The sequence below is a fragment of the Cyclospora cayetanensis genome, unplaced genomic scaffold (genome assembly GCF_002999335.1).
Source record: "Cyclospora cayetanensis isolate NF1_C8 unplaced genomic scaffold, CcayRef3 CcayRef3_contig_34, whole genome shotgun sequence".
Classification (NCBI taxonomy): Eukaryota; Apicomplexa; class Conoidasida; order Eucoccidiorida; family Eimeriidae; genus Cyclospora; species Cyclospora cayetanensis.
Window position 1 is genome coordinate 85,670 of NW_020312303.1, and position 134,694 is coordinate 220,363.

Genomic DNA, 134,694 nt, shown 5'->3' on the forward strand with positions numbered 1-134,694 from the left:
ATCCGCTGATGTCCACAAGCCTGCTGCGGTACCTCACGCGTCCGTGCTGTGGTAGTCATGTTTTCGCATAGCTTGCGTGCGCGGAGAGCTTTTTGTTTGCGTGTCATCCAATTTTTTTTAGGTTTGGCATGTGTTTTCGTGTTTGAATTTATAAAATTATCTCTTGCGAGCTGGATATTTGTCGATTCAGTCAAATAATACAAAAATTATCGACGAGCTTTTGAGTTCAACTATTTAAAAGCATTCGATTAATCATGTACTTAGTGTCGCCATTGTGTTTACAAAGCATGGCTTTGTTGTCGTGTGTTGACTACATTTGCTATTAGTCCTTAGCCAACAAAATAGGAGTAATTTTGACTATCATGAACAAGTGAAGAACGTACTTTTCCTGGAATGCTGATTCTCGCTTGACAGTGCTTGTTTCAGCAAAAAAAGCGGGTAACTAAAACACATTATAGAGAAAAACACTGTTTAGGCAGCATCACGATGTATGGTTTTTCTTGTGGGTGTGGGGGATGCGAAATTCCGGACGCAAAACTATTGGATATATAGAGGCATTGTGGTTGTTTTTTTTTCTGGAAAAAAAGCTCTAATGGCTAGTGAAACTTTAGACAGTTTAGTGAAGCAGTTACACATTTAGATATGTTGTTCTGTCGATGATCTCTCCTGAGGTGGAATATTTGTATGTCGCCCGTAAATGACATGTTCCAGTACTTGTTTTGTTAAATGATTGCTATTTGTGATCTGCTAGGATTATAGCTAACCTTTCTGAAGTCTGTTTTTTAGACATGAAGTTTGTTAAGACCGATTGATTTTAGAAGCTTATAGGCCTTCGAATAATGACAAGAATATTCGCAAGGTGTTAGACATATAGAGCAGAAAACACAATGTTGTGTGTAGCTGCCATGCAAGAATAGCAGGCATGATCAACGTCATTCTTTTTGCATAATTTTATGGCTTTGCAAGTTGTATTTAATGATCGGATTTTACCGGTCAGATTGGCATCTGAGCAATGTCTGTGTGACGTGTTGGAGGACCATGATTTTAAAAAATGGGTATCTGGAGTGTGTAACCTAAAGTGTTTTAATTAGTCACGTTTTACACACTGACTAGGCTAACAAGCGTTTCCCCAGAGCAGCTTGATGCATTATGGTAGAAACTATTTGATGAAGGCGTTGTGCTGTGGCAGAACGTTGTGTCGTCTGCTTCTTGTAATGAGTTTGCTATTAATCAAATGCCGTCAGGATCAAAACAGGAAATGTCTCACATGTGCTGCATGCTTTGATCAACCTGAACATAGCGGCACGGGTTTTTGACTGTTCTCATCAAGAGTTGCAGATGTGTTTGTAGTTTTGTAGTGCAAATATAGAGGCATACTTAAATATGGCGAACAAGAATTTTCATCAAATCCATGCAAATGGTAGAGTACAGGCATCACTAGAAAGCGTTCTTATTTGAAAAAAAGGCTTATACATTTGTTTGCATTTCTGCTTCAGCAAAGAACACTAACCAAAAGAGAAATGTAGAGCTCAGATTGCATTAAATTCTGATTACAAAAAATCTATGAAGCCGAAGTACCGTTGCTTAAAATGTTTAATGCAACCTGAAGTTAGCTACTGGGCTTTACAAAGTAAGGTGTTTATTTTGCCAGTAGTTGTACAACAGTTGTAGAAGGCGCATGAAAACACCAGCTAAATAAAACAATATTAAGTATTGCGCTAGTAAGCCTAGCTTTCTTGTAGTATGCTGTGGAAAAAAAAATTATAACTTACTCTGTAAAACCTGGTATCTAATTTTTGTATTGCTATGCGATACTGCAATGCAGAGCTGTTTCGATATGGGTAATTGTAATGTCTAATAAAAAAGCAATTTGTTGCTTGAAACACACTATCGTTAGATGATAAAATACGAGGATTAAACGGATACTCCATCAAGGTTTGAATAACACTCATATTGATTTTACTAAAAGCTTACAGATGGTTTACCATTAAAACAATACAAAGCCCACAAATGTCTTAAAAATATGAGCATCAGTTCACAAAACGCGTAAGGCACCTTATTTTACATTCCCCTGCTCCTAGCAGGATCCTCTCAAAAATCTATTAGAAAATTATGAAGACGATTATATGCAAATATTTCATCTGCTCATGTGTACACAGTCGTACGGAAAAAAAGCAATTATCGGGTATTACAGCATCCTGATAATGCTACACACAATGAGCTGCTTAAACAGCGCTCGAAAATTTGAAAATATGGCCGTCTGAAATGAGAACTAAAACGCTCATCACACCAAGTAGTTTAACCAGAAAAAGCTAGTAAAAAAAAATGCAGCTGCTGAAAGCTTGAGCGTACCAGCTAATCGAGTACAAAGAATGCACGGTAAGTGTTTTGCTTAAGACCAAGAGCACTGTACAGCTTCCTGTGCACAGAAGTACAACTAGAAGGAAAAGGTCGCTTGAGTTTTCTGATCTTACACTATAGAACACATCACAAAGTTCAACAAATCTAGGGTGTCTGTTCTTCCGACATTTTTTTTTCTGCGCATGAGTCAAAAAGCTGATATAGCTAGATTAAGACTGCTGGCAGCTTACCTAAAAAGTCAACCTTCGTAGAAACCTCAAAGCATAGAAGGTGCATAATTGTCTTTTTGATATCATTAACATTTGCTGATAGATACTCAGAGTTGTGTAGCATTACCGAACGTTAGAAAATTAAATGAAAAAACTAATTACCCTAAGCAGTCAATGTACGATTCTTTTAGCCTTGCGTTTTGTATGTAACAAAGATATCTAAGCAATAATTTTTAAACACATGACAAGAGCCTGTGCTGCCATATGCTGTATAATCTCTTTGTAATATGAGTAAAAATACACGGCAATGTCAACTCCCCATAGTCCTGTAAGTGGTGTGAGAAACCTTTGTTTTATTAACAATTTTTAATTGCTGTGTTAACATACTCTTAGTATCCAATATTTAAGGTGATTCCTGGCAAAGAGCATTTTTGGGGAGAAAACACTGTTGTTGCTTCCCTCCTTTATGACCCAGCACATCAGTACTAAAGCAAAGCATTGTCCTCAGCCCCCCTGTTGCTGTAAACATTAAGGTCACCTTCCCGAATCCGAACTAGAATAATTGTACGTACAGCATTCAATACAACGTTTTCCGGTTTTCAATACACAAATCCACGGCTTTGCTAGCTACGGTACAGTATAAACCAACGAATTGATCAACGTACGAACAAACCCCATCTTTATTTAGTGCACATAAAAGAAATGTGCTGAGTGTTATCCCCTCAAGCCAACAACCAGGCATCATGGGGTTCTCACTCTCCATAGGAACCTTTCGATTATACTACTAAACACGATATTAGTCTTCGAATTATTCGTCCTGATATTTGTAAACATCAGCGGAAAGCCCCTTAGCGTGTGATCCTATTTTCGGTTGAACAAACAAAATATTTGAAGCAGCTATATTTACATACGTGGGAAAACTTGTTCAGCTCAATTGTGGTGACTGACGATTGACTATTCTTAGCGTGTTTCGAACATTTGTAAGTAAAACCATACATGACATCGAACCAGTTTCTGATTCTGCACTCTAAAATCAATTGCTTCTCAACAGTGTTTTCTTCAAAACAACGTTTTTATTTTGTTATTAGTTTCTACCACGCTCTCAGGCAAACAATCTGTGGAATTGTGTATCGATTTTTTCGCCAGATGATTTATCTTATTAGGCAACGCCCGATCAAAATCCAATATTTATTGCTGCCCCTTACAGAAAAAGCGTATAGAAATAGTGAAAAGCATGTTTGAAAACACACTGAATTACTCTACCTCCATTGGCTCCTTAAATAGAAAACCATTTTGTTTGCAGTAGTCAAGTATGTTGAGCGATTGGCCCCCCTACACTTAGAGTACTGTTACCAAAAATTTTGCAAAATCGATTGGGCAGCTCTGTGACCAAAAGTTTGGCAGCAACATTTCGCCAGAGTTGATCACCACAGGTTTCTCTATATGAAGAAGGCATTAAAATATCCAGTGAACTAAACTCGCCTGGAACACTTCTCTTAACGCTTTCATGAGTACCTTTTTCCGGCAGGATCCGTCCTAAATGTTATCTGTGTCGTTCAGTGTGAAGTCTAGCGACCTGTTTTTTCATGCATATCAGCCGACGAACAATAGGCCATAGTAAACAAAAGAGACTTGCAGCTTCCTTTCGCTTTGTTGCCATTCCAATACCTCACGATTTCGGCCAAAAAACTCAATCCAAACCAGATTAAACAAACTTTTGGATCTCCACTATTAGCAAGTTCATCATTCTGCCAGTAATCCAGATTGATGTTAACTATGAAATTGAAATTCTCAGAAAAAACTTCGTGAAGCCTGGTAGAAAGAGCTTCTTCATCCGAACGGGCAAAAGCCTTTCACGCCATAATTGATACACCGCAATCTCCTACAATTTTTGAACGAATACCCAAGAACAATAACATTTGCCTTCACCCAGTCGCAATCACACCCACTAGTAATCTGAGCCAACTGACGCGCCGGTAATGCCTGTTGCATGGTATCAGATGTCACCGGAGAGAATGCGCGTGTTACTCCCAAGGAACAGAATTAGTTTTATAGCCTCGAGGGCTAATGGATGGCAAGAAACAGATATACTACGACGGTACCGCTAACGCATTTTAGACCAGCGAGAAATTGAACCGTCCCCCACACCGAGTTTAGCAAAAGTCTGGCGGTCAAGCCGCTGTTGGATGAAAGCGGCTGATGAGGAAGCCTTTGAATCAGGAAGTCGACGAAACTTCTGAAATAGAATGCATTTCCAGAATGATCCCGGATGTCCACAGAAGCTAGTCTTTTAATCGGTGATCAAGCTTTTCCTCATAACGCATGTCGAGTATAGCAATTAGCACTATCATCCCCAACGCAGTGACAGTAGAAGAACACAAGATCCCGAGAGAAGGAGCAAGGTGTGAAATCGAGCCATCAGAGGAACCGTCGTTAGGCTGCATGTGGCCCAGCCTACAAAAACAGCAGGATGGAAACAGAGCCTCAATGACAGATCCCTTGGAAGTTGGCTAAGCGTCCATTAGATTGGCCCACGAGCGCAAAACGCACCGGAGACTAAAAGCCGTCGGTGGCTTGACAACCCTATCGGATATTAAAATAAACGAGCGAAAGCCAGCTAACAAACAGTAGGGCAGTTCCCTAATAACACTAGCACCGAAGCTGGTCAATATTCAAGCGCTGGTCACGCTTCTAGCACACGATAGAACCCACCAAAGCAATCGGACATGGCTTACAGCTCGTAAGTGTCATCGGACTCGAACCCACTATCTATTCCAGCAACTAGAGTTTATTCCAATATTGGATTCTGAGAAATGGCTTTAGGTCAGGCGGTATATCGGGATGCATTGCAGCGAAGGGCGCCCATGTTGCACGAACCGAAGGCATGTACCTAAAGCACAATAAGATAGAGCGAAACAAAGATGCACTACAAATTTCAATATCCTGTTTCCTGAGTTCAGCCATGATACTAGCAGCTAAAAAAGTGAAGAACGCAGGTTCAGTCCTTCAAATTCAGTACACTCACTATTCGAGTACACTGCTCGGTATTATCCAGTGGATTTACGCAACGCTTAGCGTGGCTTTTAGCTCGCGATCGACTATGTGCAACATTCACTCCCAGTCGTCTTTGAATCCTACTAACCTTCCGGGTGCGAATCTCCTTTGTATCAGTCTCACACATTACCTTGCGTTTAACAAGCAATACATCCCCATTAATGAGCTTTCCCTTCACAAACGTGCTCATTCTGCTTAGCGTGTCAACAGTCGTGTTTGCTGCCATGTCCGGACAAATTGCAGAACAACGGCACAATTGGTGATCACGACGCGAAACACCGGTGCTATACAAATCCTTATTAGACAAGGTCATACCCTTATTCAGCAACAAATCACTACTCTCCCTGGAGTATGCTAGGGCCGAGTTCCAAAACTTCAGGATTTCGTTATTATACATCCAGCACGACAACGTTCATGAAAAGCTTGGTACCAGCAGTACCCCCGCAAACTACCTAGCCCAACACCGACATTCACTTTCAAGAGAGTTCTCAAAACAAATTTCTCTGGTGCTGACTGCTGTAACTAGTGTGCTTTCATCAGGAAAATCTGGAAGGTACCATTGCTTCCTGGCTACCCAAGTTCACCACACAGTTATTCGCGGGGTGGACTGCCTATAATAGGAACTAGTCGTCAGATATTTCATACCATACATGCTTCTGGTCTGAGGGAATAGGGTACTCCGCAGACGAGTGTCTGAAGGCGTGAACACCGACAAGCCACTAGACACAACAGCAGACCACAGACGAGAAACGAAAGAAGCTCGCAGAACACTCGTAACTGCAATGCTTCCTCAAACCTTAGAGGAACTTCAATGGTTAAACATAAAGTAGGCAACAATCCTCATGTGCCTGGCATCCCAGAGGTTGAAGGTTTTCATACAAAAGACAGTTCACGCCAATAGAGCAAACGATTCGAGAGCTGCAGCGGAAGTAGTTGGAGGAAGGGACACTACCCAAGCCTGAGATCTGACTTGTTCCCGACGACGAGAATGACTGTACTGCGGAGGATGACGGCGGTGCAAACTCTTGTGAAGAAAACTCTCAACCCCTAGGTGCAACAAAGCGTGCAGCACAAGCCGGTGCCGAGCATGCTGCAGAGAATGCAGGATCTATGTAGATCTACGCGCTGACCCTAGTCAGTCTGGTGATGTATCGCCACTGCACGATTCCTCAGTCAGTGAGAATTTTCTAAAGATTCGTTTAAGCGCACGGTGCACCTCTGCCAACACCTGTATTTGGATGAGTAAGCCCCCAACCTGTCGCCTATCAGAGTCATCAGTCATACAATCACGTTAGTTTAGAACAAGATGCGAAGCAAAGGGTCATCTACTTGCAGTGTCTGAAAGCGTCTGAAGTATAGAGAACGACATGAGAAGGGCTGGAGAGCAAGAACTAAGAAAGCCTTGCTTTGGCGTTTCATTTCACCATCCACGATCGTGTCCTGGCGAGATGGTGCATCAGGCAAGCAGGGGGATTGTATGGTGATTAGCCATGATGACAACTTGGCAAGTTAACGGTGGCAGCAGGCTGTGTAGATAGCTCAGAAATATCAAGGTAGACACACATTCTCTCTCTAACACAAGGAAATATACCACCAGCATGGCACCCTTATAAAAACCAATACATCTCACACAGATCGCCCATAGTCCGATGCAGCAATGTTGCCTTAAAAGGCATAAGCACGTAACTCTTGTTTACCCCATAGTATGCTAGTAGCTCTTCTCAAAGAAGTAAATATATGTGAACAAGTGGCTCATAAGCCAGATCGGGGAACGCGGTTAGATGGATGTGATATGAATTATTGACTCGTGGTGTCAGAGGCTCAGTAGGAGAATGCATTCCGCACCTTCATGGGCCAGCCTGAGTTTGCAATCCTGCCCTTCGGCTTCTAAGGACTTTTAAGGGGCGTTATACACTGTACTGGGTCCTGTGGTCCTACCCTACATAGTCAGAGGGGTAAGCGTTCAACTAGATGATATTTTGGGCTAGAGCATGGAAATAGCTTCTCATTCCAAGCTATCAGACACGGTGTTGTTGAATCTGCAGCTTAACAAGAGCATTTCAAATCTAAAGATTTCTGTTTTTGACAGCATTTTACCCTACTCCCGACACAGGGTAGCAGCTTACACGATAACGCGGAGATTGACACACAGCCAGAGGAGCTTCAGAGTGACGTCAAAGCAAAGCAACTCGCCAGTATTGTGCAGAAAAGGATATACGTTTGTGTGTTCAGCGTTCGTGGATATATAGCAAGGCTCTTTGGGGGAATCACGAGGCACGGAGTGGTGTTACGGTCGACTGGAAAGCATTGAGTCGCGGAAAGGCCTTGAAGAATAGTATCGTCCACTTCACGGCTTCGCCAACTCCTGATCTCAACAAAAATCGGCAAATACATAAGCGACAGTACGCAGTTGGCCAAGTGCTAGAGCGAGGTGGGAAGCCAGGGGGGTCAAAAATCAAGATGCCTAATGCTGAGCAGCTGAATGTAACAAAAGAACAAGAGCTAGTAGCCCTCACACAAGCTCACTAGAGACCTTTGCTATTGAATACAGAGGCTAACGCTCGCATTCAATATCGATCGTCACACTGTTTGTTGTAGTGAACATCAACAAGACCCGCGAGCCATCGCATAGCAGACGGCTCGACATCCTCATGAGCTTCCGAACCCAAGCATCTAGTACATGCTCGGCCCTCCCAACATGGTCGCCCATGTGCTTTTCCAAGGTTCCTTCTTTTAGCGTAATCAATAAGAATGCACCCCACTCATAAAATGCCCATGTGGCTTTCTGCGTGGCACCTCAGGTTGCATATGGGCGCCTCGAATTACAGATACTTCACCCTCTAGCAAGCTGAAAAGCATGGCCACCCTTCAAGAATTTGCACTGGTAGAGAATAATTAAACAATGATACCATCACCCTCTTGCAAGCTGAAAAGCATGGCCACCCTTCGAAAATTTGCATTGGTAGAGAATAATTAAACAATCAGCTTTAACAGCGTCTTTTTTTAGCAAGCGCTCTCCAGGCAATGCAAGCCCACACATTTCACGTGGTACCGATAGAGACTCGAGGGACAAGTGATAATTCCAAGCACTTGCACAGCTTACTTACTGTCGACCGGTGAGTTGAAGTTTCATGCTGGGTATGTAGCTGTATGCTGCCACCCTTTTGCATATCTGATCCTCTCATAAGTTTGTTTTCCCTTACTTATTATGCTGGGGGCTTATACGCACATTTAGCAAGGGGTATGGTTTGTGTCTTTGCTGAAGTTAATCTTGAAGGGGAAACAATCCTAGTAGAATAACGCTGCAGCTGCACATCCATGTTGCTTCTCAGCAGCTAAAGATGGCCGTTAGGTAGTACCACCTGAAGAGTAGAGAGCCCTGCACGCCCATGGTCTATTTGGGTCCTCAGGCCCTGAAGAGCGCTAGTGCAGATGCATGTTCGTCGAAATTGTAAGCGAATTCGGATTTTGCGTCAGCATAATGATTGTGCGTAAGAATTTCGGCAGACATTGCTATGCATGGACAGTATTTGCCCATGGCTAGTCTGACAAGGAGATTGAGCTTGACTATCGGTGGAGTTGAATAGTAAGCTGATACAAAAAATACTCCTTTCAAGTAGCTACCTATGGCTAAAAAGCCACTTGCTCCCACTAAATCACCGAAAGAGCTACTGCCCTATAGCTTCCCCTGAAGAAGCAGGGGCCATCTTTAATGACCAAGCAGTATTTAAGTGTCATAAACAGCTGCCTCGTAGAACCATCGAATAATGCTGAGTACCGCTTATTGTCAGTTTGGTCGGTCTATGCGTTCATACTCTCTTGGCCAGTTGGTGCACTCCTGGAGGGTGTTGTAATATAGCTTACTTTCAAACCCCGCTTTTCAGATTACTTGCATTTTTTTCGAAAAACACAAACGACATTTCGAATTATAGCCTATGATTTAATGATCCAGAAGAGTAGTTACATCTTTGAGACCTCCACACGCGCTGACTCAGCTATGCTTGAGACCCTTGCTACCCTATTGTCTTGAGAAGGGTCGGGACACCGCTGGCAGACATCAGCAAGAGCCATTTGATGAGACGCCATTGGAACCCTGGTCTGAAGAGGAAGGCACTAGGTATGAGTGGAAGTAGCTGGAGAATAGCTGAGGACCCTGTTGTGGGTGAACCTCGTCGCTTTTAATGCTGCTCATTAGGGGTTTCATTAACAGTACTGGGAAAGATCGATCACAGAGATTCAAGACTTGATACCCACCCTGCATGCCGCTTTTAAAATTCAATGCAGAATATATCACAAATAGTAATCAGCTTGCTTCGTGTTTTAGAAAGCAGCACAAACACTTAATATGCCGGCCTTGGAACTACGTGCCCCCATGCTTTTATTCCCCCTAGGCCGGCTGTTGCATGACTGCAAGTCAGGCCTGAGTAACGATCTTTGTTATTAATGATAGGTACGATAAATAGTTCAAAGGAACAGCTCATGATACAAAATTTTACTTCGAGACTCCCTGGCCATCGAAAATGGCATCTGGATGCAATGCTGCATACAAGGCAAGCAGGAGCTTCAGAATAATAGCTTCCCATTGGTCTACTAGGCGCCAGTTCTGTTTCGCCGACAAGGAGCTAGCTGAAGACATATTTTGATTATGTGCTCTTAATTGGACCCCATTAATATATTTTTTGCCCAGTTTTATTATGTGCAAATAACGCGCAAGAATTATAAGGTCAAGAACACCAATCTTTTACAGAATTATTTTGTCGACGCAAAGTCCGTCTTCGTTTATTAGATTGTCACCACCAGTGATTTTTAGGGTCTATGGGCGTTTAGGGCTTCCTAGTTCTGTAGGTGACAGTGCGAAGAGGGCCTCTTAAGCTGCTAAGAAAGCGGCTGAATGAGCGATTGCTGTATCAATTCACTGCAGGGTGTCCCAAGAGTCTAGGGATAGGAAAACGTGCTGGCAGTGTTCTGACATGCCAATCACTTCAAAGACTAGACCCAAGCAGTCAGAAAGCATCTGGAGTGGGCCACAGGACTGAGACAGCACGGGCATTTAGGGCTGAGCAAAATCCCTGAGGACCTCATCGATTCTTCATGCCCAGGAATTCTGTTAATAGGTGCTTACTAACAGTTGGTCAGTGCAGATGAGCCTTGCGGAACTTTTGGAGTCCCTACCGCAAAAAAAGCCTGCAATCGTTTCACTGGATCCTCGCTGCTTTATAATCAACACCGCCTACAAATGAAATTCAAGTAACGATTCTTCATTCTGGAGCTCCGGTTGCCCATGGTCTTCCAAACATGAACCTTACACCCCCGATAAGTCTGACACTCAAAGTGGCAAGAACTTAAAGCATTCATTTATTGGCTTGGAGACTGCGCTTATAAAATCCCGCAAAGACGGCTGTCCATCAGCAAATGAGTTGATCGCTGTTTCTAGAATCTGCAGTGAATACAAGAACCAGAGCCGCCTGCCTTTAAAGAATTCATCCATGTAACGCCAACAATTATCAAATATCCACTGATTGAGTGAAGTGCAATATGTGCAACAAGGAATCGACTGGGGCATCTTCACCTTGCAAGCCAAGGAATCTTCTTTCGTCGCCAAAGCCACTAGGGGGACATACATAAAGAACCAAAATGCAAACCATCCTGTAAGCCACCATCTTATATTACATTGAATTTCGATTATACTGAGTGTTTAAGTGAGAGGGATCCATGAGTCCACATGCCCTTACATCCAGTGGAATCGGTTCTAGCCTGAGCAAAGACTGTTTTTAAAATTGGTGAGCCATCATCATTGAACAAATACAGCAAAATACGCCATCGCCTGGAAATGGCTTACGTTTTGCAAGGGATTCCACTAATCCACCTCCTTTCGTTTTACTTATGTACTCGTGAAGCGTACATAAATCTTCCTGCTCAAAGATGCCGAATCTGGTCCTTGATTGACCACTGTGCTGCTCGGCGGCTGAAGGGGGCTTATGAGCAAAGACCTGTGTCTGGTCCTTCGGGATATGAATGTTTGGAAGTTCCAGTGCATAGATGCACTTCTGTGGTGTTTCTCTATGGAATGTGCTCATCTTCAAAGACTCAAGGAGCTTTATAAGGTATGTTACTGGATCTTGGGGTCGAGCATCAAGTAGGCAAACCGTAAGTTGCTGTTAACACGGACATGAAACTGGACACTGATGGAGTATGACTAGACAGAGCGGGCAAGCCTACGTGCATACAATTTTTGCTCGCACATACAATAGAATATCTTTTTCCAAGCCTCAAAATGGCTAAATTTCTCATGTAGATATGTGAATGCTACATGGATTTTGCCTTGGGTAGGACAGTTACGTCTACAAGCGCCAAACTCTTCGGATACAATCGATCACTATCTGTGGCTACCTTCACTCCCCCATCCCATTTAATTAGCAGCCGATACCTTGAGAAGGCTAAGAATTTGCTTTTCCTGTGCGTACGACAGGAAGTCCGCCTTGTAGTAACATTTCGATTCGTTAGACTTGTATTTGACAAAACTTTGCTCGCGGCTTGTGGGGTCTGCCACAATTCATGCACAGTCTTGCTTGAAGTATCACTATCGAGTTAAATACAGATACGTCTGTGCACTCCATGTGTTGAATGAGTAATGGTTAGTAGTTTGTGCATGATAACGCGACTTTCCCAGAGCCTCTACCAAGTTAGGCGTAGTGCTTCTGTAGTTTCCCTCACTACCGTTCTTCTCGAGGCCTTGCACAGTCACATGTTGCTTTTTCCGTCTCCAAGCACGTTGGATTGTGATTGCACTGCGCCTTTCTCTTAGGATGAGTATTAGTTTTGTAAAACTGTCATCCTTGAGGTTGGGTTCCTTTGGGCTGTGAATTGGTAACTGCGGTGAGAACCCTTTTCCAGCCTTTCCCGCACGCACCATTCTGCCGGCCAGCCTTCAGCGAGATCCGTTGTGGAGCGGCTGGACTTAGGTTTGGGAACTTCTTAGACGAAAGCTGATTCATGCCTAGTGCAGAACGGCAAAGGTGAGTAAAGCCTACTTGAAGCAGAGATGGGAAGTGTTACTGGTGCTGCAACGACTTATCTTGTCCGCTTAGTTCACAGAGCCACTATACGCACAAGATGCTCCCGAAATAACCTGCTTTGGGGTGGTCTGCGTGTTTTCGGGGGAGGCTCTTTACCTACCTGAATCGACACTTCCTGGTGGGGCTGTCACCAGCAAGAGACGTAGTACCTGGCATTGCATGCCACTACATATTTTGGCAAGACAGATGAGGTATAGAAACTTTTAAACTGGTGAATATGGATAGATGTGCGCATGATGAGGGCGCAGTGTTCATGAAACTTTACATAAGGAACAGCACGGTGGCTGCAATCCACAACAGTAGACCAAATACTACTTGCCACGCCGTGCAGCTATATACACGATGCGGTAGGCGTAAAAAGCCTCCATATTTTATATATCTGATCAGGCTTCTTGGTTTGTTGGCAAAGTGAAGGCAACCGATTTTGGCACGTAGTACTTGAGACCCGCGGAAGTCCCGCCGTGCGTTGTCGTACTGCGCGGGTGGTTATCAACCTTTATCTGTAATGTAATGCTAGCCTTCAGATTCTTTACTCTTCCTTAAAAGAGCCGCTTTAGCTTGTTTGTCTTTGAGCTCGAACATGCAGAGTGAACGGAAAAGCTTTTCTGCTTTCACTGGACCTATTTTGAGCAAGCAACAGCAGGGCGGAATGGTTCCAACATAGCATACAGTATAGTCGAGTGCCATTACCGGTCAAAATCTGCAGTAGAAGCCCCAAGAATCAGGGCTTGTTGCAGTGTTTGAACAATTTTGGAAGGTCGGCGACTCCGAAGTCGAAAATGTAATTGGTACATAGCAAGTGACCTCCCCACAGCTGCCTTAACGACGGTTACGTGATTTTCTGCTGCTCCCTCCGTACGCATACGCCTACTTGAGAATCTTAGCTCCGTCATGTGGCCAAGTTCACGTGGGCGATAAGGGAGCTACACAGAGCCAGGGCTCAACTGTTGTTCATGGGCACACTTCCAGACTACTTGCAAGACTGAAATGATAGCACGCATTTCTGCCGTATTTATGAGCTTTCATGATGGATGCTCACGGACTTCAAGCTAATGCGGTGGTCGAAAGCGGCTAATGTTAATTGAAAGCCTGCACCTGTGTTTAGTCACAAATTCCCCTTCCAGAGCACAAACCCAAATGGTGATAATTAAACTAGAGGGAGCAGTATTCCCTTCTAGGCAGAACTACCATAGAAGTGTAGTTTACACAGCCACTTGCATGGTAGCGTTTGCACTGTCAGGCTCTTTGTGTTTCACTTCTTTTGGCTTTAACCAGCACCCCGAGCTACGTATGCCGGCGACCCCTGATCCTCAGAGCACAAATCAATATGTAAAATGGGCGTGGTACTTTTGTGGTAGCAATCACGTACAACGGAAAGCTTAAGCTAAATACGGAAACGCTAGAGGCGCCAAATAGGCAGGGGTAAGCTGTCGTTATTGCACTTTCTGTACATGTGCAACTAAAATATTTTTCGGACATATAACCTGGGGCGTGTGGCCCACTCACTGGCTCAGGATGCATCAAGCTATTGACATGTAGCACATTGCTGCGTAGTGGTGCGAGAAGCAACTGCAGTAGCTGCTAAATATCCGCACATCAAAGATTCAAAACTGTTTGCCCCTAGTGTTCTAGACATATTTGGGAAAATGGTGCATGGTTTTACTGCGGCGCCAATGCCATCATCAAGACTATGCACCGATTTACTAGGCAAGTAGTCGAATGCAGTACAGCTACCATGGATGCATCTGTTTGCCTCGTTTTGCAAGTTTATACCCATCCTCTATTTTTCTGTTACTCTGCCCGAGACATACTCAACTGTTACAAACTTTGCAATCTTGGCAGTGTCATGCAAGACGCTATGCCTTCCTCACTTTCTTCAGTTTAAACTTCGCACAGCTCCTTTATTATTCGAGCTAAGCATCAGGACTTCGGCGGTCTCTGTTGCCTTGACCCCTGTTTCGGGCACTGCCCTGGTGCCTTCAGCATAAGAGTAACCTGGAAGCGACTCGGGTATTCCGATCGGCTTCATCGCTAAATAACGGTAAACTGTTGTGAAAATAGCCTACATGCGTCCAGGTGGCTCTAAACCAGCTCCTGTAGTACGTTTTTAGTTGCTTGTGTGTAGTATTACTCCCGGCTCCTAAAGGCTTAGTAGCGCCATCCGAACTAGCTAATTGTGGTCTTTCAAGGTCAAAAAGCATTCTTTTCAGATGTCTATCCTGATATCACCGTAGTCGGCCGGAGCTCGATGCCCAACGAGGTGATGCAGGTGATCAGTTTGATTGGCAGCGTCGAGCTGTGAGTTCAACGTGAAGAAAACAGTCGGATCTAAGTGGAGAGCCACTCCTTACAGGTGTAAGGATTGAACAACTCATTACGGTAGAAGCAGCCACAACCTAGTCGCTAAATTAAAAAAGACTGCGAATCGTTACACAATACATGGCCCACGATGAGAGGTACACCTTAGGATCTGCACTTCCAGCCAAGTCTGACATGTCGTGCAAGTTTGCTCTAGATGCTGGCTGAGCAGGTAACGTTCGAGGAGCAATGCATGGTTATAATTAAAGCTAAGTTTATTTAAGCTCCGCAATACCTCAGAAAAGCAAACATGCCCGCCCAAAAGCAACTATCTGAATCGAGCACCAAATAGCTGCTCGACGGGAGCCTGATATTAAACCTTGGGCACGAGGATACATATGTCTAGCCTTCTTCTGCAGCCATCTCCACTACAGTGCACCTAAGCAGCAGAATGTGCATATTTTCCTTAAATATCGCCATATCCTACAAACTACACGGCCTGTGCATCAGTGTCCGAAGGTGATAAATTAACAATCATGAGGCAAGAAAGGATTGGCTACGGTGTTCTGGCCTTCTAGAGTCCAGTCACAGTTTCATTCATGAATAAGCCTGAGCTACATGCAGCATGCTTCAAAGTATACTTCATGGTACACAATTGGAATGCCAGTGTGTGCCTGAAGGACACGCTGTTGAAAGGTGCTCTGGAAGGCACCTACTGGTGTGCCCCTGCAGACGCAGAGTTAGTAAAAGACTGTAGCGCGATAAAAAAGGCACTAAACCGGACTTGATATTACAGTTCAGGGGCCTGTCACAACTGCTGCGTTGGAAGAAAACCCGTTTGCAACCCACCGATTTGTTCCCCGTACTTGCTCCCACCGTTACGAACAACAGAGACTTCGTGCGCAAGGAGTTATCAGAAAAGACATCAGGAAATTATTTAGCACAAGCGATCTTAAATGCTAGGGAAGAGGTCAGCTGTGCTGCTTTCTAGCCATCTGACCGTCGGGTGTCGGAATAAAAGGATTCACGGCAGGGAGTATTTAATTCGCGGGGGAACACTATCCTTTGGTGATTGAAGAGGTTCTGCCAAAAAATTTAGAATTGTGACCAGCACTCAAAGCAACAAAATTTCGCAAAGGAATTTACCCAGCTGAGCAGCGTAGGTATTTCTGGCTACAATTTTAATTAAGGGGACGCATGCGTCGTTTGAAGGTGGATGGTTTCATATGTCCTTGCAACGGTTTGGCTTTTCCGAGTGCAAAGTGTTTGTACATTAGGTCATCATTGCTTGGGTGCTCGCAACGGGCTTGCGCTTTGCTAAAACCAGATCCTTCTCGAACCAGTATTCTGTTGCGTGCCACTTCTGCTAAGGTCCTCCAGCACCTTCAACTAGTCGCTGCCCACTGCCGAGAGGAGCCCAAATGCCGGAGCTGCTGCAGAACAATAATCTTCACAGAAAGGTGAGCGTGACGGTATCAAAGTTGAAAGTTGCGGAGCATGGTCGGTCATGCCCTATCTTTCAGAATTACACATAAAGCTCACGCGTGAAAGATAGCGTCATTCGCCGAGTAATCCTACAATGCGGCCGAACATGAAATATGGGAGGTCTTTGAGGGGCTCTTGCTAAACTATGCAGTAATGGAGCAACAGTCGCAGCCTCGTTACCTGCTGATACCCAGACGCTCCGCAAAGTGTCTGTGCGCTGCGCTGTGTAGTGTTACCGCACAAGGATTCCTCAGAGATACACAGTCAATCCCCGACCCCTGAAGACGTACCCATGTCTTCAAATAAAGTGCAGTCGAGGTGCATGTGCATACTGCTGCTGAATGCGAATAGAGGAATCTGGAGCTGGACACAATGCGCTAGGCCAAGCAGAAGATGGCAAAAGATTTCTTGAAAGGGGACAAATTAGCTAAAGAAGACTCTGAAGGGAGTAGCTAAAGAAATTTTGCTGCGATAGCTTTGGTCACTCCGCACCATTCCGTCGTTGAAACAAAATATCAGGACAGGCTTCTCCTGTTTCCCCTACAGAAGGTGAATTAGAAGTTCTGCATTTGCAGGAAAAATACGGTCTGAACCAGTGAGGATCGACGGTGCAGTGTGGCCCTTTGCAGAGATATCTAGCATTTTGGAGCCTTCCTCAATATACAAGGATGCGCGAGCGAATAATAATCGCTGGAAATGTACGTGGTTCTAGTGACTTAGATCCTCCACCTGACCCCTAGGAAAGCCCAGAAAGCGCGGGTTCCGCGAAAAGCAATCACCCTGCATTTTAAATAGGTCTATGGGTGGCTGCCTTGCTGTTTCTTGAGTGGAGAAAAGAGCCGCCAGAGATAGTAATACACTTGAGGAAGATAACCCCGTCCTGCCCTAGGGCCAAGGTTTCATGAAGCGTCAAACAGTCTCTCTAGCGGAACGAGCTCTACTTGTAATATGTATTTAGGCAGCCGCGTAAGGATATATTCACAGGTGTAAGCTTCAGGGCTGCTGTTCTGAAGCCTGGCATGCGCATTGCGCCGAAGTGCCGCAGCCCAATGTAACCTCGTAAAGCAGCCTTAGGAGGCGTAGCTTATAGGATGACAGGCTGGTAGTGCGATAAATCTTCTACAGCTTAGTCTAAACCTGGTCGCCACGCAGAATCCCTCATTCACTTCTCTCTCATTGCTCGTGTTGAAGTAGTAGAGCCAAAGATTGCTCCGGCCTTCACGTTGAGCCCAGCCCTTAACCTAGTAAGCAAATGCTTTAATGCTTTTGAAAAATACAAATTAAGGGAGCAGTATACATATGTATAATTATTCAGTCCTGCTGGGCTTCGGGTTGGGTTGGGCTTTACCAGTTCAACTTACAGCCACTGCAAGTAGGTAGCTGGCCGTTTTGGTATTCCGTTGGTCCGACCAGTTGATTGCCTTCTCCATGCATTCATGCTATAATCGTACCCCAGAGTGATTTTGTTGATTTTACTCCACGTATGCATTATAGGTCAGTGATTCTTTTCCTTTGTCATCAAATTACCTTTCAGCATGGGGACCCTCGCAGCCTTCATCATCCCTATTTGTGCAAAAGTGTACTACCCCTTTAAAGTCGACCCTATGCGTTTGCTTTCCAAGGGTGATTTTGGCTCCCTAGAAGTTTTGGCCCTCAAAGAATAGTGTATATTAGGTGTAGATCGAGATGTGTCAAGTCAAAAGACTGATGCCACTGGTACGCGAAAAGGGAAGATAAGACATACATCAGTATACACAAAAGTCAAAGCTATGTGTATATACCTAGGCAAAACCACGGTTTTTAGGGGGAAACTTGGGAGAAGGGCATTTCTGTTGTTTCAAGTTCCTTCCCCGAAGTGCGCAATCAAAGGTGAAGTCACCTTTCGACTTCAACCTTGGTTACTACCTGCTCGCCATTCCGTAAAGGTCACTCGCGAGGGATTTCCTCTGCGTAGATTTGTTTGGCGATAGGCCGTTCGGTCATCCAAGGCTCTTCCTACCACTCCACCTGAAAGAACCACAGCGCCCAAAGCAGTAGGCATTTTGAGATCTAAGAAGATAGGCTGCAGGGCATCCTGGGGTCAGTGGATGGCTAATTGATGTGCAAGCACAGCCTTTCAACGGGCATCAGTACAAGGGGCCTGTATGGAGGCGCTTGAGCAGCTTCGCCCACTATATATGCCGCATGGCTTTGCAAGTGTCCAACCTAGTGTAAAAAGACTGTCGTTCCATCATAAATTTACATTTGACACGCTAGTGGGACACGTACCAAGAATGCCTTTGTGGGCGACAGCGTACTGTTTCTCCGCTAACCAGAATGCAAAGCTGTTTGGATCTACTGGCCGAGTTTCCACCTGTCTGGTAGGCTCTGGTGGAGCAGCATGGGTAGCGGCTCCGGTGCTTTTGGGTGCAGTGGCTTTTGAAGACGCCATAACAATTGGTGCTTCAAGAAGCATTCTGTGGAAGTCTGTGGTGCATACACAAGATACATATGAGACCCAAGGGTCCTACCTGTCCTTCCAAGCTTCCAATTCCAAGTTTGACTACCGTTTTCATGCAGTAAAAGACCAGGTTTGCGGGCATAGCGCACTTCATTGAACATGGTAGTACTTACCCCTTTGCCATAGGCTTGATTTATGGGCTTCTACAGGCTCTCTCTCGCACGCAGTGAGAGCCTCTCGCCGAGCGTGCTTTTTCCTGCATCATCAGCAACAAATGGTTGTAGCCGCATTGCCACAGCGAGAAATTTTGAAGCCATGCGCATGCAGGCTTGTGCTGTGCGTGGGAACTCAATGACACGCAGCCGATTCAGACCCTCCATAATGGCAGCGACGTACAGCCGGTTGCTCGTTAGTTTCAGGACTTGGCGCGTATTGGTATTAAGGGCTCTCTGCTCCATTTCAAGTGCGTGCTCTCGTGATTTCAAGTCCAGCGCAAGCTCAGACATATACGAAGATATCTGTTCTTTGATTTTCTTCTCCCGAACCCTGAGTTCGCGCTCCTTGGCCTGCAGTTGGGAGTGCACCTGTACAACGCAGTCATCAGAAACACTACGCATGCATAACCACGTGGCCAAGCGTCTTCGCACGCAACAAGGGCACCGCCGCTCGCCAGCCCCCACCACACGCCATGCAGCAAAGAAGGTGAATTATTTGTACGAACGAGCCAACACGCCTCCTAGGGTGTGGAGTCCTCCACCTGTATGAGCTTTGCACGTCGCTCTTTGTGAGCGCGCTTGATCTCGACGGGGTCCTCAAGCTCAAAAGTGACAGGTAGCGAATCGGCCACTCGATGTTGCAGACTTTTGTAAGTTGTGTGGAGCTGCTTTTGGATCTGCGCAAACATTCAGAGGCTTTTTTTCGCGCCCCAGTAAACTTTCGTGAGGACCATCCGCGGAAGCCTATCGAGCACTCTTCGACACCCACCACGAAGTAGGGAACCCCAACCCAGCCTACCTGTGCCACACTCTTTGTGAGTCTGTCGAAGTCCGCTTTGCCGAAGTCTTCGATCTTGGCGTGAAGCAACCCAGCCGAGACATGACGCTTGATACAGTCAAGCATGTTCTCTAGATCTTCCTGAACGAGAGTCCTAGCACACAGCACTATTCAAAGCCATCACCACGCTGGAAATCGTGGGCGTGCAGCGGACTGCACTGGAGGCTGCACAGTCTGGAGAGGAAGCAAATCTCGGGGGTTACGAGCGGCCTGCGCTCAGGAAGCGGCACGTACTTCCCTATCCGCGAGATCCCTCAAGCACAGCTTCAGCTGTCTCCGCATCTCTGCAACAGGACACGCAAGCCGCTACGGAAAACTTGACCCCAGCAGTGGTTCCAATGCGCCTCCGACAACCAAGTTGCCATTCAAGAGTGCAAACCGGCGCGTTCCATGGCCATGCGTGTGCAGACACTCCGTCTTGAAGCATCCTGGGAGCTCTTGAAGGTGTGTCCAGGCGGCCGAGTGGCTTCAATAAGGGGCAATTGGAAATTCATGATTGGAAAGGGATTTTTTCTACGTTATCGGCTGGGAAGCGCGAAGCAGACACAGGAGTCACCCTGGGAAAGCAGTGTGGTGCTCGCTCACCTGCCAAGTGATGGGGCGTTAAGTCCACCTGCCACGGAAAGCAGCAACGCACGTGCAGGAGCAGGCTGTAGCGATGCGCAAGCGCGGCTAGAATCTACTAGAGTGTCAGTGAGAAAATTTGGAGCAGCGACAACGCGCGGTACTTGCCGCAACCTATCTGTTCTTGCTGCCCGTCACCATCTACCTGAGCTTCCTTACGTTTGCAGGCGCTAGTCGGTCCATGAGTTTCCTCAAGAGATCGTGCGTCTCTGCCGTACTAGGGAACGGAGGAACGGTAGGCAGCTTCGGCGAAATGGTTTCCTCCATGCGACTGGAAAATTTGTTCATCGCTCCGATAAGACTTTTGGACGGGTTCATGAGGTCCATCATGGTGAATGCTTTGGGCTTGGGCTGCGAGGCATTGGTGGTAAGGCAAAACGTCGCTAGCCACACACTTCGCAAAAACGTATCTAGCAGTGAATGCCTTTCAGCGAAAAACTCCAATCGACTAACTTATTTGAAGTGCGAAAAAAACCTTGCAAAGGCGCCTTGTGGTCCCACTGTTCTCAATGGAGCCTTACTGCCATGCAGTTCAAACGGCTTGACACGGCTAGGGGTGTTACAGTTCGAGGAAACTACAAACTAGTCTTTCCGCCTTTGCGCATTATAGAGTGCATGCAATGTTGGGGTGTTTCAAATGTAGAGGCCTTCATACCTTCGGAGACGGACGCGGAGTGGCTTCGGGAAACGGCTTGGGGTAGAAAGGAGAACCCTGAATGTGTTGTCCATAGCATCTGACTGCGCAAAGTATTCGAGAGAGATCCACGCAGCAGGCTAATTTTAGAAAATCGAGAGAATTCTCGATCGCAATGAACGCAGACGCTATGACATGCTCGAAGGAAGCACAAGAAGCTCCTGCGCCGGCATACTCACTATTGAGCTGGCAGTACTGTGATTCACACCCAGCACGCACGAAAAACTTCACTCGGTACTGCACACAAGGCCGCAACAGCAACAAACTGCTTAAAAGTACAGTAAATGCACACTGGCACTGGTCTACTCTGCGAGTGGCCAAATCTTCGGAAAAGAGCGCTCTGCACGCGCGAGGGGGCTTGTTATAAGGCCTCACCAATCCATCGTTGAAGTCCAGCGTCTCGACAACATTTATCGCACCCAGACCCTCCACGCAAAGCGCGTCGCCTCCACTGCGGCATCCACAAATGCGCAAGGGGGTGCGCAAAGCAAAGGCAAATGAGCAAAGGACAAGTCGTGACGGCCCCGTAGACGGCCAAAGAAACCGGGCTAAGTTCTCTCCAAAGGAGCAGCGGTTTTTGTTTCTATGTACCATTTGATGTTGTTTCCATGTGCGTCACGCGCTTGAATGACAAAATCCTGCAAATAAAGAGGCAGGGCCAGCCGCTCAAACTGATTTCTTGGAGGCGATGCTTCTTTGAATAGGCGCACGTGCACAGACTCGTAAACGCTACGGAGGAGCCGCCGCTAGACGTCCTATGCTCATCGCGCAGCGGGAAAGCCACAGACAAATTCTACAGAGCTGCGCTCTTTTCGCCGGCATCCCTGGGAGACAGGAATGCGGGGTGGAGGCCAGGGCAAGCAGTACACTGAAGCACAGCCTGCCGCAAGCCGATCTCGGCGGGATGAGAAACCCACGTTCATTTCTCCATTTCTTCCAAAAAACTTTAGGCTTTCCCCGTGAGCCACAGTTTGCGAGGGGTCAATCCTTCCAGGTACTACAGAAACGATGTAAGGAGAAGCTGCACATTGGCACGGCAACACACATGGGATCGTTGGGGGAACGGCTCCGGGGAGGCTCGTTGCACCCCGTGCAGCTCGGCCCCTCTGCAGTTATGCGCCTACAGGCAACAGGATATTTGTCGTCCAAAAGAATGGTCACTTGGTGGCGGACGGCAACAGAGCACGAGAAGAATACCTGAGTGCCCAAGACACAGGGGCTAAGCGAACTGGAGTGTAAGCTCTCGCAAGCTGGTCTCTCTGGTGACGCAACAAGCCTAAGCGTCGGTGGAAATTGCTCTGACGCTTAGCAGAGCGTTCGAGTACCTTTCTGCAGCCTCCCGCCGGGCGCTCTCTTGTGTGGAACGCGGGTGATTGGGGGGATCTCCACTACTACTACTACTACCACTACCACCCCTGCAGGGTTTGGGCAGACAGACAGTGCCGCCGCTCACTCACGGTGCAACTTCCGTCCTCGTTGTCGAGGACTTGCGCAACTGAAGGCTTTTCTAGAGAGTTTTCCCCAGTGGAATCCCTCCCGCCGCGACGGCGGGGGTCCAGCTCTGGTAGCAAGCTCCCTTCTTCGCCCCGATGCGGGTCCTCCACCGGGTGTACATACACCACGAATCGCGCACCTCCGTGAGGGGCGAAGCGACCATCTACTGTGACCGCTTGTATAAAGAACTGCGCGCAACACCACCGAGACTGCAGCGAAAAGGCACAGTGCACCTTGGATGTATCTGGGATGGAGAGGTGAGCTCGCGCTGAACGCAGCCCAGAACGAAATGCGACCACTGCTCAACCTACTTCAGAAAGAACGCCAGCAATGCGCTTTTCCAGTCCTGGACCGTACACCCGACACTGGGCTGGATCTACCGGCGTTGGCATTGAGAGACCTTCTCCTCTTTCGAGGTCCTAAACGCCACAGGCAGTCCCCAAGCATCTTCACTCACGCAGGATGCAGCCTCCGAAGGCTTTTGAACGGTTCCCTTGGTGCAACCAAGCAGCGCCTATGCTACACATTTGCACGTTGGCGAGTGGCGCAGTTGCGCGCCACGCAATACGAACTCAAGGGGTGCTTTGAAGTCTCAAGCTTCCCCAAAGCATCAGGGCATTAGGAGCCTCGCAACCAGCAAGCCCGATGGGGGCAGAGGAGACACAGGAGCCGCTCGCGCGAGTCGGCGAGTCTTTTGCAGCTTTACGCTTCTTTACAGTGGAGGAGTGGCGAAAAAACGGCACTCCACAGAGCAGATTATGAACTCCTTCATGGCAACCCAACACCGATTGCAAGTGCACCCATGAGGCACTCGCGCGGTGTACGTACATCTTCAAGTTCTGGAGTAAGTGAAGGTTTAGAAAGAACTCTGCGCATATACAAAGGACGCCTTTCGCAGTGGTAAAGACAAGCAATCAAGGAAAGAAGCCCAAAAGGCGGGCAGTTCAGTGTCCATACACCAGAAACCCTCGAAGTCTAGGGGTGCTGTGTAAGGCCAGCACTAGGGGCCTCCCCAGGCGGAGATCGCAGGTTCTTTGGCTGGCAAGTGCGTCTTTCTGTCAATCAAGCTGCCCTTACTCGAAGGCGTTCAAGTCTGTGTACTTGCGAAGTACATCTAATGAAGGCACAGACACGCAGTCCACAAGCAGGGTCAGTCGACACACACTGCTGCACCCGATGTGTCGACAACTGGGGCAAGCCGTCTCAGTGAAGCGCGTCAAGAGGGGAGGCAGCGACTGCCTATGGTGTGAGCAACGAGATTTGATTCTTCGATGCTGGCTGCAGTTGCCCATGTCGGTTCTCACCCCCAGCATCCAGTGCTGTGTCTCTGGTGATTAGCGTTTCCCAGGAGTTCTGCTGTTTGGACGCTCGTTCCCATGAAGCAGTGACGGGTGGCTCGGGTCGGAGTTCACTGTCAGAAGATTTTGCGAGGATTTTCTCAAGGAAAGCCCCCCACTTCAGGCTGCGTGCGGGCGCTGTGTCGGCGTCTACGGAAGCACTCCTTGGTGTGTGGCTTTCGAAATCCAAGCTGATGACAGAGTCCACGCTTTGAGTAGAACTAGTGGCTCTGACTGGACTCTTCTCAGCAGACGGCCGTTCAGTTTCACGGAGCGGCGTTCGCGGCAGTGGAGGGCTTTCCTGCGTCGGCGTGGTGATCGCCTTGAACTCTGAGTGCCCCCCCTGCCCTGCATCTTCTTCGGGGAGGCGCTTTTCGAAAGACATCATTGTTTTGGAGGCTACTTGCGTAGACGCTACAGACGCGTTGCCTCTGTCTTGAGGAGCTAGGGGTTTTCCCTCTGACGAAGGGGGACTACTGCTGCTTTCGGCCGAGATTCGAGCCGCCGATTCAAAAGCTGCACTTGTTGGAGTCTTGCTGCTTGCCCCTAACTTGGAGGCGAGGTGCGATATGCTCTTGCGCATGTTCGAGACTGACAAATTTCTCAGCCCCTTCGTCACACCTGGAAGGAGGGAGCCTTCACGGCTCAACCAGCCATCAGTTTCCTGGTGGGAGGTTGACGTGGAAAGCTTCATCGCTGTCTCTTACAGGCTTTCCACTCGGGTTGCTGGGGATTAGCGCGTGGAATTTACCGCTGCTGGGGAGCGAAGCCACCAAAGGCGACGGCTGTTTGCAGTTAGCAATGGAAGAAGGAAAAGCACATAGAGAGACCCTGCCACGCGGCTCCACTCAGAACATTGCTAGACAAAAGCTAGCAGTTTCACTCACATCGTCACTGCTCAAAAGGTTGCAGGGCGTACACTACAGATTTTGCATCCAACCACGGATTTGCTCACTCCTGCCTGAAGACGAATGCTACGAACCGGCCCAAGTCGCCGCCGTGTTCTATCAGCACTCAATGAATTGCAGAAAAACTGTTTAGCTCAAAACGAAAAAGCCCACTAAAACCTTATTTGGGCCTTACACCCGTCCACCCTGCGCACATTGCTGCTCGAGCTGCTTGTGGTCCTCCGCCCTGAAGTAATGCGATGAACGATTAACTAAAGGAAACTCCTTCTACAGCAATTTCAATGAAAAAAATGTTTTGGCTCAAAACCTTTCAAACGATACCAGCTGGGCTCTTCCTAATGGGTCAGAGTATGGGCGGCCGGAAATCATGGACGGACGACTGGCAGGGCATGCAGGTTCCTGAGTGCAGCTTCCTTGTTCTCTGATAGAACATGCATCTACAAGACCCCTTCAGTACTCGAAATTATTGGCATCAAAGTTTAATTCCGTTTCTGAAATGCCGGCAGCCGAGGAACGTTGTTTCAACTCCACACGATGTGCCCAGCAGCAGCCGTGCTTTTGCTGGTGCTAACGCTTAATGTGAAGGGGGCATTATCCCGAGCAGTTACACCCACCGGCTTCCACTTGCTGACTCCTGCTGGGTCGTGCGCCTTCCTTTCTGGAGGCTCCGGCTTCTCAAGCGGAAGACATGTTGCTGCAGATTCGAGGCGCACAACCAGTTTACGCAGGCGCGCACAGCCGCCAGCGGCACTCAACAGCCTCGACAGCACCTTTTTTCCCCCTTCCCACACTGCGCACACAGGGCTCTGCGTCCACAGATCCACCTCCCGAGTTGCCAGCTCGGAAAGGAGCCATGCGGATGGGCTGGAGAGACACCTGGAAAAGGCTGCTTGGGAGCAACATCTTTTGGGGGTGTGGCATTTGTACCTTCCTTCTTCTGTTTACGATGACTTCCATGCCCATCTAGGCTCTGACAGACTCAAACCGGTGCCGCTCTGGATTGGTGAGGATGGCAAAGTGGCGTGCCCTGACTTGAACTACGAGGGCACTGTCTCGCCTCGTCTTCTTTCGTCCAGGTCGTGCTCTTCTGACAGCGAGTGAGGCCCTTTGCTCTGCGATTTTTCAAGGCGATAATTTTGGGTTGACTCTTCTGCCAGAGCAGCTATCTCCCCGTGTGTGACTACTGAGGTCATGCAGAGCGCCCCTTCGCCTTGACACCGACTTCCGAAAGGCTTGAGCCAACTATTCCGGCCAGCTCCGGAGTATGCAGTAAAGTCGAAACATTGCTGCCAGCGTATGAGTGCCTCCAACTAGGCCAGGTGGCTGAGCATGTGCGTATTCGCCTCCCAGGGTTTTGGTGCGTTTGGCTTCGACGTCTCTGAACGGTTCAGAACTTGAACTCGAGGGAATTCTCGCCTCTTCCGCAGCGCCCACTGTCAGCCTCTGGAACGAGCAAGTGCAACTGCATGCGGCTGTCGCTGTGGGGGCCGTTTTCGCCCGCCCGATTCAGGTTGGCAGCCCCACTCGTGACACACCACGTGCAACGCCACGAGGAGACTTCCACCCCTGCTAGACGTTGCGCTGCTCGTCAGAACCTGTACAGTGCAACAAGCCGCTTGGCTCCAAGCCAGGGCTGCCTCACACGCCTTGCCAGCACCCTTCATAAAGACGGCTGCTGCATTGTTGCTGCATTGTTCTCACTATGTCTCCCTTCTTCATCAGTATTTCACAGATGTTTCTCTTAAGGCGTTACTCCGTGCATGGACAGCCAGTCTTCCCTAAGGTCGAAAAAGAGCCAAAAAGGGCAGCAGATAACGCGTAGCTACACACACGTGCTTGCAGCTACTTGAAGGCACCTGTGCATCTGCACTCTGTCGTTTCCCTACAGGACACAGCAGGCCGGTCTGCGGCATCCGATCTTCCAGAAAATGTGGAAGTTGTGAGTTTTTTTCGTGATTTTTTTTTACGTCTGAGGAGTTTGGAAAACTCCAAGTGCTGCTGGAGTGCCTCTGGTTTGGTGTACGCTCGCATAGGGTACTGCGCAGATAAGCGCTTTGGTAGCCTTGCAGCAGAGTCACTAAATAAATTGAACAAAAATCCAGCAATCATTTCTTAGCACGCTGTCGAATCCCTTTCTCCCTACACTCGCACCATCGCAGTGAATAGCGGTTCTCCCCTTCCTGCTAGTGAGGTCAGCACTCTCTTTATTCGTAACGCGTAGGCTACCTGTATATTCACCTACATGCTCAATTGCGCGCACATGAATCTGTGCGGGCGTCGTTGTTGGTTACTCAAGGTGCGCAGCTGTTCCACCTAACTGCCAATTTGCGCAACCTGTCGATCGTTTTGTTTCAGCGAGACAGCAGTGGACGCGTTGTACTAGCTGGCTCGATGGATGATGCCTCGCACTCTGCTGAACAGAAACACCAAGAGCAAGCTACACATACTCCCAAGTCGTGGCAATACGTTGGCAACTTCACGGCATACAGGATTTTAGGCGAGGACCGCAATGAGCTGTAAGCCATTCCCCCAAGCCCCTCAGTATCAGCTCTGGGTGTAGCAACAGCGGAGTGGCTTTTTTCTGCATACGGAGCTGAACAGGCCCTTTGTCATCTTTAGATTCTGTCGACCACCATATCTCTGAAATCCGGTGTATGTTTCTCGGCAAGCCTACTCTTGAGCGCGGTGCGGCTTGCGCTGTGGCATGCGGTCCGCCAGACGAATTCGTCACCCCTTTTTACAGTTTGGACCTCAGCGTATTTACAACATCGTAGATCCAGACACCCAGGATGTTGTGCATGCATTTTGGAGGGCTGCCGGCGGACTTACGACATGCATCAACGGCACCCAGCTGCGGTGCGATACCCCTCGTGGACGCACATTTGATGCGATTCAGAAACGGGTACGATATGGATTGAATGAATCGTTCTCTTTCGTACGCCGCTCTTCGTTCTGTTACCTTGTACTCCAGCTGCACTGGTAGGGAAGCAGTAAACGCCTGCGCTGTTGCACGCTGCAGCCCGTTTCCTACAATATATGCTCCACATACCTTGTGTTTGTTTACAGCTATCCCAAATCGTAAAGGAAAAAGTTTGCTGCCCGTGAGTGTGCGGGCAGCAAAGCGCGGACGAAGGCTTCCCTTTTTAGAGAGCCTTCGCAGAAGCGACAGGTTCTACGAAGCTAAAGGAATACAGCCTTGCCTTGCTCTTACCTTTGCGATATCGAGACAAGTAAATATCCCATTGGCTTTGAGTCCTCTTCAGCGAATGATCCATATTGTGGCACTGACAACCTCAAAGGGCCTGGCGCTGCGCGAAGCACGTGGCTTGCACTGTCCCCTTGCAGCAGTTTGTGACGCTGGTCACCTTAGGAGGCTCTCAAAATCTCTCTCTCTCTCTCTCTCTCTCTCTAAAAGTGCTGCTACTCTGTCGGTTACAGGTAGATGGTATACCCTGGCACTGTCGAATGTGCTCTATGCGCTTGATGAACTGCTACATCCTTGGCTAGCTACATCTTCTTGCGTGGTGGCGGTCTCACGAGCCTTGCATTCTACTCGAAACTACGAGATAAGCAAGGGCTGGACCGCGCAGTACACCGCATGCCTCTATTAGTATAGTAGAGGTGCTGACATGCTTTCTTGACACGTGTGGCACCCGAGCTATACGCCAGTTTTAGAACCTCGAGCGCTTCGCCAAACGCAACAGTGAAACTCTAGGAAGATGTAGGGCTGTTCATCGTCTAGCGAGATGCGGGAAGCCTAGGGACTGAGAAAGGGGAACCAAGACCGCTTTTTGCGCTTTGTTAGTCAGCCAAATCGCGTGACTGTAAAAGCCCTTATTTCTAGGTTCCCGCCCAAGACCATTTGCTCTGAACCGCGCACCCTGCGAACGTACAGGTGTGATTCAGACATCTATTAGAGCTTGCAGTGTAGATCTGCTGACTTCATAAGCAGACGACCAGAAGTCCCAACGGTATAAAGGCATGCAGCTTGAAGAATTCTTCATGTCAGAGAGGGCCTGCCCAAGCTCCTCCGTTTGCATGCACAGACAGTTACCCGTGGCCATCGACGCCAGTAGATATCCAGCAGTTTACTCACGCACCACGCGCATATTCCAGTGCACGGCTCCTGTTGAGAACTTCCTTGCTCCTGTGGGAGCACCCGCTTCTCTTGTGCCTCCGCGGGCTGTGCTTTGAACATTCGCAAACACGCCGCACGGTATCGCCGCTCTTGCATGCGAACAATTGCCACTTGCCGCCTGCACTGCCTAGCAAGGAGTTCCCACGGCTCCTCGCTCCCAGAATTCTCGCATGAGTGGGCAGCAGCAACATGCTCCTCCAGGGAGGCAGGACTGTGGTCATCTGACCTTGCCGGTTTATCGCCACTGCCACTACAAGGCCTTTCTCTGGGAGGGAGAGGGCCAGTCAATCTCTGAGAGAGTGCATGTTTTGCGTTCTGCACAGCTCTGCCTTGCTGCGGACGAAACATTCTTTGTGTTCGTTGCGCCTTCTGCATTTGCTGGCTTTGGCGGTGCTTCTCGCAAGCGACTAGGACCTTTCGGAAGTCTCGAGTAGCTGCATCGAGTTCCCCGAGTTCCTTCTCTGCCAGCCCCCGTCTGTACAGGGCCTTGAGGCAATGCGGGTTTACATCTAGAGCGACGTTGCAAACTGCACGAGCCTTGGCATAGCTGCGCATCTTCAGCAAGCAGGCGCACAGGTTGAGCAGCAAGGGCAAGAGGAGCTGGTGCTTAGTATCGGCTTCTTGCTCTTCTGAGGTGCCGAAGTCCAGAGCCAAAAGCCCCTGCTCGTAAAGTGCGATAGCCTTGGCGTACTCGCCAGATGCATAATGTGCATTTCCCTGGTCTTTGAGCCGCTTGCACAGATGCAGCTTTTCGGTGTAATTCATGCCTTGTAGTGCTTTCAGAAGCCCGCCTCTTGATTGTGAGTCCATCGCTTCTCCGCAGGCCTCTTCCAGAGTTGAACGACCAACTATCGTGCCGCCGCGAGTACACCTAAGAACTTCGGGTACTGCGGGGACCTCCAGATCTCTTGTAAGGCAGTGCATGCTTTCAGCATTGGGGTTGAGCGATACCCGAGGCGGGGGCAGCGAGTGTATTTTCAATACTATATACCAGCTCTTTTTCACCAAAAGTGTAAGAAAAGTTGAGTTTTCCACTCGGGTAAAATGGCTAAAATGGCGTGAAGTAGAAGCGTTGGTATGGAATCGTATATATTGCCTTTGTACTGCACAAGCAGAGTTGTACACATCAGGAGAGCATCGCGAAGACAACAGATTCCTGGCTTGCTTATCCCTACAGAACTATTCACAGTATATGTTATTGGTTCATGTTCTGTTTCGTCCTCCACTGATGGAGCAGAGGAGCCCAAACCTGGTCCTGGGGCTTTGAGCTTGCAGGCAAGCACAAAGCAGTCAAGGGGTGCGAGATAGGAAGGGTCAAGGGTATTGTGCTACGGGTACGTGGAGGGATGTGCGCCAGTCGAGTCTCAAGGGGCCAGAGCCGACGCAGCAAGTCCTCTACTCAACATCGATGCCTGCCTCATTGGTGTACGAGAGTTATTCGGAATGTGCTGATAGGGACGCACGGGTTCCAGCAGAGATTTAGGCTCTAAGAACGCTTGTTCACTTTTGCGTTATCTGCATATATATGCTCTACCTAAAACTGAGTCAACTGTGGCTTCTGTCATACCAAATAGATGAGAGCCTTGGGGTTCCTAAAAGGCCTCTTACACCTCGCGCATCTAATCGTGAGAAGAAAATCGGTGTATTTAATCGTTCAATTAAGGTTCGTGGAAGCAATATGCTAGGAAATACGGAGTAGTGTTGCCCATGGCGCAGCCAGGGACCTTGGGGACTCCTTGGTGTGGCGGTGCCATTCCATCAAGTTGGTTGGTCCTCATTTTCTGGCAAAGAGCCGTACTGTGGTTTGTTAGCCTTCCATGCAAGCTTTTTTTGTACCAAACAAACAAAACTTAGCAGCCTCATTTGCTTGGATACAAGTATCATTCAGGCCTATTTACGGGTGACCCTAGATGTGAGACAAGTGTCCAGGCGCCCGTGAGCTTAAAATACCCATCATGACATCTGACGCTTACTCCGCAAACTATGCTTTGATGATTTGGCCTCACTGAGAAAGCATATACGGGGTAACAACCCCCGGAGGGGAGAAATTCACACAAGTAACGGGTGGCCCTCCACCTTTGCTTCGCTGTGAAGGTAATTACCGGCACATTCGTAGTGAGAGGATGAATGAATTTGAACTGCCTTGTTCAAGAATCACTGCCTCTACAAAAGCATCCTGAGTACGTTTCGACCGTAATCTGGCACCAAACAGGATATGCGTCTAGCAGGATGTGAGGTCACTCCAGTATGATCCATCTACCACAGAGGAGGAATAAATCCACAGGATTATCGTGAAAGTTTTTTAATTTGTAAAATTTTCACTTCCAAAGCACTTGGATCCTCAGGATTATGCAGATGTCGTATCAATTATTTCGTGGGAATTACTTTCGCGACTTGCCAAAACGTCTTTAGTCTCTAGCTGCTTCTCCACAAGCTCTAGTTTCTTTTTCAGAGCTCCAATTTCACTAGCCTGTGTTTCAATAAGCTTGGCACATTCCTCTGCCACCTTGTCACTCGCCTGTGTCCCTCCTGGCTCTATCTCTTCCAGCTGACTCTGATTGACGGGAGGATTTCCTTGAATGCAAGGAGATGATGGCACAGCACTTCTGGTAGCGGAGAGCTTGACGCTTTTGGGCCGTGGATCCCCTGAGTTTTTGTCATATAGCGTGCTGTTGCCCTCACATTTGGGCGTCTTGCGCCGCGCCGAGCGCACATTGTCTCGCTCAGTTTTAGGCGCCCCCGCAAACTTCCGTTGGCGGTTGTCGGACTGAAGAGCAAGTAACTCCTTTCGCAGGTCGTTAATTTCACAGATGAGAGCCGCATTCTCCTGCATGAGCTTTACATTGTCCTGCCGGTGCATTTCTGAGTCTTTGCCCAAGCGTTTCTTGAGGCACTCTACAGACTTTTCCAAGTAATCTCTTTGCCGCGTTTGTTCCTTCAAAATGTCGGTATCGACTTCTGATGGGGGTAAAGTGGTAGTCAGGTACTTCCTATAAAGTGCGGTCACACGCTGCTTCAGCGTGTGCGGGTCCTGGAGGTACTGCATGCATTCGTAAATGTCCAATTGCAGTCGCCTCATCCTCTGCTCCCCCTGAGCAATTTTCTGCCTCTGTGCACTGATTTCATCGCGCAGTGCTTTGTGCTTGAGCTTAAGCTGTTCCATTTCCATGGCAGACACTTTCCCCTGGCGGTGATACTCCACTAACTCCGAGTCCATGGCTTGGATCTGCGCTTGCATCTCTTGGATATCGCGAGTTTTAGGATCAATCACTGCTTTAAGCTGATTTATCTTATAGTCTAAGACAAACTTGAATTTTTCCAGTTCCTGGTTTTGCCTCTTCAAATCGTAAATCCTTTGCTCTTTTTCGCCTATCGTCTTGTCTCTCTCTTGTAGCTCTTGATTCAGGGCCGTGCGGTCTGCCACTAGCTTGTCAACATCCTGAAATATTGCACGCAGTAAATTTGCCTGTTGGGAATGTTTTTATTCCCAGCTGAGTTACAAGTATGACTTTGAAGCTGGCTGAAGCTTTGTCCACCTCATACACGAAGTAGAAGCTTCATCAAGGCATTACTGAAAGAGATTCAGTGCACTATGTAGAGCCACCTAGCTACCAGGAAACTGCAATGCAGCTTTGGAAAAGCTCTCTTATAATCATGCTGCTTGACTATGGAAACACAAATAACACAGTTGAATCCCTTTGTTTGCCGAGTCGCCACCACGCGCAATCCTTCTTGTAAATTGACGCTCTAGTGTATGCTTTTAGACTAAAGACAGTTTTCCCCTGGTATACTTCATTAAAGCTAGCAGCTAGTCAGGCATTTGCTCTCCCCTTTTAGCTGCTTCCTATCTAGACTTACAGCCTTTAGCCTTGCAGCACGTTCTTCCTTCATTCTTGCTGCTTCTCTCAGCTGCTCAGCCTGCTCCTTTGCGTCTTCATAGCGTTGCCGAAAGATGCCTGCTTGGCCCCGCAGTTTGACCTTTTCCGCATTTTCCTCTGCCAGCCGTCGTTCGTACATTTCCTTCAGACTCTCAATTTCCCTGACGGCCAATAATACAGATAGGTAGAAGCGAAACCCGCGTGTATGCATTCCGCACGTACGAGAGCCGGATACGAGAAACTATGCACATCCTGAGTTGGTAGTCCGCCACAAAGTGAGGCTTTGCTCAGTATGGAGTGCACTGTTTCTATTGAATGCAATACCTTCTCCACTACATCACTAATGGCAAGCTTTCCAGTTTCAAAGTGTGAATTACTGTGAGCAGACAGACGAGTTCCTGGGGGGTTGGGTAGGCTGCCAGCCTTACCACGACATAGCAAAGCGCTTGCCTGTCTGCGTCTTCTTCCACTTGTTGCAAAAGTTCCTGGTGCGTCTTCAGCGCCAGTTCTTTGCTTTCTCTCATTCTTTGCAGCTCATCCTCTGCCTGTTTTGCTTGAAGTGTCATCTGCCGGCTCCACTCTGTCCGAGCCCACAAAGACAGAAGGCGTTGCAGTAATTCGAGTGCAAAACCCACTCTACATGCGGCGTAGTGTAGACACCAACTTGAATATCAGTGCGGGTTACCTTGCTCTTTACTTGCTGTTTCCTTGAGGAGCTTGTCCTTCTCATTTTCCCAGTTTTGCCTGTCCTTTTCCTTCTCCTGAGCTAGCTTCTTCTGACGGCCTAGCTCTACAGATAGCTTGCTGTGAAACCTAGCTTCTAGAGTCTGCCACAAAAAGGCACACCAAGGTGAACAGAAAGAGATCAACCCAGCGTTGAGCACCAACATTTTAGCCGATGGTATCTTCGGTAGCGCGGCTGAGGTTACGGTAAAAGGCAGGAGGCTAATATGTCTAGTAAAAACCTAAAACGTTGATATAGCATAATCCTTCTTCTGCGCACGGAAAAGGGAGCTAAGAGAGAAATAAGGTGGTATGACGGCTTCTAAGCAAGCTTTCTAGCCAAGCAACGCGCATTGACGATGCCTTGTATGACAGCCCGATTTACACACAATCCAAGATCAGGAGGAGGTCTATAGAAAGGCGCACTTACATTCAGCCAGTAATCTGCAACCTACCTTATCTGCCGCGCTGTAGCTTTCCTCCAGAAGTGAATAAGTAGGTAAAGTGCAGATAGAAGAAAGCTCTTTAGACGAATCACTTTTGATGATGTGCCTATAGGGGTTCGGCTCACTTGAATTGCCGCCGAGTGCTGTTCCTCCTGCGCTTCGAGTTGCTCGTGAAAAAGGCGTTCTGCCTCGAGTTTTTCTTCTCTGAGAATGTCAAACTTTTGCCTGCAGTGCGCAGATGCCGCACGTTACTCCAGCCGCGACATGAAGGAGGAAAGCGCACATAAACTAGGACTAGGCATGACCCTAAGTAACTAGGCGATTTAGAAACGCAGAAAAACAGGAAGGAAATTCGAAGACGAAAGACTTGTGTCTCGGGGCTACCTCTCCGCTGCCAGCTCCTTGTTGAATCGCGTTTCCAACTGGCTCATGGCATCTTTATGCTGGGTTTCAAATCTGCGTTGCTGAAAATCCATTTGGTTGGACACATCTTCGACTTGTCGTTCGAGCTCAGTTAGATGGCTCTGCCTCTCCATAAGATGCGTCCTATCCACTAACACCTCAGCCATGTATTTTACGGTGGATTGTTCAACGGGTGCTGCTTCTCGGTCATTCACATTCCACACACACAACACTCCATCTGCGCCAGCACTCAGAAGGATAGAATTGTTCGCGGCGACTGCCAGGCGGGTAACTGGACCTGCAAATAAAGCCATCAGAGCATTGACTCCTGCACACCACTGCCATGCCAGGGGTGCTCAAGTACTCTTGTCTCTGTTTGCAAGCTGTTGTTCCTGTCCAGTTAGATGCTACATAAAGGGGCTTTCCACATAACAATGTCCAACCTGGATCTATAGAGGGTAGGCTGCGGCACCGGATGCAACGCCACGCAGTTACCTTCATGACACATATGCCTTCCATATTCGCCTGATATTGGCGCCTTGTAGCAGCGGATCGATCCGGGCAGTCCTGAAACGGAAACTCCCGTGAAGAAGGCACGCCCGTTGGAGAGGACAGCAATCGCCCCCTGAGGCTCCACGGCATCGTAGCACTCGAGCAGCTGGGATTGTTGAATTTGTTTGATGCATGCGTCGGAACCAACGGCGAAAAGCTCTGACGTCTCGCCGCCGTTTTCCAGCGGGTTTTGCACGATCGAATAGAGCTGCACATTCTTTTGTACGCAGTCTTGTGTCCTCGTTCCCTCCTGGCGAAAACGTAAGTCCGTTGTTTCACTTTGCTCTTTGCCGGGTGCTCTCAGTTACGTAGTGGCGCCCGTCTACCCTTAGGCATCTGGAGCAAGAGTGCTCCGCTCAAAGGTCATGACAGCTCTTCATGCACCGATATGGATTCAGCTTATGACTAGTAGTTTCACACCTTATGGTAATAAACGGGGAAAGGTGTTTGCTGTCTGCACCCAGGAATGGCGTTTAAGAAGTATGGTAGTGCTTGCGAAAACCCACCTTGTCAATAAGAAACTCATACACAGCGCCATCGTGCCCGGCTGAGGCAATAGAGCGGTCGTCCACAGACCACGAAAAGGATGCAACTCTGGCGCTGTGCCCGCGAAGCGTGGCTTGATGAGTCCAGGAATACATGTTGAACACCTCAATCATGTTTCCACTTGCAGCAGCAAACATGTGCCCTCCATGAGAAAAACGGCACTCGCGACTTGCTTTGATCGCGAATTCCTTGACCGTCCGCAACTCGCCGAGCATAAGGTTCATCAGCCTGCGGGGTGCAGGGCAGGCAGACAGAGAAAAGCAGCTTCGACGACAGAAGCGGCAGCTACGCAGAAGCAGGCAGGGTACACCCCGCAGGTGATCAAGAGAGGCCCATGGCAGAGGCAAGCTGGCAGACGCGAGAGAAGCACACATTGACAGACAAACGGAAAACGACGCCAGATATGTGGAGGGAGGGAAGGAGCGAAATGCTGAAACGGGCTGTGCAGGCAGCGGGAAGCGAGAACGATCAGCCACCTAAAGATTCAGCTGCACATTAGAATCATATTCCGCTTGCAGGCAGTGCAACAAGTGTGGGCTTATAGGGCGTAGGGCAAGCCAGAAGTCTATCGTAGTGGGCCTTCCAAGAGCTAGTTATCTTATAGGCGGGCTGTTAGCCGCAGGAGTGCCAGCAAACGAATCTCCTAGAGTGTCTGGTAGTTTGTTTGCTCAGACCAGTGTAGTTGCACCTGACCAACAGCTGTTCTCAAGCTTCATAAAGAGCGAAGGGTGCAAAAGGCAGCGACAGTTATTGCTAGCGCCTTACCTGAGCTTATCTGCAAACCCCGCAAGGATGTGATAGCTGGAAGGGTGGAAAGCCACGGAGAATATTTCCTCCGGGAAGTTCTGACACAGCTCCAATCGGCGCTCTAAGAAATCCCACACTCGGATAGTTTGATCATCCCCGCAAGTCACTGCCAGAGGCTTTTGGGTGCAGACGTCCATTCCTGTGGATGGCAGGAAAGGGAATAGCGCGCATTCTGCAGCGGCATAGTGCTCCAGCCGGGCTTGACTTTGCATGCCATCACAGAATCTTTACGTGCCGCAGAAGGAAATGTCAAAAAGGCAATGTGCGCGTGTTTTCGCATTTAGTTAACTGATCCTGGGCGCGGTATTATCATTAGGGTTCGCTTTTCCTACAGAAGTGGGGGGAAGTCGGTGCTAGGTCTCACTACTTGTTTCGATTGTTTAAGTGCGAAATATTAAGGCACGGCGACTATGCATACGCGAATAGACTGAACGCTGCCGAGTATTCGGCTCTGCACTGCAGCAAGAACCTTTGCCGCTCAGCAGGGAAGCAGAGTGTGGAAGCCTGTGTACGGAATGCATGCTTCATGGCATAAATGCCTTCTTCTTCTGTCTTACCGTATATGGCGCCCGTGTGGAACGAAGTGTGCAGGAAAGACAAGACTGGCGTTGCTGGTGCCTGGTGGGGGCCATGCTGGGCTTTGGCCTTTAGCGACAGCAGAAAGAGCTGCCCGTTAGACAGCCCTATTGCAACGGTGTCTTCCTTTGGACTCATCGCCAGGCTGCTCACGTGTGTTCCCTCTGTAAGTTTTCCAAGAGCACCAAGGCACAGAGCCACCCGCCGTCCGCTGTAGCGTCTTTTTCCGAGGCGGCAGCTCTCACTAGCCGCAGTCGCTGCTCTTCGAAGGGCAGAGTGTGGCGCTGTGCACGTGCCCGCTACATTAGCTTTTCCTTGGCCGCTTAGCGCCGCGGAAAAACGCGTGCAGAACTCTCGCGCAAGGGCCTAAAGCTGGCTACATCTGTCAGTGCCAGACTCACCGGCTGCCTGGTTGTCTACGGAGACGTCCGTTGTGAGTTCGTAGATCTCCGTAGGATCTTGGCTTTTCTCGAAAATGCGGATCGATGCCCCCGCACCTCCGCAAACGAAGCCTTTCGAGGTAGGCACCAGGCAGCGCAGCGTGCCTGGAAGTCCAGGTGAGCAGCTGAGCGTTGCCACAAAGTCGCCCGTTCCATCCAGCAGTGTTAAGTCCCCTGGGAGGAGGATCCAAGCAAGGTGGATACAAACAGAGGCGCATACATGCGTGCGACGCACAGGAAGAGTGCGGATACTGCCCAATACATAGACAAATTGAGGCGCAGGTAGCCAACGTGGGCGCAGTTAGTCGGGTGGATTCATATGAAAGGGCAAGAGGAGACTTGGAGGGCCTGCCTCTGTGCATACCCCTAGCGCTTTGTCATACATGCGCAGATAGAGACCGTGGGAGAGTGCCGATGTGCATGTAACCGCGAACGGACATATTATTGAGTTGAGCAACATTCACACACGCAGCTCCATGGGCAGCAATATCCAAAAAGCAAGCAACGCAGCAGCAAAAAGTTCTTCATCGAGTGCACGACTCAGGCTCTTTGTGTTGCAGCCGCGAGTGAAGGACAAGCAGCACAAGTGATGGCGGCAAAGCGCGAGATCGGCTGGAAAGCTACCAGCGTGAGATGCTGTGTACCACTGTGTGAAGCGACGATGAGCGAGTCGTCACAGAGCCACGCGTGGCTGGTAAATTGCTGGCCTTGTCTTTTATAAAGATAGTTCTGCATGACGCGCAGCTGGCCGTCTTGCAGCCTCAACATGCGACTGACACCATCTCCCACCAAGCACACAATAGAGGAGTCTAGAGGATTGAAGGAGCATTCGCAGAACTCCAGTGACGGCATCCCAAGCTGCGAATGAGCGATGCACAGAAGCAAGACGGCCGGCAAAAGAGACAAGCTGCAGCCTGACTGGTAAGAACCGTGAAAGCACAACTTAGGGCTGCTCGTTAGTTGCTGCTGACAGAGCGCTTGGAGCGCCTCTACGCCGTCGACGGAGTTTATGCGCAAGTGCCGTGCATGACGGGCTTTTGTTTGTTTTGGTGTCAGCTCGTTATTGGCTCTTTGGTTTTGGCGTGAAGCATTCGCCTAGTACGAGGGATCAGGCACTCTGTGTACAGGCGTGTCGGAGGCGCGTGGAGAGAAGCGAGATCGGCAAGGCATGAAGCGCGTAGCCTGGCAAGTGTATAGGTGCGGCTCGCCTCCGCGAGGCGTTTCGCGAGTGGCAAATTCTCGAGGATGCGACCAGTGGTATCAAGAGGCAGCAGGATCGCCTTTTACGCGGAGCTTTCTGACGGACCGACTCACCTTGTAAGAAGCAACCACCTTGGCCTTTTCCCAAGCCCAGTACACGAGGCACCAGTCGGGGGGTCCTCCAAGGGCGAGGATGTGTCTGCTATCCCCGGAGAATGCGACGGACCGAAATTCGGTGGACTGACAGTCCGCGAATGCCAGCGTTTTCTTCGTCTTTAGAGTTATCAAGTCGTACACTGAAACTAAGGCCCTACGCTCAGAACGCTCGCCCACTAGCAAGTACCTGAAGCGCCAGCGAGACAAGGGTCACAACTCGCTTGAGCCGATCTCGCTATTCAGTTTACTCATGCTAAGGCTCTTAAGGCCAAAGGGAGTCTTCGGCCGTGGCAGGATCCTAAGGGCCTAGTTTCCTCAGTGGATGAAATGCTGACTGCAGCGTGCAGCCTCAGGTTTGCCCATGTGCTGGTGCCCGTTACTCCAGGGAAAAGCCACAGAAGCTCTTCCCCGCGTTCACCTCTTGTTTTGCGAGACAGCAGTGCAGACGGTCTCTAGCCCTTCGTCTGCCCCGTGGAGGAACTTTTGCGCCTTTTTCTCCAGCTTGTGCAGCACCATCAGGCGGCCGCAGGGGTAGCACACTGCTGAAGCCTCGGTGAAATGAACTCCGCCCCTAACGTTCGGCTTAGAACCAAACACATGGTGGCAACTCAGAGAAACTGGAGGCAGAGCAAAACGCTCAGTGGCATTCTGATGGACCGCTGCCACGGAGCTCCTCTGAGTGCCCTGGGAGGGTCGTTTGCCTTCGGTGAAGCCACCGAAACTCATTTTTGCACCTCAGTTCTACAGCGATAAGTCGAGTTCAGCAAGTGGACCAGAAACCTGCGGGGAGTGGCTTGGATTGTTCGAAGAGACTGCGACCAAAAGGCCCCTCAATAGAAACACAAGAAAGAGGAGGCACAGAACAGCAGCACATGTGGACCCGCATGCCGCTGCTTGAGCCTTTGCTCAGACTAGTCGGCTCGAGAGCAAACTGCGTAGATGTATTCAACACACGACGGTCCGCTCAGGCTTGAGGGCCAGAGGTTCACAGTCGACGACAGCACTCCTGGACGCCTGCTGATTCGCCTGCTGGGGAAATTCGCCTGCAGTCTGAGGCGGTGGGCATGAAGCCAGTCCTCGTGCCTTTCAGAACCTGCGTTTCGGGAGCGCATTGGCCTACCAGAGGGCGGCTGCTCCCGTCTTCGCCGCTTGTCTGCAGAAGCAGTAAGCAGCAGACTGTCTACTTTCCTTAATCCCACAAATGAAACAAGTGTTCGGGATGCAGGGAATATAGCATCCGAAGCAGAGCGCTGCCTCGTGCAGCAACGGCTTAGGGCTTTAAAAGGGGGTCTCGGCCACTTTATCAGGTGACTGGATGTGCTGCCACAAGGCACAACGGATCGCTGAATTTAAATGGGATACCTCATGACCGAAATACTTGAACGCATTATTGAAGAACCAACGGGGAAGAAAGGAATTGCCGTAGCTGTGGGAAATTCAAAGATACTTCGCAGCGTGTTCGCGTTTCTGGGGATTGTGCAGACTCGCCAGATGGAAGCGGAGACGCAAACAGGCGCTCATGTCTCCTTAGTACTCATAATTTTTAGTAATTTTCAATATCCTAAGCTTTAGGCTAAAGATTTCAAATGAAGGAGCGGGATTTGTCCCCAAACCACAACCTGCGTGAAGGCAAATACAGCAACGCGCCTCTACCAGGCGCTGCTCATGAAAACTGAATTCCCTCGTAGACAAGCCGCAATAGGAAGGCAACGCAGTGTTAAATAGAATGAAATGGGCCATTCTCACGGCCTACGCGCTGAAACGAACCACGGCGATGACCATATGAACTTCTTCGTTCCTAACCGATGTGACCCTGCTGCCAATGCTTCAAGGGGCAGCGAACCGCGACTACACCCATTGAAACCGTCCGGATTTACGAAAAGCGACTGCACTGACGATTAAGTACCATGGAAAGGCTTTTAATTGCTACCCCGCGAGCCTTCCAAAGCGCTAGAATTCCCTTTCCAGGGAGCCCAAGAAAGCGTAGAACCACCTGTAGTTTCAATTCCACCCTTTAATGTAGCACCACAAAGAAGGTGTGAAAATGCCGTATTTACTTCATGCTCAACAACCACCTTCACGACCCTACAGTGTGCCGATAGCTATGCACATTTGGAGATGCACCGTCAGAGGCGTGGGCATGCGTGAACGCGCATGGACGGACAGACCGCCTGCACGTGAATAAGGCTTTGAAGGGCTCATGAGAGTTCGAACACTACGCACCCGCACACCACGCTGTGCCTGCACTTACGGTGGCCTTCAACGAATGCTGTGCGCAGCGCATACATGAATGCATGCATATGCTTGGAGGAGGAACACGCTCTAGACACAGACGTCCACATGAATGCAGATACCGGCATAGCAGAGGCACTTCGCAGCTGTGTACCTGGACAAGACCTCAGTCAATAAGGAACGACTGCCTATATACGGTGTGCGCAGCACGTGATACGGATTCGGCCACTTCCCTTTAGACCTTTTTCCATCTTTCATGCCGCCTCTCTGGGAAAACATGCCTGAATATTCGATGTCTAGCAGTCTCATTCGCGTTTCCACAGAGATGGCTGGTGGAGTGGATGTGTGCACATGAGCAGTGCGCAAAAGCGTGTGCCAGCGTATTTCCGACGTAGTGCGATGCGTGTGGATCCGGCGTCGACACATGGTCGCGTGTTTCTGGGTGGTGGTGTATCTAGAAGTACCGGCCCTTGCCTATACATTCCCTGTTCTAATCACTTCACCGGGTGTCTAGGGTCATAGAGGCGCACCGTCCGAGCTGAACGATGCACGCGAATTGACTCCGCAGGCGTTCCCTCTGCTCACATCCCATCCGTTTCTTGCACGGGCACCAGCACGCCTCTGGCGTTGCGCAGACGCATCCTACAACACCCCTACTGGTTATGCATCAGCAACACCACACCTTCTCTGCTTGTGCACTGCACTCATCTTGATGGTCTCGGGATACGCGAAGACCTTTTTTTTTTTGAAAAAAGCACCAAACGCACAAGGTAGGTGGTATTCATAGCGATGACGAAAGCCCAACATCTGCACTCAGAGGGGCCTTCGATACACCGCAACCTGTGTGCACTTCTCCGCGACGCTCACTTCGAGAGACTGCACAACACAATTGCAGAGCGCAGCATTTTTCAGCCTCCAAATTCACTCGGCACTCACCACTCGGCACTCATCACTCGGCAGCACCCGTGACAAGAAAGTGCCAACCCCACCGTCGACACACACCCGTCCTCACCTGAATGCCTCTCTTCTTTAGGCGACCCTCTGTAAGGTTGTCTACTATGCTTCTCCAGATATACGCGCAAAGTTCCTCAGCCGTTGAATGCACGATCGGCAAGCACTGCAAAGCCAGAACCAATTCAGTGCGACGGAGCGAATATGCATGCCCCTACCTCTAAGAGCGTTTGCCAAAAAAAACCCCTTCGGCATTCCACCTACCTTCCCTCGCCCTCCCCTCTCCCCTCCAAACACTCTCAACACACACTTCACACCAAGCGCAGTCGCGTACGAGGCAGTCTGCCCTTGGCAGAATAAACTCGGAGCCGTCTTCGCAGCGCATGCGGATGCTGGAACCTTCCTGCGTGATTTCCAGCACGTCACTCCTCATGGGAATGATGGTATACTCGTTTAGCGACTGAGACGCGGCACAAAGCAATACAAAACAAGCAAAAGCCGATGTGTGTTCAGCTCCGTTGTCGCGATTGACGCTGCTAAAAAGCCGCAAGACGCACTGCAGGAGTCGGGAGACTCTCTGAATGGGCTGCAAAACGAGAGAGATGACTGCAGTTCATCTTCGTTGGGTGTGTCTCGCTCTAGATCTATTTCTTTCCTCCCTCTACATATATATACATGTCTATCTATCTCTTTTGCTCTCTCTATCTCTCTCTCCATATATATCTCTCTACCTCTATCTAAGTACCTGTCTATCTCTCCCTACCTCCATCTAACTACCTCTCTATCTCTCCCTACCTCCATCTAACTACCTCTCTATCTCTATCTAACTACCTCTCTATCTCTCCCTACCTCCATCTAACTACCTCTCTATCTATCTCTCTATCTAACTACCTCTCTATCTCTCCCTACCTCCATCTAACTACCTCTCTATCTCTCCCTACCTCCATCTAACTACCTCTCTATCTCTATCTAACTACCTCTCTATCTCTCTTTACCTCTATCTAACTACCTCTATCAACTACCTCTCTCTCTATCTCTCCCTACCTCTATCTAACTACCTCTCTCTCTATCTCTCTGTCTCTCTATCTCTATCTCGGCTTACTTTGCAGACTTCCCTGACAGCACGCTTGAGCTCTGTGAAGTCGAGAACGTATCCATCGACTCCAAGTGGTCCTAGGAGGCGCGCCGACACCTGGTAGTTGTGGCCATGCAAGCGCTCTCTGTATCCCTTGTAAGCGACGAAGTGTGCACAGCAAAAGCTGGATTCGAGGAGGCAGACAGTCACCTCGAAGCCTCCATCGAGCGAGGAGCCTCCGCCTCCTCCTGCGCCGCCAAGCGAAGTCGAGAGGGGATTGCCCCTTGCGGAGCAAGTGTCTGTTTCTTGAGTGCCGCGAGGCGCAGACAAGTCGATGGATGCGGAGACTGCAGGAATCGCGGGGGAGTACGCGTCTTGCCCATACGAATGAACTGAGGAGAAAGTCGAGCGAGGACTGCTCGGGGGGGAGCCTTCCGTGGCGGCTACTGAGGAAGAGGCGACATGGTGAGGCTGCTGTTGCTGCAGCGAGGAGATGAGGAACGCATTCATGCCTCCGCTGGAGCTGGGAGCGCTCGCGCTGCTTCCTGCCAGCGCACAGCCGTGAGGAGATGCAGCTCCCCCTCGACTCGACGAGGACGGCTTTCCAGACGTGAAGGAAACGGAGGTGCGCGAGGAATCGACGGGTTGCTGTTGCTGTTGATGGGGCTGCTGGTGTGGCTGCTGCTGCTGCTGCTGGTGTGGCTGATGGTGTGGCTGATGATGGTGCTCGAGCTTCTGTCCAAGCGACAGCTGCTGCTGCTGCTGCGAGGAAGAAGAAGCAGCAGAATCACGACTGCTCTCAGACATCTTCTGGACGCATCGCTTGTGACGCTGCAGCTGAAAGAAATGCGTGGAAGGCGCCAGTTGTTTGCTGCTGCTCTCCTGCCTGCCAAGACACCCACCCGTTCAGGATGCTGTGCGAAGAGGTTTGCTCCTCCTCGCGGCACTGGGGAGTGTAACGCGAGCTGTCTGCTCGTCTCCACACGCACATGCCAATACTCTCTTAACTAGGCAGGAAAATAACAATTCAAGTCGCAGCAGCACCAGGGAGCAGCAGCAGCCGCCGCCGCAGCAGCAGCAGCCGCCGCCGCAGCAGCAGGCAGCCGCCGCCGCTGCTGCTGCTGCTGCTGCAGCCGCTGCTAGTCGTAAAAGTTTAGCCCAATAGCCAACGCCCACGCGGTGTATGTGCAACTGGGGTAGCCGAATTTGTGCTCTCGAGTGTCACGGCGGGAGACCTTTGTCTTCCTTTTGAATCGACTCTGCTGCTGCGCCTCCGCTTTGCTGCTTCTGGTGCTGCATGCACACTGGCCGTTGTGTTTCCCCCACACATCGTGCCTTTTCGTCAATCTGCAGCAGCAGCCGAGACGCACAGGGTTAGCAGCAAGCAGCGAAGCAGCAGCAGCAGCCGTCGCTGCAGAGAGCAACAGCGACAGCTGCCGCAGCAGCGGAACGCTGTCGCTGTTTGCACACGACGACTCGAGAGGCTTTCTTGCTTCCTTGCTCCAGCCTTTAATTTGGAGTCGCATCATCGGCAGCTTTAGCAGCTTTAGCAGCAGCAGCAGCAGCAGGAGCAGCAGGAGCCGCCTCCGCGGATGCCGTTGTGTAGCATCCCCCAAGGATTCGCTGCAGACGAGGAAAACTTGAGGGAGGGCGCCACGCCGCAACTCAGCAGCAGCACAGCAGCAGCAATAGCAGCAGCAGCACGATGCATCCAGCATTCCCTAATGAGAGTCTCATCGACCTCACACGTGCAGAGGAGGTCGAAAGCAGCTGCAGCAATGACGCAGACGGCGCAGCTGCAGCTGCAGAGACAGTGCGCAGCTGCACCTCCGCGGATGGCAACAACAACAGCAACAGCAGCAGCAGCAGCAGTGCTGCAGGGCAGTCTGCTGCTGCTGACGTGCTGCCGCGAAGCAGGGAGGCGGCGGAAGGCAGCAGCAACAGCAACAGCAGCAGCAGCAGCAGCAGCAACAGCAACAGCAGCAGCAGCAGCAGCGGCGAAGACAGAAGCGCTTTGGACTGCGCAGGAGAGAGCAGTCTATCCTACTGCCACGCATGCAATAGGATCGTGGATGCAGCAGCAGCAGCAGATGGGGAGCTTCAATGCGCAAACTGCGGTGCTGTAGGCTTTGTGGAGGTGATGGACGCTGCAGCAGCAGCAGAAGAAGCAGCAGCAGCAGCGCCAGGCGCTGCTTCTTCTGCTGCTGCTGCTTCTGCTGCTGCTGCTTCTGCTGCTGCTGCTTCTGCTGCTGCTGCTTCTGCTGCTGCTGGCTGGGGAAATTCCCGCGGTGTATCGACAGCTTCCCTTCGAGATGGGCAAGCACGACCTATGAATCGGCTTCTTTCGTGGCTGCTCCGTCTTCCACAGACGCAAGGAGGCTTAGCCGCCTCACCCAGCACAGCTGAAATTGCAGCGAATCGTGCAGCGACTCAAGGAGGAGAAGCAGCTGCACAAGGCGGAGCGTCGACAGACTTGGAGGCAGATCTTGTGGCTGTGCAGCAGCGGATTGTGTGAGTGCTGCAGTTGCTTCACCTCAGCCAGTCGTCTTTTGTCTTTGCGCTGCTTTTTCGCAGACAGCTGCCACCACACGAGCGACATCTGCAGCCACTGCAAGAAGACAAGCCACGCTGAGAGCAACGCACGCGAGGCTTCTGTCTGTTTCTGTCTCTCTGTTTCTGTTGCGCTGTGCGTCTCAGCGAAATGCTGAGTGTCTTCGAGGAAGATCCTGCCGTTCGCAATTTGCTGCAGATGATGGCTGGACAGAACACTGCGTGGGGATGCTTGCTGATGTTTGTTGGAGTAGTGGTGGTGGTGTTTGTGGTGGTGGTGGTGGTTGTGGTGGTGGTGGTGGTGGTGTTTGTGGTGGTTGTAGTAGTAGTGGTGTTTGTAGTAGTAGTGGTAGTGGTGGTTGTAGTGGTGTTTGTAGTAGTAGTGGTGTTTGTAGGAGTAGTGGTGTTTGTAGTGGTAGTGGTGTTTGTAGTGGTGGTGGTGTTTGAAGTGGTAGTGGTGGTGCTGGTGTTTGTAGTAGTGGTGGTGGTGTTTGTAGTGGTGTTGGTGGTGGTGTTTGTAGTGGTGTTGGTGGTGGTGTTTGTAGTGGTAGTGGTGTTTGTAGTGGTGTTGGTGGTGGTGTTTGTAGTGGTAGTGGTGGTGGTGTTTGTAGTGGTGTTGGTGGTAGTGTTTGTTGTAGTGGTGGTGGTCTTTGTGGTGGTGTTGGTGGTGGTGTTTGTAGTGGTGTTGGTGGTGTTTGTAGTGGTAGTGGTGGTGGTGTTTGTAGTGGTGTTGGTGGTGTTTGTAGTGGTAGTGGTGGTGGTGTTTGTAGTAGTAGTGGTAGTGGTGTTTGCAGTAGTAGTGGTGCTCAAGTTGATGCTAATGTTGATGCTCATGTTGATGCTCATGTTGACGCTGAAGTTGATGTTGATGCTGCTGTTGGTGATGCTGCTGTTGATGTTGCTTCTGTAGCGGCTTTGCTTGCTTGTGAGATATCGCCTGCTGCGCTGCATGCTCTCTGTCATCTTTATGACTTCTCTTTGTGCTGCTGCAGGCTGCAGCAGCAGCAGCGACGGGCAAGCGCTGCAGCAGTGGCAGCTCTTCCAAGGCATATCCTCACACAAGAGGAAGCGAGTAAGCAGCCGCCTTAGTGCGAAGTTGCTGCTTCTGCTTCTATGTCTTCTGCTGCTGCTATGTCTTTTGCTGCTATATCTATTGCTATGTCTTCTGCTGCTGCTGCTTCTTCTGCTATGTCTTCTGCTGCTATGCCTTCTAATGCTATACCTTTTGCTATCTCTTCTGCTGCTGCTATGTCTTTTGCTGCTATGTCTTTTGCTATGTCTTTTGCTGCTGCTTCTGCTGCTATGTCTTCTGCTGCTATGTCTTCTTCTGCTGCTGCTATGTCTTTTGCTGCCTGTGCTGCTATGTCTTCTGCTGCTGCCTCTGCTGCTATGTCTTTTGCTGCTTCTGCTGCTGCAATTTTTTCTTCTGCTGCTGCTATGTCTTTTGCTATGTCTTCTGCTGCTGCCTCTGCTGCTATGTCTTTTGCTATGTCTTTTGCTGCTTCTGCTGCCGTGCCTTCTACTGCTATATCATTTGCTATCTCATCTTCTGCTGCTGCTATGTCTTCTGCTGCTATGTCTTCTGCTGCTATGCCTTCTACTGCTATATCTTTTGCTATCTCATCTTCTGCTGCTGCCATGTCTTTTGCTGCTTCTACTGCTGTGTCTTCTGCTGCTATGCCTTCCGCTGCTGCTATGTCTTTTGCTGCTGTGACTTGTTCTGTTTCTGCTCCTTTTGCTGCAGATGGTATGGATGCTTGTTCTATTTGCCACGAGGATTTTGCTGCGGGGGATCGTGTGGCGTCTGTGTCTGCGGATTCGAGTCAATGCGTTCACAGCTTTCATGAGGCTTGCATAGTGCCATGGCTAGAAAGGGTAGGCTCTTGCCTTGAGGTGTCAGTCTCAGTCTCTCTTGCGATATATATATATATATATCTATATCGTTCTATATATCTATCTAGCTATCTACATATCTATCCATGTATGTATCTATCTATATATCTATATACATATATATCTGTCTGTATATATGTATCTGTCTATATATATATATACATATATACATCTACATATATGTATCTGTCTATGTATATATCTATATATATATATGTTTACATTTATATATATATATCTATATATATATGTTTATATTTATATATATATATCTATATCTCTATATATCTATATATGTATCTATATCTACATACATATCTATCTACATACATCTACATATCGATCTATGTATATCTGTCTATATATATGTATCTATATATATATATCTATATATATATCCATCTCTATATATCTATCTAGATATATATATATACATACATATATCTATATCTACATATCTGTATATATATATGTACATATGCATTTGTTACGTGACATGTTGTGCATGCGAAAAGGCGCCTCTGGCATTTTGCTGCATGCGGAGTTTGCTGGTAGCTGTTTTGTGCTGTGCAGAACAACACCTGTCCTGTGTGTCGCTTCGAGCTGCCAACGGAAACTGGACCGAATCTTGGAGGAGGAAGGGGGCAGCAGCAACCTCAGCAGCAACAACAACAACCTCAGCAACAACAACAACAACCTCAGCAACAACAACAGCAACAGCAACAGCAACAACAGCAACAGCAGCAACAGCAGCAGCAACATCTGCCATTTCTGATAGGCATGCCGCTGTTTGCGGGCAGCATCAGCTTTGCGGAGACAGCCGAAAACGCAGCTTTAGGAGGAAGGCTACCTCCTGAGGCAGGGAGTGGTGTTTCTTCCGCTGCTCGGAGGTTTGAACGACTGCAAACATCGCGCGAGCGAGAGAGGCGACAGCAGGAGGCAGCGCTGCCGTTGCTGCTGCAGGGAATGACCTCTAGCAGTCGAGGATTGGGGAGTTCGCGTGTGGCAGCAAACGGAGAGGCAGCAAGAGCTTTGCATGCTGCAGCAGACGCAGCTTCAGACTCTTCTGGAACGCAGGCAGCAGCTGCAGACGAAGCGGCAGGCAGCGCTGCTGAGGGAGAAGACAGTGGCACAGGCAGCAGCAGCAGCAGCAGTCGGAGGGGAGAAGCGGGCAGCGGCGAAAGCAGCAGCGGCAGCAGCGGCAGCGGCAGCGGCAGCGGCGCTTTTGGCAGCAGTCGCAGCAGCAGCGACACGCAGCAGCAAGCGGAGAGCTGCACGGGCAGCAGCAGCAGCAATAGTAGTAGCAGCAGCGGCAGAAGCAGCACTGCACTGCCTGTGCATGCGCAAGACACGGCAGCAGCATTCTTGCAAAGCAGCTCTAGCAGACACCTATTCAATACGGGGAGTTCGAGCAGCTCCGCGTTGCTTGGTGCTGGCAATTCAGCAGAAGGATTCTTCAGTGTGGCTGTCTCTACGCCTTATCCTCCCTTCTTTGCTTTCCCAAGAGCTGCAGCGGCTTCGCAGCCTTCTCAGAGAAACGCAGCAGCAGCAGCAGCAGCTCCTGCTGCTGCTGCCACACCCCAGGCGCAACAGCAACAGCAGCAGCAGCAGCAGCAGCAGCAGCATAGTTGGACTGCTGGCAGCAGGGGGGAGTCTGCTTTTCCCTCAAGAAACAGCACACGAGGCAGTCACGGAACTGGTGACACCCCGTGCAGGCAGCAGTAGTGAGAAGCTGGCACTAGAGAGTTTGTTTGTTTGCTTGCTTGCTTGCTTGCGGTGTATCGACACCTGCCCTCCTGCTGCTAAGAGGATTCTAGCGAGCTGCTTTGCGAGGCTGCTGCTTTTAAGGCATTCGCCGTTTGGCACGCTGCTGTCTGCCACAAGCGATGCAGCAGTTCGCAGTCTTCCCTAGGCAGCAGCAGCTCCAGCAGCAGGTCCTGTGCTGCTAGAGCTTCCCCTTCGCACATTCTTCTCCACGCGTATCTAGCTACAGGCAAACATGCATGCATGCATGCAAGCATGTACGCATGCAAGCAAGCATGAAGGCAAGCATGTACGCATGCAAGCATGAAGGCAAGCATGTACGCATGAAGGCAAGCATGCATGCAAGCATGAAGGCAAGCATGCATGCAAGCAAGCATGCAAGCAAGCATGCAAGCAGTATTAGGCTTTGCTACTTGCTCACTTGCGTGTCCGCCTGCCAGGAAGGAGGGCATGCAGCGCTCGCGATGGGGCTTGTAGAGGCGGCAGCAGCAGCTAAGACACATGTACATTACTTAGGGAAGTGCTGATTTCTTGACTACGTTTCTTAGCTACTTGCACGCAGCCTGTAGACGACACGAAAGTGAGAGAAACGCTGCGGGCAGCAGCTCAACAGCCGAGGCAGCAGCAGCAGCAGCTGCCTCGTGCGCTCCTGATGCTGCCTTTACTACCGCTGCAGCTGCAACAGCAGCATAGGACGCTGACGCTGCTGCTGTTTGTGTGTCTCTGTTTCCGTCTATTCTGTTTGTATTTCTATGTTTCTGTCTATTCTGTTTCTATGATTCGTTCGATTCTGTTTCTGTTTCTATGTGTCTGTCTATTCTGTTTCTATGTGTCTGTCTATTCTGTTTCTATGATTCTGTCTATTCTGTTTGTGTTTCTATGTTTCTGTCTATTCTGTTTCTGTCTCTCTGTGTCTGCCTATTCTGTCTCTATGTTTCTGTCTATTCTGTTTCTGTGTATTCTGTCTCTGTTTCTTGTTGCGGTTGAGGAGGAGGAAACACCGCACTGCACACACCGCGCCGACAGACGCGAGGCAGCGTCCTCTCGTGCTGCGTTTGTAAAACAATCTTGAAACGATATTTCGAGTTACCTGCGCCTGCACAGCGTGCAGCTCTGTTGTGGCTGCTGCGAGGGTTCTCCCGCTTGTTAAGTGCTCGCTGCTGCTTTCTGCTGCTGTTGCATGCGAAACGCAGCGGCGTGATACCTCAAAAAGCATATTCCCTGGCGCATGCATTCAAGACGCTCAAGCGCCGTGTGCTGCCTGTAGAAACTATCTACGTCAGGCCACCAATTGAGACATATGACAGAAGCTTCCTTGCTGCTGCTGCTGCCAAGCTTGCTGCTGCTGCTGCCAAGCTTGCTGCTGCTGCTGCCAAGCTTGCTGCTGCTGCTGGTGGTGTCAAGGGAAGAAGAGGGGAGGTCGTCGGCGACAGAAGGAGCCTTTGAACTGGCATCGACCACTTTCGGCAGTTCTCTCGCCGCTCCAGATGCTCTTACACGTCTGCTGCTGCTGTCTTCTTCCGCACTGGAAGCGAGCTGCTGCAGGCAGCCTCTGTGCAGCAAGCAGTCTTGCTGCTGCGAAAAAGTCTTGCCTCGCGGCGGGGAGGAGCAGTCCTCTAAGACACTGCCCACAGGATGCAGCGCAGGGGGAACAGCACCAGCTGCATGCCTTGCCAGCTGCGCTCGGGGAGACAGTCTGCTGTTGCTGCTGCTGTCTCTTCTGCTGCTGTCTCTGCTGCTGCTGTCTCTGCTGCTGTCGGCAGCTGCAGAGGCAGCAGACACATCCGAAATGCTGCGATGATGCAGCAGAAACATCGACATGCTGTCGCTCCCTGCTGCCGATCCTTCAGCCTCCGAGAGACTGCCAACGCGGAGCGTTGGTGCTGCCCTCTCCTTGCTGCTGCTGCTGCATGGAGAACCTCCTGCAGCTGCGACAACGTGGCTCGTGCGCTCCAACTTCGCCTGATGCAAAAAAAATGCCTCGCCTTCTTTTCCCCCAGAAAGCCGCTGCTGCTGCTGCCGCACAGTCCAGCAGTCCGCAGCACACAGGAAGCCACATGAACTGCTGCTGCTGCTGCTGCTGCTGCTGCTGCTGCTGCTGCTGTCTCTGCTGCTGCTGCTGTCTCTGCTGCTGCTGCTGCTGTCTCTGCTGCTGCTGCCCTTCTTCCTATAAAAGCATGCGCAAGCAGGCGTGCACTGTTGCAGCAAGGCGCTCAAAACGCGTACAAGTTTCCAAAATCCCCAAAAGCCAAGGCCAGAAAGACTTTCGAAAGGCGCAGCAGCAGCAGCAGCAGCTGCTGCTGCTGCTGCTGCTGTTGCTGCTGGGCTGCCAGCGGCGCTGTATGGCCGTAACAAACTGCCGTACAACACTGCGAGATCGCGCAGCGTTAGAGGCCTATGAGCAAACCTTCGACAAGTTCTCCGGCGCTGCTGCTGCTGCTGCTGCTGCTGCTGCTGCTGCTGCTGCTGCGCTGCTGCTGCTGCTGCGGCGCTGCTGCTGCTGCTGCTGCCACTAGACACTGGTACCCACAGCAGTGCCACCTGCAGAAACGGCGCAGCGCACGATGTACTACACCAAGCCTGCTTGCGTCCACTCGCTGCGAGAAGAAACGGGCAATGCAGCGGCAGCAGCAGAAAGGAGGCAGCAAGAGGCGCCAGAGAGCGCGCACAGCAGCACACGCAGCCTCGACGACGCTGCTTGCCAACCTGGGAGTCTAGCCGTGCTGCCTTGCAGAACTGGATCCATTGACTCAGCGAAAGCGTCTGCTGCTTCGGAAACGCCACCATGTCTTCAAAAAGCAGCATACACTCCCTATACAGAACGAGCGAAAAAGACTGAGGCGTTCGGAAGTCTGCAGGCGCTGTAGGAACTGGAAACCACATGCAGCAGTGCAGAGAAAGCAGCTCATTCAGCCTGTTGTTGCTGTTGCTGCTGCGGCTACTGTTGCATGCCCTGCTGCTGCGGGATGATCTCGATGCCACTGTGCGTTTCAGATGCCAGCTGTCAGAACGCCGATCTTTCGCCACCAGCTGCTGCTTTTGCTGCTGCTGCTGCTGACAATGGGGGGCAGGATGACGGTGAGGGTGCGCAGCAGCAGCAGCGGCAGCAGACAGACATCCAAGATTGCAAAAGCCGCTTGGCAAAACGTTCTCAGAGAGGCGCGTTGTTGTTGCAGCACGACTGTCTCCCGCTTCTGTGCTGCAGGCTGCTGCGCTTGAAGGGCAGTTGCAGCCGCAACGGCTTCCGCTGTGTTGTCTCTTGTCACCTTCGTCGAGCACTTCCGCGTCGTTACTGCTGCAGCTGCTGCTGCTCCTGCTGCTGCAGCTGCAGCTGCTGCTGCTGCTGCTGTGTCGCACGCAGCCGCTATTCGTGGAAATGTTTTCAAAAGAAACCGAAGCCATAAGGGGACGCTGCTGCAGCTCCTTGTGCTGCTGCTGCCTCTTATTCTCGAGGAATGTCTGAAGCACATCCAAGCCTAGCAATCTGCTCGAGCTTGGCGCATCCTCCTGCTTGCTGCTGCTCTCTTGAGGCTGCTCTTGTGGGGAAGCCTCCTCGCCTAAACGATGCCTGCCGCTGCGCGCTTTGAGGATCTTGAAGTCAGAGACATGCAAGCGGCTGCTGCTGTTTCTGCTGCTGGTGTGCCACAGGTTTGATTGCCGCTGCTGGCGAGCTTTGAATACAAAAGTCGGTGCATTCGCTGCTCCTCGAGCTGCTGCCGTTGGCGTAGAAGCATCGACTGCCTCCTCTTCCTGACGCAGAGAAGGAAAGTGCAAGTTCTCATCACTGACAAGTCGTGAAGGCAGTGTCACTACACCTTGAGCAGAAGAAGCAGCAGCGGCGACGGAAGGCGCGACTGCAGCGTCTCCCCTTTGCAAGGATACTTGCCGCTGCTGACTTCGCTGCTGCTGATTCCGCTTCTGCCGATGGCGGAGTCTCCGCGCATCTGCAGCAGCTGCCGTCTTCAGCTGTTTTCCCCCCCTCCTGCTGCGCTGCAGCGAGGTTCCCGTGGATGCAGCACGAGCGCTGGCAGAAGCTGCCGGAGACAGCAGCGCGAGATATACAATGACAAGAGCTTCTCGCAGCAACGGCTCCTTGACACGCCTGTCAATGACGCTTTCCTTCGTGCTCAAATAGCCTCCTGCGCCTTCCGCTTCATAGTCTGCAGCAGCAGCAGCAGCAGCAGCGCAGCAGTACGAGGAGGACTAAGAGGAGGAGTATCAACAGCAGTGGCAGCAGCAAAAAGAGCAGCAGCAGTAAAGAGCAGCAGCACTATCAACAGCAGTGGCAGAAGCAAAAAGGAGCAGCAAAAAACAACAGCAACAGTGGCAGCAGCAGAAAGCAACAGCGAACAGCAGCAGCAACAGTGGCAGCAGCAGCAGAAAGCAGCAGCAAAAAGCAACAGCAACAGTGGCAGCAGCAGCAGCGAAAAGCAGCAACTAACCTGTCCTCAGCGAAGGGTTCGAGTTGATTTCTAACAACCAGAGTTTGTGTGTTGCGTCAAGAAGCAGATCAAATCCTAAGATCTGAAAGCAGCATACGCTTTGCTGCTGCTGCTGAGAGGCAGCGATGCTGGTATTTCCACCCCACAAGGCACGATACTTGAGCGAGAGAAGTGGATCCAACGTCCTCATGGTGCAAGACACGATTTCAATGATTTGATGCCAGATATTCTCCGTGTCAACGCCTACAAGGCAGCAAAGAAAGAAGCAGCAGGCAGCTTCCATGACGCTGCTGATATGTGCAGAAGAGGAGCAGGCGACAAAAGAAGGAGAGCTCCCCCCAACGCGAAGAATTCCAGACACACTGATAGAGAGAGAGCGAGAGTTTAGCGAGAGAGATTCGGGAAGAGAGCAGAGAAACAGATACAGACAGAGATGGAAAGAGATACAGACAGACAGGCAGATACGCACAGACAGAGAGAGAGTTTAGCGAGAGAGATTCGGAAAGAGAGCAGAGATACAGATACAGACAGAGATGTAAGGAGATACAGACAGACAGGCAGATAAGCACAGACAGAGAGAGAGTTTAGCGAGAGAGATTCGGGAAGAGAGCAGAGATACAGATACAGACAGAGATGTAAGGAGATACAGACAGACAGACAGACAGAGAGACACACACACACACAGAGTTTAGCGAGAGCGATTCGGAAAGGGAGCAGAGATACAGACAGAGATGTAAAGCGATACAGACAGACAGACAGACACACACAGAGACAGAGAGACAGACATTGTGTGCTGGGAGGAGTTGGTTGGTGCATAAAACTGCAGACTCTGAGGCTACTTAAAGCAGACGAAAGGCACAAAAAGCAAAACTTCAGACACATGGAGCGACTTGTTTCTATAAAGAGGCTGAAAGTCGAAAATACCCCTCGCAGAATTCAGCAGTCAAGACACATGCATTATAAGGCACAACTCGCGACAGCCACACACACGCTCCCACCTCCCCCCTACATGGACTCATACACCATACAACACAGCCTCCTACAACATACAAAACAGCCTCCTACAACATATAAAACAGCCTCCTAAAAGTCAAAAATACCCCACCATGAGCTGCAAGCTCTTCCAACACGTCCTCCAGCAGTCGCTTGTTCGCTTCTGCGTCGTGTGGATTCAAACTCCTGCTCACACGCAGTGTGCAGCCTCCCTCTCTCTATATATGTCCATTTTAATCTCTCTATCTCTATCTCTCTCTAATATATGTATGTAGATATCTCTCTCTATCTTAATGTCTACCTGTCTATATCACTAGCTTAATGTCTACCTACCTATCTCTCTCGCTCTATCTCTCCATCTAACTCTCTCTCTACCTCTATCTATCTACCCCCTCTCCCTCTCCTTGGCAAAAACGCCAGCCTTCCTTGCAGCGACAGCAGGCATCTTACCGCTTGAAGTCTGGATGGAGCTTGTTGATGGCATAGTTCGTGAGGTGAGCAGTAGCTGACCAAGAAGATCCTTGATTGACAGCGGTGTAAGACTCAGCGCAAAAACGCACCAGACCTCTACGAGAGACGTAAACCTGTAAGGCAGCAAGAGCAGCAAGAGCAGAAGCAGCAAGAGTAGAAGCAGCAAGAGCAGCTGCAGCATGCAGGAAGGATGAGGAGGATGAGAACAGAAAGAAAAAGCAGACTCCACACAGAAGAAGAGACACCCTCAAACTTGGTAAAGGCATCCCCCAACTTTCATGGCAGGCGAGCTGAAAGAGGTAAGGCTGCTGCAGAGAGAATCTGCAACAGCAAGCGCAAGAGTAGCAGCAGCAGCAAGAGCAAGAGCAGCAGCAGCAAGAGCAAGAGTAGCAGCAGCAAGAGCAAGAGTAGCAGCAGCAGCAAGCGCAAGAGTAGCAGCAAGAGTAGCAGCAAGAGTAGCAGCAAGAGCAACAGCAAGAGTAGCAGCAAGAGCAACAGCAAGAGTAGCAGCAAGAGCAACAGCAAGAGTAGCAGCAAGAGCAACAGCAAGAGTAGCAGCAACAGTAGCAGCGCTCAATAGGCATGCATGCATGCCGTCTAAAATATCCAGCAGTAGCAGCCGCCGTTCCTCACGAAAATCCCCCAACAAAAGACTGGCTGCTCGTGTTTTCTGAAAAAATCTTCTGACACACCTGCAAGTGTGGATACACTCCAAGTAGCAAGACGTAGATCCTAAAATCGAATTTCTTGCCGTTCAGCAAGAAAGGGTTGGTAATATACTGCTGCGCTACATACAGATCTGCGGAGTCTCCCCTTAAAATGGACGGAGAAATATCCGTCGCTGCAGATGCCAGCAACACACCTATGCCTTGAGCTCCCGTGTAAGGCTTTAAAATCCAAACTTTGCTAGGCACCGCTACTACTTCTCCTGCTGTTGCTGCTGCTGCTGTTGCTGCTGCTGCTGTTGCTGTTGCTGCTGTTGCTGTTGCTGCTGTTGCTGCTGTTGCTGCATTGCTTAACCCTGCTCTAAGGGAACTTGTGCCAACCAATCCGCTGCTGCCGCTGCTGTCATGCGTAGTAGTCGTCCTACTACTACTTCTGCTGCTGCTGCTGCTGCTATTGCTGTTGTTGTAGCAGCGTTGGTGGGAGCGCAGTGGGGGAAGCACATGCAATCCTCGCTGCTGTTGCTGCGGCAGCAGCAGCCTGCGCGGTGTGAAGGAGCGCAGCAGCTGGTCGCTGCTCTCGGGAAGCAAGAGCGTCTTTGGATAAAAAGCAAAAAGACTTGGTTCTAGTTCCTGAAGCAGACACGAAATTGGCTGAAAGAGGCACTCTGAGACGGCGACTCTGTGTGTGTGTGTTGCCTCTGTAAGCACTTGCTTTCGTTTGCATGCTGCAACAGCTCTCCTTCTCTCGCGGCAGCAGCAGAGCTGCTACTCTGGCAAGAAGAAGCACAGTATTTCTTTGCAAGCGGTTCCAGAGATGCTGCACAGCAGCAGCTGCTGCAGCTGCTGGCGGGGAGTGAAGAGAGTAGAGGAAAGAGAGAGGAAAGTAGAGAGTAGAGTAGAGTAAAGAGTAGAGTCAAGAGTAAAGAGTAAAGAGTAGAGTAGAATAGGATGGAAAAAATTTGTGGCGAAAAAAGCAGCAGATTCGGTAGAGGCGTGAGACACAACTGCTGCTGGCGTACCTGCATCGCACCAAGCAAATTAGCCAACCATTGCTTGTTCGCCAGCGTCGAGAGAAAGGGAAATCGATTAATAACTCGCAGCGAAGAAGAAGTAGAAAGCGCGAGGTGATCTGTTTCCGATAAGGCGCATCCCAACCAGACGAGATCTCCTGAAAAATTCGCGAGCCGAGCAAAGTTTCTCGAAATATCCGAAGAGAGAAAGAGAGAGAGACATAGCGATACACATATATAGAGAGACAGAGAGAGACATACATACATAGCAACATATATAGACATATGTATATATATATATACATATTTATATATATATCGAGGGAACGCTTGGCATGTAGTGCCACACACTCAATCAGAACGCCTTACTCGAGGCACAAGAAATGCCTGCCTGCCTGCCAGATAGCCGACAAAAAAAGGTGAAGCAGCAGCAACAGTACTACTCATAGCAGCAGCAGCAGCAACAGTATTACTCATAGCAGCAACAGCACTACTCGCAGCAACGACAGCAGCAAAAACACTCACCTGAGGAGAAAAAGCTGTCTGCTGCCTTCCAGCCAAGAGCTTTCACGCATTCTGTTAGGAGTTTTTTCTCAGCTCCTGCCAAAGTGACGTCAACGGCAATGCTTCGTCCTCTGCAGCTGCTGCGAGGTTGCAGACGGCGGTGCTTTCGCTGCTTGTGCTGCTGCGAGCTGCTGCAGCATGCTGAGCTGCAGCAGCTCTCATATATCCAGCCTCCGAAAACTCCCATCCACGCGTCTAGGATGTCTGCTAAGTGCAGCGGAGAAGACGTCAGGCTAGAAGTCGCAGCTACGGCTGCTTCAGATGCTTTAAGACTCTCGCTGACATACGCAACACCCTTGGCTGGTGTATTACTTGAACCACGCAAAAATTGCATGGATTCACGGTGCTTCACTGAAGACATTTTCTCTCTATCCTCAAGACACACATCCTCCTGAGGAGGAGACGCACTCGCCGCTATTGATGTTGCTGTTGCTATTGGTGTTGCTGTTGCTATTGGTGTTGCTGCTGCTATTGGTGTTGCTGTTGCTATTGGTGTTGCTGCTGCTATTGATGTTGCTGCTGCCATTGATGTTGCTGTTGCCATTGATGTTGCTGTTGCAGAAGAAGGCACTGCTCCTGCTGCTGCTGCTGCTATGGGTGTTGCTGTTGCTATTGGTGTTGCTGTTGCTATTGATGGTGCTGTTGCTATTGATGGTGCTGTTGCTATTGGTGTTGCTGCTGCAGAAGAAGGCACTGCTCCTGCTGCTGCTGCTGCTATGGGTGTTGCTGTTGCTATTGGTGTTGCTGTTGCTATTGATGGTGCTACTGCTATTGTTGTTGCTGCTATTGCTGTTGCTGTTGTTGTTGCTTTTGTTGCTGTTGTTGTCTTTGTAGACGGCGCTGCTGCACAGGCGGCTAGCGGCGATGCCATGACTGGTGCTGAAGCAGCAGCAGCAGCAAATTCACCTTCTCCTGCTGTCAAAAATTTGGAGTCTTGCTAAAGGCTAAACGGGGGCAGGCTACTACTGCTCCCGCTGCGCGCGTTGCTGCTGTATTGACAAGCCTTCCCGCGACTGCAGCTTTTCCTGCCGCATGCATAAACGACAGGAGCTGCGTCTTGCACACGCAAAGCGGGAAAATAATGAAAATTCGGTGCTGCTGCTCTTGCTGCTCTCGCAGCGAGAGCAGCAGTTGCCTGAGGACGGAAGTCAAAAGACAACGCTAAATTCAGCGCCTCAGACACTCTAAAAATTAATTAATTAGCAAACATAAGCAAAAACGCATAGCGGTCGCGTCGGCAGCAGCCGCTCGCTGCTGCTGCTGCTGCTGCTGCTGCAGGGGCCGCTGCTGCTGCTGCTGCTGCTGCTGCTGCTGCTGCAACACAGTCTGCTGCTGCTGCGGCACTCTAGTCGATTTTCCGGAAATTTCGGGTGTATTAGCAGCAGATGGTGAGCGCTGCTTTGCTCCGGTGCCGTTGCCGTCGCTGCATAGCCATCGCAGAGCAGAGAATTGCCACAGGTGCAGCAGCAGTAGCAGCAGCAGCCGCAGCAGTAGCAGTAGCAGCAGCAGTAGGAGGAAGAGCAGCAGTAGGAGGAAGAGCAGCAGGAGCAGCAGGAGCAGCAGGAGGGAGAGCATCAGCACGAGCAGGAAGAGCAGCAGGCGAGGCAACAACGGCTGCTGAAATCAGCAACACAGCATGCTGGGGAGTTCGCAGCGCATGAGTAGTTCGTGCAGCTGCTGCTGCTGCTGCCAGGGAGCTTTGTCTCGCTCTTGACTCCGACTGCGCTGCCAGAAGTTGAGGTGTTTGAAATTTTCGCCTCAATCCTCCAAGCGCATGCAGCTCCAGCTGAACAGACGCGCGGAGAAGGCGAGACTAGCACCCCATCTTTCGCGAAAAAGATTGCAGTCAGTCTGACAGCCACTCCCGTAACAGCTGTATCGCCACTCCATCGCACCAACAGCTGTTGCAACAGCCGTTGTGGTAAGAGCAACAACAAGAGCAGCACCAACAGCTGTTGCAACAGCTGTTGGTGTAAGTGCAACAACAGCATTGGCGTCGAAGGGATGCCTCTGGGAAAGCGAGAAATTTAGCCGCGGCATTCAAAACTTCCGCAGTTTTTCAACAACCCGAGCGCCGCTTTCTCTGGAGAAACAGCAGCAGCAGCAGCAGCAACAACAGCAGCAGCAGCAGCAGCAACAGCAGCAGCAGCAGCAGCAGCAGCAGCAGCAGCAGCAGCAGCATTTTTGGTACGTAATTTGATGGTTAGACTTGGGCTGCGGCAAAGGCCGCAGCGCGATTTGCAAGCCGGAGGAGTCTTGGCAGCAGCAGCAGCAACTGAAGCGCAGCAGCAGCAGCAGCAGCAGCAGGAAGCGCTTCCTGCTGCTGCCGCTGCTGCTTCTGCTGCTTCTGAGGGGCATGCGTTACGAATTACAAAGCAGCGAGCAGCTGCAGCAGCGAAAAACTCAGCTGTCGCAGCAGCAGGGGGTGATTCTACAGCAGCGTATAACGCCGACGGGATGCAGCGCAGCAGCAGCAGCAGCAGCAGCAGCAGCAGCAGCAGCAGCAGCAGCAGCTGTGGGCAAGGGGATACTGCTGCTGCTTCTGCACCGACGACAGCACCAGCAGCAACGCGTTCAGCAACAGCTGCGTCAGCTTTGCGACTTTCTCCCGTTGCAGCGCATGCATCTTCAACAGGGAGGAAGCCTCCAAGCACGCGCAGCAGCGCAGGAGGAGGAGGAGGAGCAGCAGCAGCAGCTGCTGCTGCTGCTGCTGCTCCTGCAGCTGACCGTCACAGCCTTGTGGCAGCAGCGGCAAAGAGCTCTCCTGTGCTGCATAGGGCAGCAGCAGCAGCAGCAGGTGCAGCAGCAGCAGCAAGCAGCGCTGTGGCTTCTTCAAGGCGCAGCACCAGACCGGCAGAGAGCAGCAGCAGCAGCAGCAGCAGCAGCAGCAGCAGCAGCAGCAGCAGCAGCAGCTCCCGGGGAGCCGCTGCTGCTGCTGAGCAGCAGGTGCAACAGCATCAGCAGCAGGTGCAGCAGCAGCAGCAACAGCAGCAGCAGCAACAGCAGCAGCAGCAACAGCAGCATCGCTCCCCACGCAGCGCTGCTATAGCGGCAGCAGCCGCAATAGCAGCAGCAGCAGCTCCATCGTCAGCAGCAGCGGGAGGGCGTTCGACTGCTCCAGCGAATGCTGCTGCTGCTGCCTCTGTTGGAATATCTCCGCGAGCAGCAGCAGCAGCAGCAGGAGCATCTTCAGGAGGAAGTCAGAAGAAAGACAGCAGCTCGCATGCTCCCGCAGCAACAGCAGCTACAGGTGCAGCAACAGCAGCTGCAACAACAGCAGCAACAGGTGCAGCAGCACCAGCAGCAGCAGCAGCAGCAGCAGTGACAGCGCCACAGAATAAGAGGCCTTTATCAACTCACAGCAATGCTGCGCGGAGAGAATCGAAGCACAAGGGGTGAGTTTTTCCTTCGGTATATGTGGGGAGTTGTGGGGATGTGATGTGTTGCAGCGATTCTCTCTGTCGGATCTGCTGCTGCCAGCAGATCCAAAGTCATCCTCGTTTTTCATGAATGAAAGAGACGTTTGAATCGGAAGTATATGTGTGTATGTATGTATGTATGTATGTGTTTATGTATGGATGGATGTATGTGTTTATGCATGTATGTATGTCTGTATATATGTATGTATGTATGCATGTATGTATGTATGTATGTATACATGTATGAATGTAAATATGTCTATATACATGTATGAATGTAAATATGTCTATATGCATGTAGGAATGTAAATATGTCTATATGCATGTATGGATGCATGTATGTCTGCGTGTCTGTCTGTATGTCTGAAGGCGTGGAGGGGAGTCTCAGCAGGATGCAGCTGCGATTTCTTCAGTTTGCTGTGGCGGACGCTGCGGCTGCTGCAACACGCCTGTGTCTCTAAAAGAATTTCGTATTCAGTGTGGTGCATGCAGCGCTAGCAGCAGCAGGGAAGGAGGCAGCACGAGCAGCAAGAAAGGAGGCAGCAAATTCATAGTTTGCCTCAAATGCTTTTGTCGGGGGGTCGAAACGCAAAATCATTTAAACAGCCATCCGTATTTCGTTCTTGGACCGAATAGCAAGGAGATCTTTGCCTTATGTATGGCTGTCGTTTGTTTGCTTGCTGCTGCGGTGCTGCTGTTGTTGCTTGTTAGTTTGCTAGCTGCTGCTGTGCTGTTGTTGCTTGTTAGTTTGCTAGCCGCTGCTGTGGTGCTGTTGTTGCTTGTTAGTTTGCTAGCTGCTGCTGTGGTGTTGTTGCTTGTTAGTTTGCTAGCTGCTGTGGTGCTGTCGTTGCTTGTTAGTTTGCTAGCTGCTGCTGTGCTGCTGTCGTTGCTTGTTAGTTTGCTAGCTGCTGTAGTGCTGCTGCTGTTTGTTAGCTGCTGTTTGTTAGCTGCAGCTGCTGCGAGGGTTGGCAAAGCCTCTGCGATCTCTGCCGACATGCGATATTTTTCTTCCAGGAGTTTGTGCATGCAGACTGGACTGCAGACGAAGAAATTTCTTTGCTTGAAGCCGTCGCCAAGTGCGGCTTAGGGAACTGGAATGTATGCTGCTGCTGCTGCTGCATTTGCAGCCTTTTGTTTGTTTTGAAGAAGGCAGGCGGTAGAAGCTGTATCGTGAAACGGCTCACGTGTGTGTCTAGAGTATCTCAATGTGGAGAGCCACGTATGTATGTATGTCTGTAGATACACATCTATATCTGTATGTACATCTATATATACAGATACGTCTATGTATTTGTATACGTCTATCTGTGCATACACATCTATATATTTGTATACGTCTATATCTTTATACAAATCTACATATTTACATACATCTATATATATAGGTACGTCTATATATTTGCATACATCTATATATTTACATACATCTATATATTTGCATACATCTATATCTCTATACACATCTATGTCTCTATACAAATCTATGTCTTCACATACGTCTGTGTGTACATTTGTAAGCACATGTATGCGCATACACATACCTATGAATACATGCATGTGTGTGTGTATTTTGCTGCTTTGCATGTTTCTTTGAAGCGTCTTGCGTCTGCTCTGCAGTGGGCAAGTTCTCAATGCTGCTGTGTTGTTGTTTGTCTTAGGATGTTTCTGCTGTAGTAAATCGTGTTGCCTTCCGTCCCAAGAGTCGCTTGCAGTGTGAAGCGCACTACTTTGAGGTGTACGTGGATTCCAACGGGAAGCCTACGCCTCTGTGGCAGCAGCAGCAGCAGCAGCTTTTGCTGCTGAGGAGCTTTTTGCAGCAGCACGAGCATCGCATGCAGCAGCGGCAGCAGCAGCAGGAGGAGGAGCAGGAGAAGAAGCCTGCGCAGCAGCAGCAGCCTCCCAGCTCGTCGCTCGCATCAGCTGCAACTGCAGACGATCTTCCACCCCCTGTAGAAAGTCTCCTCCTTCGTAATGCGAGTGAAGAGGCTGCTGACAAGCGCAGTTCTGCTGTCTCTCTTGAGGCAGCAGCAACGCCTTCTGCAGCAGCAGCAGTAACGCCTTCTGCAGCAGCAGCAGCTCCAGAAGCAGCAGCAGCAGCAGCTCCAGAAGCAGCAGCAGCAGCTCCAGAAGCAGCAGCAGCAGTCACACCAGAAGATCTCAACGAGGACGAGGCACTGCTCCTCGAACTAGATGCGCAAGTCTCACCCGCCGTTGGATCTGCTTCGACTGCCTCCATGTCGCTAGCTGAGTTGCAAAAGGCAGCAGAAGCGCTGCATCCTACGTGGGTGCCAGGAGTGGTAGCTGTGCAGCCTCAGCATCACTCGATCCAGGGGTAAGTGTTCAGCTCGACAGCAAGCGCTGCCTTGCGAAATCATGCGATTTTGTGTGACATCCTCCCTGCCGTGCATCGGCTGGCTATCAGGTGCTGCAGCATGCGCCGTATTCCTCCAACAAAACTACATGCTTGCCAGCCTGCATGCTTGCTTCCATCTTGCTGGTGCTGCACTTGCACGTACACTTGCTTCTGTACTTACACCTGCACATACATTTGCACTTATACCTGCACTTATACCTGTATTTACACCTGCACATACACCTGTATTTACACCTGCACTTATACCTGTATTTACACCTGCTCCTGTACTTACACCTGCACATACATTTGCACTTATACCTGTATTTACACCTGCACTTATACCTGTATTTACACCTGCTCCTGTACTTACACCTGCACATACATTTGCACTTATACCTGCGCATACACTTGGACTTGCACCTGCACATGCGCTGCAGTTACAGCGCCTATCGCGGTGACTTTGACGTGGAGTTTGACAATGAAGCGGAGCAGCTCGTGGCGGATCTGGATTTTTCTCCGAGCGAGACACCTCAGGAGCTCTTTTTGAAGGTGCAGTGTGTCGCATGCAGCACGTTGTGTCACATGGCAGCAGTGCATGTTGTTCAGCGAAGCACAGCCTGCGTAGAGCAGCGAAAAGGTCTCCTTCTTCAAGCGTGTGGTATGTGCGCTGTTGGTGCATGCAGCTGCGCGTCTTGGAAAGCTACAACTGCCGGCTAGATGAGCGGCTGTACAGAGGACGGACTGTGCTTCTTCGCGGCTGGAGCGATCCTCGACAGAGCAGCAAAGAGGCAAGTTGCCTGTGGTGGTTCGCTGCTGGAAGTGCTGTCTGAAAGGCACTGCATGCACAGGAATAGCGTGTACGTTGTTTTTTGACTCTGCGGCGAGCATTTTCACCGTCTCTTGGGGTTTTTTAGCGTCTAAAAACAGTCAACGGCTCGCTCGTGCTCCTGTTGTTGCTGCTGCTGTTTTTACCTCTGCAGAAGACTCGCTCTGCATGCGAAGCGTCGCTTGCCGAGCGACTTCGCCCGCTGCAGCGCTTCCATTCGGCAGCAGCGCATGCGGCGCTGCTGCGGCTGCTTTCCGTGCATGCAGAGGCTGCGACGAGGTGTGCTCTCCTCAGGGAGTGGCGGTCGTTGGGACTGAACACCCTTCAATCCGTACGAGTAAGTGGCTTTAAGGGTTCGTTTTTGCGGGAAAAAGGAGGGGGAAAGAGGGCAGAAGGTGAGACGAAGAACAAGAAAGAGGGGAGGAAGAAGGGGAGGGGGAGTAATTGCGCAGGCACAAGAATACGTTGGCGCTTAGGCCTTATTGGGGAGGCTTAGCGTGACGGCAGAAGAAAAAGTGCCTTGTTTAGAGAATTTCGAGCTTTTTCTTCCTTCCTGGATGCTCGTTCTCAGGCATATGAAGCAGAAAAGACGGCAAAAAAATCCCACATTACTGCAAATGCATATCTGGCAGCCGTCGTGCCGCGCGAGCAGCAGCAGCAGCAGCAGCAGCAGCAGCAGCAGCAGCAGCAGCAGCAGAAGGAGAGACACCTGTTCTCAGCAGACACCACCCCAGCAATATCCCCCTACTGCCCCCTCAAAACGCATCCAGCAGCACTCCCAGCAGCTGGAGCAGCAGCAGCAGATGCTTCCTCAGCGAAAGATGCATGCGATGCTGCTGCAGCCTCTACGCGGAGCAGCAGCACGCCTGAGCACAAAGAGCAGCCCAAACAGCAGCAGCTGGATGCAGCTCCTTCTGTACCTGCGCAACCCCACAGCAGCAGCAGCAGCATTACCACCAGCAGCAGCACTACCAGCAGCAGCAGCAGCAGCATTACCACCAGCAGCAGCACTACCAGCAGCAGCAGCAGCAGCAGTAGTGGTGACGAAGAGGTGTATTTGCAGCGAAAAGATGAAGAGTTTTGTAGATCGCTAAACATTCCCCCGCTGGTGTATTTGCTCTTGACAACGGCCCTTGCCAAACAAATGACTATGACACCGACAACTTCCAGTGCCTCACGCAGTAAGCTGCTTCTGTTGCTGCTGCTGCTACTGATTGTTTTGCTGCCCGCATATCAATCGTAGTTTCTCAGTGTTGGCGCAAGTGCTCCTCTACTGATGCAGCACGAACTCCGGCTGCTGCTGCTGTTTCAGCTGACACAGCTGGAATAGCAAATGCATCGTATGTGTGTGTATGTGTGTATATGTGTATGTATGTATATATATGTGTGCATGTGTATATTTGTGTGTGAATATTTGCATGTGTATGTGTATATTTGTATGTATGTGTATCTGTGTGAAAATTTATGTATGTATACGTGTATTTATGTATGTATATGTGTATGTGTGTTTGTGTATGTGTATGTATGGATATGTGTATGTATGTATGGATGTGTGTATTTGTATGCGTGAGTATCTGTATGTATATGTGCATTTATATATGTATGTATATGTGTTTGTACCTATGTATGTATATGTGTATGTGTGTATGTGTACGTATGTATGGATATGTGTATGTATGTATGGATGTGTGTATGTATGTATGGATGTGTGTATGTATGTGTATATTTGTATACGTGTGTATCTGTGTGTGTAGCTCTATATGTGTAAAACGTGCGTATGTATCTATGGATATGTGCATGCATATGTTTGTATGTGTGTGCTATGGGGCTTTTTTGTAGATCTGTGGAACTTTGACGTTCGGCTGAATGTTCAGCAGCAGCAGCAGCAGCAGCAGCAGCAGCAGCAGCAGCAGCAGCAGCAGCAGCAGCAAACTCGCGATGCGGCAGCAGAGGCTCCAAGTACAGCGCGAAGGCTTCCGCCGTTGCAGCTGCGTGAGGCGCAGCATCAGCAGCATCAGCAGGAGCAGCAGCAATACGGCAGAGGCTTAACGCAGCAGCAAGGGGGAACTGCTGCTGCTGCTGCTGCTGCTGCTGCTGCTGCTGCTGCTGCTGCTGCATCACCGCTGCTGACGACAGTCGCAGCTCCCATGAAACGGAAGCAAGCAAATGCTGTCGAGCTAGCAGCTGCAGCAAGCAACAAAGAGCTGATGTACTTTGCTTGGCTAGCTTCCCAGCTGCCGAATGTGAAGGGGATCACGTACGATGCTGCCTCTGCAGCGTGGACTGTGCAGCTCAGCTCCTCAGATCTACCGCAGCAGTCACAAATCCAGCAGCAGCAACAGAAGCAGCAGCGAGAGGGGGAAGACGTGGGTGCGGCGAAACTCGCAGGCAGCAGCTCCCCTGCAGCGTCGTCTGTCACTGTGTCGTCTGCAACAGGTGCATCATCGAGCAATAGCAGCAGCAACTGCAGCAACGCGCAGTCTTTTAGTGTTGCTGTATACGGATTTGAGGGGGCTTGGCAGCGTGCATGCGCCATGAAAAAGGCAGCAGCAGCAGCAGCAGGACGGACTGACGTCGTTGCTGCAGTTCAAGCGGCTGCGGATGCTGCTGCAGCACTGTATGCGCATGCAGATCTCTCGGCAGAAGCAGCACAGAGCAGCAGCTATCCCCCCGGCTTGGCAGCAGCAGTGGACAGGGTAGTTACAGCAAGCGACCTCGCCACGAGGGCAGCAGCAGCAGCAGCAGCAGCAGCAGCAGCGGCGCGCATGCACAGCAGCTCTCTGCGGTAGCCGATGGCGAGGATGCAGCAGCAGCGACGCTTAGAAAGTCTTCGCCGATGGAGATGGCTGGTGCTTTGCAGCAGCCTTCTCCATTCGCGCAGCCTCCAGCAGCAGCAGCAGCAGCGGCTGCTGCTGCTGCTGCTGCTGGCGGTAGTTTCTTCGGATCCTTCCTCCCTGCTGCTGCAGAGCAGCAGCAACGAGCAGCAGCCGCTGCAGCAGCAGCCGCTGCAGCAGCAGCAGCGCAGCAGCAGCAGCGTTTCGCAGCAGCAGCTGCTGCGGGGCAGCAGCTGTCGTTCAGTGTGCGTCAGCAGCTGCAGCAGCAGCAACTGCTCTTGCTGCAGCAACAGTTACAGCAGCAACAGGCGCTGCTGCAAAAGCAGCAGCAGCAGCTGCGATCCCCACAAGAAGCAATCGCAGCGGGGGGAGTTAAGGGAACACAGAAGGATTTGCAGCAGCAGCAGCAGCAGCAGTTGCGGCAGCACCAGCCTTGGCTGATGCTGTCGCCAAATGCTTTCGCTGCCTCTCCCCAGCAGCAGTTGCTGCTGCACCCGTTGCTTCAGCTGCAGCAGCAGCACATGCTGCAGCAGCAACATATGCTGCGGCAGCAGCAGCACATGCTGCAGCAGCAAAACATGCTACGGCAGCAGCAGTGGAGGCAACAGCAGATCCTGCAGCAGCAGCAGCAGTCTGTACAGCAGCAGCAGTCTGTACAGCAGCAGCAGTCTGTACAGCAGGGGCAAGACTCCGCTCAATCCTAGATGCAGATGAATTGGCAGCAGCAGCAGTAGCAGCACTTAGCGTGAGACTAAGAAGTGGTGTGTTGCCGAGCAGCATGGCACGAGCACAGAACGACCACGCGAGAGATTTCTGCACTGCTCTGTCTCTCTCTCTCGTCCTTTTCTTTTGTCGATCTTTGAAAGCGCAACTGCTTATGCCACTGCATGTAAAACACGCCTTTCTCGTGAGGGATGGTGGTAATTTGTCTAGGCATGCAGCGGCAGGCTGGCAGCGAGAGAAGCAAGCTCCTCGAGAGGGCATATATGTGCAAGTTTCTCGAGAAAGTGCACATATATATGCGTGCATGCAGTCAAGTAGTGTGGCTCCTGTGGTGTTTAGCGGGGAGTCATTGTGCAGCAGCTACGTCTGCCACGCGCGATTCTAGCCAAGTGTCTGGAGAGATTCTAGCGGTGGGTGGCTGTGCCAATAGCAGACGCATGCATGGGCTTTCGTCTTGCGTTCTGGCAGCAGCAACGAAGCGGCAACTGGATTCACGCAACGAGTCGATCAATGGCAGCGTTTAGATTGCCACTGCATGCCTCTAGGGCCCTACATTGCAGCAGCCACAGACACGTCGCAGAACCAGACATTTGTGGTGTATGTACACACACACTTACACACACAATAAATCTCGAGAGGCAGCCGCAGGCACGCGGAGCTGCTGCGCTGTCAACACACCCCAGCATCGTCGAACTGCCAACGCAGCAGCACTTACTCGATGTTTCTCTGAACGTCGGTAAAGCCCATGGCATGCAACTGCTGCAGCTGAAATGAATATCGCTGCTCTGGTGTCTGCTGCTGCTGCTGCTGCTGCTGCTGCTGCACCTGTTGCTGTTGCTGAACTTGCTGCTGCTGCTGCATCTGCATGAGAGATGCGGCTGCTGCTGCTGCTGCTGTTGCGAAGGCCCCTATTCCTGGAGAATCCGATGGTGGGGTTGTTGTTGCTGCGGATTCAGCAGCAGCATTCTGCGGGGTGAAGGCGGCAATAAAGCCGTCGAGCTCACGCAGCTGCTGCTGCAGCTGTTGGTGGACCCTTTCTTCGCTTTCCACATCGTACAAGGAGAAGTAGAGGAAATTTTCTGTCGTTGCGTGCTCCTGCTCGCCGTCGTCGGCTGTTGCTGGAGCTGGCTTGAACCCTATGAGCGCCAGTGCCTCTCTTCCACCTTGGATCCGCAAGACTTTGGAGCGGAGAATTTCATTCGACAAGTCGAGGCGGAGATGCTTCTGCTGCAGCTCGCTTTTCGGCTTATTGATATTGTTGATGAGCGTTTTGATCGCGAGCAGGAAGACGCGTTTGCTGCTGCTCACGATCGTTTGCGATGTGCAAACGTTGCGCAACACCTCTCCGAAGGGAGAAGGGGTGGCAGCAGCCTGCAGTCGCTCCTCTCGCAGCTGCCGATCAGTGCGCGTCTGCTGATTTCGCAGCTGAGCAGCAGTCCAGAGGGTTGACTGACCAGCAGCCATGGCGGCTTGTTGCTGCTGTTGCTGCTGCTGCTGCAGCATGGGCAGTAGCATGCGACCCACTGGAGTTTCCGCGATCTCTTGAACCTGATTCGTTATGTATTGCGGAAGGCTTTTGCCGAGCAGAAACTGGCAAAATTCTGCGCGAACAGCGCCGCAAGAGGAGCGTGCGAGCAGCGGCAGCCATCGGAGCTCTTGAAAGCAGCCAGCGAGGCTTGCTCGGCTGGCGGCAAACAAAGGCGCTCACGCAGCGTTGGTTGCGCCGTGCGAAGAGCGAAACGCAGACGCGTTCATGACGGGAAAACAGAGGCTAACCTTGGGTAAAGTGATTGCAGTTGTTGTGCAGCAAGTCATAGGTGTCTGCCGTAAAACGCGGCGAAACCTCGTTGACGAAGCTGAGCAATTCCCACAAACACCCCAGTCGTGCAGGCACGCAATGCGCATACAGCAGACACCGCAACACGGAGGCAGCGGTGGTGCTTGCAGCTCAAGCCGCACGTCCCTACCGCCGAATCTCCTCCAGTGTCTTTGTGGTGGTGCCGAGAGTCTCGATTTTCGAAGGTTTCATTTGGAAATTCGCTTCAATTTCCCACGGAACCATGGCTATGATGCCCCCGCCTGCAGCAGTCACAGTTCACACGCCGACACCCCTGCCCGATGAGTGGCTCTGCCAGCATGGGAAACGAGGAATCTTGCACAATTATAAAATAAGAACGCACCGTAGAAGTACTCGAGCTCATTAATCTGAATTCCGCTGTGCCAGACGCCTTCAATGGGGCGACCCAACAGCATCGAGCCGAAGCGGGAAGCCCTGTACGTACACCGCAGCACACCATGCAACAAAGCGGCCGCGCTAGACTTCCCCCCGCCAGCCGGCAGTCCTTTTGGAAAGCTTATCTTCACTTCTGAACCGTAAGGCTCACATTCCTCTGCTGATATCGTAAACCCTCAGAATCACGGGAGTGCTGCCGCCGCCGCTCGCCATCCTGGCTGCTAGGACTAAGACTTGCTGCTGGCGTTCTGCCGAGTGCCACAGATGAATGCCGTAGATGCTGCTTCCGTTCGCGATGACGCGACTTGAACTGCCGCCGTTGCTGCCGGCTCTGCTGCGGTGCTGGAGGTCTGATGGGAGATAGGCAGCCGCAAGTGTTGCTGCTGGGCGCTGTGCAGCCGCTGCAAGTGCCCAGCTGCGGCCCCTAAATGCGTGGGTGGAAGAGTTTTAAAGAATTAACGAGGATTTTCATCGGGGCTGCGCTGACAGGAGGAGCAGGCAGCCCGCTTGTTTCGCTGTTACAGCCGCTGCAGCAGCGCACTGATGGTCGGCGGCGCATGCAATGTTGAGGCAGCTTTTTCCACTTGGCCAGTTGTCTTCACTGGTGGTAGGAGGAATAATGCAACGCTTCCCGCTAAAATACAGGATCTCCATGGATGCGTGCGTCGCATATGTTCATACATCCCACAGAGCAGGAAGTGCACGGCGCCAGAGCTCCTCATGGCTGCGTTGTGTAGCAGCAGCAGATTGAAGACAGCCGCGCGAGTCGCACACTCACACACACACACACGCGACTTGGTCACGCTGCTTGGACCTCTACACAGTAGAACTGTTCGATTACTGCAGCACAATTAGCTGCCTCTTCTGTCGCGAACTGCTCTCTGCGCAACACAAGTGCAGCAGAAACGACAACAGCAGCATGTGCCTGTTGGCATCCATTTTAGAATTCGTGCTCCTGGCGCTGCTTCTTTCAGTACTGCTGCTGTTGCTGCCAATTCTTCTCATTTTCCCGCTGCTTATTGCCATGTGAGTCTCACACACAGCGCCAGTCTCTGCAATCCCATGCACGCCCAAGCCTTCCGTTCAAGTCGACAGCTTCCCTCCCTGCAAGCGCAGCAGCCGCAAGAATGGCAGATGCACCAGAAGCCGCAGCCGCTGCAAGTGAGAACTCGCTGCTGACGCCGTCGTCGCCACATCACCCACCCTCTTTCTCCGAGACAGACTTCAAGCAGACTGATGACGCCTGCAGCAGGCGCAGCAGCAGCAGCAACAGCCTGCAGCAACACAGCCCATGCAGCATCAGCGTGCCGCTCTTCAGTCCCCGCAGCAGCGACGGCAGCGGCAGAAGCCGAAATCTTGGCAGCAGCAAGAGCAGCAGCAGCAAGAGCAGCGGCAGCGGCAGCAGGTCGGATAGCAGGGAGCTGGCGAGCAGCAGCAGAAGCAGCGCTTTCGAGCAACCTCAGCAGCATGACGAGCAGCGACTCCTACATGCATTGGATGAAGCTGAACGACTTGCAAGCCACACGCTAGACGCCATGCAAGAGAAGCACGACACGCCGCTGCAAGAAGGCGTTTCCGAGCATGGAAGACACCAGTGGCTGCCACCCCTGCAGCCTTCATGGAATCTTCTCGCGCATTTCCGCGCGCTTCGCAACTTCAAAGGCAAGGGTTTCAAAATGGAGAGGGTTTTATTTCATTGCATTCATTTTATTCGTTTCAAGTTTTGCTGCCTCATGCATCATATGCGGTGCCTGTATGGACACTTGTTGTGTGGGCGCGTTTCAAGAGAAGACATGACTTCGGCGCGCGTGTGTAGAGGGTGGTGCATGTATGCATGCATAAATGCGTGCATAAATGCATACATGCATGCATAAATGCATACATGCATGTATTCTTTCATACGAAGCAGCCGCTAATCGTGAGCGCTCGTGCTGATCGCTGAGAAGGCATTTCCGAAGGATGCGTTAGAATATTCAGGATGTGGGATGCAATTTTTGCAGTTCGCGTTCATTTGACGGCAGTAGGAGAGGCTCCACGCCTGCGGCTTAGCGGCTTCATCGTGGATGGAGGCGAGCGCTTCGATGCCATCATCTCATTTTTGCAACGCGCGCTCAAGAGGAAAACGATAGTGGGCAACTGTTTGCTTATTCAGAAGTGTCATCATTGAAGGAGAAAAGGGGAAACTGGAAAAAGAGACAGTTGTTGCTGCGTCCGTGCAACTGTGCAAGTGCTGTCAACTCCCCTGCTGGCGGCAGCCGCACTTTGCAGCTGCCAGCATTGCGATGATACAACGCGAGCTCTTGCTCGCAGCGGTAGCCACTCTGCTGCTGCAGTAGCTGTTACCCCTCCTTCTCCCCTCTTGATTAGTTGGTGGTGATGTTTGCTGCCTCGGAAGCAGCGTCGTTGCCTGTATGCCAGGGTGCTCCTCTTGCCGCTGTCAAGAGTAACTCGCATGCTTTGAATTAGCGGAGCACGCATCGTCTTTCTCCCTGTTGCTGTCTGTGTGTGCGTTGCAGCACGTCTACTTGAATAGCTCCTTCAAACCGCAGCCGAACGAATATATAGCGGATCTCTATCAAGTCAGCTCTCCTGAGAATCTTTGAACCCAACCTGGTTTTCTCGAACCCTCGAAAAAAACTCTTGAACGAAGCTTAGCCATTAAGTCTTCTTGTGCGCCATGCGCCTGCTGCAGAAATTCGCCGTAGGCAACCGGCTGCTCATTGCGTACAGCTACACGCCTGCCTTCTAAGCCGAGGCGGCAGCAGCGCAGATGCTGCAGCTTTTGCATGCGCACTGCTGCAGCTGCCAGGTGCTGCATTCGACGGCCTATATTAAGCGCCTTTCGAGCTAAGCAGACTCTACGAAGCACGCGCAAGCAATCCGCGTAAGAAAACACACCTACAAAAAGTTGCACACAGTTTCTCTAAAGCGCAACCGTCATCGCGCTCAGAAAGCTTTGCGGGCGGCAGCCACTGTACTGCCAGAGAGATAGGCACCGTCTGCAGCTCTTTCATGACGGCAAAGGGAGGATGTAGCTCCTTGTCTCCCCGCCGCAGCACTGTGAACGGCAAGAGCGTGATGCCTGCTGGAATGAGGTTGTTGCGTGGGTAGGCTTCTAGTTGTACGGTTCAAATAATCTAACTGCAGCGGCAGTATCTGCTGCACCTTTTGACTGCGCTTAAACCAGCCCCCACAGCACACCTCTGCGGGTTGTGACAGTCGAAATAGCATGCAGCGGCACCCAGGAAAACAACAATTCACGCACACACACACTACTGCCCCTTGCCGGCTAGACTCTCCGTCTTTTTCTAGGCTTTCTAGCGTTCAAACCACACGTAGGAAGCCTCGGGATGTGCGTCAGCTTCGTGACTTCAATCTTGTGCGAATGAAGTGCTCTAACCACGTCTGCTATCCTGCTGATCCGCCGAAAGCGGACCGACGTCGCAAAGACACCCAGACGCTTCATCTTTCGAGCAACGTTTTCACCGATCCGAAAGGCGCATGCGGACGACTGTTGGGCGCTTTTCCGCATGCCAACATTGCCTGAGCACATATATATATACATATATATATATATATACATATACATATATATATATATACATGCACAGAGGCAGGCAGACATGCACATTCATACCCAGGCACATATACATACATACGCACAGGCACACCTACATATACATGCACACTTACACATACACTTGCACAAATCCATGTACCTATAGACTTCCGCATCCATACATACATAGACATAGATGTATACTTCATACTTATACACATAGATCCATACACAAATACACATCGATACATGCACATACACCCGCACATCGATCGAGGCAGAGCCGTACAAAGCCCTTCCACCAAACACGCCGGAAACTTGCCTCAGCACTTGATGGTTCAAATGCTGAAAAATGGAAGCTTCTGAGCTTCCCACGCCAAAAAACCGCTTGTTCTCGCGGTAGGCGGCGATTGCGTCATTGAAACAGTGAAGATTCTGGAAAGTCATGGATGCATTCTTGCGACAAAACGTCATCCGCCGCCAATTCGTTTTTCGCTACCCAGGGAGACTCTCTCTGCCCGTCGAAGTCTGGTGTCGCATGCATGGTGTCTGCGAGGCACTAACCTGCAAAGGAAGCAAAGACAGTCCTATTGCCGTTGCTGGTATTCAGGAGAACGCAGTGCACATTGTTTTTGGACGAAGTGACGCAGAGGCTGAAGGTGTCTGTTGGCTCGAAGATCCTCTTGTTGCGGTTTCTGTCAACATTGTGAAACTCTTCCTTATTGCCAAACAGCTGGAAGCGCCGCAAGTGCCCCTGAAAGGCGCGTCGCTCTTTTCGACTGAGCTGCTGCTTCTGCTGACCACTGCCAAGTCTGCCTGCAGCTGAGGCAGCCGCTTTCCTTGAGCTGGAAGCTGCTGCGGCTGAAGGCAGCGGTCGAGAACTTGCGGCTGCGGCTGCTGTGGCTGCCGCAGCTCGTGAAGAAACAACCTTGCACGAGAGCGCTTGATGGTGGGCATGCGTTTGCAGAGCCACGCTGCGCTTCAGGCTGTTTTCGTAGGCACTCTTGATGCTGCCGAGAGCCGCTGCAGCCGCAGGGGATAGGCTGCCCCTCCTTGCAGAGGTTGCTGCTGCTGCTGCTGCTGCTGACGCCGCCTCTACTGCAGCTTCGCCCTCTGGAGCCAACGAGGACGAGGAGAAGAACAGCTGCTGCCGCCTTCCTCGGAGGCGCAGGAAGCGGAGAGGAGGGGCCGAAGACACTGCATGCCTGCAAGTCGCCGTTGCTGCTGCTGTGCCTGCTGCTGCTGCTGCGGAAGCGCTGTCGAGGCTGAAGCTGCTAGGAAATCCCCGCGATCTTCCCGTGGACGAACAACAAGTCGGCGTCGCTGTTGCTGCCGCTGCTGGAGCCACGCGCCAGAAGGCGCAAGACGGTAGGCGTGTGCAGAGGAAAGGCAGCATTCGACGGCGGGAGGGAGAGCTGACTCGGCCGCATCTGCATGCATCTGCGCGCGCAGGGAAAATGGGGTTTTCCACTTGCCAGACCACCGCCTCCCTCGAAATAAAATGCGAGAAGCTGCTGAACTCGAAAAAATTCGCGCATCAGGAGGCACACGGCACCCCAAGCGCAATGAACAGTCCCACGGCTTCTGGGCAGCGCCAATGTCGAGACACGCGCGTCCACCAGTGCGCCTTTGTGCAGCGTAATAGTTCACGTTTTTCGCTTTTATGATGACTTGTCAGACGATGCGCCGCGAAGGCGGAGGCTTGTCACTCTGCTCTCAAGCGCAGTAAATCCCCGAGAGCCGAGGCAGGCACTCAGAGCCAGTAGATTTTCGCGGGGAAACAAGCCGAAGCTAGGCTGACGGCTTTTTTGCCAGCACACGCTGCGCTATATCTGAGGAGTGCTGCAGTATGCACCGACTCACACCCTCGGGGAGTCCGTTCACTTCGCACGGTTGCTGCAAGAGGTCGCGGCATCGATGCGTCGGCTGCCTGCGGCATGAATAATTGCGTCTGCAAAGTCTGGAAAACTGCAGCTTCCATGGGTGTACACAAATTCCGAGGGAATATGAAAGTCGGAGGCAGCGTGCTCATGCACCGTTGCAGCTGTCTGTCTACCGCTCGCGCCACTGTGTGGCGTCGCGAGGCTTTTGAACTGGCCTAGCTCCGCTTTAGCACTTGCCCCCCTCTCCCCGCCCACTGGTTGAGTTCAGCGAAAAACTAGGGAAGAATAGACGCACTGCTGTGGTGCTCGTGTGTCTTATCAGCACTGCAGAGCGCCACTAGCTTGGAACGAAGAGGCGCAACGCTGTGAAACGCGCGCTTGCTACGGGCTGCGTGCAACTGGTCGCTCACCCCCGACCTGCATAGAGGAAGCGGCTGCCTCACTCCTCACGTTGGGATCTGTGAGGGTTGCGGGAAGGGGAGAGGTACAGGAAGTTTTTTCGGAAACTCCAAACCGGCGTTAATTATGCTTTCATTGAATATGACGCGCCAAGTTCCTCCCTACAGAGAGCGCGAAGAAGCGTTCCATGTGGTGCGTGCACGCCGAGCAGAGCATGAACACAGGTCCATGTCTTTCCTCCGTAAATGTTTGACTCCATGTGATGACGCCCCATGGAGGATCAGCAGGAAAGCCGCCTCTTCAAGCCTCTACGGCAGAGGGCGGGTGGTTAAAAGAGACTCGCAGCGCCTTCAAATAGTCTAAAGCGCTTCCGAAGCCGCTTTTTCTGCAGTTCACCGACGGACTGCCGGCAGTCTGTCCGTCGAGCCACGGCGGGGTGTGCCAGCGCTGCTGCAGATGGCGAGGAGCTGCCTTGGGAGCTGCTCGTTCCGTCGTCCTCTTTTTAACGATAAAAACTAATCTCGCTTTCGCTAACTATGCCTAAAACATAGACCGCAGCGCTGCTCGCTGATCAAAGGCGCTCGCGCGGTGCGCCCACACCTGGCGGCAAGGCAAGCGTGGCTGAACTATCTGACAGCAAAAAAGCTCGGTGCCGTGCAACCAGCCATCTTGAGAGGCTTCGTGGTAGCAGCAGCTCACGTGTAGATGCACGAGGTGCGTCACTGAACTGCAGGGGCTGCTCTCTGAGAGGCTGACGAGCAAAATCTGCGCACCAGCCGCGACAAGAAGGCAAGGCTCGGGGAGGCGCACTGACTAGAAGAGCTAAGCGACTACTTCGCGCTTCAGGATTTCGTACTCCGGCTCTTCTTGCTCTGATTCGCTGCCTTCAGGAAGGAGCTGCTGTTGCCGCTCCTGCTGCAACAACCAGTAAGGACAAGTTTCATCCGAGGAGTACTTGCAGGATTCCTTGTAGAAGGCGGTAGCTCGCACGTTGCAGCGCAAGACGGTGCACATGATCTTTTTCAGGTGTATGGGCAGCAGCGCCTCTGGTGTTGCTCGTGCCGCCTCCGAAGCATCCCCTGCCGCTGAGGCGACTTCCTTGACTTTATGCGCTTTGCAGTCGAAGCGCAAGTGCTGCAGCTTTGCGTTCAGTTTTCTCACAGACACTTCAAGCAGAAGCATCAAACGCCGGCCCACTGAACGAGATTGGTAGGCGCTCTGAAAACACCAGACATCAGAAATCCTGAGACGTTTCTAAGCAACAAGCGCAAGAGAAGAACCCGTGCTTCTGGCAGAAACCTCATAGACGTCCAAAACACCACACACAGAGAGAGAGAGAGAAAGCGAGGAGAGCTGTACACTCTCAGTCCTCAAAGCCTCCATCCGAATTCCGCAAACGCCAAACTCCTCTCCACAGTCGCCAAGCTTCGAACCCTAAAGTTTTGCCTTACTTTGGTTTGCAACTCGTACAGGTAGACTACCGGCTGGCTTTCTTCAACTTCAAAACGAAAATGTAGAAAAGCAACTAGCGGGAGTTTTACGGCTTCCCCTACTGCACACAAACACATGCACACACACACACAAATACATACAAATCCACACACACACATACACACATACAAATCCACACACACATACAAATCCACACACACATACAAATCCACACACACATACAAATCCAACATGGTGAACCTCCGCAGCTCTTGCGGGTACTCTGCCGTTTCGCAATCGAGACAGCAAACGAAAGCGTATCCAGACGGCAAGGCGTACGCGTTGCGGCGCTGCCTTGAAAGATGATCCAGAACTGCGCGTCTGGGTGCCTGAGCTCGTCCTCCTTCTTTTCATCCTCCCATCCAACCCCCAGAAAACGGCTTTGCTTGTACATGAGCTCCATGTTTTCCTTTGTTAGAGCGAACAGACGTTGCAGAAGGCCCTCGCCATAGCCGCTTTCCGGCTGCTGCAGGCCTGTGCTGCCGCACTCGAACACAACGCATTCCAATTCGTCCATGCAGCCTTTCCTACAGACGAAAGAAGTCTGCCCTCGCTCGAGAAGAGGCAGCCTGAGAGTCGCTTGCTGCACTGCCGCCTTCGCAGCAGCTTCTGCCGCGTCCTGCAGCAGCCGCTTCAGCTTCTTCTCCTTCGCGTGGCTCTGCGCTTTTGCACCCAGCAACCTCGCGTCTTTGGAGCCATGGCTGCGGGGGGAGCTCCCCATGAGCGGATGACTCGGCATCGCTGCGCTTGTGGCTGAAATTCGCCCCTTTATTTGTATCTGTGCGTGTTCGTGCGTCTGTGCAGCTAAATCTCCCTGCGCTGGTGCAGTCAGAATTCAGGAGCTGCAACGGACTGCGTCGGGACCGCACCGGATGACGAACCTGAGGCTCTCCCTTTCGACGTAGCGTCGACAGCAAATTTCGAGGCACCAGACACACAGCAAGCCAGAAAAAGCCGGCGGAAACGGCACCTTTTGAAGCCCGGCTCCCCCGGTGCAACAACAACCCCACCCGCCGATGAACCGTTCAAGGGTTTCGGGGGCTCAAGTGTTAGGTCTGAGCTCGGCGTATCGGTCAAATACAAAAACTGCGGCGCTTTCTAATTAACATTCAAAAAAAACCAGGCTGCCGGCCTCCTAAAGCCTTAGCCATTGGTTCAGTCGCTTGAGCCGTGCGCGACGGATAGCAGAGGAGCCGATGCGGCTGCGTTACCCCTCACAGAGTTCAAAGGCCTCCTCGATAGCCTAGACGTCGAAGAACAGAAGCATGTAGGCAGCGGAGTTGCTCAGAATTTACGGCTGAAAGGCCTTCTGTTCAGGCAGTACAAAGTGTGCCCTCGAGAATCGATGCTGCTGCGACGTGGAAGGGCCCTTTCGTGTACATGCAGCCCGAAGGCATGCGGATATTTTTGGCGCTGAACTCCTTCTTCTCGGCGTTCCTTCCTTCGAATTCTCAGCGTCTCCGCCTTTTTTAGCGCTCAGGTCTAGGTATCTCTCGGAAGGAGGGGTTAGGGTGGCAGGCTGCTCGCGTCAGGCAGCTCGCGGGAATGCGACGGGCAGCGGCGCGCAATTGCGAGGGCCTCTCTAGCAGCAGCTCTGTCGAGAGAATACCAAAGCCATACAGCAGAGCGGCGGCTGAAGATCAGCTGAGCAGGAGGCGCAGCAAGAGTTAATCCGTTGCGCCAGGCGCAGCGGCACCCGCCGGCACAGCTTCTGCACAACTGCAGGCGTACAACTGCCTCCCCTTTTTTTCTGCAACAGCCACCCAAACGACAACGAGCGAGGCTATGGGAAACAGGAAGAAGCGTCGGGGCCTGGGCTCTGTGCTGTCTGCACTGAAAAAAACAGAAGCGTCGCACCTCAAGCGCTCAGTTGCAGAATCTGAAATCCACTCTAAAGAGCCTTCAGCGAGCCAACAGCCCGAAATAGCCGACCTTCCCGAGGCTGTCGCATTGGACTGCGAAATGGTCGGCTGTGGAGATGACGGCAGAATCTCGGTACTGGGTACGACGCCCTCCTTTTCGCACACACACACCCCTTTTTTAACCCCAAAAAGGCGCGTTCTAAGCCTTCCCCTAGGATTCTCAGCGTCTCAGTGGCTACCTTCGAGAGTCATTGGCTCCTAAGACTTCGCCTACGGCGACGGTGTGTATGAAGAGGGCCTATGCATTGGAATGTGTCGTGCGTGCGTCGTGACACCCCTACGCTCTGGAGTGCATGTATTGTGGATATGCATGTTCTTGCTGCTGCAGCCCAAGTGGCGCTCGTCAACGAAAAGGGGGAAACGCTAGTGAACGAGCTCGTCAAACCACAGCTGCCCGTTACCGACCTCAGAGCGCACATCACCGGTAATTGCACACCAGCAAGCGCCTAGAAAATCACCTCTCTATCGCGAGAAAGGGGCACTGCAAGAGCCGCGCGCACTGCCGAAGAGAACAAGGCAGTCGTGTCATTCGCTTCTTCTTGAGCGGTAGACGAAAACCTGTTCGCAAGTTGCGGGCTAGGCACCGCCTGCGTGTGAGTGAGTGGGTGTGCTTGCTTGCTCGCTTGTGCGCGTAAACGGAGAAGGAAATTTCGAGTGCTTTCGGCGCTGGGATGTGGTGGCTTCAGGCTTAGATTTGTGGTCGCTAGAGAATCGCGGGATATCTTTTTCTGCGGCTCGGAGTTTGATTCAGTCGAAGATCAAGGGCAAGATTCTCGTTGGTCATGCGATTCACCATGACTTGCAGGTATTCCTCAGAGGGCGAGCGCTGGAGCTCGCAGAGCGCACGCAAGCGGCGCATTCCCTGCCGCGCCGACAGTAGCAACCTGCCGCGCGTCGAGACGAGGCTGCTGGCTGCCACACGAACTCCCGCTGCGCGCCGTCTCTGGCTGAGCCTCCTGTGCAGGAAGGCAGAATCGCTGCCGCTGCCGCTGCCACTCTGGCGCGCGTTCGGGTGTAGCCTGCCGCGTGTTTTCTGGGCTCAGTAGCCGCCGCTGCGTGTGTAGTGCTGCGAGGCTTTTTGCGCAGGTGTTGAATTTAACGCATCCGCTGCACTTGCTGCGAGACACCAGCAAGTACCGCCCTCTACGCCCTCCCTTTCTGCGCCCTCTGGCTTCTCCCTCTCTGCGGCTGCTCGTGAAATACCACTTGAAACGCGACATTCAGACGGGGAAACACGACCCCGCCGAAGACGCACGAGAAACGATGAACCTGTACTCCCTCGTGAGAGAGCAGTGGGAAAGGCGCTTCGCGGCGGCTGCGCGCGACACTGCTGCTGCAGCGAGCGCCTCCCCAGAAGAAGAGGCTTCGGCTGTTCCCGATGAAGGCGCCTCCCTCCTGCCGCTCGAGGGCGAAGAAGAGGGCTCGCGTGGCGGCGCGCAGCGCTCGCAGCAGCAACGCGAGACACCGCCACCCCAGCTTGTGCTGCATCGGGGAGCCAGGAAGAAGCGGAAGCGGCGAGAACCGCATGAATACTATCTAGACTAAGTGCACTGCTCAGGGTGGGCTTCTAAGGGAAAGGCAGGAGAGCGGAGGAGGGGAGAAACAAGAGGCCGAGGGCTTTTTTTCTCGCCTTAACCCTGCGTTTGCATGCATGCATGCTTGCATGCGTGCATGCAGGCGTGCATGTGTACATATAGCGGCGTGGCATCAAGTCTTTTTACGCAGAGCTCGCTAAACGCACTGTGCTGCGGCATTTTCCCCCCCCAAACTCGCAAGACGCGACTGCGCCGTGTGCAGCACTAGCTAGCCAGTCTTCGCTATTGGTGGCAACGACTTAATCCACGAAAGGCGAAGGGAGGCTTGCCTCCCGCAGCTTCGCCAATAGCGCCATGAACAAAAGCAAAACGCCGCCTCACTGCTAGCCACCAAAAGCCGTTACTGGCCAGCTCGCACGGGTATGTACCCCGCCGCATACAGCACGAGTCTACTCGCCGCTACAGCGCGAGCTTGACTCTTCTACTGCAGCTGATGCGTCTTAACAACGCTGCAGCCCTAAGGGTGGCGTTCCTGCATCCCTGCGGGCAGGTGCACCAGCGTGTGTTTGCCGCGCAAAGAGCAACTCGCTGCTGCCGCAACTCGGCGAGCGCATGGAGGCTTCCACGCCTGTTGCATCTGTTGGTGCAAGTATTCGCAGTAGCAGGGATGCGGGGAGGAAAGCGGGAAGGAGGGAGGAAAGGCAGCTGCTGCCAGCTGCAGGAAGGAGGCGAACTCGAGCGGCACGCGCCGCTCAGGCGTATTGAGTGTCTGGCGTGGCGATGTACGGCTTGTGCTTCGCGGGAAGTCTGTCTTCGGCAAACGCGTAGCCTTTCTGCAGCTTGTCTTGATCCCATCTACGCAAACAAGCACAAACATTGCCATGCAAGCGACACCACTATGCATGCACAGGAGGGAGGCGCGCCTTAAGAAGGTTCAAAATCGAAGAGCGGTCAGGTGGGCGGGCAGGTGGGGTGTACGAACAGCGCGCAGTCCGTACTTGCACTGACGCCACTCTTGAAACCACTTGACGCATTTTGTGCTTGCTGTCTCCGGATCCTGCACACATATACAAGTGCACAACTCTTAAGTCTGCACATGGCTTTAAACGCATGCCCCTAATTAAGAAGTGTTCTTGTCGCAAGCCATGAATGATGGCGTGCGCGAGAGAGAGGGCTACGCAGCAGAGTCTCTTGACGCCCAGTCTCTCTCCTCTCTGAGCTGTGCGGTGCGGCGCCAAGACAGACGCACTCGGTGTGCCTGGTGCTCGCGCAGACACTTGAATTCCTCGAGTTGCAAGTACTTGCAAGCGTCTTGGGGTTCTGCAGTTTCCAGCGTTTGCTTGAAAAGGGAGACGTCGGCAGCGACTTGCTGGGGAGTCAGCGCCTTGTGAAGGCGGCGAGGATCGTACAGGCCATAATTGTACGCCAAGTGGCGCTCCCAAGCGCTGCTGTAGGGGGGGAGTGACCCCTCGACGTCGACAGTCGCTGACGCAGGCACAGGCTGCTCCTCCGCAGCCACTGCAGCCGCTGCCGCCGCTGCTGCTGCCGTCGCTACACCGCCTCCGAGAACCTTCAAGCCCAAAAAGTCGGACGCTGCAGCGAGGGGATCCGACGCTGCCTGCTGCTGCTGCTGCTGGAGCTCGTCGCGACCACGCTGCTGCTGCTGCTGGCAAGCAGCGGGAGGCGCAGACGGTCCCAACAACGGTCTAGATCGCAGCCAGTACATCTTTTCACATCGGGTGTAGAGTGGGAATTGAGGATTCAAATACGCAGCCGAGCTGGAAGGCGGACTTGCACTGCGCCGATGTGCCCTCCACCAGCGCGCATGCAGCTTCTGCCCCGTTGGCGAGGGTTCATGCACCATGGAGTGCAAGTTCGCGGCTGGAGCGCCTAGACAGTGCGCTTTATGATTGAAACGCAATGAGGCGTTGTTTTTTCGATGCAGAAACGGGGGGAGGGGCGGTTCTGACTTTGTGCGTGGCCGTTGGCGGTAGGCGTGTGGCGCACGGTGTCAGTGCTGGGGGGAGACAGCAGAGAGAGTGGCGGCAACTTGCCTGATTTCTGCAGAGCGTTAACCGAGAGGATTTCCAAAATTAATTCGCAAGCGTCCCACATGTCCAATGATCCTTGCTTTCGGCGGTTCGGCGGAAGCCGACTGCTTGCCTGTAGAGTGGCGATGATTCTGCGGCGCGCTTGTCGGCGTGGCTTCCTGCAGGGGCACACACATAGGCGTAGTGGTGCACTTCTGCTGTGTGCTTGAGACGCGCTGCAGTCGTAGAGAGCGTCTTGCTCTTGGGAGAGGGAAATAGAGAGAGGCTTGCAGCCAACAACACACGCGAGCGGCCATGCACGTACGCCCACTGTTGCCGATATTCTCTTCATTGATCCCTAGTCACTCCAATTGTTTGCAACCAAGGATTAGTGAAGAAATTTTATCACGCACTGGTTCGTGTGCGTTCCGACACCTTGGCGGGAGTAGCGGAAACGCGATACACAAAAAGACGTCATGTTCCTCGGCGCAGCCACGCTCTACGCTACGTGCAACTAACTGCGAATGCTCCGCATGCTGACAGAGTGCAGCTACGCGCACACTGGCGGCTCCTCACCGCTCATGTCGGTAAATGTGAGGGGCGGAGGCAGGAGAGTTCTTACGGGAAACACGCGCTACCCCATGACCGATTCTGTGCCTAAATTCGAAGTGTCTCCCTACTTAGCTCAAGCTGCAAATCTGCGATTTGGCTTTTGCAAATCTGGCACAGTGGCACTAGGAGAGTTGCCTAAGGCATCTTGCTGGTTTGGGGTTCAATGCGGGGATATATATGTATATATATATATGCATCCCTACTGTCGGTTGCAGCTCAGCGCGCGTGCGCGCAAATATGATGCCTGTCTGTAAGCTCAAAGAACGCGGCTTGAGTTTTCGAAATCCCTCGTGCTTTTGGAGGCAGTTTTTTCACTCACACACAGGCGACAGTTGCCCTATAAAGACCCCTCAGACTCCGCCTACGAGGATGAAATCAGCTTCGAGCAAGTGACAAGTACAAAGATGGGGTGTATAAGCCTACTCAGAAAACAGTTTGCAGACGCCAGAAAGTTATCAAAGCACCTGTGCCTCTCGGCGAGAGGTCGAACTAGCCGCACCGGCGACGCAGTCTTGCAACACGCAGCTGCACCACAGGCAGAAGCAGCAAAAAGAAACGATGCCTTGAACGAAGGGAAGCGGCGACAAAGGTAGCAGCTGCACAGCTAGGCGCGGCGCCAAGAGCGGCCGTTTCACGCAGCAGCCACTGCACCTCCTGCAAGAGCATATTCCTCATTCTGGGGAGCCGTCGGCGGAGATCCCCAGCAATCTGCAGAGACGCAGCAAACGGTTCGGAACTGAAGTCTTCATCGCGCGCCTTGGAGAAGTCTGGAGCCAAGATTTAAGCATGCATTTTGCGTCTCTAGAACCGAGGAGCCCAAAAACATCTACAGAGAGAAAGAGAGAGAGAAACAAGCAGACAAACAGACTGCTCGTCAGGGAAGGCTGAGGCTTGTGGCTTTTTACTTCTTGCAGAACTGTAGGTAGTTGACTTGATCTCCTGGTCCTGCTATCTTTTCCAAAGCGAAATTCACTTCCTGAGGATTCAAACCCTCTCCGAATTGGGTAAGCGCGTGTCGAAGCTGCTGTTTAGTGATATAGCCAGACGAGGAAGGATCCCACAAGGCAAAGGCAGACGCCAGTTCCTCAGCAACGTCTTCAGGGTGAGCTGCCGATGCGCAGAAGGCTGTAAAGGCTTCTAGAGTTACGTCGCCACCGTTGACAGAAGCATAAAAGGCTGCTATTTCCTCCTCGCTCGCAGAGATTCCCTGCAACACGAATACATATATGCATGTATATACATTAATATGCGCAAACACTTAACTGCCCCTTAATCGAAGGCGCCAGCAATACGATACGCATGCTGCTAAATAAAAATCCACACATTAGCCTGCCAAGATGCCAACAGGCATCCTCTGCCAGACAACACTGGGCAACAAACCTCCCGAAAAGTCACATACACCTTGGCGACGGCAGCAGCACACGCGCCAGGCTACCCGCCACAGCAACGCAAAGATATCTGCATATATACATAGATATGTCTGTGTTTGTATAGGAATATATGTATTTCGACCTCTATATCCATACGCATATATATATATATGTATGTGCATATGTATTAATCCATATAGCTATATGTACACATTGATAGATAGATGTACCTCTATCCACATACATCTACAGAAACATATGTATATATATATATGCCTGTGTTTGTATAGGAATATATGTATTTTGACCTCTATATCCATACGCATATATATATATATATGTATTAATCCATATAGCTATATGTACACATTGATAGATAGTTGTACCTCTATCCACATATATCTATAGATACATACATATATATATATATATATATGCGTGTGTTTGTATAGGAATATATGTATTTCGACCTCTACATCCATACGCACATATATATATATATATATATATATGTATTAATCCATATAGCTATATGTACACATTGATAGATAGATGTACCTCTATTCACATATATCTATAGATACATATATGTGTATGCGCACCATCTTTCTGCTCAAGGCAACAGCCGTTATGACATCGAGCGTTCCTTGAGTTCCCTGCGCGACGGGAAAAGACAGCGGCGGCACAGAAAAAGCATGGGGAAGCTTCGATTACGAAAAGGGGAGGGGGACGGAGAGGGCAGCTGCAGGGTGTGTGGGGTGTCTCCAGATCAGCGACGAAGGGTGGACTGCATGGGGAGCAGAATGCAGCGCTTTCACCCACCGCCAAATTCTCAAAGGCTTGTCTGAGAGGTTTCTCAACTGCCTGCACAAAGACACCGCAAACACACAGTCAGGAGGGAATTCAGATTTCCAAGGCTGGCGTTTGCGCGAGGAAAAGCGGAGGCTAATGGGTAGCGGGGGGTACCTAGATGGCTGCGTTTGCCTCTTACAGGTTTGTCTACGGTGGGTTCTTTGGCTACGACCATTTCTTGTGGAGCCTGCACCGCAAGGAATACACCAGAGACACTGACTCTTCTTTCTTCTTGCGCATTTCTTGGCTGTCTCCACGAGGAGAAGAAAGCCGCCGCTGGCTCTCTGCATGCAGGAAGCGAGCGGAAGAAAAGGCAGAAACAGGGGAAAGGAGGAGGCTCTAGCCGATATGAGGAGCCTCAAGCCTCTTCTGAGCGCTGCCTCTCGCTCCGAGAGGGCTCCCTTTGCCTATGCAGCGGAGGAAGAGGCGCAACAATTTGGCAGCGTCGAGAAATTGCACGTGGCTGTTCGCAAGAAGAGCAGCCGAAGACGGGGGAGGGAGTTACCATCTCGGGGGAGGGCATGCGTTGAGGGGTGGAAGCCAGCATAGCTCCCTCATGAGCCTTCATGTATGCCACGATCTGCAGCACCGCACAAGGCTGCATGTAATAGGAGGCTTGCCAGCTCTGCTAGACCGCTTCCTCATCTTCCGCCCCCTTATCCCTGCTGCCTCCAGTTGGTCATGTCTCGAAAGTGCAGGCAGCCTTTGCGGCGAGCGCTTACCAGTTGCGCCAACCGTTTGATTCGCAGCGCTTCGTCTTTGCCTTCTTTGCACCTTTCCTTCAGTCGATGATACTCCTGGGCAGTTCGCCGCAAGAGATTGCGTTGCTGCAGAGCATCACAAACGCAGCAAGCATCGCGAGGACTGACTTCCAGTCTGAGGCAAGGCTCTAGAAGAAGCGTCCTCATCCGCCTTCCTCCCTCAGGAGGCGTCAGCTGCCTGCCATCCTCGCATTCTCTTGGAGGGTCGAATTCAAGCAGACGAAGACGCACCTGCTTAAGCAGCTCTAAATGGTGCCTATTAGAGGCTGCTGTCTTCTTGAGGTTTTGCTCTGTTGCCATCTGCTTCTCCTTGGCAGCGAAAATCTCGCGCTCCTTAGCCTTTAGAGCTGCCTGAACCCTCTTAGCCTCGCTCTCTATGCGAGACTTGAAGTACGACTCTCTCTCTACCTGTTGCTCCTTGGTTTTCTGATAATAGAGACATACGAAACAGAGGCAGACGTGCTCGGGGAGGGGGCGGTTGCAGAAAGCGAGACTCTGAGGACCAGCCTGATGCATCCTTATGTAGACATGAAACACGTACAGGAGGCAGATGCGCGATGCGGCAGACTGCAGGCAGGAAGAAACAACAAAAAGCGGTGAACACAGAAACTGCGCAAGCGCGAGGTGGCATTTGCTGGTCCTTACAATTGCCGTATCGTAAAAGTGATCTCGCTCCTTGACTAAATCGCTCAAGTAATTCCTGCAAACAACAAAAAGCCAAACCTTGCAATCCTACGAGGTGGCTCCTAGCTCGTGTCTCGACATCGCCGAGTTCAGCAGGCACACGCCCCTGCTGAAACACGAAACGCCATTCAATGGGTTTGTTGAGGCATTCCATATGAATATGTCTATGCGGATAAACATACACAGATATCTACAAACATAGGCTTAGACTCGTCTTACTTGTAAATAGTAACTTCACTGCGGGCGAGAGCTTCCCGCGCTTTGGATCGCTTGTAAGACTCGATGGCAGCAAGCTTTACATTCTGGAGGAAAATAGCGTACATACAAAAAGCGAATAGGTGTGTGTGTCTCCCTCGAAATACATAAGTTCATGCATACAGAGTATATTGTAGAGACTCCTCTGTAGAGCCTCAATGCAACCCGCTGTCGCCGTGGGTAATAGTGCACATCAAGGGAGAAGAAAGCCTACTCCTAAATGCTCGCAAGCCAACGCAAGCTTCTCCAAACGAATGAGAGCTTCCGTCAAACTGCCCTCGTCCATCTTTTGATCCATAGACTTGAGACGCCTGCGCAGCGTCTCCCAACGCACAATTCTGAGAGATCGCCGTCTCCGATATATTTCGCCGCAAACGTATTGAGCAGCGGCAAGAACTAGTTCTATGCAAAGCAAAAAAGCTGCACTCACCCCCCTTCTCTCTTTCCCCGCTTTCCCCCCCCCCCGCTTGCTGCTGCTCTTGCTACCGCTGCATGCGTTTCCTCCCATGAGAGCCTACGTATCTCCACTTTCCCTTCCCTGCACGCGCTGTTTTCCGCCCGAGACACCCCCTCTTTGCGTGAGACGATTTCTTACTGCGTTTCCCTCGTAGGCACCGCTTTCGCTTTTGCAGCCTCGTAGTGTCTAGACACTCTCATATGTTTCTTTTGGTGGGCAGCCCTAAGCAGTCAAGCCATCAACGCCAAGTACACACACACTATGCACACGCACATGCAAAGGCGCTAAGCATCGAACTCTGGTGTAGAAACATGCAACTTGGAATGCGGTTGCGCACTCTCCGATAAAGCCTTGTCAAAACGCGCATAAACAAATCGCGGCGCATACGAATACTTACAGCGCTGCTTCCATCGCTTCCGCATGCTCTTTTGCAGCCTGAAGCTCGGCTGTAGTCGTTTCCAGTTCTTGCTGAGCTACCGTCACCTTGTATTCCATGCTTTTCAGAATCGCCAAATTGGATTGCAGCTCTTGCTACATGCCCACGACACAAATACACACACACACAAACATATATATATATATACATGTATGGATATGCGTATAAAAAAATAGTACTACGCATTTACGCACAAGCACACGTAGGCACATGCATAAAAGAGCACAGACACATACACACATGTACACACATATGCACATACACATAGACACACATATACATACACACACATAGACACATATACACACATAAACATACACAAATAAACATACGCACACACACAAGCACATTCATGAAGGCAGCTGAACGGAAGAAAGAGCTGCCCTGGGTGCACAGCGGCTCGGGGGAAATCAAGCGCTGTTGGCAACTGTCTGGTGGCGCTAGGATTCTGCGATGTTTTTTGGAGGTTTTTTCAATGGTACCTGGATTGCGTCGCGCTGCAAGTCCAGTTGCTCTTCGTTTTTCTTGAGTTTATCCATCATTTCCCGTTTAGCGCCTTCTGCAGCGGCAGCCTGTTTCTTTAAAAGCGCAAGCTCCTCTTTCTGCTTGCGCTGCACCTGCAGCAGCTGTCGATTTTCTACTTCCAAGCACCTGAAGCAGCACGCAGTAAGAGGGGGGATGCGTGCAGCACCAAGCTCTTGACGGAGGCGGCGCAATGAGAGAGAAACAACGAGAGAGAGAGAACGACAAAACGCGAAAAAGACGGAAACGCAAGCCGACCGGAGCACTGAGAGGCATACCTGACGTTTCGTGAGAGGTCATAGCCCACTTCGAATCGTCTGAAGCACACACTCCCGAACGACTCTGCGCACAGGCGCTTCTACTTGCAACTCGCCTCCAGCGCATGCGCGCTGTGTTCCCGAGCAACAGCCTCCCACAAACATGGTGCCTCCCTACACTCCACAGCGGTGTGCTTTTCCCTGCCGCGCACGCTGCTGCATGCGGCGCTTTTGGCAACACACGCACTGAACGAGACTCCGCACATTCCGATCTTTGCCTAGAGCGTCTTTCTCGAGAATCTGCTGCACTAGGACGCTGTCTGAGATCTCAGGTTGGAAGACTTCTTCTTTTGCCAAGCCGTCCTCCTCATCATCTGCCCCCCCCCACAGGCGCCTCTTGGAGGTACTCTTCACTTCTCCAAAGACAGCTTTCCGAATGTGCGCTGGACGGGGGGGCCCCCCCCCTGCGGGGGGGCCCCTCCTTGTGGGGGGGCCCTTACTCCCGTCCCGGGGGGGCCCCCCCCCTGCGTGGCAGACTTCCTGAGAACGAACGCCTTGGCGAAACTTTCGAAGCGCAAGATCAGAGGATCCTTCAAAGAGGATAAGGCGTCCAGAAGGAGACAACTCGCCTGTCATAGGTCCCACGACACGCCTGTGCAGCTGACTTCCCCACTCGCGCAAAGACGTCATTTGCTGAGGAACAGATGCACGGAGGCTACAAAGTTTGTCTGCACACGCTACGAGTTATTCTGCGTGGGGTGCGAAATCATGCTGCACAGAGGCTACAAAAACATGCTGCACAGAGGCAACAAAGATATGCTGCACAGAGGCTACAAAAACATGCTGCACAGAGGCTACAAAAACATGCTGCACAGAGGCAACAAAGATATGCTGCACAGAGGCTACGAAAACATGGTGCACAGAGACTACAAAAACATTCTGCACAGAGGCTACAAAAACATGCTGCACAGAGGCTACAAAAACATGCTGCACCGAGGCTACAAAAACATGGTGCACAGAGGCTACAAAGTTATTCTGAATACTCTAGAAAACTATTCTGCATCGTCTGCCAGCTGCCAGCTGCTGCAACCGCGTGGCTCTTGTTTCTCCCTGTCTCCCCCTGGGTTTCCCGCCTTGCCTAAGGAAGTTATTTGAGAGCCGCTGCTGCTGGATCTAGAGAAAAGTGAAGCGCTGATAGAGAGTATTACCCATTTAAGCAGCGCCAGGTGTGGAGGGAGTGTGTGTGGCAGTCCATCTTCCACGCACGTAGGCAAGCTGCTGCAAGGGGTTCTCTGGATGCATCTGCCCGCTGCCTCGAGAACGGAGGGATCAGAGGAACGCTGCCAGGGGGGCCCCTCGAAAGGAGTGCAAAAAAAATCGCAGGGAGAGCTTCTCTCAGGGGGTTCCCATCGCGGCGGAACGAATGCAGCGCGGCGATCGGCACGGTACACTTCCTCCAACATGCGCAGCCTGAGAACGCACCCCCACTCCCGAAGAATGGATCAGTGAGGGTTCTGGATAAGCATCGAAGAGAAAAAGAGAGAGACAGAGAGAGAGAGTTAGAGGGGTTCAGAGAGCAGGAGAAAGAAAGAAAGAAAGAGACAGTGAGAGAGAGTTAGAGGGGTTCAGAGAGCAGGAGAAAGAAAGAAAGAGAAAAAAGAAAAAAAAAGAGAAAGAAAGAGAGAGACAGAGATAGAGAGTTAGAGGGGTTCAGAGAGCAGGAGAAAGAAAGAAAGAGAAAAAAGAGAAAGAAAGAGAGAGACAGAGATAGAGAGTTAGAGGGGTTCAGAGAGCAGGAGAAAGAAAGAAAGAGAGAGAAAAAAGAGAAAGAAAGAGAGAGAGACTTAGAGGGGTGCAGAGAGAAGGAGAAAGAAAGAAAGAAAGAGGAAGAGAGAGGACGTTAGACACCAAGAAAGAGAAAGAAAGAGCGAGAGAGACAGAGAGAGAGGACGTTAGACACCAAGAAAGAGAGAGAGAAAAGAGAAAGAAAGGGAGAGAGATAGACTGCTGCTGCTGAGCGGCCGTCTCGTTCCCCCTTCCCCTCTATTTCTTCGATTTCTTTGCCCACTTCCTTCCCTTCCACGCGCTTTTTCAGCTTGACACACGCGCAGTGCCCATTCGTGCCTTCTTGCAACAGACGGCAGTGCAAGAAGACGCAAAGAGTCGCAGCAGCACGCCGCATGCAGACTGCGCGAAGCCGTCAAGGCGGCTGGCTAACCTGGTAAGAGATGCCTCATGAATGTCTGTCTTTGAGGCGCGAGGGCATTGATGGCGGAGATCGGCGTCAATATTCTGAAGAGGAAACTTCTCATAGCGCATCATTCACGACCCCTAAGAATTCTGCACAGTGGCTGGGGTTGGCAGCCGTGAGAAAGAAGAGAGGGAAGAAGGCAAGGCAGCGGGGAGGGGAGAGGCTTTGCTTGCAGAAAGTGCTGGTCAAAGAAGGTCGCCAGGAAGCGCGCTCTCGCGAGAAAGCTGTTTAAAGCGATTAAGCGGAGACGCACAAGCATTCTTCCAAAAATCGCGGCAAACCCACCATGCGGAAAAGTGCCTTTAGAGCCTTTTCCTCCGAAGGCGTATCCATCAAGGCGCTGTCTTCGCTCCCCACTGCCGCTGCCACTACGGAGGACGAGCTGTTGCGACTGCGCATCTTCTTGTTCTGCGCGAAAAGACGCTATTCAGCTCGGCGAAAAAAATCCAGATCTTCAAAAAACGCAAAGGATATATGGGAGATAGTACAGTCTTGGAAGGAGGGAAGGAGGTGTGCAGCTCAAATGCTGCGCCTCCTGGAGGACGGAAGCGGGAAGCTGCCGTCTATACGCAGTTTCGCGCCAGCTTGCAACCCTCCGTGCGCTCCTGGGAGTCATTCCCTGCGCATGCAGCTGCTGTTTGAGAAAGCGATAGTGCCTCTACGTGAGATGAGAAGACACCTGCGAAGTCGGGGAGGACCGCGTTGGCCTCTTGGAAGATCCAGAGGCGACATGCGCGGCAAAAGCACCCGCAGGAGGTATTTGAGTGTATGCATGTATGCATGTATGCGTGTGTGCAATGTATGTATGTTCGTATGTGTGTATGCAGGTTTGAAATGCATGTATGTATGTAGGTTTGTATGTGTGCTATGTATGTTTGTACGTATGTAAGTATGTATGTCTGTATGTATGTAGGTTTGCAATGTATTTATGTGTGTCTGTGGATGCGTGCCACCGGCATTCCGTGCGGAGCAGCTGTCTGCAAGAAGGTGAAGTGTTGCAAGTGAGGCTTCTTTGTGTCTTTGAAAGCATGAAAAATGCGCGTGTCAATGCGTGAAAAGCACACACACCTCAAATCGAGCATGCGTTTCTGGCGTAGCTTGCGCTTCCCCGGCTGTCCGATGAGGTGCCTTCGTCGCGATCGCGAGGCGTCCTGAGTTCAGCGTGCGTTTGTCTGCGAAAAGATGCTTTTAACAAGGTGTAGGGGAAGCGTTTTGGAAGCTTTCTTCTGGTGTCTCTCCTTCTTTCTCGCTGGGGGAAGAAGAAGGGGCAAGGAGGGTGGCTGCTCTCTGCACGGGCGACTACACAGAGGCCTACAGGGAGAGAAGGCAGCATTCAGCTCCGCATGAAGCAAAGAGCCTGAAGCGCGTTCTTCGGCGGAATCAAAGACCAGACTCCGTAAAAAGGGTGAGCAAATCATTGAATTTGCGCGCAGAAGCCACCCGAAAATCGAGAATTGCAACAGCCTCCTCCCTGCAGAGTCAGACACGACCACACCTTGTGAGCGATGAGAGCTCCCTGTCTGTCGGGTCGGGGGTGAGAGAGGCCCTTCTCCTGCGCGCACGCGTATGCATCTGCATGCTGATCGTTGAGGGATTTTATCAAGCTTGCATTGGTGCCTTTTGCGCGTTAAATTGTCGAGCTTCATCGCCGAAAACGCTGCGTTTCGCGAGCGAGTGAGACTGCCAGCTGAAGTGCTTCGTGTGGTGGCTGCAGTCGAACGGCCCCGTCTGTGTGTCTGTGTGTCGAGAGCCACGCTTCCCTCTCTCTCTGCGTCTTTCTTTCCCTTTTCTATCATCCTCTTCATGCAAACGCCTCAACGGATCCACAGACACACGGACTGCACCCGAAAGCGCCGTCCTCAGCACACCCTGATCGACCGCACACCCCTGAAAAGTCTGTGCAAACTCCCTCGAAGACGGCAATGCAACTCTGAGAGACTTGACGCCTGCCTATTGCACTTCATGGCTGCTGAGGATACACCCGACGGCTTCGTCTGTCCTTTTTAGAAACGCGCCGTCATGGGAGCTCCGCACATTGACTACCCTGCAGCAGCGCAGACGTCGCAGTGTCAAGCAGTGCAGGGAAACAGCAGCAGCAGCAACAGCTGCTGCTGCGTTCACGAAAACAACAAGGAAAACAGCAAAGACAACACCACAAACAGGGGTCGTGTTTCAAAGGAACCATCAGGGGATTCGAAGATGAGTGACAGCAACAGCAACTGCAACGAGAGCAACGGCGTGAGTGACAGCAGCAGCAGCAGCAGCAGCCTCCGAAAAGTATGGACTAAAGAAATGGAAGAGGTGATGGTTGATGCATGCATGCGAGCTTTGAATTACAGCGCAAGACGCGATTTAGAGCGTCGTGTTAGGTGAGTTCCATGGAGTATCGTCGTCATTGAGGCTCGGAGAAAACGCTCGAGTAGTGGATCTTTCTCTATTTCTTTCCGTTTCTCTCTCTCTTTTTCTCTCCCTATTTCTCTCTATTTCTCTCCTCGTCTCACTATGAGGGAGACGTCGCTGGAGGGTGGGAAATATCCAAACTTTGTTGATTTCCTCATCATTCTTGTGCGAGGGGGGAACATGCGGGGGTCGTTAAAATTCTGCTGCTCAGATCTGGAACTGGCACGGAGGCGCGCGCTGGAGAGCAGAGTTGCTGCAGCGCTGCTACTCATCAGGAAACTCAGGGAACGGCTGAAAAATGTCAGGATAGCTGCAGCAGCAGCTGCCACACGCATGCTTCTGCACATACAGCGGGAGCTGCTGCCGCGTCTGCAGCTCCTGCATACCGCTTTTGCAAGGATCCTGCCGACGTCATTGGCGCACGTTTGGATGACTGGACTTCTAGAGATCGAATCAAAAGTCTGCTTCCAGCTGTCTGCGAACGCGCAGCGAAGGTGTACAGCAACGTCGTCGGAAAAGGGCATAAAGGCACGCCCTCACACCGCTTGTCGAAGCTTGCACTGCAGGGATATGCAATGTGTATGTGATTGTATGTGTGTGTGTTTGAATGTGTATGTGTTTGTATGTATGTGTATGCGTTTGTATGTATGTGTATGTGTGTATGCGTATGTGTGTATGTGTATGTGTGATTGTATGTGCAAATGTTTGTATGTGTATGCGTTTGTATGTATGTGTATGCGTTTGTATGTATGTGTATGTGTGTATGTGTATGTGTTTGTACGTGTATGTGTTTGTATGTGCAAATGCTTGTACGTGTATGTGCTTTTATGTGCAAATGTTTGTACGTGTATGTGTGATTGTATGGGCAAATATTTGTATGTGTATGTGCGATTGTATGTGCAAATGTTTGTATATGTATGTGTGATTGTATGTGCAAATGTTTGTATGTGTATCTGTGATTGTATGCGCAAATGTTTGTATGTGTATGTGTGATTGTATGTGCAAATGTTTGTATGTGTATGTGTGATTGTATGGGCAAATGTTTGTATGTGTATGTGTGATTGTATGTGCAAATGTTTGTACGTGTATGTGTTTGTATGTGCAAATGCTTGTACGTGTATGTGCTTTTATGTGCAAATGTTTGTATGTGTATGTGTGATTGTATGGGCAAATGTTTGTATGTGTATGTGTGATTGTATGTGCAAATGTGTGTACGTGTATGTGTGATTGTATGTGCAAATGTTTGTATGTGCAAATGTTTGTATGTGTATGTGTGATTGTATGTGCAAATGTTTGTATGTGTATGTGTGATTGTATGTGCAAATGTTTGTATGTGTATGTGCGATTGTATGTGCAAATGTTTGTATGTGCAAATGTTTGTACGTGTATGTGTGATTGTATGTGCAAATGTTTGTATGTGTATGTGTGATTGTATGTGCAAATGTTTGTATGTGCAAATGTTTGTATGTGTATGTGTGATTGTATGTGCAAATGTTTGTACGTGTATGTGTGATTGTATGTGCAAGAGCTGCTTGTCGACTCCACGGTGAATGCAGGGGCATACGGCTGTTTTATCGCGCATCGCTGTGTTTCTGTGTATTGTTTTTTGTGCCTGGAATGCAGATGGTCTTACTCTCGAGCGAGGCAGCGAGGAAGACCGTCATTTGCACGAAGAAATTCTCAAAGAGGCGCTCCTAAGGGAAACGCAATTCAGAGTCAACCAAGAGGTATGCAGAGAGAGAGAGAAAAAAAAGAAAAACAAGGAGCAGCACAGAGCCAGCAGAAAGGTTGCAAAACGTTTAGAGAGAGGAGTGTTTTGGAGACTTCTGGCATTTGCAACTGCAGCTGCAAAGAAACGGCAAAGCGCCGCATGCTATCTTGCAGGCAGCATTGTACTTCTGCGCAATTCGCCAGCTGTGCATAGCAAACATGACAAGCAAAATACATTTTTTGGCATGTGTGTATGTATTTCTGTTTTTATGTGTGTATGTGGACATGTCTGTACGAACATGTGCGTGTACGTGGATATGTATGTGTATGTATATGTGTGTTGATGTACAGGTGTGTGTATGAACATGTGTGCGTTGATGTACATGCATGAGTATGTACATGTGTGTGTATGAACATGCATGTGTATGTACAGGTGTGTGTATGAACATGTGTGTGTATGTACAGGTGTGTGTATGAACATGTGTGCGTTGATGTACATGCATGAGTATGTACATGTGTGTGTATGAACATGCATGTGTATGTACAGGTGTGTGTATGAACATGTGTGTGTATGTACATGTGTGTGTATGTACAGGTGTGTGTATGAACATGTGTGCGTTGATGTAGATGCATGAGTATGTACATGTGTGTGTATGAACATGCATGAGTATGTACAGGTGTGTGTATGTACAGGTGTGTGTATGTACAGGTGTGTGTATGAACATGCATGTGTATGTACAGGTGTGTGTATGAACATGTGTGCGTTGATGTACATGCATGTATGGATGTGACGCTTCAGATGCGACAAGAGCAGCTTCTGGATAGCCGCGAAGGCGGCTTGCTTGCTAATCCTTGTAGGCTGATGCAGAGGTTGGGGAGGGGAGAGGGGTGCGGGGTTGCGTCGCGTTCTCCCCTGTAACTTTGCATGTGCTTGCAAATGTATATGTATATATCTGTCTGCATGCACGTACGTGCAAGTGTGCTATTTCTGCAGTGGTCTGTAGGTGCACCTGGGAATGCGCTTTTGAGGCGGGTAGGCGGGGTGGCAAGGCTGGAGGCTGAGGGGTGACTGTTGTGTTTTAGCGCTTGCGCGAAGAAGTGTTGGAAGAACGACGTTGTTTGTGCAGCTGCTTACGATGAGGGGCCACTAAGTTATCTGCGATCTGAAACCATACGCGATTTAATGGTGGAAGGCGTTGCCGTTCAACATGGCTTCGTTGGAGAGGCGGTGGGTTGCGCGGATTGTGGATTTTTATCGCTCGCAAACTCTGCATTGCACCTGCGACATATACGGCCTGTTTTGCATCATGCGCGGCGAGACGCAGCAGCCTCGTGTGTGTGTGCGTCTCCTGCCACTCTCCACGTACACGTCTACATACGTACATCACACACATGCACGCATAACACACAGAGCACGCATGTAGAGAGAGGGGAAAGACAGGTGTGCGTCTTGAGCTCTAGAGGCAGGATGCGGGGGTGTGGGGGTTACTTGCGTTTTCACAGATGAGGAGGCAGTGCTTGAAGGAGCTGGAACTGCTGGATTTCGACGGACGGTTCAATGAAGTCGTGAGTTCAGCGAGCAGCCGTCCATACACCTGGCTTGGCAGGGGAGCGAGGGAAGGAAGAAAGTGTAGGCTACGGTGCTTTTTTTCGGCGAAACACTTAACCACCATCTTAAGCATGGCGTTGACGTGCTCATGTGACGAGTTGCTCGGGGGGAAATCGGGGGGTGACTTTAAATGCTGCGCAGTTTCAGCAAAGCGTCTTGGACGTTCGGAAAGACTTCATGTGCTGGATGGCACTTTCGGATCTCGACAGAGAAAATCAACAGGTGCGAGAGAGAGAGAGCACGCGTAAAATTTGTTGCTGCTGCATGCGCAGCTTCCGCGCATGCAGCAGCAACAAACTTTACGCGTGCTCTCTCTCTGTGTCTCTCTGTATCTGTGTGTCTCTCTGTGTCTCTCTGTGTCTGTGTGTCTGTCTGTCTCTCTGTCTCTTTCTCTGTCTGTCTGTCTCTTTCTCTGTCTGTCTGTCTCTGTCTGTCTCTTTCTCTGTCTGTCTCTTTCTCTGTCTGTCTGTCTGTCTCTGTCTTTCGGCAAAACTGCTCTTTTACTACTGCGTTTTTACTACTGCTGCTGCGCCTTAAAGACGCGCGCGCAGCAGGAGCAGCAGCAGTGGCAGCAAAAAGCAGTGTTGCAAGCGAATTTCTCCGCGTGCCAGCGGGAGGGAGGGAAGGAAAAAGGGGTAATAATTCGTCGAGATGATGAACGATGAGGCATATGTGTGTATGTGCGCCTTTTGGTAGGGACTGCGCCATCTGCTGAAGTGTCTGTTTGCACTTCCGTTTGAACTCAACAAAAAGGCAAACCTCTGTCTTCAGGTGAGACTGCGGCAGAGAGGCGACACGCATGCGCGTGCGAAGGCGATGGGTGGGGCTGCACCTGCTGCATCTGCGAGCCAGTTGCCTCTTTTCATTAACCCCCTATGCCACGTTAGCACTGAAGGGTTTTGGCATGCGCCTCTTTGCTGCCATCTTCTTGGCTCGCTGAGCGCTTGCGTCTGCCCCTCAGCTTCTTCCCCCCTGCGTAGACGGCGTGCATCTTTTGCTTGCCGACTGCCCATGTGCGGTTCAGGTGGGGTGGGTGGTACAAATGTCAGTGTTTCCCCCTGCCTCCTTCTACCGCATGCATTCGGACGGAGGCTTCTCGCAAGAGCGAAACAACGGACGCAAAATAACCGCTATTTACTATCCGAATGCCAAGGATTGGCAAGTACGCCAGCTAGCTAGCTAGAAGTATCGCTGGAGCGCTACAATAGAACCGCGGGGGCAGCTGCTGAAGCAGACGCGGGTGTACAGTGCGCTGCATCAAAAGGATTCAGTGGGGATCTCTGGCTTTCGAGTTTAAGCTGCTGCTGCTCCTGCTGCTGCTGCTGCTGCACCTTCTAGAGACAGAGCTCTTTTACGTCTCCGACGCGTCAAAGGACGCCATGCACACCCGTTTATCGGAATGTTTTCGTGTTTTGAAACTTTTATTTTTTTACTACTGGCTTTGCCCTCAGTGGCGTGTTTCGCCTCCTTTGCGGATGTTTCCTTCTGTAGGACGCTGACGGGGGGGTGTTGCGCGTGTTCAAACGACGCACAAGAAAAGAGCAGCAGACAGACAGCAGTTGCCTCACGCCTTCTCCTGATGAAACGCCCATTCAAGAAATTAAGCCTCAAGGAGACGCGCTCGTGTTGCTAAGGTTCGTCGTTCGTCTCCCCGCATGCCGCGTGCTTCTCTCCCTCTCCTCTCTCTGCATTCAACTCCCCGTCAGACTCGAGGCACCTGAGCAAAAAGCGATTTTTCTTTCTTCCCCTCCGTGTGTGTCTGCTGCTTCGCGCATTCTGCATGCTCCACGCGTTGCGTTGCTCCTCTGCGAACGCCGCAGAAGTCGCGAAATTCCACACGAGGTATCCGAGACACTCAAAAAAAGATTCGCCATTTCGTTCTACATGACAGGACCACCTGGCCCTGGCGATGACTGAAAGAACTGCGCCACGCTCGTTGTAGCAAAGTTACAGATGCTTGAGTGTACGTACATGCATGCTTGCATGCGGCATATGCGGCAGAAGGAAAGCGCTGCGTCGTAACAGAGTTACAGATGTTTTGAGTGTACGTACATGCATGCTTGCATGCGGCATATGCGGCAGAAGGAAAGCGCTACGTTGTAGCAGAGTTACAGATGTTTTGAGTGTACGTACATGCATGCTTGCATGCGGCATATGCGGCAGAAGGAAAGCGCTGCGTTGTAACAGAGTCACAAATGTTTTGAGTGTACGTACAGGCATGCTTGCATGCGGCATATGCGGCAGAAGAAAAGCGCTGCGTTGTAACAGAGTTACAGATGTTTTGAGTGTACGTACATGCATGCTTGCATGCGGCATATGCGGCAGAAGGAAAGCGCTGCGTTGTAACAGAGTTACAAATGTTTTGAGTGTACGTACATGCATGCTTGCATGCGGCATATGCGGCAGAAGAAAAGCGCTGCGTTGTAGCGGAGTTACAGATGTTTTGAGTGTACGTACATGCATGCTTGCATGCGGCATATGCGGCAGAAGGAAAGCGCTGCGTTGTAGCAAAGTTACAGATGATTGAGTGTACGTACATGCATACTTGCATGCGGCAGAAGGAAAGCGCTGCGTTGTAACAGAGTTACAGATGTTTTGAGTGTACGTACATGCATGCTTGCATGCGGCATATGCGGCAGAAGAAAAGCGCTGCGTTGTAACAGAGTTACAAATGTTTTGAGTGTACGTACATGCATACTTGCATGCGGCATATGCGGCAGAAGGAAAGCGCTGCGTTGTAACAGAGTTACAGATGTTTTGAGTGTACGTACATGCATACTTGCATGCGGCATATGCGGCAGAAGGAAAGCGCTGCGTTGTAGCAAAGTTACAGATGATTGAGTGTACGTACATGCATGCTTGCATGCGGCATATGCGGCAGAAGGAAAGCGCTGCGTTGTAGCAAAGTTACAGATGTTTTGAGTGTACGTACATGCATACTTGCATGCGGCATATGCGGCAGAAGGAAAGCGCTGCGTTGTAACAGAGTTACGAATGTTTTGAGTGTACGTACATGCATGCTTGCATGCGGCAGAAGAAAAGCGCTTTGCGCACTGACACGTTTCAGCGGCCTGCGCAGCTGTTGCAACCATTCGCAGGAGCAAGTGTGGCAGTGTATGCAAAAAAAACGCCCACACACCATTCGCAACAGCATGCGGGGGGGAGGAGGAGGGGGAGAGAGGGGAGCACTGCTCCCCTCTCTCTCCCCCCCTCCTCCTCCCCGCGTCAGCTGTCACTGCAGCGCCTTCCATAGCCTTTTTCACTCATACTGCCCTCCACACTTTTCAGCTGGCTTTCAAGCACAAGACTTCCACTTTCTCGCTACAGTCAGACACCCTTTTCCTGCCCTTCATTTAGTTAGAAAGTCTAAGTCCAGCTAGCCACCTAGTAAGTACATAAACGTGTATACCTAATTACAGAGAGACACGGCTATACAGACTAGAGATTTCAAAGAGTGCTCGCTGAACACAAATACGCGAAACCTTTGGCGATTTGCTGCTGCTGTGCCTTCTCCCGCTCTCTCTTTCGCTATCTTTCTCTCTTCCTGGTAGTAGCGACGAGCGCATTGTCTTGCGACGAGCGATTAATGCTGCGCTTCCATGGTGTCGTCTGGTCCTGAGTCGTTGCTCTCCTCCTCTTCATCTGAAGTTTCCTCTTCTTCATCGTCTGAAGCGTCTTCATCGTCTGAAGCGTCTTCTTCGTCTGAAGCGTCTTCTTCTTCCTCGTCTTCCTCTTCTTCGTCTTCCTCTTCTTCGTCATCTGAAGTCACTTCATTTGTTGGGAGCGAGACATTGGCGTCGGCGCTTAGAAACTTGCACAGCGCCTTCAGCGACACTGCGAGGCAGCAAATTCCTAAAGCGTTTAGGCCTTTAATCGTGGAAGAAACCTGCGCATGCCAAAGCAGAATTTAGCGCTTTTTTGCGTCACGAGGAGCTCTCGGGATGCAAAGGACAGAGGAAGAGAGAGAGATTCAGAGAGAGAGCTAGAGAGAGAGATTCAGAGAGAGAGCTAGAGAGAGAGATTCAGAGAGAGAGCTAGAGAGAGAGATTCAGAGAGAGAGCTAGAGAGAGAGATTCAGAGAGAGAGCTAGAGAGAGAGCCTGAGAACGAGCTCAAGAGCTAGAGAGAGCGAGATTCAAAAAGAGAGCGCCCTCTTTCTCTTTTGCCTCGCTTTTCTCTTCTAGAACGTTCCTGCGAGGAAGGGGAGGGAGGGAGGGAGGGGGGTAAGAACGTCGGATCGGTGATGTACCTTCTCCGTGTTGGTGATGACGCAGAGGGTACTACAGGCAGCTTCCTTCGCTGATGCTGAATTAGTCCCCGCAAAAGCCGTAATAAATCTGCTCAAATACTTCCGTGCGACGCAGTGTACTTCTGCCGAGGTGACAGCCTCTACCTTCGCGAGCAGCTCCTTATTGCTGTTGAGCGGCATGCCTCTAAGGACGGCCAAGACGTTCTGGAAAGCGACATCCTGAGGCGTCTCCTCCTTTCTGCAATGAAAAAAAGCAAAAAAAACCATTGGATTTTCAAAATAGGCTACACAATGATTCTAACGAGCACACCCCAGGAGCGGCTACACATATACATACACATGCATACATGCATGCACACACACATACACGTATACAAATATACATCGCGAACACGGCTTCTTCCCCTCCTTCCAGCCAGCAACTTGCACCCTGACAGTCTTTCCTGCATGCATACCCTATGATTGAGCAGAGAAGAGAGCACTTTGCTGCACGAAGTTCAGAATCGGGAAATTCAGCTTCCCCCGAAGCGATGGGTCGAAACGCACAGAGGGAAGCCGATAGGGCCTGCATCAAATACAACACACGCAGCGAATGCAGAGAAATTTAAAAAATCAAAGAGCGATACATTAAAATAAGGAGGACTGACACGCGCGCGCGCACAGATACACACACATAGACACACAAACATAGACAGACACACAGAGACAGACACACAGAGACATACACACACACACATAGACACACACATAGACAGACGCACAGACATAGAAACATACAGACAGACACACGGACACATAGAAACACACATAGACAGACACACATAGACAGACACACAGAGACATATACACACACACATAGACAGACGCACAGACATACACAGACAGACAGACACATAGAAACACATTGAAAAGTGGAATACGGCAGTTTTTTGCGTTTATATTTCTCGTGGCTTCGGCAAGACGAGGCGTGGCTGTTGCTTGAGATGCGTGATCACTTGCAGCAAGATTGCAAGATCCCTATCGAGATCCATATCAAGATACATATATGTATGTATCAAGACAGCAAACCAGATCAACGTAAAGACATCAAACCATCAAGATGCGAAGACAAAAAAAGACATCAAAGAACAGCACTAAACACAGAGAAATATGAAAGCCTCAAGAAGCATCAGAAAACATGAATATCGAAAGACATCAAGGCAGCACCCGACATTCGCTGTCGCCAATTCCCCGTGTATTTCGCAAAAACTCTCTAAGTTTTGCTCACTGAAACAGGATCTGTGGCTGGAGAGATCTTCAGCGTGAGCAGTCCAGCGTCGGGGGAGTAACACAAGTCGCAGCCATAGGAGAAGCCTCCCCCTCGAATTACTCTAAACAACAACCCTGCATCAAACGGCACAAAAAATAACCGCATTCCTGCTCCGCCATGCGGAAAGACGCAAACACCACTTCATCAAACTTGAGAACAGCTCCTGGAGACACGCCAAAGCCACCCCACAAGAACCGCTTCACGCTTCACTCACCTTCCATCATTGAGCAACATTCGCAGAGCACGAGAAGGGCAGGAAATTCTTCATGCTCAAAGCCTTCTGGAGCTTCGACAGTCGCATGCAAATGCGCAGACGCACTGCTGCCGATTCCTACAACGACACGGGCTGTCTCTGGATCTGCTGCTGCGTTTGCGTCTCCTGCTGCTGCTGCTCTTGTTGCTGCTCTTGTTGCTGCTCTTGTTGTTGCTTGTGCTTCTGCTGCTGCTTCTGCGTTTGCGTCTTCTGCTGCTGCTGCTCTTGTTGCTGCTCTTGTTGTTGCTTGTGCTTCTGCTGCTGCCTCTGCGTTTGCGTCTTCTGCTGCTGCTGCTCTTGTTGCTGTTGATCTAGGTGTAGTCTTGCTCCTGCTTGCCTTGTCGAGCGCTGCAAGCCGCACATCGAGGATTTTGTGGGGAGGCATTCCCCTTGGTGGCAGCAGTGCGTGTTGTTGTGGGTCGCTTTTCGCGGAGAGGGGGTTCACTGCACTGGTCAAAACTTCTTGCCAGTCCTCCTGCAGCTTGTCTGCTTCGGCTGCAACGTGTAGCAGCATCCGAGCAGGCTGGAAAAGCGCCTTGTAGACGCGCGTGAGGCTTTCGCTGAAAAGCGTGGCATTTGCCCCCCCTCTCTCCCGCCCGTTCGATGCGGCAGCTTTGCGAATCGCCACGGCAGTGCTGCGACTGCTGCAGCCAAATCCGCATGCATTCAGGGTGCAGCGGCGCGAGAACCACAGCGCTCGTTCGAGCTGCTGCAAAAGGTATTGAGGATTTCGCTTCCTCCTCGCCAGCTGCTTCTTCTGCCGCTTGAGCTGGATCAACACGCGAGCATCCTCGAGACAGACTCCCCGCACCAAGGCACCCAACAAAATCGCAAGCTGCTTCAAGAAAGCCACTTGACACACAAGATGCATCGTCACGAGATCGTACAGGGCGGAGGGGGGAGAACCCACGCTGCTGCTGCCGCTACTGCCCAGTCCTATGCTGTAAGCCGTGATGTATCGAAGCAACAAGCCTGTAAACACTTTGTGCTGCAGACGCACGGAGGCATCAGCATCAGCAGCAAGAGCAGCGGCTGCAGGAGCTGCCGATGCAGCCGCAAGCGTCACACCCGCAGCAATTGTCTCCGAATCGAGGTCGAGCATCTCTGCCTCTTGACGCGTCACTTGGATGTCTGACTCCGGCAGCAGCTGCAGCAGCAGCTGCAGCTGCTGCTTCTCTTCGTCTCCCCAGTGGAGAGGCGTCCTTACAAACAGACGCACAGACACAAACTCCGAAGGAACGCTGTTCAACTGCAGCAAAAGGCTGCAAGTGCTGCAGGCGCCGCCGCTGCAGCTGCTGTTCGTCTCCACAGCTGCTGCTGCTGCTGCTCCTGTTGCCATGGGAGCAGCGCCTTCCAGAGGAAACGTTGTCTGCACGTTCGCGCTGAAGAGAGACACTCCCTCTACAGATGCAAAGGGGACCGTGTCGAGCAACGCTTGAGGCGGCAGCTGCTTTTGCCTCTGCTTCACTCCGTCCAGATACGCAGCAAGCTGCTGCAGCTGCTCGCTGCCTGCCTGCTGCACAACTGCTGCCGCTACAGCAGCGTCTGCAGCAGCTTGCCGCTCGGCAAGGCTGCGAGATGGCCAGCAAGACACTGTAGCTGCAGCCGCATTCACGAGATACTCCTGCAACAAATCTCGCCAAAAGGAAGGCGGCTTTGCCAAGAGAGCGGCAGCTATTGCCCCCTGATCAAACGCTTGCTGCAACGCCTCCGGAGCAGATCCATACAAGAAATACTCGTTCATCACGTCCACCACTGCAGAATAGTATGCGCATGTCACACAGATACCACACACATGACACACATGACGCAGAGTGAAAGAGAGACGCTCGCGTGAGAAGCACTGCTCTCGCACGCCGCAAAAGCAAATAGAGGAGCTGCAGGAGCAGTGCGGAGCGACGCAGTGTTATTAAGGCATAATCAAAAGCACACTCGAGAAATTCCAAGCTGTCTAGCGCTTCAGGAGGGGGAGACGAGGAGGAGTAGGGGGATGGGTGGGTGCAAAGGCTTGTGAAGGATCCATATCTCTCTCCATCTACCCATCTCATCAATCTCTCTATCTCAATCTCTCTCTATCTACCTATCTCATCAATCTCTCTATCTCAATCTCTCTCTATCTACCTATCTCATCAATCTCTCTATCTCAATCTCTCTCTATCTCAATCTCTCTCTCTCTCTATCTACCTATCTCATCAATCTCTCTATCTCAATCTCTCTCTATCTCAATCTCTCTCTGTCTCTATCTACCCATCTCATCAATCTCTCTATATCTCTCTCCATCTACCCATCTCATCAATCTCTCTATCTCAATCTCTCTCTATCTACCTATCTCATCAATCTCTCTATATCTCTCTCCATCTACCCATCTCATCTCTGTCTACCCGTCAATCTACCTATCTCATCAATCTCTCTATATCTCTCTCCATCTACCTATCTCATCAATCTCTCTATATCTCTCTCTATCTACCTATCTCATCAATCTCTCTATCTCAATCTCTCTCTATCTACCTATCTCATCAATCTCTCTATCTCAATCTCTCTCTATCTACCTATCTCATCAATCTCTCTATCTCAATCTCTCTCTATCTACCTATCTCATCAATCTCTCTATATCTCTCTCCATCTACCTATCTCATCAATCTCTCTATATCTCTCTCTATCTACCTATCTCATCAATCTCTCTATATCTCTCTCTATCTACCTATCTCATCAATCTCTCTATCTCAATCTCTCTCTATCTACCTATCTCATCAATCTCTCTATATCTCTCTCCATCTACCTATCTCATCAATCTCTCTATCTCAATCTCTCTCTATCTACCTATCTCATCAATCTCTCTATCTCAATCTCTCTCCATCTACCTATCTCATCAATCTCTCTATATCTCTCTCCATCTACCCATCTCATCTCTGTCTACCCGTCAATCTACCCATCTCATCAATCTCTCTATCTCAATCTCTCTCTATCTCAATCTCTCTCTATCTCCTCTCTCTCTACATATATACATCTATGTATATATAAATAGCTTACGCGTGGCATGAGGACTTGTTTCCAGGCTGAAGGTGAACTGCAGCAGCTCGCGCTCAATGATACCCTTAATGCGCTTGAGATCGATAGCTCCCTTCGTTTCTGCAGCAATCAAAGAGAGCATCTTGTTCGCCACCATCCATCCCTGCTGCTGTTGCAGCTGCTCTTCTTCCACGTCTCCTGCCCCCTCCGCGTCGCTCTTGCCGCTGCTTTCTGGCGCCAACACGCAGCAAGGTCGAAGCTCTCCAGGCTCCTCCGCAAGCCTCTCTTTCCGCATCGACGACGCTCCGCGCTGAAGTAGCGTCACATCGGAAGCCTCGATGTACAGGCACGTAGACTGGAAGGATTCCGACCCAAACTCCACTGCCGAGCAGAGAGCGTTTCGACATTCCACCATCTCCCGCTCGAGGATTGCAGCATTCGTATCCGTCAAATAATAGCCGAGAACGTCTAAAGCTGCTCGCTCCTCGAAACACTTCCAGGGAGCACCTCTCCAGCCGACTACCACACGCCCTGTGTCGCTCGCGTCTGCTGGAAAGCACACTTTAGTTCTGCAACTCGCATGCAGAGGCGCCACATTTACAGGAGACGTCCACGGAGCTGCTCCGTACGTCAGCGGCTTCGCCAAGGCAGCCAAAAGCTCCGCTCGCCATCCACTAGCTGCCGCGTCAGACGCCTTAGCCATTGTGTCTAATGCAGCCGCAGACGCAGCCGATTTGAGTGGAGGAGAAGGAGATTCAGTAGATGCAGCAGATGTTGCAGTTGCAGATGTAGATGTTGTAGATGGCGTTGCAACATTTCCTGCTGCTGCTGTGTTCGCTGCTGCTCCGGATGCAACGTTTGCAGGAGGGCAGTCTGGAGCAGCCGTTTCTTCTCGCGCGACACACGACGCGAAAATTTTGTCTGTCGCTGCCTCGAGAGTCTTCAGAAGTCTCGTAACAGGCACCGTTCCAGTTGCCATCAACGCCATGTTCTCCCATCGATAAAATGCCTTGTGATAAGCCTTCACACGCGCATTGGTTGTTGTGCGAAGCCACTGCATTCGACCTCCAGTCTCGAAAGTATAGCCACTGTCTCCTGGATACAAGAGCGACAGCAGTGCGCTATTCGCCACACTGTTGGCGGTTCGCTCGCAAGCTTCCATCTCGCTGTAGACAACTCCTAAGCACAAGACACAGAGCTGCATGCGCGTGGAAATGAGTCCAACCCACATTTCGCTAGGAATAGTCACCATACACGACACGGAGCTAGTCTACAGCCAGCTTGCATCACACGCCATTGCACCGCGCACGGTAAGGCAGGCAGACAGAGCGGCAAACAAAGAAACAGAGAGATTTGCAGCGAGACAAGCAGATATGCAGGCAGACAGACAGATATGCAGGCAGACAGACAGATATGCAGGCAGACAGATATGCAGGCAGACAGATATGCAGGCAGACAAAGAAACAGACAGATATGCAGGCAAACAGACAGATATGCAGGCAAACAGACAGATATGCAGGCAGACAGACAGATATGCAGGCAGACAAAAACAAACAAGCAGACATGCAGCAAGACAAACAGATATGCAGCAAGACAAACAGATATGCAGGCAGACAAAAACAAACAAGCAGATATGCAGACAAACAAGCAGCCAAACAGACAGACAGAGAGACAAACGAGCAGCCAAACAGACAGACGAATCCGCATGCAGACGCTCTAGCGCCAAGTGGCGTGTTTAGAAAACAAAACGGTTGTATTTAACACTCCAGACGCGCAAACACCCTTGGCGTGGCTAGCTCCAAAGCTTTCCTCGAAACTAAGCGGCTAATCCTTACCTGCGCTGCGTCCGTCAGGCTTGAAGTGATGAACTTCCGTGAAGAATGCATCATCATCTAGAGTCGGAAGGAGAAGATGCTCCAAATAGACTGAGATCGAAACAGCCAGCGAAAAACAGCAGACAGTAGACAGTTACAAAGGGGTATCTCAAAGGCAGGGAAAAGCAAACAACGCCTTCGAAAGAAAGCCTCAATCTTAAAGCCTTTCTGTCTCTCTCTCTCTCCCCTTTCGCGCAAAGTGAAACAACCTGGCATGGGAAGCTTCTCGCATATAACTGCCCCCTTCCCGCCTTCGAGACATGTAGACAAACATACATACATGCATGCAAGCGCACATGCATGCATACATAAATGCATACATATGTACATGCATACATACGTACATGCATGCATGCATACATATACCTGGGAGATCCTGGCATGCTCACACACACTTTCACACACACTTTCACACACACACACACATCCGCATACAAAAGAAGCTCCTACATGCGATACGCATGTATGTACACACATATGTATATGTACATATAGACACACACATGCATCCTAAATTTGCCAAATGCCTCCACACGCGCAAACAGCTACAGACACGCAAGGCAAGGGAATTATTACTCGGCAGAAGCGTTTCCAGGCCCTTATATCCGGCAGTATTCAGAGTGTAAGTTGTGTGATCTGTAGCAGTCCATGCATTAGTTCCCTGGGAAAGACACCGCGCAGCTGCCAAATCAAGAAAACCCTGAACAAAAAGGCAAGAGCAAACTCAGTGCAGAAGGAGCTCTAAGATGTGCGCTATACAGATTCTGTATCTGTACATGTATAGGGATGAATGTGTGTATGCATATTTGTGTGTATATTTGTGTGTATATTTGAGGGTATGTTTGCATGTATATGTGTATGTATATGTGTATGTTTATTTGTGTGTATATGTGTATGTATGTCTGTACATGTATATTTGTACATGTATATCTGTACATGTATATCTGTACATGTATGTTTGTACATGTATATCTGTATATTAGTATGTATATTTGTGTCTTTTTTCTGTTGATCTGTCTGGGGGGAGAGCAGAAGGCTCATGCGCGCAGGTTGGATAAGGAGATGCAGCGCTATTTCGGCGCACGCGGCTTACTTTGTACGGGTAGTTTTTGCTGCCTAAGAAGACGAGATGCTCGAGCGTGTGCGGAAGACCTTCTTCCGTGTGTGTTTCTGTTTTGAAGGATACGTGTAGCGTGCAAGTTGGGGATGGAATGTTGCACACGAAGACGCGCATGCGGGTTCGCATGCAGCGAATCTCGCGAATGCAGCAGTGGAGCACCGAGAAGTGCTGAATCTCTTGAAAGCTGGAGGGCAAAGGTTCTGGGGGAGAACCTCTGCCGGCAGATGTCGAGTTGCAGACAGCGCAAGGAACGCTTACGCTGCTCCCCCGCAGGTGAGAAACGGAGTCGCTGCTCGCCATATTCCGTGTGCTCATCAGCGCTTGACTGCAGAACTGGGCTGAACGGAGCGTCTGTTGGGGAGTGCCTTAGGCGAGGCTGCGTTTGCAAGTGGCGAGGGAGCTCTATGGCACAATACAAGGTGACAGACGTTTGGGGGGATGGGAGAGAGAAGACAAGAGAGAGAGGGGAATCTCCGATGAAGGAGAGAGGGAAAGGGTGCTGGATTCAAGAGAACGTCTTTTCAAAGCGGCGGTTCCAATTGTTGGTGCCTGTACATACACCTCAGTGTGCGGTGGGCGAAGACCGCTCTCCCTCTGCCCTCTGTTTCTTCGGAATAAAAATTTGAATAGCCAGTCCTTTTCAGCCTTTCCCTCCGATATTAAAAAGCGAGAGCAAGCAAGGCTGCGAAGACACGCCACCTGAGTGCCGAAGATGCTCTGCCTTTGCAAAGCCTTTGTGCATGCCGTGCAGCCTCCAGCCCCCTTCCCGACGCCTCCCAACAAGCCCTCCCCGACACTGCCTCTTTCTTCCCCTTCCCTAATTGTACGTCTTAAAGCCTCGTTGGCACATGAAATGCCACCTCTAAAATGCTCACGCAGCTCTGAATTTCACGCCCTCTGCAGGCATGCAGCGCAACATGAAACTCGCGCACGCGTCTCCGCGCGCTTCCGAGGGCCCCTCGGGGGCCCCCCCCCCAGCCGGGGGGCCCCCCCCCCCCGAAGGCGCTCCACGTACACCCCTCGAGGAAACACCCTCTCCTGAAGCTCCTGGAAGAGCTGCAGCAACAGCAACCCCACCCACCACCGCAGCGGCAGCCAGAAAAACAGCCGCAGGGGGGGAAGGCTTTCCGACAGGCAGCGTCGATGCGGCAGCAGTTGCTGCCTTTCACAAATCTGTGCGATCAGGTGATTTAGACGCCGTCGAAAAGGTGCTCACAATCCCCCAAAACAGCTGGCTAGCCGTCGCCGTTGACGCACACAGACGGTAAGCCCGTGAGCCTTCTCCCATCCCCGTGCGCTGCATGCGTGCGCGATCCCTCTCAACCCCCTCTCCCTGCCGCTGAAATAAACTGCTATGTGCGTTTGAGCGACTTCGGCAGTCTTGTGATTTCACGCTGCGTGCGCAGAACTGCGCTGCATCTCGCGGCATTCGATGGTCAGCTGCTCTCCTCTCTCCTTGCTGCTGCTGAAGATCTTGCTCTCCCCTGCACAGCACGCTCCTTGTGCGTCTGCATGCGCAAGCTGGCTTCGCCAGAAGGCTGATTTGGGGTGTATGGACGTCTGCCTCGCCCCCCCGAATGCATCTCGCCGCTTGCACGCTCCCGCGTTGCCGCTTTTCCTCAGGAAACGATCGGATGGTGCGACTGCTGCTGCGCGGAGGCGCGCAGCTAAAAGCTCCCGCATGCGATGGCATGACAGCGCTTCACTTTGCCAGCCAGAAAGGTCATAAAGACGTTCTCGAAACAGTAAGCAAGGCGGATTATCAGGTGTTCCCTATCACACCCTCGCTGGCGAACAAATGGGGAAGCCTTTCAAAAAAGGCTGCAAGCGCGCTGATGCTCTCGCGCACGCGATGCATGTTTAGTCTCTTCCCGTCGAATTCTGCATGCATGCCTCTGCGCAGCTGCTGCAAAAGGGCGCTCCTGTCAACGGGCAGCTCTCCCGTGGCAAACGCACTGCGCTGCATCTGGCCGTTAAAGCAAAACACTTTTCTGCCGCCGTATCCCTTCTGGAATACGGTGAGAGATTGATACAGACAGAGAAAGACAGAGAGAGACGTAGCCTCGCGTTTTTTGCACCGAGATGCTACCCTGGGCGCAGGCTTTGCTTGGTTGCACTTTGAGACACCTTTCAAAAGAGGCCTTCAAATCCGCGTGTCTATCCAGCCTTTATACATGTGTAAGTGTGTGTATGTGTTTGTGTATGTGTATATGTGTATGTGTATGTTTGTCTGTGTTTGTGCGTATATGGGTGTGTGTATGTGTATGTTTGTCTGTGTTTGTGCGTATATGGGTGTGTATGCATGTATGTGTGTATGTGCGTATGTGTGTATATGTGGGTATGTGTATGCATGCATCTGTCTGCATGCGTAAACTTCTATGCGGGCTTCTGTGTGCGGTACTATGTAGGCGCGAATTTGGAAGCGAAGACTGCGCAAGGGGAGACTGTTCTTGACTGGGTGTCTCCTGAGATCGCCGAGCTGCTGCAGGCAGCAGCAGCAGCGGCGCTCAACAGGCAGTCCAAGAAATCAACTGCACCAGCAGCAGCAGCTGAAGAAGCAACAGCTTCTCCCGCGCCAGGCGACACCGAAGCCAGCAGAGCGCGTAAGCGACTGAGGGAACAAAGCGCAGCAACTAGGGGCCAAGCATCAGCAGCAGAAACGCCGCTTCCTGCAGCACACGCTGCTGCTGAAGCCGGCGGTACTGCGGAAGAAAAAGACTCGAAAACAAGACGCACCACCGCAAAGGTTCTGATAACTGCGTTACAGGAAGAAGCAGAAGAGAGCGACCTCTAGCGAAGTGTGCACTCACTGCCTCGCTGTGTTTCTAAAATATGCTCCTCTGTCTCTTTTTTCCCTCACACGCCAACCATGAGAGCGAGAGCTCCGACTTGCGGCACGTAAAGATGTGTGCAGTGGTGCTGAGGCAACCAACACCCTGGGGAACACTCCAGCAAACGGGCTGTCGAGCTGCACTTCTCCCGGGTGCGTCATTGCCATCCACCGCCTTGCCATGACAAAAACCCTCTATCATCGATATTTTGTTGCTGCCCAGCAGCATGCGGCCCCTCTAGTAGGGTTGATCGAAGGCTTCGGTCAGGGATCAGGGTGTATCTACACCTTGGTTGCTCACAGGACGCGCTCTCTTTCGCGACAACGCAGAGTTTCAGACTTTGGCATTTTAGGGGCTGAATTCAAAGAGGCTGGCGACACGAATCTTAGCAACTCATGGCAACGGGAACGAGAAGCGGGCTCCCGCGCAATGGCCATAATTAGCGTAGCACATGATTGGAAGCTGAGGAAACTTGGATGCTCCAGGCTTTGGGGCATTCTACGACTGTTTAAAAAGTGCTTCTGCATTTATATGCGGAAAACAAGGGGGAAATAACGGCGAGCTCCTCTAGTCGCGGTAACTGCACCGCTCCATTGACACCGGTGGTTCGGTTCCGGGTGTCTGGACACCTCAGGGCACGTCAGCCGGATGAAAGTGGCATCCCGGAAGCCGATGCAGAGGCGTAACCTGTGACCATAATTTTTAATTGCGTAATAATTTGTGTCTAGATATAAATTGAGCAAAGTGCCTCTTCAGTGGTGGACTCACAGCCTCGTGCTTGAACCCTCCGCTACCCCTGCACCGTCAACTGCAGGCGGAATCTTCTCCGCCCGCCTCGTCCATTGTGAGAGGTCTCTAGAGGGAGGCAAAGGGAGGCCCCTCCCTCCCCCCCGATGAAAGCTTACTTCATGTAACTCCGTTTATTTACAAGCTCCCAGCGCAATTATTCTCGTCCTTAGTGCATGCAATTTTCGGGAGCACAGGCGGCGGAAGTTTCGGCTGTCTCGGAGGGCAAAGACGCGAGTGGCCCTTCGCGGGAAGACGCCGACCAGCCGAGTTCGCTGCAGGCCCCTTAATTCCTCAGCCTTAGCATTGAATTCCGGCATTAAAAATCGTGATTTCGAGCTGTATAGCTCTGAATCCTGCATCGGCGTCGGCTGTTTCTCCTCCTCCGCGGAGCCTTTCCCTGCCTTGAGGGCTTGCAAGGAGAGAAAATGAAAGCCCTCTCCTTCCGACGGACGGCACACCGCAACTAACCGCATGCACTGCCCTTTGTACGCTCGAGTTTCAGAGGCTTCCCAATGTCGAGAAGGGAGCAAGAGAAGCTGATGTGCGTCGAAGCGTATCGCTGCAGGGTTCTATGGACCTCTGGGGAGCCTGAAGAATCGCTGCGACGGAGCTTCGACAAAGAAGGGGGCCCCTCCTGCTCCGAAGCAGCAGCGGCGGCAGCAGCAGAAGCAGAAACAACCTCGCGCAGTGCCTCCGCAGCCGCTGCAAGCGCGAGGCGGGGGGAGGGAAGGCGCCTCCCCTCTCCAGCAGCCGCTGCTGCTGCGCAGTCTCTGCCCGTTCCCGAGAGAGAGAGGCCCCTCCCCTCCCTTCCAGCCTTCCTAGACACCCCCTCCGACAAGCAAATCCAAAAACGCGCTTCTTCTCCGCAGCTCCTCTGCACAGCGCCTCCAAAAAACACCAAGCGCTGGCAGGGGGTCAGCCTCTGGGGAATGGCGAAGCCTCCTACGACTCCACGCGAGACGCATGCAGCCTTCGAAACATCCAAAGCCTCCGAGCCGTGGCAGGCACTGCGCGAACCGACACACCCAGAGACGCAGCAGCAGCTCCCCCCCGACGCAACGCCCTCTCCGTGCAGCGAGACGGAGCTGCAGGGGCCCCTTTCTCGCGTTCGCCAGATGCAGGAGAGCCTCGAAGAAATAATCCAAGCACTCAGGGAGAAGGAAGCTCACATGCCAGAAGATCTCTGCGCTCCCGGGGAGGCTGCAGCGCTGTCTTCCGAGCAGGCAGCCTCCAGTCGCTGCAGCCGTCCTCCTCCCCAGGGAGGCTTTTCGCACCAGCTGCCATGTCTGCTCGTGCAAGGCACGGAGGTTCGACTCCCCACAACTCCCGACCCCCTCCCAAAAGCCTCCCCCACGGCGCAAGGGGGGGCCCCTCCTGCGAGGGGGCCCCCAACGCAGCCGCTCGAGACGCCGCTGCTCTGGTGCTGCGGCGGAAACGAGCATCCTGCTGCTCCCTTTTCTCGGCAGCCAACCGACGCGCGCACGATGCACTGCACGGGGGGGCCCTTTGCAGCGCCTCCGGATACGCAGCTGCAGTTTCAACTGCAGCAACAGATGCTGCAGCAGATGCTGCAACAGATGCTGCAACAACGGCAATGCCTCACGCTCCACGTGCAGCAGCAGGAAACTCTCCCCGCCCAAAACGCCTTCGCACCATCTGCGGCTGCTGCTGCACCTGCTGCAACTTGCTGCGCGACTGCTGCAACAACAAGTGCAACAACAAGTGCAACAACTAGTCCATTACCACTACAACTACCAACCACAGCAGCAGCACTACCACTGCCACCACCACTACAACTACCAACTACGGCAGCAGCACTACCACTACCACTGCCAACTACGGCAGCAGCGCCACTACCCCTACCACCACAGGGGCCCCCCGTTTTCGTACTGGGGGCCCCCCATCAGGTTCTGCCGCTATTCCCCCCCCCCTCCTGTCACGCCTCCTCCGCAGCAGGGGGGTTGTTCTCGCCTCCCCCCACGCAGCTTCCTTTCAGCGCGAGATCCTGCAAGACTTCGCACTCCACAGCCAGCCGCAGTCTCCAAAAGAACCACCTTCCAACAGGAGGACCCCCTTCTGCTGGACGCATTCTGTCAATCCTCACTTCTCTGCAGCACAGCAAACTGCAGCAGCAGCAGCAGCAGCAGCACGCGTCTGCTGCTGCGGCTCCTGCCGTCCTGCCTGCAGCGGCAAGCAGAAGGAAGGCAGCCTCCGAGACTGCGCTGCAACGTGGCGCCTTCGAGGCTCTCCCCTCCTCTCCCTATGCAGCCCCCCCCCCCCTCTGCCTGGGGAGCCCCCCCGCACCTCCCCGCATGCGCCGCCCCTCCCCTCGAGACCAGCAACAGCAGCAGCAGCAGCAGCAGCAGCAGCAGCAGCAGCAAGCAGCATCTGCTGCTGCGCGGCCTCTTGGAGAACCTCAACAAAGTGCAGCTGAAACTTGAGGGGTAAGGGAGGCTTCCGGGAGACGAAGGCGAGGGGCCCCCACGCAGTGGGGGCCCCTTGTTTTGCTGCTCGTGCTGCTTCTCACGCAGGAACGCGTCTTGCTGCTGTTTACACATGCGCATGCATATCCGTACGCATCTATGTGCTTCAGCACGAGGAGACGCCCTCAGCGGCGGAGGCAAAGGGCCCCTCAGGACCGCCAGCAGCAGAACCAGATATACCTATCCCTCAACACAAGATGGAAAGCCTTGCAAGCGGCAGATGCTGCAGCGGGAGTCGCGAGGTGTGACACGGAGCTTTCTTCTGGAGCCCCCTCGTCGTGCTCCCCAACCTTCCCCTTCATGATCTGTGCGGATTTTTTACTGGTACGTGGACGTCGGTGTCTGCATGGTCGCTGCTGCCGCTGCGAGTGCTGCTAATGCTAGTGCTCCTCCTCTTCCCCCTTCTTCGTTGCACTTCTGCCTCTACCCCCCGCAAAACGCGCACTCTAAGAGCTCCCGCTGCCTCGATTTGGGTGCTGGCGCAGCGTTCAAGGGAGGCAGACAGCGGCAGCAGTTGCCAGAAACTAAGCTCTTCCCGAACCTCCCCGTGGGGGCCCCCCCCCCCAACCACAGGCCTCTTCCCAGCGGGGGCCCCCAGTGTCTGAGGAGGGGCCCCCGAACTCCTCTCCCCCCCTGCGAAACATTTTCCCAGTGAGGGGGCCCCCAGAAAACGCCTTTCCTAGTGGAGGCGGCAGGAGGGGGAAGCGGGAAGGGAGAGAGCAGGGGCCCCCAGCAATGGGCCTTTTCTCTCAGTGAATGGGGGGCCCCCCTGAGATTCATTCTCCCAGTGGATGGGGGGCCCCCCCAGCAACTGGCCTTTTTCCCAGTAGATGGGGGGCCCCCCAGTAAGAGGCCTTTTTCCCAGTAGATGGGGGGCAGGACCCCCGGAAAAAGGAGAGGGCCTCCTTTGCGTTTCTACCCTTGCAAAGAAACACACTCTCTTTTTAAAACTGACCATAAAGATGCTGGAGCAGCCTAACCCCCCACACGGGATGCAAGCCTCCTGCTGCTGCAGCCGGAAGTGGCAGCCACACACGCGTAGACTCAAACCCTAGCTCTGCAGCACTGCCGCTGCACTTCGCTGCAGAGGGCAGAGTAACTGCTCAGTGCTTTCGCTTTCGCTGCCGCCTTGCGGCTTCCTCTCTGCATGCGTCACCCCTCGCCTCTTCAATGGCCGCTCGCGTGCTGTCAGGGCACTTGGAGAAACACTCAGAGGAAACCAATTCCTGCAGAATGCACACACGACCACACACAAGCACACCCACCCCCATACACACATGCATGCAGATGCAGATGCAGATGCAACGCGCAATGAAGAAAGGGCGTGTATGTACAGAGTGCAAGGCTGCTGTTTCACTCTGCCCTGTAAACGGCATGCGCGGACACGTGCAATGCAAGCCCGCAAGAGCCGCTTGTGCCTCTGCGATCGTCTACAGACACATGCACCACGCCGCTACATTTTTCATGCAATTCCCTTCACCTCCTCCCCTCAACACTTGCACTAGCCTCGACAAGCAAGTAAGTCGTTTCAGCAGCCAGAAATGAGGCAGCCAAGAGCAGCAGCAAGCGCAACAGATTGATCGCACTTCCATGCATGTGCACTTCACAAGGCACTTGGAGGCCATAAGGTCCTCAAACGACTTGTAGCCGCAGCCAGCCAAACACCGGTAGTCTTCTTCATCTGAAGAAATGCACAGACAGCGATGAGGCGTACATGCACACGACTGCTGACATACCAACAAGGTGCAGAGGAAACATTTGTACATAAGTGTGCACATATATATATATATATATGCTGGTCCTGATGCACACACGAGCTGCTTATGGACTAGCAGGCGTCATAATGTTCATCAGAGAGGGTTGCGCATGAAAGGGTGGCATCGCTAGCAAAAAGAATTTACAGCACCTCTGTGGACGTTTCAAGAAGAGTTCACATATCAGATACGCGTATGGATACAGTGCCCTGCTTTTCGCGTCTGGGTTTGTTTTGTGTGCGTTTTAAGGGGGACGAACGGCCCTTCAATGCTCAAGGCAACATGGCCGCATGAGGTGTACATACACGCATGTATGTGTGTGTGTGTGTGTATACATCTACGTATTCGAAGACAGGCACGTAGAAAGCGCATACGGTAAATCTAATCTCATACACCATCTAGACAACACAAAAAGGCATTTGAATCATGGGAATCGGGTGTAGCGGTGTACAGACACCACCCCCATCGGCGCGCGGGCGACACACAATGCCCATGAACGGAGAACTCGCAACGTGCCTCTGTAGGCTGCTGCACGTGTGCGAATTTTGCATATTGCTGCATGAGGCGCGCTCAAAAGACACCCAGAAAGCAGCAGCATCGACGGCAAGCCCTGCTGCATTCAAGAAACGCAGACATCCCTACCGGACAGGTGGCTATCTTGAGGTTCCTCATCGGGAGTCTCTTCTTCAGTGGCTTCCTCAGACGAGGCGGCGCTTGGCAAGGCCTTTCCCGCATCCAAGTACGCTGCACCACACATTCCACACCCCTCTTGAACCCGGAAATCGCAACGCCACCATCGCCTCCTCACCCATCCACGTCCATCAGGCAGCATGGAAACTGACCCCACGCATCCCCCCTACGGCAAGTGGCAACGCCTTTAGTTGAAATCGCCGCTAAAAATATGCCGTACGAGCTTCCAGTCGCATGCGACCCCAGTCCAGAACATCCAAAAATGACTGCGAGGCGAAGGCTGCAATGTCACCGGGTGTATGCGTCTCTCCTAACTTGTAGATGGTTGCTAGCAGCACGAAGCGCGCACATAGATACATATATATATATGTATATATGTATATCGAGACATGTATATAGATGTATATGGATATATATATATATATATATATGTAGACATAAATAGATGAATATATATAGATGTATATAGATGAATACAGATAGATATATATAGATGAATACATATAGACATATATAGATGAATATATATATATATATATATATATATATATATATATATAGATGAATATATATAGACATATATAGATGAATATAGATAGATATATATCCATGAATATATATCTATATATATAGACATATATAGATGAATATATATATATATATATATATATATATATATATATATATATATATATATAGACACATATAGATGAATATGAATTGATATACATAGATGACTATAGATTGAGATACATAGATGACTATACATAGATCTGTAGAAATACAAGTCTAAACGCGTATTTCTAAAGACACATTTACGTATTGACGCATTTTTCGATACGCACATACGCCAACGATTCAGAAACCGATGCAATTTGAAGTGAACGCAGCAAGCACGCAAAGATCCCTGCCTCCTTCCTCCTCACCAGCAGTAAGCAGCGCGCTAAAAGCTCTAATTGCCACCATTGACCAGCTTCCGGGTGTCTTCTCCAACTCAGTGAGAGGAATGAAGGAATCAATGAAACCAGCATCTTCATTGAAGAGATTCGGCAACAACCAGAAGTTGTAACCCGCAAACCACATGCATAGGAACAGGATCAAGCGCAGCACAATCAAGGACAGCTGCATACGCATACACACACATCGCATTCAGACATATATATGGACATATACGTTTATGCAGGTGCATACATACGTCCATCTATATAGATACATCTCTAGGTACATAAACGCAAAACACCCTCAAAGTGCTCTTAAGGCTTTGGAAGGCAACAAGGCTGAAGCAAGAAAACACCCTTGCAGAAGATGGGTGCCTTCACTCACGAGAATGGTAAGAAAGACGACGGCGAGATACCACACGGCAACTTTTAGCTTCAGCGGCCACGCGGGAAACATGCAGACGCACTGCAAACAGAGACCAACACAGAAGAATCACGCACACATACAGACACACACATACACACATACATACATACACATACACATACATGCATCTATATAGATATATAATATACATACGTGCATATATACACACATTTACGTAGGCGAGAGCTCTAGCGGGGTGTGCGCTTTTCAAATGCAGCTGTTTCAAGAAAAAGGGAGAAAGAGGAACTCGCGCGGTTTGCTAGCAGAGGCGAAAAACGTGCCAACCGGAAAGAGGTAGCTCGAAAACGTTTGGCATAGGCAAGCAGAGGCGCTGCAGTCAGTCGTGATAGAAGAGCAGTTCCAAGAAAGCATGAGGAAGAGTGGTTTCAAGAAAGCACAGCTCGCGCGATGCGAGAGCTAGCAGACAGCTAGTCCGTCAAACAGCTACCCTCCCTTCCCGACTGACCAAGACGGCGGCTACAACGCAAAACAGCATAAAGTGCTGCCATCGCTTGCTGCCCTCGTAGACGCAACAATAAAAAGATCCAACATCGAACGATTGGCGCTGAGATATCGCCAGCCGCTTTGGCCATTTAGGACGCTTATCTGAGGCCACACATGATGCAGTAACGCATGCACACACACACACAAATACAAATGCACCTCTAAGCAGATAAATACACGTTATGCATGCAGAGATGTAATGAATACATAGGTGTATACACATAGGTATACATGTCGGCACATATAGACACATACACATAGACACATACACATAGACACGTACACACAAACACATAGAAACATACACATACACTCATAGACACATACACATAGACTCATAGACACATTCACATACACACATACATACACAAACACCTATCCATACATGTCCACACATACACACACATAGATAAATATATATATATAAACATATATATACATATATTTATACGCATACAGAAAGCAAATCCAAAGCCCCCCTTAGCCCAACACATGCCCGTCGCGCTGAGAAAGTGCTAGGGAGAAAGAAAGGGGCAACAAAAGCATAGCTCCTTAACGCCATTCACCCCACAAACGGCCGTAATTTTTTCCTTTCCCCCTACCCCCGAACCCATCTCAGAAACGTACAGCGACCATTCTCTCCCACTTCTACCGCGCCGTCGAGCTGCACACACACCGCATGCCAAACGAACCAGCTCAAAGCTCTGAAATACATGGTGCAACACCAGTCCTTAATCTCGGCTACTACATTCCGAAACTTCCTTGACGAGGATGTCAAGAGGGCTGCGCTGAAGGCGAAACAAGTAATACGCATCCTCCGTCCGATCCAACACCCCCCTTGCCCCCCGAAAAAACCGCAAAAATCGCCTTTCCATTGGAACTGCACGACAAACTTCGCCATAAGCATCCACAGACACACACAGCGATACAGAAACGCACAGACACACGTCCACATCCATACATGGATACGGATACACACAAATACAATTACATAAATACATGCACACATACACATACATAAAATAGGGGGATACAGGTACACATACATAGAAAAAATATATATCGACTTCCTATGCATGCATACCATACATATACACCCACAAGTACATCTACACATATAAATACATATACATTCAAACCCTCCATACACGCACGCATGTGTACGTCCACATATACACATATGCATATTACACACACAGACATGCACCTATACACCTATACATACACCTATACACCTATACATACAGATATACACCTATACATACACCTATACACCTATACATACACCTATACACCTATACATACGGATATACACCTATACACATATATAAGCATACGCTCAAGAAAACTACTTGGACTTGAGCCCGCTTACTGGTCTATATTGTGCCCTGTACAGAAAGCCGAATCGGATTAGCCTCTCGCAGAGAGCAACGGCGTCTGCAGTTCCTTCAATAGGCTTTTCCAGTGCGTCGAGATGTTTCTTATTGAGAAGTTCTCTATTCGCTTCTACCCACTCCAACAAGTCGGGCCCTCTGCAGTACATTACCGCGCGTCTGCCAACCTGAAATGCGGAGGCAGCCGCGGCAAAGCAAGCCTCTGCATGCAGCCGTTGAGAGCCTTCTGAATCACTAGCGACAGCATGCAGAGAGAGGGAAAGAAGGAAGGGAGAAAGGGAAACGGAAGGAAGGGGCAGGCCCTCACCTCGGCTGCATGTTTGAACTTGATGGTGGAATTCAAGATCAAGTCCATGACGGCCGCTAGCGGCTTATTCCAATTCTGCAAGAAGTAGCGCACACCCAAGCACGCGGAGAGACGCCGCCTCCTCAGATGGAGGGCATTGAAAGAATGCAAAGCCGCACAGAAAGAGCGGCTCAACAGCAAGCGGATTCAGTAGCGCGCGGATATGTCAGCCCTCTACAGGAGGGCAGCAGAGGCGGACACCATAGCTTCCATTTCTGCAGCGTTTCTATGTCCAAAAGAAACCGGAACAAAAAGTCTTCTTGGGAAAACTCTGAGAAATTCCGAAAAACGCATGTTTCTTCATCGCGATCGCGAAGACGATCCCCTCCAGGGCGCTTACCGGTGTAGCTGTCCGCGCCATCTTTGTGGCTGTTAGTTCCTGGCCGCTTTGGAAGTCTGCGCTAACCTGAAGGGATTTTTCCTGCTTGCGGCTGCTAGGCGCCTCAATACAGAGGAGGCCAAACACAGCACTTGCACAATACGTTCGGTGAGACGCCGAAACTCGCAGCTCCCGCTGCCGAACTCCCTGCGCCGACTTCCTGAGGTACAGCCCTCTGCCCTGCAGAGATAAAAGCCAAAAGCGAAATCACGGCTCAGGAACCGTAAATCATAAACTCTTAACGAGCAACGCTAATAATGTTGCCCAGCCCCGCTGCACTCCCTGCATGCAGGGAGTGGAGCCGAAACGCTTGCAGCCGGTTGCGTCACGCTTTCCCGCTCTGCGTTTGCGCAAATTCTTACCCAACTGCTGTGTTGTGCTGAGCTCGGCATCTCGCGTCGTAGCAGCCTACTGGACAGCCAGCTTTCCTAACGCAGCGCATACAGCCCGCTGGGGAGCATTCCTCCGGTCTGCTCTTGTGTCTTGCACCCTTTGGCGCGCTCTGCCGCCGTTGCACGGCCGCCACGCTTCCACGCAAGAGCCGTCATTCAACAGCGCTCGTATTTCACCAAGACGCACTGCAGATGGCAGCCGGTACTGCATGCAGTTACCACACGGTGACTGGCTCCTCCTGGACTTAGTTCGGAAGCAGCACAAGCGAAGCATATACTCCTAACGCGAAAAACAGAGTCTGCATAAGGCGCTATCTCCCTCCAGCCGAAATCCTCGTTCAAGAGGGTCCGTGCTGGGGGGCAGAGCCAGGCAGGCACAGGCAAGCAGATCTGAGGGGTGCAAGCCTAAGCTAGGGTGCGGGTTTTCTCGCCAGCATACACTACGCTATCTGTAAGGAAGGCTGCAGTATACACCAACTCACACGCTCGGCTGGTCCGTTCGCTTTGCACGGGTTGCAGCAATAGGACGCTGCCTCGATGCGCAGGCTGCCTGTACGACACATCACTTAGTATGCAAAGTTCGGGAAACTGCAGCGTCCACGCACACACAAAGGCCGAGAAACTTTCAAGGATGAAGGCAGCATGTCCATTCACCGTTGAAGGTGTCTGTCTACCGCTCTTACCACTTTATGGCGTTGCGAGGGTTGAGCTGGCCTAGCTCCACTTTGGCACTTCCCACCACACTGGTTGTATTCATCCAAGAACTAGGGGAAAATAGACGCATTGCTGTGATATTCGTGTGTCTAATCAATACTGCAGAGTGGCATTAGCTTGTTAGGGAGAGGTGCAACGTTGTGAAACGTGCGTTTGCGACGCGCTGTGTTCAACTCGCTGTAAACGCCCGGAGTGCGTAAAGGTTGCAGCTGCCTCACCCATCATGCCGGTTTTTGTGAGGGCTACGGGCAGGAGAAAGAGAAATGATTTTGGCTAAAAACCCAATGATTTTCAGACGAGTATGTGTGAAGTCTGGGACGAAGGGCCTTCGTACAAAGAGCGTAAAGAAGTGTTACACGTGGTAGCACCGCACGATTCTGTGCAGCTGCTTCCCACCTATTCATTGGCTATAAACTCAGTAAAAAGTCAGCTTTTCCTGTACTACATGTCTGTCTGATCAAGTTCTTGGGTAATTCAATAGTGTGGCAGTTTTGCAATGGGTTGGGAGAAAACCCTCGAGTAGATCCAGCAGGGGCGAAGTGCCATTTGGGGAGCCAGATGCTGGTTTATAAGCTGATGTAACTTAGTAGCTCCATATCTGGTAGAAAGACATTAAATTTGAGCTTATGGAATGTTAATGGATGCGTGGATGTGTAGTAAAACGTATGGCGGCAGTAAGGATGGGCAAGTAATCGAGAATTTCATGAGCCGAGTGAAGGTGTACATCGCGTTGTATGCCGCAGATGAAGAGATCAGAGTGTTCCTTTGCGGCATGCTTATTAGTGTAGGGAAAGAACACGCGAGTGGCGGCTCAATTTATGCGGAGCTAGTCGTGTGGATTCAAAGACATCACATTTCTTTTAACCTCTACTCAAGCCTGGGACTTACGGGTTTATGCTGAGGAAAGGCTTGAGGGCAAACTTAGAGAGAGTGGAGAGATGTCAAGTAGGAAAATCTATCAGTCGGTCGATACCTCGAGAAATGTGGAACATGGGTTCTCAGAAGTCACACCGTAAATGGCAAGCTGCTCTATCAGTGGCGTACATAGTGTCTACTCGAGGTGGGAGGCCAGGTGGTCGCAGGCTCTGTAGTAGTGACTTAGCGGCTGAATAGCCGTCGTGGTAGGGCTTCCAGATGGAATTCTGGAGATCTCAAGGCAGCATGAGCTGAACACCTGCGCATTTGCTTAAGAACAGGATAGCTAAGCTGGAAATGAGAGCTGTCAGATGTAGGGGCCAGGTCCATCGGGTTGCAGCACGCAGTCGAGAGTGAAAGAGCATGTACTGCCGGAGAAACCTGCGCTCCTAAGCAGGTCTAAACAGGCACCCAGCAAGACGCTTTTTGTCGCGAAAAATTGAGCCCCACAATCCGGGATTTCAACATCATAAAATAGCCAAACAAATTGAGTAGCTGGAGTGGTCGTAGCAAAAGCAGGCAGCCTGGCGAGCAAGACGGCCAACCCCGAAAACGGAGAACCCCCACACGAGCTTCCAAGCGGTGAAGACTGCAAGACTCAAAGCTGCAATTAGGATCCCGCATCCATCACAGGTCAATCTTACGCTGACGCAAGTTCAGATAAAATGGTCACGAATTGCTAGCTTTAGTTTGCACTCGCTGTGAAGTGGATCTGGCATCCAGGGATGCGGCGCACAAGTGGAATCCGCCTGCTTTCTCGTTGGTGCCGTTCCTAAGACCCGCATTTACGAACAGGCAACAGGACGCACGAACTGGCAGGAGCACGGTACCAAAAGCGCCTTTTCATATCTTTTGGCCCTTGAGCTTTGTCCTTGACTTCCATCTTGGACCTGTGCACCAAGATCTTAATCTTGGGTTTGTCGCGTTGGCAGTCCAATGAAAGGATCGCATGCATCAAGCGCCGTGGAGGTCAAGGTGCTAGAAAACGCTAGGTAGCAGGTTGTGGCTTTCTCAGCAACCCCCGTATCATGTACGATGAGCGCGGCCGGGTCGGTTCTGTGCGCGATGCAGCCGAGACTCTACGCCGGTAGCTCAGGGGCGAACAAAGAGGAGACTGATATGAGATGAATCTTGCCTCTCTCGCTCATATACGTATTCCATTTTTAGCCAGGGAACCGCAGGAATTGGGAGTATTTTACAGACGCCGTCGCAGGCTGGCCAAGTTCTGCCCGTCCACCCCAAAATGGTGAGGAAATTTCTCGATTCAGCCAAAGCTGTGTTCCGCGGTACTAAAAGCCTTTACAGTATGAAGCGGAGACCAAGTGGCAGACAAAAGGCTCTTTGAAAAGCAAAAGGCGCAGTTTTCAGCCAGCCGTTTTAGGCGAAACTTAGTTTTGGGACCGAAGAAGGATAGAAGGTAGTTAGTTTGAAGCCCTGAACAAGATTGCTGCAAGCATAAGTTTTCCACGCTCTATCTTGGGAAGCAACTTGACAAACCACAGGAATTAAGTCTATTATTCATTTGGCTTCCGAGATGCCTTCTACTCACTCTGTTGGCAGGCACACCACGGGGTTCCACATTCGCATTCGCGAACTCCAGTTGACGTGTATGCCATTCAGACTTGTTAATGCTCCAGGCAAGTGCAGCCGCTATCCGTTTGTGATGTTTGTGAGCCTCTTGACGATGGCCGGATGGCTGTGTACATGACCCTCGTCTCAGTCTACAGCCAAAGCGCCAAACAGCACCCACAGCACCTACGGCGTGCTATTCTGCTACTGCGGCACAACCAATGGTACACGAAGGAACGTGAGCGTTCAGCTGTCATGAAAACAATCGGCATCTGGGATTCCGTGTTTCGACTGTAGGAATTGAGCCACATCCTGAAACACATGAAGCAGTGTAGATGTGCCCTTTACCTTTACGCACCTGCACGGGCGTTGGGAAGCTCTACGGGGTTGCACCTGAGTTCCCAATATGTGGATCCTGGATTCGTTTGAACTGTCGCTATTTTGACTGATACACTGAGAAGTACGCAGTCTTTGGACTGGACACGAGAGGATGATGCCACAGCATGGACCATTGCCCGCGTCACAGTTTCTCCGGTATTTGAGCTGCCTTATTGCAACTGCTACATCCTCCTACTAAGCAAGCCTATTGACGCGGTTGTTATTCCCTCTAAGCAGGCCATGTGTGTTGGGAAACGCCACTGCTTGTTTTGGCATCGCTTCACCGAGCTTTGCAGCGGCACCTCTTGCGGGAAAGGCAACTCTATGCTGTAGTGAGGCATGAACCATTGCCGGCACTATTTACATAGGCCTCATTATAATGTCTGGAACGACTAGCAGTCTTAAGTGCACAATTTGAAGAGTTTTCAAGGCTTTGATAATTTGGAGTGTGCTGGCTTGGGGTCCCGCTGCAGCACGTATGTACACTGCGATACAGCTAGGGCACTACCAAAGAGATCGCCGACTCAGTATCTTGACGCCCCAGTGATCCGTTTTTGCATGCAACGCAGCGGCCTTTGTCTGTAATAATATAAGGTTTCTGTAAAATTTGCGTGCCTGTTATGGTTTTGATACTCACGCCTCCGCTTCAGAGTGGCGAAAAGTTGGAGGACTGCCACGGTGGGGATGACCTGCTGTGGTTCAAAACAAATCGCGAACTCTGTCGCTCGCCGACTCCCACTTAGTTCGCAGCTCCTATTTGTGCAAAGCGCTTAAGCCTGCTTTTCATGTCTCAATACAATTTGCAACACAGTATTAAACTCTCACAGTTTTGGTGGCTTGGCGTGCGTCCCACAGCAGGGGTACCTGCAAGGTTTCGCCCAGATTGCCAGCAGCTGATAGATAGCGGTTCGCCTGAAATCGGCCTTCTGAAAAAGCTTCTGATTTCAGAGAGGATTTGAATCGAGCCGATTGTGGACTACATAGTTGGACTGCAAGAAGTCAAGGCTCAGGATGTTATCTGCGTCGTCGACACACCCAGTAAATAGGCCCATTGCATACCTTGTTCCATATCTGTCACAACGCAGAAATTCGCTCACTTATTGTTACTCATGTAAGGAATATTAATAAATCTGGCAGGAGTAAGAAGAGGGATGCGAAGTGTGCTATTTGGTTTGGCATGGCTTTATGCGCCCCTACGCATTGACTTCAGTAAAATTGCAACTGGGCTGAGGCCGATGGGCAGAGAGAGCGCACAAACAACACTCCTGCAGTATTTTCCGCACGTTGCTTGCAGCATTCCAATTGTTTGGCTTCAAGTTTTGGAGGGGCGTAATAAATATATAGTACAGCAGTACACTCTTCTACCCAATGTTCGCTGCATCCTTTGTCTAGGTGGGGAGGTCCCTCTTCGATGCAGGCCTGCACTTGGTGGTTAGGGGCCAGTGGCCTCGCGGGGTAGCAAAGGCATACAGAAAACAGCTGGATAATGCACTTAAATGCATATGCAAAACCCCATGGCGTTGGCAAGCGTGTGTGGAACTTGAAGATTTGGTCCAGGTGATTCGGCAGGCTCTACAAAGGCACACCAAGAGGTGACCGGACTACAAAGTTTGTTGTCAGTGGCTAGAAATATTTGCCTCCGTCTCACGAATTATCGGTGTTTCTAGCACTCTCGATTTCCCTAGAAGTTAAGGTGCCACAGAACTATTCGTATTGGCTTCATGGAGATGCTTCGAAAGTCCCGAGTTATTGGTGCACTTTGTAATGCAGGAAAGTGATATGTGTGGAGGCAAATGATACATAGGACGCCGTGAGGGTGCTAGATTCTGTGACCATTGAGTGCTGCGAAGACACTAGAGGGGGTTCTAGTAAAAATGTGTTGGGGAGCGACAACTTCAGTGGTTGACCAAGGAGCAGTGACGGGCTCTGTTACCGCGGGGAGAATCTGCGATTCTGCTTCGTTAGAGGGACGGGTTGCCGTGTACAGGATTCCCTGCATTCCTCAGTAATTGTCCTTCCCCAACACATGTTCTGCCTAAAGTAGCTACCACTATCTGTGGGTATTGCTGTAAACATTGCCGACTTTTGTTGTTAAGATGAGCTCTACACTCAAATTTAGGCGCAGCCACTCCCGGGAATGTTATAACCGCATTCTTCCGTATGCCTCCTCTGGGATGTTAAAGTTGACTATGCAAATGCACCGTCTGTATTTCAGTGCAGATACTGCCCTATTGAGCCTGGGGCTACTGCTAGATTACTCTTGATTTTGGTTCCCTTCGCATATTCTAGTTGTAATTTGTTTTCTCGCTGCAGGATGCTAGCGCAGTTTTAGTGCTCTAGCGACAGTAATCGACTATGCCGCAGAAATCGTGTTGATTTGGTTCCTTGATACCTAGGGAATAGAGTGCATGCGTTTCTTCCCCTTGAATTCGCTTTAACGGTTGATGCACGCACTTGCTTTCTACTCTGCGCTGTTTCGCGCTTCTGCCTGCTTGGGAAGCGAAGATGGTGGGGGAATTGTTTTGCTGCCTGCATGCAGTTGGTCTCAATATACTGATGCGGAACATCATGGGAAAAGACGTAGTGGGGTTAGCTGCGAATAAACACCAGGTGTTTTCAGCTAAGAACTGGTAAAGATTTGACAAGGTGCTTCGCTGCTTCATGTATCTTGTTGCAGAGTTGCGTTAGCTCGAGACAAGAAGATACACTGTTCTGTGCTTGTGGGCTGGAGGCTAGGTATGGCAAACATGTAAATGCTTGGCGTTAAAAGAGGGTGTGGCTGTGCGCCCTCAAGCTATCCTTCATCCCTCATCTCCGGATTTGTGAGGGTGCGGGAAGAGGAGTAAGGAGGTTGTTTTGCCAAGCAGTTAATACGCTTCAAATGAGTTTGGGTTGTGCCTGGGGTTAGGTGTCTCTGTGAGGAGAGCATTGATGTGGGAGAAGCGCGGCATGCTTTCTGGCAAGAGAAGCTATCTCTCCCTCGTGTACGGCGAATATATTGCCAACGAGTTAATGCACATGGCAATCATTTTACGGAGTCCTTCACTTAACACTTGCAGCACCGCTGAACCTACACACTATGCATTGTATCTCCAGGAAAAAAGACGCCAGCGGGATGCCAAGGGTAGCCGATTCTGGCTCCCAGCACCGAGACGCCTGTAACCGCGTCTGTGGACGCCTATTTGTGGCCGGATCTCATCAAGAATATCTTCTGATGTAAGTTACATGACTCGATACACCAGGCGCCCCGGTGGTCACTTGTATTGTAGGTTTGCGGCGCTGAAATTGATGCATTTACATCTCTATCATCAAGCTTCTCATGTACTAAAGCTTCCTAGCATGTAATATAGGCTCAGACATGCTTGCAAATGGCTGCAGAGTGAGAACGTGTGCAGCAACAACGGATCTTAATGTCGCTTGGAAGGACCACTGGTTGGAGGGCGGGAAAACTCTCGAAGAAAGCACGTATTCCTAAAGCCAAAAGTAGGTTTAAAGCAATGCAAACAGTTTTATCACTTTTATGAAGGAGGAGGGCTGAATTTCTTGCGGCTTCAGGTGCAAGAGTGCCGCGGGTGCTGGCGACTCTAGTCCACTTAATACTGCACGCGCTAATAGGCTCGTGTGCGGGTGTGCAGGTCGCTATACGGGACGACGCAAGGGGAGTAATTGTTACAAAAGAGATAAATTAGCTTTATTTCAGCGTTAAAGGTTACAGGGGCGTCAAAATCATGGCGCACATGCACTACCATGTGAGCATCAGTGCAGCTGTTGCGGCCTGTTCCGTTCCTGCGAAAACTCATGAACACCAGGAGCCGCCCCTGCGGCTGCTGGATGGCAGCAGGAGTATCTGCGGCGTAACCTCTTTGCAATTTGAGGCTTCATTTTTGGCTTAGGCCGTGAATGAAGCGTGTTTCACATTTAATTCCTCTCCTTTAGTGTCCAAGCGCCACTGCCTGAGCGCGCCGTGGACTTCCCGTGAATTCTGTCCGTGCTTTTGCTATTGCCGGCGCTGCTGCTGTGCAACTAGCCCATTCCGCCTGCGATCTCTCATCATTTTTGCAGTGTATACATGTAAAAGCCGTTTGCCTATTCTTTAGCCGAAAATGAGCGTCTGCGACAGCATCTTGAACCGTCTGAAGTCGCTGGAGGTGCCGACCCCCCCGGGCGCAAACGATAAGACGCTCTACCTGATCCTGGGCGTCTTGAACTGTTTCTTATTCGGAGTCGGCATGATCATTATAGGCGTTATGACTGCAGACAATGCAAATCTCTTGATCGGCGTCTTGCAGCTTGTGCTGCCGTTCGTAGGCTGGGTTTGGGGCGTAGTATGGGGAATACTCATCATCTTGAAATCCCTATAAAGCTGGACGAAGCCGTCCACGCTGCACCTATGCATGCGTGTGCATGGGAGGGCCTCGTGTTGCATTGGCGAAACAACGACGCGAGTTTGCGCGTTATACATGTACACCGACCGACTCCCCTATGCCTTGACACAAAGGCGTTCAAGATACACCCGGCTGCGCCAGCAGCAGCCATCTTCACTCTCAGCCACCACCGGCCGTAGCAGCAAGGCTCTTTTGTTCGAAGCGCGCTTGCTCGTCGGCAGCGCTTTGAAACGCTGAGCCATGCGTGATATGTTTGCAAGCGTTCCCTCATCGGAAGGAAGTGCATCACTGCGAGGCGTTCTCTTTAGTGCTAGGCCAAGTGACAAGGCGTCTTCGCTTTCGCCGCAAAAAGCCAACGTTAAACACATCTCCTAAAGATAACTGCTTTCCTTTTTCTTTGATCTAAACGCGCGACACGTCCTTTCACGCAACAACCGGAAAACGTCTCTCCACGTGTTGGTATAGTACACCTATACTCGTCTCTGGGGTCTCTCCCCGGTTTAATATCGTGTTGAGCCGATTCAGGAGCACTTGAGGCTTATAGATGGCTTAACATATCCTCTTTTCCGCCGAAAAGCGGCCGGAAATGCCAACACCACGTCGAGGCATTCGCGCGAAAATTAAAATGTGAGCCAACGACCTGCTATGTGAAGAATAATGGCCCTCTTTTCGGGCAGACACACGCCAGCATATACATCGATGCAGATACAATCCAAGAGACAGAGAGAGAGACAGACAGAGAGAGACAAACAGAGAGAGTAGCAAGCTGTCCATAACGTTGGCGGAGGCAGCTCGCGCGTCACTTTGTAGCACCTCTGACAAAGTGCAGGATATTTAGGTTGTTTCGTAGTCGGTTAGGTCGGTACAGAAGACGCGAGGACGCCTTTAAGCTTGTTTGAAGTGGCTCTGGAATGCCTTTTGAGTGTGCGGGTGGGGGCAAACATAAGCCAAGAACGCTCGCGCGAGTCGCTACTATCTCTCGTAGAATAATAAGTAATTGGTAGGCACCAAGAATGTCGCTGCTGCCTGTGCGGTTGGGCTTGCAGCAGATTATGTCGCAGAGCCTTGTGAAAAAGATACATCTACAGCACCTGTCCAGAGTGCCCCTTAGCCCATGGGCGGGGGGGTTTGGTGTTTCGAAGCTCGGAGAGACTCAAAGTTAGGAGTTGCTGGTGCTGCTCCGTCTGGCAGATTTGGATCTCGGCTGGTTTCCACGGTGGGTAGCTGTCAGCAGCAGCAGCAGGTGCAGCAGAACTGGACTGACACCACAAGTCTCGCTCCTGTTGCTGCGGCTGCGGCGGCTGCTGCTGCTGTCGCAGCTCTGGGGTGGATTGCGTGGGTAAAAGAACGAGCGGGATCTCTTCATCCGCTGCTGCATCCCCTGCAGCAGCAAGCGGCAGAGACACCCGCAGCGTTTGCAGCAGCAGCTCCTGCACGAGTTGATACTCTTTTTCGTCCTTTATTAGGCACTGCAGCGTGCACGATACCAGCGTGCTGCCGCTACATGGCGAGCTGAGCTGGCGTATGACGTGCTGGACAGGTGCTGCATGCAGCGAGAGAAGTCCCCTTCGACTGTCTGCTGCTGCTGCTGCGCACTCAGACTGCAGCAGCAGCAGCTGCTGCTGCTGCTGCTGCTTCTGTGCTGCTCCCGGAACAACCTGTCGCCCTCCTAGAGCCATCTCCATTAGCCAAATTACAGCGACTGCATGCAACGCTCGCAGCGCAGCCGCAGAGAGGACGCCGCGTGTTTCTGCGACGTTTGAAAGAGAGCCGTTGCCGCTGCATGAAAGAAGCAGCAGCAGCAGCAGGCTAAGCGTAAGCAGCAGCAGCAGCAGGCTAAGCGTAAGCAGCAGTAGCAGCAGACTAGGCGTAACCAGCAAGAGCAGCAGCAGACTAAGCGCAACAAGCAGCAAGAGCAGCAGCAGACTAAGCGTAACCAGCAAGAGCAGCAGCAGACTAAGCGCAACAAGCAGCAAGAGCAGCAGCAGACTAGGCGTAAGCAGCAAGAGCAGCAGCAGACTAAGCGCAAGCAGCAAGAGCAGCAGCAGACTAAGCGGAACAAGCAGCAGCATGCATACACACGCCAGGCAGCAGCACACCTGCGTCTCTAAGCTGCGCTGTGTGTCTCGCCATCAGCCTCGCGTGCGCCTGTGTCAGTCGCAAGAGGCTTTCTAGAAATCTAGGAGTAAGCCCTCCCGCGGAGAGCAGTGGAGATCCAGCCGCAGCTGCCGTGGCAGCAGCAGCAGCAGCGCGCAGGGATGAATAATACAACCCAAGAAGCTGCTGCGCTCGCGTCGACAAGTCGGGGTGATACTGCTGCCGAACGTAGGCTAAATACGCTTTGACCAGCGCAGTATTCCACGGCAGCAACAGAGATTCTGTCGTAGGTGTCTTTGTCGATCTTCTTAGAGATCTGCCTCCCTGCGCCGCAGCTCCTTGAGACGTTGCAAGCCCGTCTGTCGACGTCAACACTGCAGCATGCGCGTTATTGTAGTTGGTGTTGAGACTGCTGCCGCAGAGTGCTCCCGTTGTTGCCTGAGAACAGCCAACACACACACACACACACTGCATATGCATGGAGCCAGAGGCAGCAGCAGCAGCAGCTCCTGCCGCATTGGCAACACCGAGCGACTGACAACAAGACACAAGGTGGAAGCAGCAGAAAGAGAGAGAGAGAAAAAGCCTGCTTTCCAGTCTCTGTCTGCAAGGAAGAGAAAGAGTCGAGAACGTCACAGCGGCAGCAGCAGAAAAAACTTGCTTGGAGGAGGAGAGCCTCTGCAACTTCCGGAGTTGTTGCAGCCGACTCGGGGAATAGCACGACAAGATCGAAGCGTGAAAGAAGCGGGGGAGAAAGTCGAGAAGCCACCAAAGGGCAGCCAATAGCAGATCCTAAGACCATGCCATCGTCGCTGCTGTAGGTAGAACTTGTCATTATCTTGGTGCTGGTGAAAGCCGTGCCTGCCAGATCCGCAGCTGCAGCGGCAACTGCGGCAGCCTCCGGTGTATCGACAGCCGCATGCGCTGCAGCAAACACGGAGCATCGACTCTTGAGTGTGCAGACCATCCCTGCCTGCAGCACAAAAGAAAAGAAAGAACGCGCAAGGCACAGCGCAAGGCGCAGTAGCCGACAGCAACACAAAAAAGTCTGTCTCTTCCAAAAAAAAAGAGACAGAGACAGAGACACACGCAGCAGCAGCACTGGCTGCACTTGGGCAAGCCAAGGCTTCACCTGACCGCAAAGGCTTTTGAACGCGTGTTTTCACGCGCCGCTGCCTTTTTTTCAGCATTTGTCTGTCAGCTGCCTTTTTTTCAGCATTTGTCTGTCTTTTCGGTGCTCAACTTGCCTTAGCTACAGAGACACTCTGCTGCTCCATGGCTTCGAGGATCGTTTGCTGGATGTCTCGCTTTAACGCTCCCAAATCATCGAGGCAACAAATGCCGCCATCAGCCAGCACCAATGCTCCGCCTTCTAGCCCCCACTCCCCTGCTGCCCCCTCCGAAGAAGAGTCTCTTACTGCCGCGCACGTCAATCCTGCTGCGCTACAGCCAAAGCCTGAGCAGTCAAATCAGCACCAGAGCAGCACCAACAGCTGCGAAAGACATTCCTGTGCGCTGTCTCTCGCTCTCTTTCTCCCTCTCTCTCGAGCGCGCCTCAGAGATGCAGGCATGCATACATAGAGGCTGAAAGAAAAAGCATCCGAATGCCTCTTTTTCTCTCTCTCTCTCTACATGTATATATATAGACACACTCGCATGCACTAGACATCTGCAAGCCGTAGATCCGCTGCACCAGAAGGCAGCTCGGCAGAAAGAAAACGTCAACAACACTGCTGCCCCCTGCTCCAGCAGCAGGAGGCGGCAAAAGGCAGCTACAACCACAGGCTTGGCGTCTCACACACACAGAGACATACAAATAGACATACACACATGAACACATTCATACACACATAAACACATTCATACACACATAAACATATTCATGCACACATAAACACATATGTAGACACAGAAAAACATACATACACACATACACACATAAACACATTCGTACAGACATACATACAGACATAGATACAGACATAGATACATACGGATTGAGGATCTTGGCTGGCGGGTGTTGTGTGTGCCTCACCTGAAGCTGATACGGCATGAGTAGAGAGTCTTGCAGCTGCACGCAGCAGCTGAGATTTGCCTGTTCCTGGATCGCCAAGGAGAAGTAGATGGATCGACTGGCGCTGCTGTTGCCTGCCGTTGCTGCTGTTAGTGCTCCGAGAAATAGCGCTATCATCTCCAGCATCCACTGCGCTGCTGCTGCCGCTGCGATGCTCCTGGTATCGTTCCCACCGCTTGGAACGACCGCCTTGGCATTTTGCTGATGCATCAGCATCAGCAGCAGCAGCTGCAGTGTCTGACCCTCCTGCAGCAGCAGCAACAAAGACGCTCAGCAAGCAGCACAGCACCAGAGAGGCAGCCGTCGGCTCGCTACTTCCAGCAAGACTGCACGCAAGACTCCATGGATGCATGCAAGACTGCATGGATGTATGCAAGACTGCAGTCTTGCATGCAGCAGCAGCGACAGCAGCAGCAGCACACCTAAGATGGCGAGAAGAACTGCCAAGATAGCCACAGGAATGCCTGTGAGATGAGGGCAAGCTGCAGCAACTAGCGCCTCGCGAACGCGCCACATATCCAGGCTGTTGCTGTTGCTGCTGCTGCTGTTGCTGCTGCTGCTGCTGCTGCTGCTGCGAGCAGCCTGCAGCAGCTGCCGGTGCAGAGCGCCAAGTTCGCGACTCCGAGGAGCCTCGTTGCAGTCGGAGAAGCGAATAAAACCCCACAGACCGTCAAACAGCTCAGATACACTCACGGCAGCAGCAGCAGCAGCAGCAGCAGCAGCAGCAGCAGCAGCCTCCACAGCAGTGACCTCCTCCCCCGCACATGGCTTGAGAGCATCTTCAGATGCGCAAAGTCTGCTGCTGCTGCTGCTGCTGCTGCTCGTTATGCTGCTGCTGCTGCTTGTGTCTCTTGAGTTCGCAAAGCATCTCAGTGCCAGATGCTGTGGCAGCAGCCGCTGCGCAATATGCGCAGGGAGTGGCGAAGAGG

At 51.4% G+C, this 134,694-nt stretch overlaps 16 protein-coding genes across 16 annotated transcripts; 6 read left to right on the top strand and 10 right to left on the bottom strand.

Moving 5' to 3' along the window:
- Positions 1-18,371: 18,371 nt before the first annotated feature.
- LOC34619314 lies at positions 18,372-24,819 on the bottom strand. The gene is made up of 15 exons (XM_026333989.1): positions 24,093-24,819; positions 23,866-23,902; positions 23,617-23,656; positions 23,100-23,207; positions 22,419-22,491; positions 22,212-22,315; positions 21,886-21,932; positions 21,367-21,745; positions 20,211-20,282; positions 19,938-20,057; positions 19,681-19,815; positions 19,320-19,507; positions 19,097-19,179; positions 18,726-18,925; positions 18,372-18,545 (listed from the first exon to the last, which is right to left on the bottom strand). Exons 1-15 carry the CDS (start codon positions 24,817-24,819, stop codon positions 18,372-18,374), a joined length of 2,487 nt encoding a protein of 828 aa, XP_026189774.1.
- A 3,686-nt stretch (positions 24,820-28,505) lies between these two features.
- Positions 28,506-30,095, bottom strand: LOC34619312 (peptidyl-prolyl cis-trans isomerase FKBP5). Its single transcript, XM_026333990.1, has 2 exons — positions 29,139-30,095; positions 28,506-28,592 (listed from the first exon to the last, which is right to left on the bottom strand). The coding sequence occupies exons 1-2, from the start codon at positions 30,093-30,095 to the stop codon at positions 28,506-28,508; spliced, it is 1,044 nt and encodes a 347-aa protein (XP_026189775.1).
- Positions 30,096-31,518: 1,423 nt separating this feature from the next.
- LOC34619311 (cilia- and flagella-associated protein 57) lies at positions 31,519-39,623 on the bottom strand. Its single transcript, XM_026333991.1, has 14 exons — positions 39,316-39,623; positions 38,856-39,084; positions 38,186-38,399; positions 37,482-37,715; positions 37,083-37,400; positions 36,484-36,664; positions 35,679-35,946; positions 35,093-35,380; positions 34,603-34,958; positions 34,344-34,443; positions 33,735-34,014; positions 33,500-33,629; positions 33,030-33,210; positions 31,519-32,610 (listed from the first exon to the last, which is right to left on the bottom strand). Exons 1-14 carry the CDS (start codon positions 39,621-39,623, stop codon positions 31,519-31,521), a joined length of 4,179 nt encoding a protein of 1,392 aa, XP_026189776.1.
- Positions 39,624-41,942: 2,319 nt separating this feature from the next.
- On the bottom strand, positions 41,943-43,665 carry LOC34619310. Its single transcript, XM_026333992.1, has 4 exons — positions 43,183-43,665; positions 42,415-42,540; positions 42,142-42,246; positions 41,943-42,005 (listed from the first exon to the last, which is right to left on the bottom strand). The coding sequence occupies exons 1-4, from the start codon at positions 43,663-43,665 to the stop codon at positions 41,943-41,945; spliced, it is 777 nt and encodes a 258-aa protein (XP_026189777.1).
- Positions 43,666-44,860: 1,195 nt separating this feature from the next.
- On the top strand, positions 44,861-50,434 carry LOC113146493 (box A-binding factor-like). The gene is made up of 7 exons (XM_026333993.1): positions 44,861-44,921; positions 45,073-45,212; positions 45,323-45,425; positions 46,565-46,569; positions 48,280-48,671; positions 49,911-49,998; positions 50,351-50,434. The coding sequence occupies exons 1-7, from the start codon at positions 44,861-44,863 to the stop codon at positions 50,432-50,434; spliced, it is 873 nt and encodes a 290-aa protein (XP_026189778.1).
- A 2,404-nt stretch (positions 50,435-52,838) lies between these two features.
- LOC34624204 lies at positions 52,839-63,847 on the bottom strand. Its single transcript, XM_026333994.1, has 12 exons — positions 63,391-63,847; positions 59,962-60,020; positions 57,469-57,898; positions 56,953-57,101; positions 56,656-56,727; positions 56,476-56,563; positions 55,961-56,211; positions 55,248-55,381; positions 54,910-54,983; positions 53,805-54,047; positions 53,035-53,522; positions 52,839-52,898 (listed from the first exon to the last, which is right to left on the bottom strand). The coding sequence occupies exons 1-12, from the start codon at positions 63,845-63,847 to the stop codon at positions 52,839-52,841; spliced, it is 2,505 nt and encodes an 834-aa protein (XP_026189779.1).
- A 4,309-nt stretch (positions 63,848-68,156) lies between these two features.
- On the bottom strand, positions 68,157-69,180 carry LOC113146502 (regulatory protein zeste-like). The gene is made up of 2 exons (XM_026334015.1): positions 68,381-69,180; positions 68,157-68,214 (listed from the first exon to the last, which is right to left on the bottom strand). The coding sequence occupies exons 1-2, from the start codon at positions 69,178-69,180 to the stop codon at positions 68,157-68,159; spliced, it is 858 nt and encodes a 285-aa protein (XP_026189800.1).
- Positions 69,181-71,025: 1,845 nt separating this feature from the next.
- Positions 71,026-79,602, top strand: LOC34623891. The gene is made up of 5 exons (XM_026333995.1): positions 71,026-71,139; positions 71,264-71,303; positions 74,478-74,488; positions 79,013-79,202; positions 79,481-79,602. The coding sequence occupies exons 1-5, from the start codon at positions 71,026-71,028 to the stop codon at positions 79,600-79,602; spliced, it is 477 nt and encodes a 158-aa protein (XP_026189780.1).
- A 1,837-nt stretch (positions 79,603-81,439) lies between these two features.
- On the bottom strand, positions 81,440-84,004 carry LOC113146503. Its single transcript, XM_026334016.1, has 4 exons — positions 83,968-84,004; positions 81,937-82,376; positions 81,686-81,744; positions 81,440-81,542 (listed from the first exon to the last, which is right to left on the bottom strand). The coding sequence occupies exons 1-4, from the start codon at positions 84,002-84,004 to the stop codon at positions 81,440-81,442; spliced, it is 639 nt and encodes a 212-aa protein (XP_026189801.1).
- Positions 84,005-84,230: 226 nt separating this feature from the next.
- On the bottom strand, positions 84,231-87,908 carry LOC34623890. The gene is made up of 8 exons (XM_026333996.1): positions 87,847-87,908; positions 87,466-87,562; positions 87,216-87,298; positions 86,958-87,012; positions 85,628-85,738; positions 85,313-85,563; positions 84,757-84,787; positions 84,231-84,536 (listed from the first exon to the last, which is right to left on the bottom strand). The coding sequence occupies exons 1-8, from the start codon at positions 87,906-87,908 to the stop codon at positions 84,231-84,233; spliced, it is 996 nt and encodes a 331-aa protein (XP_026189781.1).
- Positions 87,909-91,648: 3,740 nt separating this feature from the next.
- On the top strand, positions 91,649-98,076 carry LOC34622124. The gene is made up of 10 exons (XM_026333997.1): positions 91,649-91,722; positions 93,337-93,543; positions 93,786-94,102; positions 95,198-95,301; positions 96,084-96,138; positions 96,412-96,512; positions 96,788-96,850; positions 97,035-97,115; positions 97,590-97,664; positions 97,918-98,076. Exons 1-10 carry the CDS (start codon positions 91,649-91,651, stop codon positions 98,074-98,076), a joined length of 1,236 nt encoding a protein of 411 aa, XP_026189782.1.
- Positions 98,077-100,476: 2,400 nt separating this feature from the next.
- On the bottom strand, positions 100,477-109,006 carry LOC34623998. Its single transcript, XM_026333998.1, is given in 12 exon segments — positions 100,477-100,716; positions 101,142-101,379; positions 101,525-101,706; positions 102,409-102,524; positions 102,665-102,958; positions 102,961-103,051; positions 103,149-104,458; positions 105,734-106,406; positions 106,491-106,891; positions 107,548-107,637; positions 108,163-108,286; positions 108,680-109,006. Coding segments are annotated over 12 exon segments (4,086 nt in total).
- Positions 109,007-109,418: 412 nt separating this feature from the next.
- Positions 109,419-112,434, top strand: LOC34623999 (ankyrin repeat domain-containing protein 65). Its single transcript, XM_026333999.1, has 8 exons — positions 109,419-109,648; positions 109,845-109,970; positions 110,113-110,141; positions 110,330-110,451; positions 110,610-110,724; positions 111,115-111,309; positions 111,587-112,022; positions 112,266-112,434. Exons 1-8 carry the CDS (start codon positions 109,419-109,421, stop codon positions 112,432-112,434), a joined length of 1,422 nt encoding a protein of 473 aa, XP_026189784.1.
- Positions 112,435-112,499: 65 nt separating this feature from the next.
- Positions 112,500-115,565, top strand: LOC113146494 (mediator of RNA polymerase II transcription subunit 15-like). The gene is made up of 6 exons (XM_026334000.1): positions 112,500-112,593; positions 113,149-113,533; positions 114,365-114,476; positions 114,666-114,701; positions 114,939-115,051; positions 115,466-115,565. The coding sequence occupies exons 1-6, from the start codon at positions 112,500-112,502 to the stop codon at positions 115,563-115,565; spliced, it is 840 nt and encodes a 279-aa protein (XP_026189785.1).
- A 347-nt stretch (positions 115,566-115,912) lies between these two features.
- LOC34622238 lies at positions 115,913-121,633 on the bottom strand. The gene is made up of 12 exons (XM_026334001.1): positions 121,519-121,633; positions 121,334-121,421; positions 121,041-121,133; positions 120,824-120,941; positions 119,750-119,786; positions 119,085-119,224; positions 118,577-118,657; positions 118,120-118,375; positions 117,474-117,581; positions 117,206-117,307; positions 116,396-116,490; positions 115,913-116,035 (listed from the first exon to the last, which is right to left on the bottom strand). The coding sequence occupies exons 1-12, from the start codon at positions 121,631-121,633 to the stop codon at positions 115,913-115,915; spliced, it is 1,356 nt and encodes a 451-aa protein (XP_026189786.1).
- A 9,075-nt stretch (positions 121,634-130,708) lies between these two features.
- LOC113146495 (mediator of RNA polymerase II transcription subunit 15-like) lies at positions 130,709-134,490 on the top strand (the record flags this gene model as incomplete). Its single annotated transcript, XM_026334002.1, is given in 4 exon segments — positions 130,709-130,933; positions 131,421-131,612; positions 132,931-133,159; positions 134,459-134,490. Coding segments are annotated over 4 exon segments (678 nt in total), but the record flags the coding sequence as incomplete, so codon positions are not given.
- Between the last annotated feature and the right edge of the window lie 204 nt (positions 134,491-134,694).

Excerpts from the sequence above, each read along its gene's own strand:
- LOC34619314 (XM_026333989.1), bottom strand. The coding sequence starts at position 24,819 with ATGAAGCTTTCCACGTCAACCTCCCACCAGGAAACTGATGGCTGGTTG. Across the intron at positions 20,283-21,366 it reads TTCTAAAATTAGCCTGCTGC|CGGCTTGCGTGTCCTGTTGC; the intron begins GTGGATCTCTCT and ends AGTTTTCCGTAG. Across the intron at positions 19,508-19,680 it reads GACGTGCAAAGCTCATACAG|GTGCACTCCCAACTGCAGGC; the intron begins GTGGAGGACTCC and ends TGCGTTGTACAG.
- LOC34619312 (XM_026333990.1), bottom strand. The coding sequence starts at position 30,095 with ATGCACTGCCTTACAAGAGATCTGGAGGTCCCCGCAGTACCCGAAGTT. Across the intron at positions 28,593-29,138 it reads AGCCGTGCACTGGAATATGC|TTTCGAGTAGAATGCAAGGC; the intron begins GCGTGGTGCGTG and ends CTTATCTCGTAG.
- LOC34619311 (XM_026333991.1), bottom strand. The coding sequence starts at position 39,623 with ATGAGTTTCGGTGGCTTCACCGAAGGCAAACGACCCTCCCAGGGCACT. Across the intron at positions 37,401-37,481 it reads TGAGTCTGGCACTGACAGAT|CGGGCACGTGCACAGCGCCA; the intron begins GTAGCCAGCTTT and ends AAGCTAATGTAG. Across the intron at positions 34,959-35,092 it reads ACTGCGTGGCGTTGCATCCG|TGGTGTGCAGGAGTCAATGC; the intron begins GTGCCGCAGCCT and ends CTGGCATGGCAG.
- LOC34619310 (XM_026333992.1), bottom strand. The coding sequence starts at position 43,665 with ATGAATGCGTTCCTCATCTCCTCGCTGCAGCAACAGCAGCCTCACCAT. Across the intron at positions 42,541-43,182 it reads CTGTCAGGGAAGTCTGCAAA|TCGCTAAACGAGTATACCAT; the intron begins GTAAGCCGAGAT and ends GCCGCGTCTCAG. Across the intron at positions 42,247-42,414 it reads TGCCAAGGGCAGACTGCCTC|TGCTTGCCGATCGTGCATTC; the intron begins GTACGCGACTGC and ends CTGGCTTTGCAG.
- LOC113146493 (XM_026333993.1), top strand. The coding sequence starts at position 44,861 with ATGCATCCAGCATTCCCTAATGAGAGTCTCATCGACCTCACACGTGCA. Across the intron at positions 44,922-45,072 it reads ACGTGCAGAGGAGGTCGAAA|GGAGGCGGCGGAAGGCAGCA; the intron begins GCAGCTGCAGCA and ends GCCGCGAAGCAG. Across the intron at positions 45,213-45,322 it reads TCTATCCTACTGCCACGCAT|GCAGCAGCAGCAGCGCCAGG; the intron begins GCAATAGGATCG and ends GCAGCAGAAGAA.
- LOC34624204 (XM_026333994.1), bottom strand. The coding sequence starts at position 63,847 with ATGCGACACACTGCACCTTCAAAAAGAGCTCCTGAGGTGTCTCGCTCG. Across the intron at positions 56,728-56,952 it reads ATTTGCTTGGTGCGATGCAG|AAATACTGTGCTTCTTCTTG; the intron begins GTACGCCAGCAG and ends CCGCTTGCAAAG. Across the intron at positions 54,048-54,909 it reads GGAAGAGCTTGCAGCTCATG|GCGTTGACACGGAGAATATC; the intron begins GTGGGGTATTTT and ends GCTGCCTTGTAG.
- LOC113146502 (XM_026334015.1), bottom strand. The coding sequence starts at position 69,180 with ATGCTACTGCCCATGCTGCAGCAGCAGCAGCAACAGCAGCAACAAGCC. Across the intron at positions 68,215-68,380 it reads GACGTTCAGAGAAACATCGA|GGCCCTAGAGGCATGCAGTG; the intron begins GTAAGTGCTGCT and ends GCTGCAATGTAG.
- LOC34623891 (XM_026333995.1), top strand. The coding sequence starts at position 71,026 with ATGGCAGATGCACCAGAAGCCGCAGCCGCTGCAAGTGAGAACTCGCTG. Across the intron at positions 71,140-71,263 it reads ACTTCAAGCAGACTGATGAC|GCAAGAGCAGCAGCAGCAAG; the intron begins GCCTGCAGCAGG and ends ATCTTGGCAGCA. Across the intron at positions 79,203-79,480 it reads GGACTGCGAAATGGTCGGCT|CCCAAGTGGCGCTCGTCAAC; the intron begins GTGGAGATGACG and ends TTGCTGCTGCAG.
- LOC113146503 (XM_026334016.1), bottom strand. The coding sequence starts at position 84,004 with ATGAGGAATATGCTCTTGCAGGAGGTGCAGTGGCTGC. Across the intron at positions 82,377-83,967 it reads GCAGGAGGTGCAGTGGCTGC|CTGCGCCTCCCGCTGCTTGC; the intron begins TGCGTGAAACGG and ends TGTTGGGACCGT. Across the intron at positions 81,543-81,685 it reads CAAGAGTGGCGTCAGTGCAA|ATGGGATCAAGACAAGCTGC; the intron begins GTACGGACTGCG and ends TTGTTTGCGTAG.
- LOC34623890 (XM_026333996.1), bottom strand. The coding sequence starts at position 87,908 with ATGAGAGTGTCTAGACACTACGAGGCTGCAAAAGCGAAAGCGGTGCCT. Across the intron at positions 87,013-87,215 it reads AGTGAAGTTACTATTTACAA|GAATTACTTGAGCGATTTAG; the intron begins GTAAGACGAGTC and ends TGTTGTTTGCAG. Across the intron at positions 85,564-85,627 it reads TAGCCTCCGCTTTTCCTCGC|GCAGTTGAGAAACCTCTCAG; the intron begins GCAAACGCCAGC and ends GTCTTTGTGCAG.
- LOC34622124 (XM_026333997.1), top strand. The coding sequence starts at position 91,649 with ATGGGAGATAGTACAGTCTTGGAAGGAGGGAAGGAGGTGTGCAGCTCA. Across the intron at positions 94,103-95,197 it reads CGTCGGAAAAGGGCATAAAG|ATGGTCTTACTCTCGAGCGA; the intron begins GCACGCCCTCAC and ends CCTGGAATGCAG. Across the intron at positions 96,513-96,787 it reads ATGGCTTCGTTGGAGAGGCG|ATGAGGAGGCAGTGCTTGAA; the intron begins GTGGGTTGCGCG and ends GCGTTTTCACAG.
- LOC34623999 (XM_026333999.1), top strand. The coding sequence starts at position 109,419 with ATGCTCTGCCTTTGCAAAGCCTTTGTGCATGCCGTGCAGCCTCCAGCC. Across the intron at positions 109,971-110,112 it reads GCCGTTGACGCACACAGACG|AACTGCGCTGCATCTCGCGG; the intron begins GTAAGCCCGTGA and ends CTGCGTGCGCAG. Across the intron at positions 111,310-111,586 it reads CACCGAAGCCAGCAGAGCGC|AGCTCCGACTTGCGGCACGT; the intron begins GTAAGCGACTGA and ends CATGAGAGCGAG.
- LOC113146494 (XM_026334000.1), top strand. The coding sequence starts at position 112,500 with ATGCAATTTTCGGGAGCACAGGCGGCGGAAGTTTCGGCTGTCTCGGAG. Across the intron at positions 113,534-114,364 it reads GCTCCCGGGGAGGCTGCAGC|TCTCCAAAAGAACCACCTTC; the intron begins GCTGTCTTCCGA and ends AGCCAGCCGCAG. Across the intron at positions 114,702-114,938 it reads AGCAGCAGCAGCAGCAGCAG|CGGCGGAGGCAAAGGGCCCC; the intron begins CAGCAAGCAGCA and ends AGACGCCCTCAG.
- LOC34622238 (XM_026334001.1), bottom strand. The coding sequence starts at position 121,633 with ATGCCGAGCTCAGCACAACACAGCAGTTGGGTAAGAATTTGCGCAAAC. Across the intron at positions 118,658-119,084 it reads GCGTTGTAGCCGCCGTCTTG|TGCGTCTGCATGTTTCCCGC; the intron begins GTCAGTCGGGAA and ends CTCTGTTTGCAG. Across the intron at positions 116,036-116,395 it reads TGAAGTGCACATGCATGGAA|GAATTGGTTTCCTCTGAGTG; the intron begins GTGCGATCAATC and ends TGCATTCTGCAG.